At 41.0% G+C, this 144,179-nt stretch overlaps 3 protein-coding genes across 12 annotated transcripts; 1 reads left to right on the top strand and 2 right to left on the bottom strand.

Annotated features, from left to right (window-relative positions):
- Window positions 1–45,658: 45,658 nt before the first annotated feature.
- On the top strand, window positions 45,659–61,748 carry SNRNP48 (small nuclear ribonucleoprotein U11/U12 subunit 48). 5 transcript variants are annotated; one of them, XM_072853090.1, is made up of 10 exons: window positions 45,659–45,983; window positions 46,076–46,189; window positions 46,409–46,469; window positions 47,317–47,391; window positions 50,081–50,269; window positions 51,203–51,324; window positions 51,770–51,885; window positions 52,969–53,133; window positions 55,392–55,451; window positions 61,611–61,748. In XM_072853090.1, exons 1-9 carry the CDS (start codon window positions 45,900–45,902, stop codon window positions 55,417–55,419), a joined length of 954 nt encoding a protein of 317 aa, XP_072709191.1. In that variant the 5' UTR covers window positions 45,659–45,899; the 3' UTR covers window positions 55,420–55,451; window positions 61,611–61,748. The 5 variants fall into 5 exon arrangements, with proteins under 5 accessions (XP_072709191.1, XP_072709192.1, XP_072709190.1 ...); XM_072853091.1 differs by lacking the exon at window positions 61,611–61,748 and adding an exon at window positions 59,906–60,788; XM_072853089.1 differs by lacking the exon at window positions 61,611–61,748 and adding an exon at window positions 59,902–60,788.
- On the bottom strand, window positions 56,384–66,529 carry ROPN1L (rhophilin associated tail protein 1 like). 5 transcript variants are annotated; one of them, XM_072853094.1, is made up of 7 exons: window positions 66,200–66,529; window positions 63,650–63,808; window positions 62,967–62,990; window positions 61,522–61,645; window positions 61,189–61,350; window positions 58,589–58,764; window positions 56,384–56,718 (listed from the first exon to the last, which is right to left on the bottom strand). In XM_072853094.1, exons 2-7 carry the CDS (start codon window positions 63,778–63,780, stop codon window positions 56,655–56,657), a joined length of 681 nt encoding a protein of 226 aa, XP_072709195.1. In that variant the 5' UTR covers window positions 63,781–63,808; window positions 66,200–66,529; the 3' UTR covers window positions 56,384–56,654. The 5 variants fall into 5 exon arrangements, with proteins under 5 accessions (XP_072709195.1, XP_072709194.1, XP_072709193.1 ...); XM_072853093.1 differs by lacking the exon at window positions 66,200–66,529 and adding an exon at window positions 65,603–65,928 and having other exon boundaries at window positions 56,385–56,718; XM_072853092.1 differs by lacking the exon at window positions 66,200–66,529 and adding an exon at window positions 66,081–66,193 and having other exon boundaries at window positions 56,389–56,718.
- Window positions 66,530–72,942: 6,413 nt separating this feature from the next.
- Window positions 72,943–127,587, bottom strand: MARCHF6 (membrane associated ring-CH-type finger 6). 2 transcript variants are annotated; one of them, XM_072853086.1, is made up of 26 exons: window positions 127,526–127,587; window positions 122,535–122,631; window positions 121,610–121,683; window positions 112,514–112,657; window positions 108,253–108,325; window positions 106,035–106,203; window positions 104,399–104,591; window positions 104,028–104,089; window positions 101,969–102,001; window positions 100,196–100,247; window positions 96,705–96,763; window positions 96,011–96,091; window positions 94,722–94,790; window positions 94,536–94,610; window positions 93,595–93,729; window positions 92,977–93,096; window positions 90,688–90,788; window positions 89,846–89,983; window positions 87,794–87,995; window positions 83,382–83,451; window positions 81,983–82,164; window positions 80,453–80,587; window positions 78,287–78,376; window positions 76,716–76,848; window positions 75,628–75,763; window positions 72,943–73,340 (listed from the first exon to the last, which is right to left on the bottom strand). In XM_072853086.1, exons 1-26 carry the CDS (start codon window positions 127,542–127,544, stop codon window positions 73,250–73,252), a joined length of 2,733 nt encoding a protein of 910 aa, XP_072709187.1. In that variant the 5' UTR covers window positions 127,545–127,587; the 3' UTR covers window positions 72,943–73,249. The 2 variants fall into 2 exon arrangements, with proteins under 2 accessions (XP_072709187.1, XP_072709186.1); XM_072853085.1 differs by having other exon boundaries at window positions 122,535–122,634; window positions 127,526–127,583.
- Between the last annotated feature and the right edge of the window lie 16,592 nt (window positions 127,588–144,179).

Raw genomic sequence — 144,179 nt, 5'->3', positions numbered from 1 at the left:
GTAGCAGTCCCTATAACTCAGTTTGCTTAACACTTTTTCGTACCAAGACCTTGTCTTCAGTTGCATGTAGTTCACGTGTGTGTGCACAACATTGCAGGTTGGGATTTGCAAAGCCGTCTCAAGGTGATCTTTAAAAACCTTTTAGAAAAAGTGCTTCTGCAAAAACAAGTCAGCACAAATTGAAGTTTGGGGAAAACATTCTTAGGCATATCACAGGGGAGTTTCAGCTTCGCCCTGTCACTGGACGCAGGCTGTCAAGTTGCCATTGCTATTTCAGTGTCTGCACACCTCATATGCCCCATTCCCACAAGCCCTCTGCTTTAGTTCTGCCCCTGTAAAATGCAATAACAACATTTCTTTCTGCAGTTTTTCTTGTGTTTTGCCTTTTTCACCTGTGAGCTCTTTAGAGTCTCTGTCTTAAACATACTGTCTGGCTTGTCTAGACCACAGTGTTACTCCAGAAACTTGCTGTAGATTCACTACAAGAAATTTATGCTAATATAATATTATTATAGGCTCTTTGATCAGCACTTCACAACATATTGAAAGAAAAATACGTTTAGGAAGAGGAGTGTCTCGTAGGAATGATCATTTGTTTGACCTTAATCTGTCATTGGCAAAGCTTCCAGGCTGCACTGTATTAGCAGATGGATAATCGGCTCCAGCTGAAATTACTTGCACAGTTAAGTAGTTTATTTTCTCATTTTCCTACAGTGAGAGTCTCTAAGAACAGGGCTGGTGTATAAGTGCTCACGTCCATTCCTGTACAAACGTGTCGTGCTCATCTTTTGGACTGTTTGAGTGAGAAGCCGAGGTGTTACCGTCTCTTCTCCAGTGTTTTGTGCAAGGAACAAAAGCTGGAGCCAGGTCACTGTTGATCTCCTTTTGGGGGGAAAGTCTGGCACAAAAGTGCAGCACCTACTTCTGCCTCATTTGGGACCTGTTCCAAAGGACACGGGGAGGGAGGTTTTCCACGGACTTCGCTGGGTTTTGGATCATCTTCAGGGTTTTTTTCTTATAATAGTTTGCAAAGCTTCTGTATATTGAGCTTTTCAGTGATGTCTTTGTGCCACGTAGAGAGAAAGTAATTAAAAGAGAACATTTACTATGGCAGTAGATGAAATTAGAAAATCACAAGATTCAGCAGAAATGGGATTCAGATGATAAAACCAGAGAAAACAATAGAATGAACACTCATTTTGCATGCATACAGTCTTATAGCCTATAACTTTTGTTAACCGGTTAAGGAGAGCTCTTTCTTACAAAGGTTTTTATAAAAGTGTAAGCAACATGAAAAACAAAAATTATCAATGCTGCTAATTACACAGCTTCCGATGACTTTGATATCTCTGTAAAGGAATTCCTCGCACCACTACTGGATCAGATTTGCATGGTTTTTTGTCAAGATGACTATTCCTCTAAATGATTCAAATATTATTAGAGCAGAATTAAGTGGTGTGCAATTCTTGTCTGTGTCCCAAAAATAGTCTCTCATTTGAATAGGAAGATGTAGAGGGCTATTGATTATCAGTTAAAACAATGTAAAAAAATTGTGTGCAAACTAAGTGGTGTATCCAAGAGTTTTGTTAGGGAAGAATGCATTTATTTACTCAGGAGTGACACAAAGAAAGACATTTGCATCTGATGAATAATAATATAGATGTTCAGTAATGTAGTTACAGAAATGTTATGGTTTTGGTATGGTAGAAAATTGTCATTTGAAGCTGGCTTCTTGCCTTGACACATAAACCTGACATAACTGTTACCAATGACATAGGGTAATTTTAATGAGACATAATTGGAAGAAATTGAAAGGCAGGTTGTATTTGGAACACCCATCTTAATTATATTAACTCTGCTTATATTAACTACAGACAAAAGAAATTCATTTAACTATGCTTTATTCCTAACAGAATCATGGGTAAATGACATTCAAAGAAAACTGAAAAAGAAAAGAAGAGCAGTTCCTCTGAATAGAAAAGGGATTTTTCTGAAAATAAGGAAAAGCTGTAGCAACTAGTGAAATAGGCACAGATCTTGCAAGGATGTTCAGTCACTCCAGATTTTGTGATGTAAAGAAAAATTATTCAGGAACAGACAAGATGAAGCCAACACTGTTGAGACGAATATGGGCTGCTGGTGCTAGTCTTGCAAATTATTTTAATTTGTGTATGAGTTGCTATGTTGTGCACCTTGTTAATATTTTGATACTATGAAGTTGTTTGGAGAAATCATGCTCCTTGGAAAGGCTGCTGCAAATGGAGTTTGCTTACTCTGTTGCTAGTCCATTGTACCCAGTTATTGAGGCACTGGACCTTAGTGTTGGCCTGAGATTCCTGCAAGAAGGGATTGCCCCTAAAGCTGTTTGACCATCGCCATTTTCGGCCTGGTTTATAGGTGAGAATAAAACAATTTACCTTTGGAGTGTATCCAAGCAGGGAACTGTTCTCCCTTCTCCACTTAAAAGATGATCTTCCAGTATCAGTATAGTAAGTGGATGCCTGTGTCAAAAGAGGCGGCAGCTCTAGTGGCCGGTGGGGAAAACCTTCCAAGAACTGGAGCAGTGAGTTTCAGTTTGGTGAAGTTTTTTGAAGCTTTGGGTTTGGGTGCATGATCCAGCTGTTCCAGTATGGGGCTAAGACATGCACTCGTTTTTGTCTCTACTCTGTTTTTTTTTAGAAAGGAAACTTGGGTGCAAAGGTTGGATGGGGGTTTAGAGGTATTCCAGCAAGTCCCTGCTGTGGTTAACTGCGGGAGCAGTGTGGTCAGACAACCAATGCTCAATTTAGAGGCAAGTAAAGAAATGCAGGAAGACCTGAATCATCTGGATGTAGAGCAGAAAGGAGTAAGCCATGACGTGAAGTCACAAAGAAATACAACGAATGTTGAGTAAAAATGGTATTGGGTCAGGAGCCACAGGTTTTTCAAAAAGAGACACAGAAAGCTTTGGCCAGTTTGGCACCCCTAAAAGAGCTGCTGCCTCTTGCATGGCAAAGCCTTGCAAACGCAGGAGCCTGCACTCTCACTTGTCCTGTGGCTTGCCCACACCTTTGCCACGCAGACCAGGGAGGTGCAGAGATGAATTACTCCAGCGCTGAAGCAGCGTGGTGCTGTGCGTGAGCTAGTTAAACCTGCCAAACTGGGCCTGGCAGTCAGCGCTACGGCTGGAATTTGAAGACTGGGGAATTGCTTTGAGGTTCAATTTTCTCTGATTGCAAATATGCATGTTTTAGTGAGGGGAGGGCATCTGCAGCATTTCTGCTACTGCTATACAGCACACAGAAACCAGCTCCAACAATAGGTGTGAAAAATCTTTCTAGATTGCTTTGTGGCTATATATGATTGACAAGATCAACAGAGCAGAAGTGGATGGGATACTTTTTGTTTAACTTTAGGGAAGCAAACAGCATAGGCTGTGTCTACATTAAAATGTTTTACACTGTGACAGGAGCAGGTCAGTGATCTAAATGGCCCTGAGCTCCCTACATCCGTGTTGCATGAAGCTTGGGATTTTCCCATGAGATGACATGTAGTCAGATATGACACAGGGCCCACAGCATACCTGTACCCTTCTGGCACAGCAGCTGGGAGGGAGGTGGGATGCTCTGCTGTGTCCACAAGGGCACGAGGTACCTGTACCTACATCTGAGACGGTTATGTGGGCTCCAGCTACAGTCAGCAGAGTCTTGCAAGGACAGTCGGTGCAGACTAGGTGTGACTCTGCTCTCCGCTGACAGCATTGGGTGGATCCTACACCTGGCCCAGATATAGGTACTGCACTGCGGCCACCCAAAATTAAGGAATAAAAATCTTACTTAGCTTTTTAGCAGTTAGCCTGACTATTGCAGCTCTGCCAGTGCTGCAGACCTCAATGGCATGAAGGAGGGAGAATTGCATATTTCTTGTACAAATTATTTGGAGGCTGCTGTTGGTCTCAACTGTTCAGGATTCGTCTAAGGGCAGGGAGAAAAGGTGTTGAAGAGTATACATGTGAACTGTGAGTGAATGCAGTAAGATTGGTGTAACTAGATATACCCTGCAGAGGCACGTGGAATTTAAAAAAAAAAAAGGTCAATTTTTTAATCTTCTAGCAACCTTGTAGTGTGAAGTCTGTTGTTCCAGTGTAAATAATTATATTCTTAGTTCAGTGGCTGAATTAAGTAAGAAATCATGAAAATTTTTTTGTTTGTTTTAGAATAAAGCATGGGAATTAATAAAATAAAATACTTGCAAAAACTATACGAAACTGCATTTTTGGTGGACTTAAAATTTACAGGTGACATTTGCTCTAGTTCTGATGAGTCCCTGGACTTTGCATAAATCAGCAAGCAGTGGCATTTTCTTAATGTCACTAATGACATTTTGGCCCAGAGGGTCTCAGCTGACTTTGTTCACTACAGAATTGTACACGGCGTGTCCTGAGGGGAATTATGGCATCACTGTGTTTGTTTTCATTACTCTTTAAGCTGCCATCCCCAGCAAGTGTAATTAGTTGTCCAGTGAAACAAGATCTTTCATTACCATCTTTCCTAATGCTTAATCGAGGAATAATTCCCTGGGATATTTGTTATACATGGAGTAAACAAAATGTTTCCTTCTCAGTGTGGTGAATAAAGTTACCGTTGTCAAATGCTGAATGATGAAAGACACAGTTTACCCAAAGGCACTGTTTTGTGGGGATAAATGAGGGAAACTGGACATTGATCTGATGCAATGTTGTCGAGGTTATTATATGGCAAATTTAGTGAAGAACATACTATTCCAGGCTCTTACAGAATTATATCAGCCAAGGGGCCAGCTAAGAAAGTAAAAATCTCTTTCCAGGGGAAAGAAGACCACACTGAGTATTTGATAATAACTGTGCTGTTACTCAAGTGATGGTGATGGATTAAGCCAAGGTTAATGTAACCTAGCTGAACCCGCAGCTATTGATGTATACAGGAGGGCGGCCTGGTAACGCCGCTAGCCACCATACTGCACCCTGGAGAACAAGAGGAGTGTGCTGACTGTAACAGTTGTACGTCTTTATCACCGCATCCAGGCAGACTGAGTGCTTATTCAGTGCTTTGAGGATAGGAAGGGAGTAAAAAGCGCTCCCACAGAGTGAGTGAGGTTTTAACAAAACGTCTAAATCACTTGTGAATCAGACTTGCATGAGGACTTGTAGGCGTAGACCACTTCAAGGGTGTTGTGAACCTGCACCCAGGATATCTGGCCTAACCAGTGGGGCAGCTCCGCCAGGACTGAATGTGAGCAGCGTTTTAGGCCGGCGCTATGCTTATCCCACCTTAGTTATTTTTTTTCCAATGAATGTGTATTGCCCTCTTTCTTCTGAAAAGGTCAGTCTCTGCCTAAATGGAGGAGTATGCTGTTACACAATGTGTGGTGTCTTTGGCACATTGTACTTTGAAGGTCTCGACGTCTTGTTCTTCGCTGTGCAGGCTGTGTTAGGGCAAGGCTGTGTTAGTACTAATATTTCATTGGTCTCAGAATACCATCATTAGAGGGCTCAACATAATAAAGTGCACCAAGGTCCAAGGGATATAAAAAACTAAGTATCTGACATCTGAGGAAGGCTTCAGTGCATAGGCTCTGTGCTTTCCATGCTCCATAGAGGTTAATTATTTTTTGGGCAAAAATATTGTCTCTGAATGGCATGTTCCCCAGGAGGTTAAAATACTCCCCTCTTTAATTGGGTTACTGATTCCCTTACCATTAAGAAAAATTGCATCAGTTTTAGTTGGAGAATAAGGCAGTAAAAGAGGTGACAGAAGAGCTCATTAGTCAGGGGACTGTGACCCATGACTCAGCGTCCATAGGCAGAGAAGGTGGAAAAGACAGTAAAAACTACAGAGCTGGGGCAGGGGAAATGGGAAGGTGATCCTGACATTTCTTTCAAAATCAAGGTGGTGAGCCAAGTCTTCATGTACACTATGTTTGATTTATAAAAGATAATAGCCTTGCTAATATTTTCGGGCAAATGAGCAACAGGGTTTTTTTTTTAATTTGATCAAAAAGAAATTTATCAAAGAAAAAGTAAGCAAAACATGAATTTTATCAGGCTGACACCAATGCAAAGAAAGGGAACAAGTTTGTATTTAGATTCTGATGCAAACAGGTTGGGCCAGTGGAGAGTTAAGTACAGTGCTCATTGCTCCTCCTTTAAAATGTTCTTCCCTTCTTGTCTAAACCTAGCTGCCCAATTTTCTTTTTAATTACACTATTGAACAACTCTACTGCAGTTGGAGTAGTCTGGAGGAAAGACAAGTCATCCCCTCGCTTGGACTGCTCATCTGTCATGGCAGAACCTATGGAGTAAGATGATGTCTGCAGTAAGGAGATGAAGATGAAGGAGATATAGCACTTGGCACGAACAGAGGACAATTTGCCTTGAATTGTGCCCCAAATAAAAGTAATGCAGTCTCTGGACTGCTGATGTAACGTGGTCCTTCCCCCTAATTAGGTAAAAAACCCTAATCAATTCTAGAGCACACACAGTTCAAACATGCTTTGGTAGTATTAATTAATGGTAGTCCAGGTATGTACAGACGGAGGCCAGAGGGCCACATCTGAGAGAAATTGTTCCAGCCAAAAAGAGATTAAATAAGTGACTCACAGAATTTGCAGAAGACTTCAGATGAGCAGTAATCCATCATCCCTCTGAATTACTCATATACCCTCAAGCGACCAGGGTGGAACCTACACGTGGAAGCAAAAAAGGTGCACCAAAGGCAGGCAAGTCTCTGCCAGCGCTGAACGATGGCTGGGTAAGCAATGGCCTTTCACCAGAAGGAGGTTCGCACAGTCTGCTCAAGAGACTTGAGAATTTCTACCAGTGCCCAAAATTTCTGAATTCCAACCAGAAGTGACATAGCTTTCAGTGCCAAGAGGCATAACACAGCTTCTGGGAGCAGCCTGAGGCAGAATAGCCTTCCAGATAGATACCAAATTGCCACAATGACATAGAGGGCTGATGGTGGTGGTGAGGGGGGTTTATTTCCATGTTGCAGTTGATAGCAGCCCAAATTCATCAAGCAGATGTCACTCTTGCTGAGATTTACTCATGAAGTAAAGTTAGCCTTGCAAAAAACCTATCTTAAGTGGAGGGAGACTTGCTACTATTGGAATATACATACGGAAACAGGCAGAAACACTACCTGAACTGTGTCGCACACTGATGCTTTCTTATTCGCTCTTCCTTGTGATGAGATGGCATCATGGCTGAACAACTTTAGGGAATACCAGGTTTCCAGTAAGTCTCCCAAACCCTTTTTTGTGAGGCTTAGTGTAAAGTAATTTTTAACTGTGCCTGTTGCTCTCTTTGTCCATTCATGAACTGTGTTTGATAAAGATTATGCTGTAAATACATCATCGCAAACTATGAGATTGGACAAGTACAACTGAAAGCATTTGGCTTACAAGATCTTATTCAATGGTGATTTGCACTGGAGGATGTTTTTTGAAAGAGCTGTTTCCCACCAAAAAAATGCAGATATTTTTAGATGCTTTGCAGTAGTGTAGCATGTTTAACAACATGCTAGGTGGGAGCAAATCTATACAATGGCTTTCACTATTTCACTGAAATATTTCAATAATGTTGTAAAAACATTAGAAGCAAAACAAGATACATATGTTCTGAGTTTACAATTGCAATGTATTCCATTTTGATTCGTATGTGGTACTAAAATATTGGAATATATTGTTATTAATTAATTTATTATGTATTAAATTGTAATATAAAAATTCAAAGTTGCAAATGCCAGAATTTCATTGCAGAACAGAAATTCTATTTGTCGAACAGCTCAGTAACCGGGTTGTTGCAGTCTGTGAAGATTGTAGCTTGGGCTTTCAGTTGTAAGAGCATGTTTTCAGGGATGGTGGGTGGTGAGTCAGGATGTCCCAGTGGTTAGTTAACACATTAGCTGGAGACTACATTTGAGGTTCATGCTGTGCAGACTTTCTGTGTGGCTGTAGATGGATCACTTGCTCTTTCTGGGCCTCATTTCTCTAGCTATAAACATGTGAATAATAGCAATTCACAGATGTATTAAAGGAGAAATGCATTAATGAATGTGACATGCTGAAGTATCATGGACTTGCAAATGACTGAATTGCACGACAAGTGGAACACCAATAATGCTGTTTCTACGAACACAATTTTTTTGAATTGGCTCCTAACAATGATGGGATTTTTCCACGGTGTTCCTTATATGTTTAAGTTAAGAACACGTAATAAAAATCAAACAAACTCTGACGTGTAAGCAGTTTGAGTCTTTTTTCAGTCTGTTTTCAAGAAAGCCACTGACAATTCAGTATTAACCTGGTCATCACAGCCTTCCATGAGAGACAAGAGCTTAATTTCTGCTTTAATGAAGATGCAAAACACGGGGGTTTTGTCAAATACTTGTCAAATCATCTTGAAATACTATACAGAGGAAAAAGCCACATGGCCAGCTATGGTTCTTTGTTTCTTGGCTAAATACCTGGAATGTGAAGGGAAATGGCTTTTATAATAGAAGAACATGTTATGGAATAAGTCTTTCCCAAGCAATTACGTTCTTTCACAGTAATGCTTTCATGAAAGATAATCTGATTAAATTCTTTTGGTCAGGAGCCTATTTTTAATTAAATACCCTAAGGATAGCTCTAAAAGATAAAACATTTAACTCACTTGGTTTTAATGGCTGTCAGTAAACCCTGAATGATTCATGTGGTCAAAGAAGCTGAATTTGTGAATAAAGCCTAACTCATCCCAGCCTGAATCTGTGGCTGGCAGAGGGGTTATAAAGTGAGTTAAGGAAACTCTCTCTGCTGCACAGACCTCTTGAGACCCTATACCTATAGGGTCTCAAGCACCTATACCTGCTTGCCCTGTCCCTGTGCTTCCCTATAGGCATCTGGTATAGGACATTTTCAGATGGACCACTGGTCTGATGCAGTGCAGCTATTCTTATGCTGCTATGTTTAAACTCCCTAGGGTTTAATCTTTTGCATACTCATCAGTTTTTTGGGTCCCAAACATAATGAGAGTTCAAGCAAACTCTCCAGAAATGTTTATGTGCTAGTGCTGATGATGTGCAGGTGAACATATTGGAGAGGCCAATCAATGGTTTAGGCTGCCTACATCTCAAATAGAAAGAGAGCTTGAAATGTATATATATACATAAAAAATACATTTACATATATATACATAACACATTTGAAGGTTATTCACACAGATTAAATGCATACTTGAGTTAAGACACACAAAGCCCACAGAGGTCTCTAGGAACGAGTGTCTGCAGATTTTAATATGATGTTATTAGGCACAGCCAACAGAGGCAGCTGTCTGGGCAGCAGTCTCTGGGTTCTGCTTTGGGAGCTCCTGGGAACAAGGTCCAGAATCATCGGGGAATACCTGGGAACCCTCTGAGAAACTGGAGGGTGCCTGCTACTGCCAGGCAAGGACAAGGGAAGGGGAGCCACCAGGGTGTGGGCCTGAGAAGCTCTAACAGCTCCTAATGAGCATGATCAGCTGCCCTTGACCCAGGGTTCCTGCAGCCTTTGTTGCAGCTGCCCCCAGTTAGGGAGAGTGAAGCACCCTTAGCCAGTGCTCAGGAGAACACTATATAAGAGCATGGCCCAGAGCACAGCTCCCAGAGGCACCAGTTTGTGCAGCAGGGCATAAGGAAGGGGGTCTCAGTTGAATTAGTACCACAGTAATGGTCTCAGTTATGGTGGTGATATGCCACCAGGCAGCCTGCCCAGCAGATATCAGAGCAGCTGTTGCAGCTAGGGCAGAGGCTTTGATGCAGACCAAACTCTGGATGATCAATGCAGCCTTCCAAGCCCTGGGCTGCAGGGAGTGCCTAGGGCTTCTCTCTGATGCCCAGAGAGATGGTCTGCTGTCCTGCAGGATGTGAGCCATCTTGGAGGAACTGTGCTGCCAAGTAGAGGACTTACAGGAGGAAGTAAGCAGGCTGTGCAGCATCAGTGTGAAAAGGGAGATAGATGGAGTCTTATCTGAGATGCATCAGAAGGGTCTGAAGAGCCCTAGATCCCAACTGCAGCAGAGAAGCAGGCAGTATCCACCCTTAATAGTAAGGTAAGTGCAGCTGCTGGAGAGGGGGAAGGGTGGAAGCTGATGACTTCTGGCACCAAGAAAAAGGCTCCTGCCCCACCAAAAGGCTTACAACTGCAAAATAGGTTCACCACCCTCAAAGCTAAAGAGAAGCCAGCTATGTCTTCAAGCAAAGCATTTGGTCCACCTGACCTTAAACCATGCAAGACCACCTGGAAGAAATAGTGAGTCCATGTACTGGGTGACTCCTTGCTGCAGGGATGGAGGCACCTATCTGTCAACCTGACCTATCATCAAGAAAGGCTTGCTGCCTGCTGGAGGCCAGGATTGGGGACATTGTGGAGGGACTGCTGAAGCTCATCCAACCCTCTGATTGCTACCCCCTGCTGTTATTCCATGTGGACACAAATTATACTGCCAGGGAAACCTGGCACAAGGAAGTCTTGAGGGAGTGCTGGACAGGGTCAATGAGCACAGAGCATAGGGTGATGTGACAGGAATGGAAGACAAAATCAAGAAAATGGGGTTTAAGTGGGGTCACCTCCAGTACTTGCATATAAGCAAGGAAGTGGCTATAAGGCACCATTATGGAGAAATCCCCCAAACCCTCTCCAGAAACTCAACATGCCGGGGTGCTGCTCTAAAGTGCCTGTATAATACACATGGTATGGGGCATAAACATGATGAGTTGGAGATCTGTGTGCAGTTGCAGGGCTATGATCTTACTGGAATCATGGCGATGTGGTGGGATGGCTCTCATGACTGGAGTGTTGTAATGGGGGGATCCAGGCTTCTTTAGGAAGAAAAGGCTGGGAAAATGAGCGGGAGTTGCCCTCTGTGTGAGAAAGCCAGAGGGCATGGAGCTCTGCCTGGGGATGGATGAGGAGCCAACTGAGAGTTTATGGGTTAGGATTAAAGAGATGAGAGGTAAAGGTGACATGATAGTGGGTGTCTGTTACAGGCTGTCTGACAAGGGAGAACAAGTGGATGAGGCCCTCTACAGACAGTCAGGAGCAGACTCATGTTTGCAGGCCCTAATCCTCGTGAGGGACTTTGACCACACCCTGAAATCTGCTAGAGAGATAGCAGGACATAAGCAATCAAGAAGGTTCTTGGAGTGCATTGACAGTAACTTCCTATTCAGGAAGTGACAGAGGAGCCAACAAGGAGAGGTGCTTGGCTGGACCTCGTACTCGCCAATGAAGGGCTTGTTGGGAATGTGAAAGTAAAAGGCAGCCTTGGCTGCAGTGACCATGAGATGGTGGAGATCAGGATCCTGAGGGTAAGGAGGAGGGTAAAAAGCAAACTCATGACCCTGGACTTCAGGATAGTGGACTTTGGCATCTTCAAAGATCTGCTTGGAAGAGTTCTGTGGGATAAGGCAGAGGGGTCTGGAGGAAAGAGGGGCCCAAGAAAGTTGGTTAATATTCAAGGATCACCTCCAAGCTTGAGTGGTCCATGCCAATGAATAGGAAGTCAGATAAAAATGCCAGGAAGCCTGCATGGATGAACAAAGAGCTCCTAGCTAAACTCAAACACAAAAAGGAAGCACACAGAGTGGAAGCAAGGATGGGTAACCTGGGAGGAATAGAGATATTGTCCAAGCATCTGGAAATGAAGTTAGGAAAACAAAAGCCCAAATGGAATTGAATTTGGCCACAGATGTGAAAAACAACAAGAAGGGCTTCTATAAGCCTATAGGTGACAAAAGGAAGACTAGGGAAAATGTTGGCCCACTGCTCAGCAAGACTGGGAACCTGGTTATGCAGGATGTGGAAAAGGCTGAGGTACTGAATACCACCTTTGTCTCAGGCTTTACTAGTGAGACTGGTTTTCAGGAGTCCCAGAGATCAGGAGGAAAGTCTGGAGCAAGGAAGATACACCCTTGATGGAAGAAGATCAGGTCAGGGAATACTTAAGCAAACTGGTCATATATAAATCCATGGGCCCTGACAGGATGTACCCATGAGTGCTGAGGGAGATGGTGGATGTCATTGTGAGGCCACTCTCAATCTTTGATCGACCATGGTGACTGAGAGAAGTGCCTGAAGAATGGATGAAAACAAATGTCCCTTCTATCTGCAAGGAAGACTCAGAGACCTACAGACTGGTCACCCTCACCTCAATCTCTGGGAAGGTGGTGGAGCAGCTAATCCTGGAAATCATTTCCAGGCACATGAAGGACAAGAAGGTCATCAGGAGTAGTCAGCATGGCTTCACCAAGGGGAAGTCATGCTTGACCAACTTGATAAACTTCCATGACAAAATGACTGGCATGGTAAGATGAGGGTAGAACAGTGGCTATAGTCTACCTAGACTTCAGTAAAGCTTTCAATGCCATCTGCTGTAAGATCCTCATAGACAAGCTGATGAAGTATGATCTGATTGAGCAGACAATGAGGTGGACTGAAAACTGGCTGAATGGCTGGGCCCAGGGAGTGATCAGTAGCATGAAGTCTTGTTGGAGGCTGGTAACTAGCAATGTAATCCCGGGGTCAATACTGGGTCAAGTCCAGGTCAACATTTCATTAATGACAAGGGTAATGGGGCAGAGTGCAGATTACACCAAACTGGGAGGAGTGGCTGATATGCCAGAGTTGTGCTGCCATCCAGATGGAGCTTGACAGGCTGGGGAAGTGGGCTAACAGGATCCTCAAGTAGTTCAACAAGGGGAAGTGCAAAGTCCTGCACCTTGTTGTGGAGGAACACCACCATGTACTAACATGTGCTGGGGGCCATGCAGCTGGCAAGCAGCTTGCAGAAAAGGACCTGGGGGTCCTGGTGGACACCAAGTTGACTATGAGCCAGCAATGTGCCTGTGTCTCAAAGAAGGCAAATGGTATCCTAGGCTGCATTAGGCAAACCATTGTCAGCAGGTTGAGAGAGGTGATCCTTCCCCTCTACTCAGTGCTGGTGAAGCCACACATGGAGCACTGTGTCCAGTTCTGGGCTCCTCTGTACAAAGACATGAACATACTGGAGAGGGTCCAGCAAAGGGCTACAAAGATGATGAAGGGACTGGAGCAACTCTCCCATAAGAGGAAAGGTTGAGTGATCCGGGACTCTTCAGCCTGGAGACGAAAAGCTCAGGAGGATCTTATCAACATGTATATAAATATCTGAAGGGAGGGTGCAAAGAAGATGGAGCTAGGCTCTTTTCTGTGGTGCCTAGCGACAGGACCAGAGGCAATGGGTGCAAACTGAAACACAAAAAATGCCATCTGAACATCAGGAAACACTATTTTTACTGTGGAGGTGACTAGGCACTGGCGCAGGTTGCCCAGAGAGGTGGTGGAGTCTCTGTTCCTGGAGATAATCAAAAGCTGTCTGGATGTGGTCCTGGGCAGCCTGCTCTAGATGACCCTGTTTTGTTCAGGGGGGTTGGACCAGATTATCTCCAGAAGTCCCTTCCAACCTCAACCCTTGTGCGATTCTTCCTGTTACTGCCACAGGGCTTTCTGGCAGCAAGACTAGAAGTGTATTACACATTACTGTGGTATTTCACATTTTGACTTCACTTCAAATTTTTCACTGCATCAGAAAAGTAAATTTGCAGAGTGTTACCTTGAGACAATACTCTAATGAGAATATGCTCATTACAGATGGAGCTGTCTGAGCCCATTAGTTGTACAGAGAGGAGCGTGTCTGAAACAGTCCTTAGAGCATTAAAAAAACTTTTGCCTGATTACAGCACAAGCTGAGAGACTAACACAGAGGCGTAGCCTTGTATGTAATGTGCTATAGATGGCCACACTGCATCAAATGGGCAACCACTCAGCAGCCCTAATGGTTTGGCCTTTGTTAGAAGAGTAATGGACTCCATCTTATGGTGTTATACATGTAATTTTAATTCAGCAGCTGGAAAGGAGGCTTACATTATGTGTGGTTAACTTTGCATGCTGGCTGTGCACACACTGATCCTAAAAATAGAGGTGGCCATATTGTCAATGGTACAGTGAGTTTACTTTAATTTAGGGCTGACACAGGTCAACATCAGCAAATGGAGCCAAGTCAGGAAAACATACTTTACCCAGAAGCAAAATTATAAAATTTACTTTGTTTCAAATTTAACTTATTATTATGCTCTGAAAATTTCCAGAAGATAAAAGAAATAGTACTTGGGTCTTATCTTCCATTGAAGGTTTATTGTTTACAAGTATTAACGAAATAATCTCCACAGTAAATAAGAGTAAAGGATATATTCAGTTTCTCTGACAAAAGTGAAGCAACCAAGAGCATAATGAGTTCCCCCAGGTCACACAATGTATTTATGTTCCATTTAGAAATACGGATATGACCTTTCCATTAGCTACAAGCCCTCCTTTTCTGAAAGCTCCTTGAGAAAATAACATCTGGATTAGGAGCCAAGAAATTCTTCAATCTACCAAAGCAAAGTTTGTAGTGCAGAAGCAGAGAAGGCTTGAATGCTGCTAATAAGCAATCAGTGAATCTCAATTTCTCCTGATCTTTGATGTATTAAAACAATTGACATGAAGTTTCTGATTAAAGTGAGTATTTCAGCAGGTACTTACTAATCAAGCCCATTTGTCTTTTAGTAAGCTTGAACAAATGTTCTGATCATATGCAGTTAACATGCTTTTAATTTAAAAACAACATATAAGCCTTAATTCAGGCTTCTATTGAAAATGTAACTATATAACGTATAGGTCCATCTTTAAAAAACCTTGTGAGTAACAGTTTATTTTTACTATTTAAGTATGATATTTCTTTACTAGTAACAGATATTAAGACCGATCAGGATTTAACCTACAGTGTTAAGAAAAAAAATTGTGAGTTATTACAACCAGCCACATCCTGAAAATGGTCACAACCAGCAGGCTGACAATCAAATTGGACTGTTTGGCTGAACTGCTGCAGTACTGCCGTATTGCTAATGACCAATTTCCACAGCAGTGAGTTTTCTTTCTGGTGCTGTTAATTTTTCCCTTGATTCTTTCATAGGACTCTGGTTGTCTTTTAGGCATGATACTGTCTTGCTAAAGTATGCTTAACAGTCTATAATGGCCATTTAAAGCATTTTTTCTTTTCCATAATTTTTACAATATGTTTAGGAGTAGAATACAGTGCATTGGATTAGAAAATGCGTATGTCCAGCTTGGCTATTAATTGCCTCTGGGGGTCTCAATATTTATCTGTTTCAAACCACAGGTTTCTCTTTGAAAGGCAGTCCTTTGCCTAAGCTGTCCTTTTACTGTCTTGGACACGAACACCAATGCTCACAGAGCCAACAGTGCTCTTCCACAGAAAGACAGTTGCTCTACGTATTAGAAAAATGGTCTTTTCCCAGCAAAGTCACACGATGGGGATCTGCTCAAACTCATCAAGGAAGACTTATGAAAGAGAGGTCTGGGGAAAGTAAAAGATGATGCTGATTATTTTTTTTTTAAAACATTTTAAATCAGAGCAGGTGCTGGAGGGATCAGATGGGAGAGAGGTCAGCAGGTGGGATGCAGAGCTACAATTCCACAAAGAGGGTCCCTGCGCCAGAAACATGCTTGGGGCTATTGCTGCCCTATTGCTTTACCTGTCCATTTTGTTGACTCACCTGTATGATGTGGTGTCCCTGCATTGCTCCAAGGGCAGCCCAGGCTCAGGCACCTGCTGAAAGTAGGTTCCTGCTATGTGCAAACATATTTCCTTGATTTTTTTTTTAACTGAGGACAGATGCAATCCCAAACTGGCTGTATGAGGGTCCCTGTGTCTGTTACTCTACTCTCAATACTGCAAGACTGCATCCGCCAGTGCTAAAGGGGGAAGTTTTCATCCTCTTAATAAATCCATTTCTGTTAAGGACCCTAAAGGCATCTTGTGTGACATTACAGCAAGGGCTGCTGACGGTAGATTCAGGTGAGACACATGCAGCCATACCTGTTGCCATTCCCCCAATTCTGCAGAGAGGAGCTTGCTTGAATGGTTGTTCAAGGGGACATAGGGCAGATGCAAGCTTTCCCTCTGCTGCGCTTGGAGGGGGGAAGAAAGCCAAAGTGCATGCCTAAATGTAGACTTGTGCGCCAGATCTGGACATCTGGGAAGATGAGGGCTCCAGTCAGGGTAGCAGGGTGCTCAAATACAAAGAGGTGAAAGGAGAGAGTGCTGCAGTACACTGAGACCCACAAGCAACATCTGTGGCAGTCACTAAAACAGGTCAAGTCCTCTCTTCTGAGCCTGACATGGTACAGTGTGCATGCACACCATTCTTCCCCCCTGCCTCCCAAAACCACGTGGCTGGGTGCAGACTGTTGATGGGAGCAGTCCCCCACTCACACCTCTCCAGTGCCTGGGAGCTCTTTGGCTGGGTGCTGGCTAGTGCAGTGAGTGATACGCTGGGGAGCATGCAGCAGCTTTGCAGCATGGGCGGCTGCAGGGCAGTGGCAGGGCTGGTGTCTGGGGCTGGGAGGGTGACAGCCATGGCTCTCGCAGCTGGGGACACGGAGGCTGCATGGAGCTGGCAGTTTGGGAGCAGGCATAGCAGCCCGGAGCAGCCAGCTGCAGAAGACCAAGCAAAGTGGGTTGATGAGGTGAATTAAATTGCTTGTTAAATAATTAACCTCCCCCTAAGAAAGTGCCTTTTAATAAGAGGATGAACAATGCCTGTGTATTGCTTTTTTTACAGGGTTTTAGTGTTCTATATTCATGCCACAGTTAGGATAGCAAAGGAAAACTTTTTAGTGCCTTCAACAATCTAGCTGCTTTCTGGGGAAACTTTGGCATAAAGAAAATTGTTAATAATGCTATAATATGATCATCAGTAATAATGAGTAGATGTAGTAGGCCATTATTATGTTATGCATAGGGCTTTTATTATGCATCGTATATAACTCCTGCTAAAAGGCGTCTCCTGTCCTGAAGGATTTAAAGTCTAAGGCTCTAGTCCTATGATTTACAGTATACGAGCGCATTTCTTAATTTGTATGCAATGCCAACATGATCAGTTGCATGGGAGCAGTCAATCACAGGACTACAGCCATCCTAGAGCAGAAATGAAAATTGCCTGGGAGGACCCAGTGCTCATTTTTTTTAATTTAGCTAATACGCTTTATTTTCTTGTAAAGTCGAGGCAGCTTTCACTCTTCCTAGGAAGAGTAGTGCAGTGCAGGGCAGGTCCAATAACTCACTGTGATTGCCAAGTGAATACTGTTGCAATGAGTCTCTGTAAATCCCGGAAGGTCTCCTGGATATACCATGCCTTTCCCTTAATTTGGAAATAGTTATTTACAGCCAGCAACCACACTGAGAGTACAGAGAAATGAACAACTCGCCTGAAGTGCCTGTAGTTTCTGCCCTCTGACTAGACAGACAGAAGCCCCTAAAGCATTGATCTTACTAGTAGTCTAAAAATTGTCATTAGCAAATAATTACCCTAATTTAGTAGTACCAACTTTACTGCAGGATAGATGTCTAAGAGAAGTCATAAATTCTGTTCGTTCATAGTGGCTAACGTTGGTGAAGGCACAGCACTCTGCATTCTTTTATGCTAACAGGTCAGTGGTAGTGGAAGGGGAATTTTGCCACGTGTGATCTGATGTTTTATTTGTCTGTTTGTAAGTTCACAATCGCCATTCTCTGGACTGTCACCACAGTTTGGCACCAGCTGAATGAGGGCTCACTTGGAGGGGACAAGAGGAGTCACTTGTGAGCCAGCGGGAATGGTACCCTTCAGGGCTCTGAACAGCAGCCAAAACCAACGTGCTGGCTCAGCAGCAGTGTGTATGGCCCAGCCTTGTGGTCCTCCAGTCTGCTCCCTTGTTTTGCTGCCCATGTGAAAGCTGCACAGTCAAGTCCCACATGCACTGTGAGCACTTCCTTGTGTATTTTGGAACACAGAGCACATATGCACAAGAAACTCACTTCCCCAGCTGCGTACGCAAACAGTTTCTGGAGTGGAAGATCAGAATAAGCCCTATTTATTGCTGTTGTTGTAGATAGCACCAATTAAAACAGCCCTTGAGAATCCCCATGTTTCATCACTCAAAAGTCCACTCTGACTACTTCTTTTCTTAGATTTCTAAAAGAGAGTGCCTAGAGTTCCTTCTTTTCTCCTCCCAAAAAGCTTGACTGGAGTAACTGGTATTTCCACTGTATCAAGCATTTGATGCAGCTATCATGCCAGAATGAAAATTAGCTGTGTGGGTTTTTCCATTAGTTCTGAATGTGCATAGCTTAAAACAGAAGAAAATTAAGTGTGAGGAGGGAAAACAGTGTCTTCATTTGTGATAGAATTTTTTTTAATCTATCATGTATTGTAGGGGTTTTTGCCACACTAAAGGTGGGTGAGACGTAGCAATACCTCTTAGAGCTCTTGACTCTGTTTCTTTTTACACTGGGTATCACAAGACTTCTTCAAAACTGAACTGCTGCCAGCTAACCTAAATTGGGGCTGTGCTTTGAGGAAACCAATTCCCCAGCAAGCGTGGGCGTAGCCTGTTGAGGGATGGCAGTTCTTCCTCTCTGTCCATCTGCCAGCTGCTTCAGCCCACAGTCTGCTATATTCCCAGCTGGGAAATAACGAACTTCAAAACAAGGCAGCAAAATAGTTGAACATATTTTGAAATAGCAAAACCATTAAAACAGTGATTTAGAAAAAGCCATCGTATTGGCTATCACAGCTTAAAAAGAGCAAAAATCTTTGTATTAGCCTTTGTGCTACTTACAGGTGAGATGATAATCAATTATTCTAGGGCAAGTTTACCTTCCAACATGACCAGTGAAAAGTACAGAAAGCAATACATATAGCAGCTTAAAACTATGTGCATTTAAAAGAAAAGGAATAAAGAGTTAAGGTGAGCATGATGAACAGTTAAATAGTCTGTCCCTCCATGGTCTTTTCAATAAAATTGTAGGTACAAAACCAATCTGTTTCCTCTGAAAAATCTACGTATTGACTGCAATTTACTTTGTACTACATGGTGATGTGTTGTTTTTCATTCTTTCTATGCATGTATATATGAAAGTATATTTTTTTCTCTCATACCAGCACTTAGAAGTTATTTGTACTGCTACATATATAGAAGATGAGATCTCAGAGTAGTACTCATACTGTGTAATATTATACTTTCCCCTCTGTCTGCTTTTCTGCTTACCCCCAGTCCAGCCTGATGCGTGCAATCGCAGTGCTGCTCGCCGAGTCTCATTTTTGCTACCAAAATATCTCCTTTCCAGTGTGAGATAGCCAGGGTGCTGCTCTGCGTGTGGCAGCATGGGAAGAGCAGACATTGACAGCAGTGTAACACAGTATGTAATGCAGAATCTGACTCATTGGCGAAAGTGTAAGAATATTTATTGACTGCGTTGGTAGGTAGAGTTGAGCAAGAACTGAAAGAAAGTGTGCTTTCTTTATGGATACTTATGGTGTTTTTACTCAGAGCTGCGGTGGGAGGTGTAACCCACCTGCACCCGAAGCAATGCCCCCGGGGAGTCCCAGCCAGCTCAGACTGAGTTCTCATCCCAGCTCTGCCGCCCAGCCACATCGCTGCCTTCCGCAAGCCCTGCTGTCTCCTGGCTCCACTCTCCATTTGTCAAGTAAGATTAATTGCAATCAGATTTTCCTCCCTGCTACCAAGATTAGAAGGGTAAAGCCAAGCACGTCTGTGAGGGACTCGGGTGGCATGTTGTTGAGAAACCGTTTTGTCGGTTTTGTGGAAGTCTCTCTTCGGCAACGTGTGGTCGGGCAGGAACGTCCCTGATCTCCCATGACCCTTCTCCATTAGGGAAACCAAGAGCATAATCTCATTAGCTAATCTGTGCTGCTGCACCTTTGTATTTTTCCTGCACAGTGTTTCGCGGAGGAGCGATGAAACCCTGGTCGCAGGGGAACACAGGAAAGACCCTGCCATCGGTGCCTGCGCAGAGGAGCAGCACAGCGATCTCCCGTATCGCTTACAAATCACAAAGTGTGAAATGGAGAAAGGAAATCTGACAGGGGCCTGCCATAGCACGCTTTTAGTGTCTAAAGGCTTTCCATGTAGAAAAACATGTCCACGTGATTTAAAGTGTTGCTTTCTTTTTCCATGAGATTCTTCCCTGATGCTGCTCCCAGGTTTCTACAAGAGATGAGGTCTTTGGCAACTATGCTTTTTCTCCCCGTCTCGGGATTTTTCCCTTGCAGTTAAGGGATTCTCTGACCCCATTAACAAGAGCACGGTGATGCTAGTTACCTGGATAATACTGTCTTCTGAAGTTCAAACACATAGTCTCGTCCCATCAAGATGTGTTTTATGGCTGGTCACCACAGAGGTGACATGAACCCCAGGATGCCATCTGCCCAAGCATAGGAGTAAATGTTACTGATGATGTCAGTTTAGTATTTAGCTAATCTGTACTTACAAGCTTCCAGCGCTGGAGTTTCCACAGCCTCGCTGACATCACTTTATTCCAGATCTCTCTCATTTTTGGACAGTGCCCAATCCAGGCATGTAACTCCTTACAAGCGCTCAACAGAACATAAGAATTACGTGCAGAATTACTTGCAGGTCTTGTTCGCTATCCTCCTGTTCATGCAGTCCTGTGTAGTGCTCACCTATTGCTCAGCAGTCTGCCACAGGCTTGTGTTCAGTTTATGGTCCACTGTAGTCCCCAGAACCTTTTCTCCAACACTTCCTAGCTATTTGGTCCCAATTTGTACTCATGAAATTGATTATACCTGCCCAAGGGTAGTGCTTTGTGCTTGTCTTGACAAAATGTTGTCCTCATTTTTTTGCAGTCTGTTTCTCCAATTTGTCAACTTTAAATTCAAACCCTGCCTCTGGCATATTGGGGAAGAAGCTAAAGCAGTGACATGGTCACGTTAAGCTCACACCCTTACAAAACTGGTAAAAAATGCAACAAGAGAAGAATTCAAGACTTGGCATGTTGTGCTCTGTTCTACGTTTGCAGACAGGAAAAGTAGGGACCACAAACTTTGTTCAAATCTGAAAGTTCATTCTCCAGCACAGTCAGTCGTAGCTGAGTCCTGCTCCTGCCCCTGGCTGCCCGCGCAGCCTGATGCTCTCCAAGGGTGACCTACACGGATGTCGGAAGATGCAGAATTTGGCAGGCTGCGCCCAGACACGCTCCAGCACGCGCTGTCAACACGTGTCTCTTCCCATTGATTTGAAGACACTGAAACTATAAATCAAGGCCTGCTTGAAGCTAAGCGTGCATTTGTGTGCTTTGCTGGATCAGGCCCTTAATAAATCTTTAGATGAGGTGTGAATACAGGAATGCAACGAAGATTATTGCAACCAGATTTTCTGACCTTCTGGTGAGAAGGATGAACCAAGCATTTCTTGGTTTCACACCTGTATTGGGCTGGCAGGACAAAGAGAAGTATGTTATAAAAGTTCATTATTGGCACTTAGGCAAACAGCAATGCATGCTTTTCAGAAAGGCACTTTTAATAAATATGCAGAATAAGGAGGTTGCACTTTTTATAGTCTTGCTTTAGATAGAAACATTGTCTCATTTACAGGCAGATTTGTATATTTGATAACGATTCCAGTATTTAGCAGCAGCTATTTTGGCCTATTTGTTTGGAAGCCTCTAATAGCTTAGTCTGAGCTCTTTTCAGAGAGCTTCCCCTAACTGTGGGACCATCTGTTATCCACCTCACTTTTTTTTCTTTCCTTGATTGGTTTCACACAGGCCCTTTAGTTCATTTTAAATTAGGGTTCTTTGGAGAAAATCATACTATAATCTGCAGTTGTGTTTTTTTCCCCCCACTAATTAGATGGAAAACATCCCATGATGAAAAGTGTTGTTGAATTTACCAGGCTTAATGGAAAAAGGGTGTGTAGGGATTTTCTCCAAAGCTGGAAGGTTTCTGCAGGTAAGCCTATAAAACCTGAGAAGAGGGTAATGATTACAAGCCTTTACTGCCATCCTAGGTGACCTCCAGTATTTTTTTTTCAAATAGACAGAACAGCTAAAAATATCGAGACTCTCTTTACTCATACTGTCGACCTTTTATGCATATACGCACATACATTCATACATACATATGTGTGTATATACACAGTCAAACTTTTAAATATATACATAAATAATAGATTTTATATTTATAAATGATATATATGTGTATAATATAAAAAAAATCTGTCTCATTTCCTTGGGGATTTTCTTTTTAATTTAAAAATCTCTGGCTTCCAACGCATACATGTCATGAGTGAGGCTGGTGAAGTATAAGGGAAATGAGGAGATATTAGAAAATTCCTAGGAGCCTCTTGAAAAATATCTCCAGACAGATGAACCTGGAGGCCTGTTTTGTTTCTGGAAATTGTTTTGGGTTTGTTGTTTTATTTTTTTGTTTGGTTGGGTTTTTTATAATTTCAGACTCTGAGCGAGAGCTAGAGAATGCTGGACTGGGGAATTGCTACTGTGGGGAAGATTTTTAGAAGCAATAGTTCAGAAAGAGAAGAGCAATGCCAAGCTGAAGGAACCTTGCCTCGCTTCCATTGTCATTTTGTCATAAGGAACAGAGTCCCGTGAAATCCTCTGGGCTTTAAACAATTCACATTTCAAACTGAGGGGGGAAAAAAAGATCAAGGAATAGCTGACAAGTTCTAATATCCTCTGTGTTGTCTGAAATAGTGTTGCAATAGGCCAAACCATTGCCACGCACAGGAGCAATCTTAATTTGAGATGTTAATTTTCAAAGCAAAAAAAGCCCACTCGCTGGCTGCAGGAAACAGGGGTTTTGCGGAATTGCTCATGGCACGTTCCTGCTGTGGGATTTGCCCAAGAGCAGCCATCCTGCCTGTCCCGCGGTGCCTTCAGTCCGAGTTTGGCACAAGCTCCTCCAGTTGAAATCTTCTCGTATCTCTATTTCACAGCCCCGGAGAAGAAAGCAGGCAAAATGCTAATGTCAGCTTGGAAGCATTCCCATTTTGGCTGGGAGTAGGGCACTGCACGGCTCGGGCTGGCTGGGGAGCCCCTTGGCAGGGGGCTTTGGAGAGCTGCTACACCTCTCCTGCCCGCAGCCCTGGCCCCTGCCATCCCTGCCCGCTCCCGGAGCCTGTGCGGGGCCCCGGGACGGTGGGAGAGCGATAGGAGAGTGCTGAGCTGCTGGTGGGACAGGGGAGGCTTCCAGGGTCCCTCCCTCCCTGGAGGCTTCCAGGGGGGTGGGAAAGAAAACACCAATAAAATGGGAAAAGGCAGGGTGAAGGATGTGCTCCAGGGTTACGACGGGAGGAGTTTGAGGGCTTCCCCCAGTGATGTAAAGACACCAGACCCCTGCAGAAGCTAAGGAAAGGGCTTGTGCAACTGTTTTATGACTGAAATCTCACTGCACCATGTTGCTATGCCTTTCGCAGGCAGTGAGTTGTGCGAGCCCCTACCGCTGCCTGCAGCAGCCAGGGCCACAAGGCAAAGCCCTGGACACTTTGTTGGAGGGAAGGGTGCAGCCTGTGCCCACAGTCGCTGCTGCGGGGCTTCGCTGTAGTTTCCATAGCCCCACCTGGTATCGGGCCGTGGCAAGGGAAGTGTTTCCCGTCCCAAAACTTCCCCCTGCTCTTCTCCTCCCTGGGCTTAATACAAACCGCTTCTCCCTGAAAGGCTTCGGAGGTGCTTGGCGAGTACCAGCGCCCGTGCCCAGGGCAGCGTGGCCCCTCTTCCCAGGAGGAGAGCTGGTACACCAGACGCTTTCTGGCTTTGCAGCTGCTGTGGGCAGCTGGGATTTCTAAGAAAGGATCAATTGGCATTTGGCTCTTATGCCTAGTATCGCTTACTGGGGTAAACTGGTGGTGGCCTTCTCATTTATCAGCGTGACCAGGCAGTGAGCAGCAACAAGCCCTGGGTGCAACCCGAAGCTTGCTTCTGCACCGCGGGGTCATGCGGTAAAAAAAAAATAGTGCACCGACTCAGTTAATCAGGCTTGCTTTCTATAAGTGAGAGGAGCCACAGCTAAGGCTTTTTTTAGTATCTGTATTTTTACGACTCGTTGCGTTGCTACCCCTACAGATCCCAGGGCGAGGAGACAGAGGAGGTAGCCAGGGAGCTGAGCTCTGCTCTGCCTCCCACCCTGCGGCTGCTGCCTGGGTGATTGCACCTGAGCAATCCCATGAGGAACGAGGGGGAAGCTCAGGTATCGGGGAACAGGATCCTGAATCGTCAGCGCTGGGGTTTATGTCTGCAACCAAAAAACAGCCTGGTTTGCAGGACCTCACATTTTTCAATGGTACACAGTAGCAGTTGCTTTTCTCCAATACTGAGTGAGGAATTTAAGAGCAGAGACAATGCTACTACACCTTGCACGAGTACCTGTTTTAAATCAGTGTTTCTACCTGACTCCTCTTCTGCTTTTCTATGTAGGCACCTACAGCCTAGGAAAGGCAAGACTGAGTTTAGGTATCTGAGCTTCCCTGGCTGCATCTCCATTCCTGTAAGACATGCAAATAGCCTTTCTCTTACTTCAGCAAGAAGGGAGTTCCTGCCAGGTTTGGGATGGGAGGTGCGGCTTGCAGAACAGCTCCAAATCCCCCAGAGGCAGCCACAGAGATTTTCAGAGGGAGCCCTTCCAGCCGTGGGCTCTTGCTTATCCTGCTCGTAATCATGGCCATACCCATTAAGATTCTGCTGCCGGAGCCAGGAATAGACCAGAGTAATCCTGGTGCCCGGCAGCCTTACTGATAGTTTTGTAATTCACAGCTGCGTGCATGACATCTTAATTCTGCTCATTCTGCCGGGGCGTTGCCATGTACAATACATTCGGGTATGATCTGCCACCCACTCGCCAAGGCACCGCTCTTCTCCATGCATGCCACAGACGTGGGAGGCTGCAGCACCGTGCATGGACCCTCAGCTACAAATCTGGCTTTTCCTACATTTGAGTTTGCAGCTTAAAAGATGTAGTTTTAAAGAAACTCTTTTAACACAGCTTACGACTGTGTGTATGTATGTGGGGGACCCTGGATTGATTATTGACATGCTTTTGCTTTGCTAACAGCTTTTGCTGATGTGAATGGAGCTGTTGTCTTAAGATATGTCCTATTAGCGTTTCTATATTGCTTCTGCTGTGGTGGGTGAGAGATATTGTGGGATAATTGCTGAGGTGACTTAGAAATTAGAACTTATATTCACACTTTTAGGTAAGGCACAGCATTGAAGAAGCTTCCCAGGTGGAATGCGGCTGACATGCAAGGAATCCATTCCATGGAAGTTCCCTAGGCCTGCAACCTTAGATGTCAGTAACGCCAGGGGAACTTGGTGTGCTGACTCTAAGAGGCGCTGCCCGGAGGGTGGAGCGGTGTGGAGATGCTGTGGCCAAGCTCTGTAATAATATGGGAACTTGAAGGTATCATGGAACTGATAAGCTGCATATTTACTACCCTGGGCCAACAGCCTGTCATGTTTTTGACAAAATGCTGTCCTTTTGGTGAACTTTGCTCATTATAACATCATTATAATACCAAAACACACCTCCATCCCAAAAGCTACCCGCCTCCAAGGTGCGACCACTCCTCACTGAGCTTGCGCTCTGAATTTTCCTAGCTTATACCTTTAAAAGCAAAGCAAGAAAACTTTATGCCAATCCTAAACAAAGGTATGTATGACTAGAGTCACTCAAGCTCCACCTGAAAGGTGAAAAATAGTATAAAATAGCTTAAGAGAGAGAGAATGTTAGGGAAGACACCATCATGTACCACTCTGACCTCTGGGATCAGTCGATGGGCTGAGCCTCTCTTCCCCCCATCGGGACGCCTTTGGGTAAGAGTCGAACACTTGGTTATACCAAGTGCCTCCCCGGGAAACTTAGAAATCTCTATAGAGTCACTTTATTATCTTTTAACACGTTTGTAGCCGGCAGTGTTACTCATATTCTTGGTATTTGCACGTGCTTTGCAGACAGTGAATTTATCACCGGTAATCCAAAGAATCTGTGTGTCTGTTGCTCTAATAAACTGCACTCTTCACTGACCTAGCCGTGGTAGTTCTCATTGAACATGACCAGACTCTTTATGGGTGGCCATGATGGTTCATGCAACACGACTAGACTGGGGGTGTAAGCGTGTTATTAGTGAATCTGTAATCATGAAGTTCAGTATGCTGGACACGACTGGACTTATAACGTCGTAAATTAATGCTGTCGCCTTAGCGAAAGCCCTGAGAGGGCTCTGGTTCTGATAAGTGGCTATACACACGGTCCTTAGAAAATAAACCGTTGACCAAGTCTGAGACTAAGACTGGACCTAGCTGCACCTAGACTCCTCTCTGAGAAGGAGTTTAGAAAGCAAGGGGGTCCTGTCTGAACCTCGTGACTCAACAGGAGGGTTCCCCCCCAGCCACTCCTCAGACTCCTATTTGTACGTGACAGTAACTCTTAATGCAACAGATATATCTGAGGTGAGACACTTCTCTGCACAGTGCATTTGACAGGCACAAAGAAGAGCACATGCGAGGTTCTGCCCGACTGTCTGGAAAGTGCACTTAACAACCGTTGAAAGAAAATAACCTTATTCTTCATGCACGCTTGCAGGGAAGCGTGTGCTGGGGTGCTGTGTGTGCATGCTGGGATGGAAGACGCACCCAGTGAAGTGGGTGAGGGTGGGTGCTTTTCCTTTTTACTACGGTCAGGCCACTGCTTGCTTTGCAAGACTGTGCCTTGTGAGAGACAAAGCGCCTGTTAGGGGACGTGCAGCAGGATGGTTCAGAGCTGCAGAAATAGTGACGGGCTGAGGAAAACAGGGTGTTTTGCTTGGCTGGGGAACATTTCTTGTTTGGAGGTAATACTGTACGCAGTGGAGCAGTTCCTACTTTTCAGTGAAGGTTTTGAATATCAGTGAACAGCATCAGAAAGACCTGGGAGCACACAGCTGCTGACATGATGGGTGGGGATACTGAAGAGGTGGGGATGACTGCAAAACCACGGCCTGACAGGGGAGGAAATTGGGGGAAAGCCTACAAAGAAGTAACAGCGGATGGAAAGAAGCCTGCACTGCGGAAGAGGGATGTGGAGACCACAGTGTGTGTGTGGTGAGCACAGTACTTTGACTTGTCACGGGTATGGGCCTCACGTAGATCACTTATTCCACTACTTGGCCTGGGCTAATCAGGAATAGTTGGGATTACGTACAGGTTGCTTATATTAAGCCCCTGACAATAAATTACAGGGCCACAAGGAGCAGATATATTAATTACTATTTATTACTATATACACGTCATACAGAGCTATCAGACACAATGAATAATAAAATACTAAGTGACCTGAGCAAGCATTAATAAGATTTACATACCGAGCCAGAGGTCTCCTTGCTTGGATGCAACCAAGTGCCAATGGGCTGGAAATCTGCTGGCTTTACACTCAATCTTACTTTTACACACCTTCATCTTTTACATAGGCAGCATAATACCAGAAGTTGTTCGACATTTATGTACCGAGTGATGTTCAAACAGGAAATCCTCTGTTTCAGGGATTCAAACCTACTTAAGCAAGCAAGCATATGTGAGTCTGCCTTTGCGGTTTAGCAGCCTATCCCTATTTGTTATTTGTTCGTGGGAGGCTTTGATGGCAATCAGACCGCTCCTTACTCCACCAAGGGCTTCTCTGTGCCCTGTGACACCCTCTCCTTGCCGTCACAGCCTGCCAATTATCTTTTTGGTTCTTAGTAATGATTCGTATAGCAATTTTCTTTGACAGTTAGTACAAGATTATTGTATATCATTAGTACATCCATTTTTTCTTAACATTGCTAGATGTTGATATCTAATATCCCAAGGGGTCTTACTAAAATTTGAGTTATAGCTTTTATACCATAGGACACACACGTTACAGTCTTCAACTGGATACTCTCACTGCTAACAAATGCAAAGTTAGTATCATAACAATGCATGGGTAGTAATAATGGCTTATGGCACCAAAGATTACTTGTACCTTGTGCTTGTAGGCATTGTTTCCAACCCAGGAACAGCCATCCCTCAGCAGTCCCATTGTTTCCAGGTTCCCAAAGACCCATGTAACAATGTCCATGTGTCAATCCACTAGCTATGTTACAGCATGTCAACGTTAAAAATCCAATTCTTTGAATAAGTTATCGAAACCTATCCCAGGCGAGGGAATATCAGATTCAGACAATGAGTGGTGATCAAGGTCTGCACCCAGTTCCTCAAAGAGCTGCAGTACATCCAATGATGAAGACTCTGAAAGTATAGGAGATGTTGTGGCTGTTCCATCGGGATTGGCCATCCCATGTGGTTGGGCAGTATCTTCGTCCCATCGGATAGTGTGATCGGTGCTAGTTCCTTCGCCAGAGTGTGTATCCAGACAGGTGGTGCACCTTTGAGAATAGTAAGGGTCTGTTGCATGACCACAGGGTACTGTCCATGATCAATTTTGGTGTCTGGTTTTAATGTGTGCACAGATAGGATTCCATCCCCTATGTTTGAGTTATCACTTTGGAGTAGTGGTGTAGTATGCTCTGTCTCCATTTTCTCTTGGCTTAATTAGATATTTACTATGATAGATATAAGCACAATAATGACAAGTATATCTAAAAATAAAAGTAGACTCCTGGTCACAACTCAGCATTGGTACCAGGATAGTTTTATAATAAGTATACTTTTTACAGTAAGAGGTCTATAAAGCCATAACATTGCTAACGTAGCCTGATCTTGTGATTCCATCTTCTCACTGTTTTGTGTTTCGTAGCAATCCAACTGATTAATTTGATGACTAGCACTAATGTAATCAACAAAACCACTCCTATTATCACGGGGTTTGCATAAGGTAACAAATCAAAAGCTGTACCAAATTTCCAGATGTTAGATCCTTGATTCCATTAGCTATGCCCTTGATAGCTCCAGCTGCAGGAGGCCAGATGTCTGCAATGGATTCTGACAGTCTATTTAACCATTGAGGTGTATATCCTTCACGTAAATCTATTCTCAGTAGTTCAGTATTTGCTCTCTCAGTCACATCACGAACTGAGTCCCAAGAGGAAGCCAGCTCGATTTTTATTTGTCTAAGATCAGCTATAATACCTATCATATGCGGTAAGCTGACTGACAGTGGTGGCATATGTATATTTTCTTGTATTACGGTATTTATTCTAAGGGGTGATTTAAACTCATATCCATAGCAAGTCACTGTCTCATTTACTGTGATCAGAGATGGCTGGTATGGTGGTATGCTACACTCATCCAAACTGGTCGTCACTATGTAATTCCCATTCTTCAATGGGCCAGTTCTAAGGTATGGGGAAACAATTGGTTCTACCATTATAGGACATCTGGATCCAGTTTGGTTACCACATGGCTCATGCTTGATGACCTCATCACAAATAAGATAATCTTGTTCATAGCATTCTCTTCTAAATATTTTACTTCACCACACCCTTGGGTTATTAGGGTACAGGGATGTTTTAACCAGACTCTTCCTCCTCTATTTCCAGTATATACCAGATGACCATAATTGATAATCTTCCAATTAGTAGAATATATTCTTCATGGTATAACAATTTCATAATATAGGGAGATTTCCCAGACTCCTTTTTCTGGTTTGTCAACCCGCTGTTGTATATCATAAGCCAATCCCCTGGCTGTTCTTCTTATTAAAGTCATAATTTCATCTGAGACTCGTAATTGTTCTTGTATCCAGGTTGAGTTTAAAATGTCCCAATCAACCTTGCCTTCAGTTAAAAGGATTCTTAAATTCTGTATATGAGAATGTGTCATTACTGCGGTAATGGATTGACTCATTTGAATCACATCAATTGTATGTTCAGGAAATGTAATAAGGTGATCTCGTAGCAGATGTAACCCTTTTGCTAATTATTTATCATTTAAATCAGAAATTTTGGCAGTTTTAGTAATGGAACTATCTGGGATCAGTCCGGCTGCTTGTATCTTTTGTAGATTAGTAATCGATCTCTTTCACTTAGTATGGCAGCCTTTTGATTTTTTAGGGGTGTCTATTATTGTATAATTTAGGAAGGTTTCATTTGTGCCACAGATAGCTTGTCCTCATGATATGTCTAAGACTGACACTGACTGGCATGTGGTTAAGTTGCACGGATACCCTTCTTCCTGTTTTTGTACAGATAATCTCTGCTTCATTCCGCTAATTACATCATCCACTGGATGTTTTTGTGAGTTAAACAAACATTGCTGATATAGAGAATACAGTGAATAATTCTATCACTGGACCTGCTTAGCTTCAATGCACCAGAATCCGGGAAATGTGTGATCATGTAAAAGGAGTCCCATATCTACTCCACGACTGACTTCTTCCATCCTGCTATATTTAGGGTATAATAAATATCACTGATCATAATATTATAGTTGGAGAAAATCTTCTCCAGTTGCATTTTGAATCAATCTGTAAAATTGACATGCATGTGGGTGTTTATGTGAACTTGTTAGGTTTTTTACAACCTTTTATGTGCGTTATATTTGCCCGAGTCATCTGACAGTCACCCTCCATGCATGAGTGTTTATGATATGTGCCATTCAGAAATACTGTAAGTTCTGGATGTCTACAAAATGACAGGTCATCCACGGGTTTGAACCATCTCCCTTTTCCTTGATCATGCCAATCATTCAGAAGAGCATCCTTTTTTAACTTCCCTGTTTTCATATCTTGAATCAGCTTCTTTATCTGAGTGACATAGGCCAAGAATAGCTCTTTCTGTGTCATTTTATTTTTGTTCCACAACGAATGGTAGGCATCATACATACACGAGTGCTCCAGTAAATGTCTCACGTCCCCCTAGTAACCTATATGTCTGTAGCCTTGCTCCCTGTTTTAACCTTTGTAGCCTTTCCTATTCCTGTTTCGTAATAGAGAATGGAGATTCTACCCAGTAGTCTTCACTAGCAAATAGAGGGTATCCTCCTCCATGGTGTGGACAGTGATCAGCTATTACTTGGGATTCTGGCCATTTTCGTTGTTCCTTATAATCAATCCAGTAATAATGTGCAAATTCATGGCAACGTTTCTTTTGCATATACTCTTGCTGAGTTTGTGGACCATCTAAAGGTATTTCAAAAGGTATTTCATTTAGGAGCTGAGTAAGAATTTCTTTTCCAACAGGATCTCCTAAATTATTTGCTTCAGCCATATGATCCAAATCTAGTATCAATATCTGGGATATGCCTAGCACCCTCTCCTTGGCCACTATCAGTTTTGGAAAAGGTTCCCAATATAGTCCCTGTTTTAATCCTGTAATAGTCACGTTTACCGGTAATGGATGATGATATAATCCTCTCCTAATTCTATTAAAAGATGGTGATTGATGTATTGTTTGATTCCAAGTAATTGTAGCGCCTTGTCTCTCTATAACATATTTCCATTGTAACCTAAATATTACTGTACAGGTTACTTCTAACATAATCATTAATATGGGTAAGGTAAATATAATCCACATTGCTATCCTAGTACTAGTAGCACATGCAGCATAGCCCGAATATCTGCATCATGTTGCCCATGTTATTTTTTTATCCGATTCTTCATTATAATTTTGGAACAGTATTTTAGCTTGTTCTGTCTTGTCTGGTGGTACTAAGTTAAGTGCTTTTCTACATCTGGTCTCCCTCTCCCACGCCATCCCCTGGTCCAGTGACACGGCCATTCTGCTGCTGATGTGGAGTTACCTTTAAATTATCTATTGATCCTTGTTTCAGGTTGCCCTTCTTGTCCACAATTTCAACAACTCGATCAGATAGTACCTTAATAATCGGAGTTGGTGGTTTCCATCGAGGTTGTAGTGGTCATCAAGTAGTTACCCTCTCCTGGACGAGAAGGCCAACCAGAGGATGCCATGAATGAGGTGAGCATGGTGGGGGGGATGTGGAGGTAGTCGCCAATGTATATTGTATTTCTGCTAGGAGAGCTAATTGTTCTTCTCTGGAGAGGTCTGAAGTAAGATTAAATTCTACATTCATTGGTACCTCAAAGAGTAACTCGAATGGTGTTCTTTTGATAGATGTTCTAGGTCTATTATTTAAGCCTAATTGTACTAGCAGAATGTAGGCATACCAGTTGCCAGGACGACTTCCCAGTAACTTTGTGAGAGCTGCTTTGACTTCCACGTTCGCCCTCTCAACCTTCCCACTATTCTGGGGGTGGTAGGGTGTGCTGTATTCCCATTGTACATTGTACTTCTTTGCAAACTCTTTGCTTATATCTGCCGTAAAGGCAGGACCTTGGTCCGAGTGTATTTTCTTGGGAATAGCAGTCTTGCAAAAATCAGTCAGGGCTCGCACTGTGGCTTGGGCTGTTGGTCCTGTAGTGGGGTACAGCCATACAAAACTAGTTGCCCCATCTATAATCACCAGAACATAATCCAATTGGCCAGGACATTTTGGTAATGGTCCTATATAATCAATAAACAATATATCAAAAGGAGACTCAGGGATAGTTCTTTTACCATGGGGGATGGGTGCCCGATTAGCTGAATTATATGTGACACATTTAGAGCAATACTGCAAAACTTGCTGTACTGTCTGGATCATGTATGGCCACCAGCAGTTTCATTTCAGAACTGCTAAGGTGGCATCTCTTCCAAAATGTGCATGTCCCAAAGAGGAATGAGCTCTTTCAGTTATCGTATGTCGTTCAGTAGCGGGGGGTATTTGAAATTCCCCCTCAGGTTTAGTAATCCAATATATTCCCTGGTCATCTTTATGACATTTATAATTTTTTTTTATATCCTGGTGGGTTTGGAGTAAGTTAATTAATGCATTGCCCGAGGTCAGTGTCTATTGTTGGCTTGGTATGTACCCTGTTAATCATATTGGCTTTCTTTGCCAGTGAATCAGCTGCTGCATTTCCAGCTCTGCATACACTGGTCCCGATGCATCAATGCCCTGGCTCATGGGTGACGTGCACCCAGGGATTAATTTTTTTTAGTGCAGAAATGCTTTTCCATAATGAGATATGGTGCAATGGTTTGCTTTTTGCATTATGAAACCCATTAGATTCCCAAAATTCTAGCTCAGAATTATAATCTTTAGAGACATAGTCTGAATCTGTAATAATTAATCTTGGGGTTTGGTCCATCGGGATTTGTTGAAGGGCAAATTCTAGTGCCGCCACTTCTGCATACTGTGCTTGATGCTGCCCTAATGGAATACTCCAAACATTTAGAACTTGGTAGTCTGGATTAAAAATGGCTTGTACTGCATCCATTCTGTCCTGCCTTTTATGCTCATTAGTTGTTGCACTTCCGTAGAGGTAATATATTTGTTTATATTCTGTCAATGGCCTGATCCTGACCTGTTTCTCACTGGGGGTTTGTAAAGATGCCAAGTCAGGTAATTCTTCATCGTAATGAAATTTGATTTGTGGATTCTCTATATGACTCATCCACTTTAGCCATCGTGATGATAAAACTTTTCTTTCAGGGATGGTATGTCTTTGTAATGTCTCAGGGCATCGTAATGGAGAGTAAACATGAATCATTTGTCCCTGAGCTATGTCAAAACTTTTAATTAGAGCATATTGCATTACAGTCAAGAGTTTTTCAGTCAGAGTGAATCTTTTTTTGGCTCACTTAAATATTATAGAAGTGTATTGAAAGGGAAATCTATCTGCCATATTATATAGCCTGACGTACAGCCTTCAGGAGAAGGCTATTATATAGCCTTCAGGAGACACATGTAGCTTTACTGCTAGGGGTTTGGTTGGGTCTCTTTCAGTTAAAAGAGCTGCTTGTTTAATTGCTGTGATTAAATCATCTAAAGCATCTTGGTTTCATTCCCAAAAGGATTCATTGTTATTTGCCTTAATGATGGCATCATGGAGAGATTTTACCAATTCTGCAAAATTGGAAATAAAAGGATGGGCAAAATTCAAAAATCCTAAAATACTCTGCAGTTGCTTAAGAGTCTTTGGGGGCTGTAAATTGAGTAGTTTTTCTTCATATTAATCTGTTAGACCTCTTCCCTCATTAGTAATTGCAAAGCCCAAAAAGTTTACTTCACGCTTACCTATTTCAGATTTTTTAAGGAAACTATGTATCTGGCCCCTTTCAATATTGTGCAAATGTCTTGCGGTTTTCAGATGTTCTTTCTCAGTATCATGTGAGAAGTATATATCATTCACATATACTGAGACGTCTGGGAATTCTTTTAATAAATCCACCACATCTGCAGAAAATAGGGCTGGTGAGTTTAGAAATCCTTGTGGCAGCTGAGTCCAGACATGTTGTTTTGCCACACCAAGTAAAGGCTGTTATCCATTGGCTATCTTTGGTGATAGGATGGGCCCAAAAACCCATCTAGAGAGGTCTAGTGTTGTTTTATACTTTTTCCATGTCAATTGCATTAAAATACCAGTTGAATGACAATTTTGTGCAGCTATGGCTGGGGTTACTTTATTCACGGCTCTGTAATCTAGTACTAACCTCCACTTTCCCTCTCCTTTGGGTACTGGATAAACTGGTGTATTCATTTCAGATGTTTCTTGCCTGGGGACGCCTTGTTTGAGTAAGTAATTTATAACTATTTGTATAGACGATATAGCTTGAGGATTTATTTTAAACTGTTTCTGTGGTTTCGGTTTTATTTTCCCTGCAGCAATGTTATGAGGCAGAACTGACCTATGTCCTACCTGATTTTCCGTTTCTGCCACAAGGGGCAAAACGATCCAAAATGCGTTCCCATTGCTTTTTCCCTTGATCTGACAAATCTGTTTGTTTCAGAATTTCTCTCTGTTACTTCTCAATGTCACTTCTAATAGTTAATTCTATTTCCTTCCTGGTTATACCTATCCAAGGCATATCTTTGGCTGAAATTAAAGCTTGTCCATCAGGGGATTCAGCCAGTTCTATCCTTCTGTTTTCCCATCAATTACAATTGTTGTGTAAAATACAGATACCTCAATTTCCCCAGTAATGGTAATTAGTTTAATTATTTTAATAGGTAAGAGACCTTCTAACACTTCTTTAGGTAATATCATTATTTCTGATCCTGAGTCCCATTCTGCCTCAATTATCTGTCCTTGTAACTGGACCAGAACTTTCATTGTCCGTTCTATTGTTATTAATCTTGTTAATTTTCTTCCTTATTCCTGAAGGACCTGTCATCTTATCCTTGGGGGCGGGGGGGCAGAAGGCCCAGGGCGATTGGATCCTAAAGACTGATCCCATTGGCTGTATTGTGGAGGAGGAGTAACCCTGGGTCTAAGGTCTAACCTCCCTTCGTAGGTTTTGTTCTTCCTTGAGATGCTGGATACCTTCTCTCCTCTGGTTTAAAAGGCTTGAATGTTGGAGGTATAACTGGAGCCTCTTTTGGAAATACCTTCTTAAAAGGCTTCTTGCCTTTAGTCTTACCCTGAGAAGAGGGAGAGGGATTCACTGGACTAGCCCTTGATGTTCCTGTCCTTCTTCCTGTAGGATCAGGGTCTAACATTCGATAGACCATATCCACTATAGTTTAAAATTGCCTTACGCGTTCCTGGTCACTTGGTAATGCTTCTAATCTGCGAGTAATTTCTGCTAGGGGAGCCTGACCGGGAACTAGATTTTTAATGATTCTCCACACATGTCCATAATTCTGATTTGTCATAGCTAATCCTAATTGGAACACTGTCTTTATACCTTGTTCACTGCTTATTCTCTGTAATTCCTCTCCTAATTTAGCAGTAGGAATATGTCCATGAGCTTTACTATATAAACATTATATAATTTGATCCCAAGATACACATTCCTCTTCATTTAATGATAATTGATAGGGAACTAGTGAGTTAACCACCTGCCGTCTGGTTGCATTATTCATGTGGGGCAATACCCCCTCTAATACATTAATCCTTTCAGCCACCCAGGAAAATATATTTTTAATATCCATGGGAGTGGGTCCTACTGCTGCTCATATATTACTAAATGGGAGAGATGTAACTTGGACTGGTATTAATGGAGCTCTAGCTCCTCCCGTTCCAACATTTGTCCTTCTTTGTGTCCTTTGTTGACTATATAATCTTGCTAATAATGCTGCCTCTATTCTCAAATTTGCTGGTTGGTTTAGTTGCTCTAATTCTTCCAAGGTTATAGGTAAATATCCTTCACAAATCTCATCTCCTGGAGTAAAAGGTTCACGAGCCATTGGCCCATGGCGATCCTCTCCAGTATTAATGTCCGGTGGTTGTCCTAACCAATTTAATGTTTCAGCAAAATTTGCATGAATTACAATTTCAGTTCTTTCTATTCGTCCATCCTGGTGTTGCCACTGGGGGATAGGCAAATTTGCCCCTCCTTGATCTTGCAATTCTAACCTTTTTCGTTTATATCTATCACCAGTTCCCCACGGACCATTCATAATGCATATGGTGATATTTTCACCATGTGTTGGAGGGCGTTCATACAACATCTGAACCCTCTGATTAAAACTCTCTAAATTATAGGGATTATGAGCCATACCTAGATCTAGGATTTATTCTAAGGGTACCAGTTATATATTGTGCTCCTTGAGCCCCACGTTGGGCACCAATTGTCATGGGTATGGGCCTCACGTAGATCACTTATTCCACTACTTGGCCTGGGCTAATCAGGAATAGTTGGGATTACGTACAGGTTGCTTATATTAAGCCCGTGACAATAAATTACAGGGCCACAAGGAGCAGATATATTAATTACTATTTATTACTATATACACATCATACAGAGCTATCAGACACAATGAATAATAAAATACTAAGTGACCTGAGCAAGCATTAAGTAATAAGATTTACATACCGAGCCAGAGGTCTCCTTGCTTGGACGCAACCAAGTGCCAATGGGCTGGAAATCTGCTGGCTTTACACTCGATCTTACTTTTACACACCTTCATCTTTTACATAGGCAGCATAATACCAGAACTTGTTCGATGTTTATGTACCGAGTGATGTTCAAACAGGAAATCCCCTATTTCAGGGATTCAAACCTACTTAAGCAAGCAAGCATATGTGAGTCTGCCTTTGCGGTTTAGCAGCCTATCCCTATTTGTTATTTGTTCATGGGAGGCTTTGACGGCAGTCAGACCGCTCCTTACTCCACCAAGGGCTGCTCTGTGCCCTGCGACAGACTTGTGTGTGTAGAGTCAAGAGAAACTGGCCAGGACATGGAGTTTGATGCTGTAATTCAGGCACACACAAATGCCTGAGGGCCATTTCTGATCACAAGCAAGCAGCACTTCTGTTTCGTGTCTCAGCCGAGAGGCTGAGCTTCCAAACGTGATGCTGCTGGGGTGCAGTTTTTGTGCTGAGCCTGATGAAATCCCATCACTGATGAGCTCAGCAAATAGGGTGATTTTGAATTATGAGTCCCTGTGAGAACTAAAGCCACACTGTGTTTTCCCCATTGGCAATTACTGAGCAGGATCTCTGTTTCTCCCTGCGCTTGCTTTCTCCTTCTCCCTGCACCCATGCGCGTGGGAAGCCTGAGGTGGTGTGACCATCTAAGCATACGCCAATCTCTTCAAAGGGCATCTGTAATCCCCTATGCTAATCCTCCTGCAAGAGGAAGGATGCTTGTAGGCAGCACTGGCAAATCCACACCCAGAATATTAAACCTGTTATAAAACCTGGCCTGTCGTTGCATCTGCTGACTCTTGTTTCCAAAGAAATTGTTGTGGGTGAGTAAGTTTCTCCTTCCTGTGGACCTCCTTTGAAATGTTGCTTCAGCTTAAAGTAATACTGCTTGTTTCACACACCCTCATGAGAAGAAATGGCAACACCTAGGGACAGCTATCATTATTCACTGCACTAATAGTGCTGAACACGATAGGCCACATTTTCAAAGCGACCTCTAAAGCTGTACAAGTCTGCAGATGCAGCAAAAGCAGGCAGCTCGATCCGTATGTGTCCGGACATTGCCTGCTAGCCCCATCGGCAAGGATCCCCCAGGGCCTGGGGCATAGACAGGGCCCCCAAGGGAGGAGCTGAAGTTCTCTGTACCAGCACAGAGTGGGGCGCACTTAGGACATGCCCACACAGCAAACGCAAAGGGGACTTTAGCACCAGCTGAAACATGCGGTGGACTCATGACGTCTGTGTTGCTCTAAGGCTTTTGAAGTGGTGTAAGTGCTAAGAGCGCTGTAGGTCTGTGCTGTTTTGGCTTCCTGTTGCCTTGCCCCACGTGGGCAAGGCATCTGGCAGAGTGTGGAAGGGCTCCAGCTGGCTGCGGTGCAGCGATGTAGGGCTGGGACTCAGCTGGCTCGCCTGGCAGTGTGAGGTGCTTCAGAGGTTGCAGGTGGCACAAAGGGAGGGATGGTGTCCCTCCCTGGAAGGCATTTCCACGTGTCCTGTTGACAAAGGGTTGGGTGGGCAGCAAGGGGACCACCTGCTCCAGCTGATCTTTGGCGGGCGATCAGCTGGGCAGGTTCCCCATGCTCAGGAAATACAATCCTATTGATGCACACCAGCCAGGGCAACAGCGACCCAAGGACAAAGGCCTGGCAGAAAGCTGGGACAGCAACACACGAAGCAGCATTTGTCTGCTGCTTTAGCCTCAGATGCATTCACAGAGGGAGGGAAATGTAATTTGGGTAACACCTTTCAGCTGTCCTCTGCCCATTGGACACGCAGACCCTGCTTTCAGACCTTCCCACAGAAGCAGCACTGGTAAGTGACCACCTCCGATGAACACACCCAGCACCTTCCTCTAAAGTCCTGGTTTATGACTTTGACATGGGAGGTCCCGCTCCAGCCTCCCTCGCACCTCTCCCAAACCCACCACACCTGTCCTCATGCCCACGCCTTTGGGGTTGCAGCCTGAGGCTACGTGCAATCCAGAGTGCCTGTGGGTATTGCCAGAAGGGGTCCATACTTATCCTGGATTGCACCTGATGTCGGGTGTGGTGGGTTGACCCTGGCTGGATGCCAGGTGCCCACCAAAGCCTCTCTATCACTCCCCTCCTCAGCTGGACGGGGAGAGAAAATATAACGAAAGGCTCGTGGGTCGAGATAAGGACAGAGAGAGATCCCTCACCAATTACCATCATGGACAAAACAGACTCGACTTGGGGAAATTAATTTAACTAATTACCAATCAAATCAGAGCAGGATAATGAGAAATAAAAACTAAATCTTAACTAAACCTTAACTTAATCTTAACTTAAACTAAATCTTAACTTAACTAAACCTTCCCCCCCCACCCCTCCCTTCTTCCCAGACTCAACTTCACTCCTGAATTCTCTACCTCCTCCCCCCGAGTGGCTCAGGGGGATGGGGAATGGGGGTTGTGGTCAGCTCATCACACGTTGTCTCTGCTGCTCCTTCCTCCTCACACTCTTCCCCTGCTCCAGCGTGGGTCCTTCAGGAACGGACTGCTCCAGTGTGCGTCCCCCACGGGGTCACAAGTCCTGCCAGCAAACCTGCTCCAGCATGGGCTCTTCTCCCCATGGGGTCCCAGGTCCTACCAGGAGCCTGCTCCAGTGTGGGCTTCCCACTGGGTCACAGCCTCCTTCAGGCATCCACCTGCTCTGGCGTGGGGTCCTCCATGGGCTGCAGGTGGATATCTGCTCCACCATGGACCTCCCTGGGCTGCAGGGGACAGCCTGCCTCACCATGGTCTTCACCATGGGCTGCAGGGGAATCTCTGCTCCGGCACCTGGAGCACCTCCTCCCCCTCCTTCTCCACTGACCTTGGTGTCTGCAGAATTGTTCCTCTCGCATATTCCCACTCCTCTCTTCAGCTGCAGTTGTGCAGGGTTTTTCCCCCCTTCTTAAATATGTTATCACAGAGGTGCTACCACCATCACTGATGGGCTCAGCCTTGGCCAGCAGTGGGTCCGTCTTGGAGCCAGCTGGCATTGGCTCTATCGGACATGGGGGAAGCTTCTGGGCCACCCCTGCAGCCCCCCGCTACCAAAACCTTGCCACGCAAACCCAATATATCAGGCTGCCTCTTCGTTGGCATCAGCTGGCTGATCTTGGTGGTGGCTTTGTAGCCCTGGTCAGCAGAGTGCAGTGGCTCGCAGTGCGACACGGAGCTTTGCGCACCGAGGGCTCTTCTGCTCAGCCCACAGTCACTAGTGAGGAGCTATCTCTAAGCGAGACAATGCTGCTCAGCAGCTAAGGCAGTGCCCGGGCTCCTGCTGGGACACGTTACACAGCCTCACGTCAAGCACAGAGCTGTAAAGCCTCCCCAGGAAGAATGACACATGGAAACAGCAAGCAGATGAGTAAATTGTTATCTCTTAATTTCAAGCAGACATCAATTGTACATGAATAGTGTGCTTTTAAAAGAGAACGGCAGGCTGCTCTGTACTTCCTGGCAAAGAGCACAAGCAGCCCCATGCTGGAAGGGCCTCCACGCCTGTGGCACACAGCTGAGTGCAAGCAAGGGCCGAGTCACTGGCCAGGAGCTGCCAGTTTCCACAGTTACAGAGTCTCGGCCACATTTTGGTTTAGTTGGTTTCCATCTCCATCTTGTGACAAAAAGTGTGGAAGAGGCTCTCGTTCTTCACAGGGATTATGCTTAATCACAACAGGTCTTAAATAAATGAATGTGCTGAATGAAAGCAGATGCCAGACTGTGCCCGTCAGAACATTAACAACCCAGGAGAAAAAGGCAGGTGAGGAACCTCAGCCCCGAGCAGGCAGTGGGCATCGCCCAGTCGGAAAGCTCAGAGCAAAGTAAGGGCAGAGGGAGCAGGCAAAGGATCAAGGATCCTTTGTCACAGTGCAGCAACTGTGAAGGTGCTAGGGCTTAAATGGAAAAACCCACGCAAGCTCAAAAACACACATACTAAAACTTCAGTGTGCAAGAGGATATTGGATTTACTTCTGGCTGTTTAATGGTGAATTTCCAGCTCTGTGAAGTGAGAATATTTTCCGTCCATATTCCTGCAGCGATACATCTTGTCAGCAATACTATGTTTAAGCACAGATGGTTACGTAGCTTCCATACAAATCTGGCACATGGAACACCAAGCTTTCAACTGTTTTATCTTTAAAGATAAGGATGATACCAGCCTGATAAACTGATCTAAATCTGATGAATCCATGAGAGATCACATGGAGATACGGAAAGAGGAATCAATAAGGCATTAACAGATGCTAGAGTTGCTGCCTGTAAATCAATTTGGAAGTGTCCAGTGTACTGCAGTTTGTAAAATACACCTTAGGCTATAGTTGTGAACTGGACTAAGCGACGAAAGAATAAGCATCAAGATCCAGGAGTCAAGGACCTGCAGCAGGCTCTGAGCGGTACACAGCTGAAGGAATAAATCAGCTCCGTTCCCCTAGCAGAGGAACCGGTGAGGTCTGAGCAGTCTCTGACTTCTCTGGTTGCCATCAGCACCTGTACTGCTCCACACCGGTGCTTTGGGCCGAGCTGCGAGGGCAACAAAACTAGACCTCAGAGAGCAAACGATGAAAATTAAACTCTGGTCAGGGGTGTGGTGAAGAGAATTTTGAAAAATCTGCCTATGCCACGAAGAACATTTCTAAGAACTGATTCATGTGTGCTAGAGAATTTCACCTCATGTCCCTGTAGATAATGAAGCTGATTCAGCTGAATCTGTGCTACAGATTTGGAGTGTGGCGTTTTAGCTGAAGTCAAAGATAGCAGAGAGTAATAGCAGCAATGACAAAAACCCTGAAATTCAAGTGTCTGTGTGCTTCATCCTTACAAAATCTCTCTCTACTTCAGTAGCTTTTGCCCATGCTATCAGCCTGGATACCACATCTCCTTCCCTGGAGAAAATGAGTTTGACACGTGGGCTCTAGGGGCAAGGGGGAAGAGGCAGTGTCACTACAAAGGCAAACTAGCAGAGCTGCTCTAAGATGAGTATGGTCAATCTCACCACCAGGGTGCTGGGACCCCCCCACCTCCCTATTCGACGTCCCCTGTTTCTGCAGTCCAATGCATGAATGTTAACGAAGCAGCCATGGTTTAAGTCCCCCTAGGGATGAGGTGGTTTCTGCATGGCGTACGCCCTGGGGGAGCAATCCCCTGCTGCAGGACAGATTGTGGTCTGCCAGGCGCTGGCTGCTTACTCCATACCCTTTGCTAGGCTAGATGCTGAGAACTTGGTTGCAACTTTGCCAAATATGTTGGGGTGGAGCCTAGCAAAAATCTGTCACAGCTGCAGGTCGAAAGCTGTCTTTTCTGCCTGCCAGGCCTGCATGGGCTGTCTGGGGCCATGAACCAGGCTGCTTCCATTTTGGCTTTTGAGTAGTCCCAAGAAGTTTCTTTTCATCCTTCAGCTTGCTTTCTCCTGCTCCCTGGCCCTTTCCCCATCCAGAAATGTGCATGCTGAACATGGTAAGACCTGAGAAAGCTGTTATAAAGCTTATTTTATTTATCTTTACCAGAAGCATGTTTAAAAGAATTAATAATTTGAGTTTTCACTTTTTTTTTCCTCATTTTCAGGAGGAACTGTGAACACAATACAACTCTAAGTAATACTTTGTATCTAAGGAATAGAAGGAATGCCAAATATGAAAACTGTCTTCTCTTCCACGTTAGAGAAAAATTAATTTTATTCGGGAAGTCAATATACTTCTAAATAAATAAGTGGCTGCAGAAAGCCTGCAAGGTTTTATTATCAGTGAAGGAAAAATCAAATACAAGCCGTGGGTGAGGGATGCTCCTCTCCATGTGATCTGTGTGGGGAAGGGTTTTGTTGCTCAGGATGAGCCTCCTACTCCTAGTGGATACCCGTCAGAAAGGTTTGGACAGTAAGAGCAGTGTGATTTCAGCATGGATTCAGCCTGGTGCTCTGGGGGGTACCAAGTGGCTTTGTTGGGTTGGGATCATTGAACTTGTATTAAGGTTCCTGCCTCAGGGTATGATCCCAAGCTAGGTGGTACCCAATGTGCCAAGAGCTGGATGATCTAGCAGTATAAATTCAATCTGGAAGAGGATACAAGGTGGTACATTTAAGGAGTTCTCCAGGAGCACTGTATGGTCTTTATATTGGCATAATGTACACACTATTTCCCTGTTGTGCCTTCTGCTTACCCTGCAGTTTAGGATTGTTCTGCTGCATGGTGACGATATTTGGGGCTGGTTCCCACAGAGACTTTCTCTGGAAATCAATATTGCCCAGAAAGAGCCTCTAGAAAAGGCTTTACCATGCTACCAGCATACTCAGCATTGCAGCTCTGCAAAGGGACTGGGCCATACTCATGTACTCCCGTTCTGGGAAGCTGCAACCAGGCGGCAGTCCTGCCTGGGGAAATGCAGCTGTGGAGTTTCCTCTCTCCTTCTCAGAAGGGACCATGGAGATAGAGATGTGTTAAACTTGATGGTACATTATTAACCACGCTGTTTGATGACAAAGTCCCAATGTTGCTGGCCTGAAGCCAGCATGGTGCTAGGGTGCAGGAGAAGAGGGTATGGCACAGACTGGAGAGAATCAGCTGGGAAAGATGATGTAGCTGAAAGTCTGTGGTGATCCCATCCCTTATTTGATGGGAAACCAATGTAAGTGTGCCATTGCCTGGAAAGAAAACTGGTGCTGTGAACGGCCTTTGTCTCCCATCACTCAGTTTGCTCCTGGAAAGGTTGCAGCCAGAATACATAGTGGCAAAATGGCTCACAGAATGATCTTCCTCCTGCTTCAGAGCATCTTGCTGTACTAAAAGGCTTTGGTTCATCTATTGTTCTTCATTTTCTTGTAAACCTATTCCAGAGGCTTAATCTTAGCCCCATGCTGTTCCAGGCCCTGCTGTGGTTTTCAGACAGTTTTCAAGACCCTGAAGAGGGTTTCTGCTCCTCTCCAGAACCCAGGTACTGTGGGTATGTCTCCCTGGGTCCCAGACAGTGACCTGGACACTACAAGCTGAGCACTTGGTCTCCACGTGGCAGCCTTATTTTGATTAGTCAAGACACGTCTCTGCTGCCAAGTGTGGGTGAGCTGTAATGTTACCCGGGCATTGGGTGACCAGACTTCCTGGCACGAGCTGCCTCCTAACTGATGTGCTGTATCACAGGACTTCTCCCAGAGCTCTAGGAAGGAAAACATTCATCCCAGTGGTTTGTTTCTCAGGCATTTCCCTGGATCCATAAAGGCCAAGAAAAAAAGAAGAGAGACAATATTTTTTGATTGTTTCATGATCCCAGGAACTGGTATTTTTAGGGGAAAAGAAACCCCTAAGATCATTTTGACTCATTCAAAATCTTGTTGTTTCGTAGAGCAAAACACCTATTCTGATCTTGATTTTTTTAACTATTAATTTAATTTATAAGTTAAAAAAAATCAAAATGTTGTTTAATCTTTACTCTTAAAAAAAAAATCTGCTTGGATACTTTGTCGAACTTGACTTTTGTAATTTTGGAGAAACAGTATTTTCCAGTGGAGATGGTCAGAACAATTTTGCCCAGCTGTTCTTATTACTCTTTTGATAAAATGTGCTAGTGTTAGCGAGCATACTCTAGTACAGCATAGACGAAATTGCAAGGGCAGCTGGGAAGTCTTCCACTGTAAGTATTCTGTATTGCGTGAAGTCAAAGATCCTCAGGCAAACGTAGCTAGAGACAGCAAATCTCTCAAAGGGCTAAAATCCCAGCTGAGTCTCAAATTCACTGTGCAGGAGAGAAAGGGCTGTAATCTGCTAACGAAAGCAGATGTACAAGAGTCATTCTGGCAGCTACATCTGTCACGCTGCCTCCCCCCCACCCCCCCACCTTGTTAAACCCACTCTTCCTTCTAGTCATATGTGCTTTTCTCATAGATGACAAAAATAGGCAAGCACAGATGTCAATCATGTGAAATTTATTCCTTAGGACAGGCATTCTTTCCCCATCCTACGTCACAGCCGTGCTGAGTCGTGATGCTCCCTCAGTCTCTAGGGGAAGGCTCTCAGAATTTGGCCAGGCAGCGGGCAGGACTCCCTGGGCTATGCTGCGGCCATGCAGCTGCCTCCCACACTGACCCCCGTGCTGCGCGTGCACGGGAGCGGTGCTGGGGAGAAACACGCACCCGGGGCCTGCACCGCCCAGCACGTGGCGGGGGGCTGCTGGAGGGGCTGCTGGAGGGGCTGGGGCTGCCATTCCTCGGCTGCAAGAGGGAATGGGCATCGGGGCCTCAACGGCCTTGAGGAGACTGATGTTCCTCCTGCCCCATCGCGAACAGGCATGTGCTTTGGGGGGCTGGCTCCTGCCCTGAGGCACCCAGGCAGGCTCAGAAAAGAAACTGGCCCTCGCTAAAGCTGGTGAGCAGCTCAGAGCTGGGTCTAGTGAAGAAAAAGGAGGCTGCCCTCAGCGTTTGCCCAGAAAGGAGCAGGAAGGTAGCAGTGCCCTCGCGGAATAACCGCTGCTGCCAGACTCCTCTTCCCCAGAGAGGCCCCAAGGTGCGGGGCACACCCCACCGCGGGCCTGGACCCACCCCGCCGCTGCTGAGGGTTTCCGGCTGCGGGCACTCTCCTCAGGCCCGGGCGCCCGGGCTGAGGAGCCCCTCCGCCAGCGCTGGGCAGCCCGCTGCGGGCCTTAGCCCCGCACACAGCTGCCCCCGCCGCCTCTGAGAGACAGGCAGCGGTCTCCGGAGCACGATTTCGGGCGCGGCACTTCCCCGGGCTCTGCGGAGTCCCCCTCCGCGGCGGCCACCTCCCGGCAGCCGGGGAGGGCGGTGGGACCCGCGGCCTCCCCGCGCCGCCCTTGCCCCCTCCCGCCGGTAGAGGGCGCGCGCTCGCCGCGCTGCGGGCCGTGGCGGCTGTCACGGCGGCCCAACGGCCACCTGCCCGGAAGTGACGGCGGGCAGGCACCGCACCCCTTGCCGCCTCTCCGCCCCGGTTCTGCCCCGGCTCTTCCCCGGGTCTCCCGCCGCGCCGCGCCGCGCCAGGGCTGCTGCGGGCCCTCCCCGCGCTAGGAAGGCGCGGGGCTGCCGCCCGCAGCGTGCAGGCAGCACGTCTTCCCTTCCGGAACCGGCCGCCGGGCAAGATGGCGCCGCAGCCCCACCATCCTGTGCGGCGGGAGCGCCCTCAGTAAACATGGCGCCGGCCCCGCCCCCGGTCACGGGACCTCGGCGGCAGCCCGCGATGGCGGCTCCCTGCGCGGTGTGGCTCGGGGACCCGGTAGGGCGGCGGCGGCGGCGGCAGGGCCTTCGCCGGGGTGGGGAACGGGGCGGCGGGGTGGCGGTGCGCGCTGACCCGTGTCCCGCCGGCAGGTGGAGCGGGTGCCGTGCCCCTACGACGTCCATCACCGCGTTCCCCGGGCGTCGCTGGAGAGGCACGCCGCGTCCTGCCGGCTCCGCAAGATGGGCTACTCCGCCGAGGAGGAGGTGGGCGCCGGGCCGGCTCCGAGAGAGTTACCTGGCGGGGGGCACACGGGGCTGGCGGCTTCTGCCGTGGGGGTGTCGCCTGCCCGGCTGACGGGCGGCAGTGGCCTGAGGGCGTGGGCGGGGGGTCCTGGCTGGCTGGGAGCGACTCGGCGGCCGAGCCCGGAGCCGGTATCGCTGGGGGCGGCCCCGGGGCCTTGACTGAGCCTTTTGGTCCTGCAGGCTGAGATGTACGACTCCAGCTTTTTCTACGAAAACCTGAAGGTTCCCACCGTCGCCATGGGTGAGCGGCAGCGCCCCCGGGGAGGGACAGCTGGGGCTGAGGGGAGACCCGGCGGGGGGGGGAGAGGATGGGGCTGAAGGGAGACCCGAGGGCCGCGGGGGGGCAGAGGATGAGGGGCTGAGGGGAAACCCCGGGGGGGCAGAGGATGAGGGGCTGAGGGGAAACCCCGGGGGGGCAGAGGATGGGGCTGAGGGGAGACCCCAGGGAGGGCGGGGGAGAGGGCTGAGGGGAGACCCCGGGGGGCAGAGTCCGGGTCCTCACAGTAGCACACCCTGCTGCCTTGCCAGCCATAAGCTCTCCAAGGGCTCTTAGAAAAACTGATTGTTTCCATCAGTAGGTTTATTTTCTCACCATTGTGCTTTGCTTTAATTTACCATCATTACGCATCTGTCACTGTGTAATTCTCTTCTGTAGGTCACTTGGCTGTTTTCATCATCAAATCCAAGGAGGGTCTTTTTTTTCCCCCTCTTAGGTTATTTTCCAGGTTCTTCTAATGTTCACCTTGCATCAAGTGCTGAAAGTGTACTAAAACATGCTTAGAAGGTGGAAAAACTGGCCCTAGAGTTTGTGGATATAGTAATGGTACAGAAGAGAATTGTAATACACATACCTTTATTTTTCCATATCCCTGTAACCTGGAAATCCTCCTCCTTCTTCTCCCACCCCCCCAGTTCAAATATGGAATAGATAAAAATGATATTTTTAGATAGGACACTCTCTTATGCATAAATAAAACTACAGTGTTCTGTAACATGCTGTAAGTCTCATAATAGGGGTTGGGGAATGAAGAGTAACCTTACCAAGTACTTGATGTAAAAGTTCTGTGATATTTTTGTCTTCTCTGCAGACAAAGATCTACAGTTTCACATTGTTAAGCAAGCTAGAGCTCAAAGTGTGAAAGAAGGTACAGGCTACAGCGAAGGTAAGTAGCAAGCAGATACTGAGACAACTTTATCAGCTCTTATGTGAGAGCTGCTCTTGTCTTCCCCTTGCAGCTTCGTTGTAGTTGCAAACTGCTGTGAGGAATTTTTTTGATTTATTTTTAATATTCCTTCCCTTGTATATTTTGGAGCATAACTACTTTCTCTACTCAAGGCAACTAGATAAGAGAATTTGAGTCTGTTGTGCTCACATCTTTAGTTCTTGTCATGACTGGGAAATCAACACTGCAAAATTCACGAGTTTCTTAAAGCGCTAGTCCTTCACTTCCCATCCCACTACCTACACTTTACTTTCTCCCTGTGTTTTCTGATGTTATCCTTCTGCTCTTTGTGGCCCAAACTCTTCTAACGCTGCCTCCAGCCTTGTTCTTCATGTAATAGTTCTTAATGTAACGTTTTGTTTAACGTTACATTAACGATAGATGTGAGCTGTATGTGCTTGTCCACCATTTCTCAGATTAAAACCCAAACAACATGCATATGATTACGTTGGATTGTTTCAAGACTGTCCTAAGAATCTGCAAATATGATGTTGTCTTTTACCACTGCTCCCAGCTCATTAGTCACTTTATGTTTCATTTTTCAGGGGGCTTTGTGACCTGTCTGGGGACCAGGTTAAGACTGAGCTATGCTTCTCTCTGAGAGTTCAGACCAAGACAGAGTAGAAAAGTAGGGCGACCTATAGAAACCACTGTAGAGCTGCAGCATATGGTTTGGAAATTACTGCAGCACCTGAAAGATACAGCATTTACTGTCTGTAGTCTTTTAGTGTGGTAAACATATATGTGCAGAAAGAAAAGTTTGTTCTACTTTCCTGACAGTCAAATACAGCAGCGCTTGCTCAGGCATAGTTTTTCATGTTGTCTTTGTTTTTCCGGCATAGCAAATGGAACCTTAACAGACAGTTCCTTGGGAAGGAGCTTTCATGTGATGGGTACTGTGTTTGGAGCACGTTGGGTGCATTTTCTCTGGAGGGAAGTGGTAACTCATTAATTTGACACAAGCACATCCAAGTAGACAAGAAACAGATAAACCCTTTATTAAGTGGTGCATTGCAAAGATACATCAGTGAGCCACTGGCTGCCAGTGTTTGCTATCCAGTTTTCACTGCAAGCTTGCATTTCTCTGAAGATAACACTAAAACTGTATTGGGGTGGTTTTCATTGTGGCATCTTGGCCTATTGTAAGATTTACTGACTTGGAATTGTTTGTTGAATTTAAAGTCTTGGAAACAGAAACAAATGGAAAGCATTTTTCATTGTAAATTTCCTTTTGACTGACTGTATGAAAGGAAGTAATTTTATTTGTTTGTTTTTAAAAAATTCTAGCCATATTTAGGATATTAGAATAGCTAGATAATAGGACAGGAAAGCTGGTCTTACTCACAAGTTGTGAAATTCTAGTAAAATCACATGGACGTAACTATTAGGATGCTTTTATGGGCTTCCGTGACCCTGTAAGAACAGAGCATTCTAAAAACGAAATTCTAGTGTTCGTGTTTAAATCTGTTAGTTTGGATTAGAAAAGTTCTGGTTTAGGCTCCAAGTACAGTAATGAGGAAATCTTGTATTTTAGGTTTGTTGTTGTAGAGTTATTGTGGCTGCTCTTCCTCTTCTTTGCTGTCTTTAGTGACAACAGGATGTGAAGGATTGCCCAGCTTCCATTAAGTGCTGAATAATCTAGACAATCGGTAGCTTTGCTGTTGCGAAGGCTCCTGCATACACGCTGTCTTATGCGTTGGCTCTTCTGTCTGCCTGGAGACATACATCTGTGTGGGATTGTGCCTTGCAGGGAGAAGGTTGCATTGTGGGAGGCCAGGATTATGGAGGCCAGGTCAATGATTGCTGGGAATTTGAATGTTCTGGAGTAAAATGCTTTTCTGCAGGCAATACCCTAGAATACTGCATCCTGTCTCTTTAGGGAAGTCGCTCTGCTGCTGTTGCAATGGATTGAGAATGGATTTATTGTTTGTTTGGAGGATGTGTAGGGAATGGGAAGAGTGAGTACTGGGCTGATCATTCAGGGAAAGAAGAGTGTGCAGGCAGTGTGTTTGTTTTCTTTACTTTAAAGTTAGTTATCTGAACTAATCTGGAGCATCTTGAAAGTGCGTTTGTAGCCCTTTTAGCTATAAAAGCCTGTGGCAGTCTGTTACAAAAGCTGTGTAGAGAAAGTGACAGTGTGAGTGAGACTGATTTGCACAGTGCCCAGTTATCTAGTCTCCTAGAAGCTTTCATTCTTGTTGGCAGAACAACAGGTATTTTGCAGCTAGTACTTTACAGAAAATTTTAGGAGTAAGACAAACCCACAAGTTAGAGCTACAGCCTCCTCTCTCTTGCTTTAGCTTGTAAGCCAAGAGCTGAAATGGATGGGACAATACAGAGTGTCCTTTTGATCTCATCTAGTATGTTCCCTTCAAAGCACATGAAAACCTGTAACAGCGTAAGCAGTCAAGAGAGGTTATACAACCTACGTGGGGCTGGGGAGGGATTTGGGCCTTTTTTTTCTTTGAGCAATTTTTATCCTTTCAAATGAAGAAGGATGAAACAAATATGTAGGGGAAGGATGAAAACAGCATGGGTGTTTACTGCATTGTTTGTTTGTTGAGCTTTTCGGTGTTTTCCTGTGTAATTATGCTATTTTACTAATAACAGCTGTCTGTTCGACCTCCAGGATCTTACTCATTACTGCCTGTAGAAGTTCCTCAAAATCACAAGCGTTTCACCTGTGACCTGACTCAAGCTGATCGCCTTGCTCTTTATGATTATGTTGTTGAGGAAACAAAGAAACAGAGGTCTAGATCCCAAATCATGGAAAATGACAGCGACCTCTTTGTGGATTTAGCAGCAAAAATCACCCAAGGTTTGAAGAATGGTCTATTGTTGAATTTATGGCTCAGAACTTTCACTTTGTGTAGTTAGATGAGTTTTGTTGAAAGCCAAACAGAATTGCTTGTGCTATTTTTAGTACAGCGTACTGTTCTTAAAAGCCACATCAGAGACCTGGCATCAGAAAACACTAGTTTGCTATCTTTTATGTTGTTTTCCTTCTGAGAAAGCCTTGGTGCTCTGCTCTTGGCACATGTACTGTGTGTATCTTAGTGAATGGATCTTTTGGTTTTGCTGCAGCTAACTTCAGGTTGCTTAATGTTGCCACCTTACTGCACAGCTTGGAACAGTATTTGCTATAAGATATGATGTGATTAAAGATCACTTAAGAATAAAAGCCGAACAAGAAAGGTTGGCAGTAGTCTGACGGAGCTCTTGAGCAATATACAAATGGGTCTGTTGGACCGAGGCCTCTCATCCACGTTGAGTCATGCCAGTTTGTAACTATACCAAGTGCAACATAAGCATCTGTGTTATCCTGTGGGCCCTGTTATGCCTAGGAGGTAGGAGATAGTGTTTGTCATCTACACAGGTAAATGTTTTACATAATCTGGCTTTCTCAATCTTTGTGTCTTATTGTAATACTGGCTTTGAAAACCAGGCCTGTATTTTTGTAGGCGTTTGACCAAATCACAAGCCCGTATATTGATTTGGATCACTGTCAGGAGACTGAGATCACGTAACAACATTTGCTTGGTGGCTTTTTAGTCTTGTGTAAACAGCTAGCAAGAAGGTTGGAGAGGAAGCTTGTGCTGAATTTGTAATAGGTACTAAATACTGGAGAAACTTCAAAAAGAACACAATATGTTTTATGTTTCAGATTTATTACTAAAGCACCAGACTTGCATACCTGCAGGTGCTAATGTCCTGCTAATGACCATTTGTTTTACTTTCAATTTTTTGCTAGATGATAGTCAGAAAGGTCCAAAGTCCCATCTTGAAATTCTGGCTGAAATGCGAGACTACAAAAGGCGGCGGCAGTCATACAGGGCTAAGAATGTTCATATAACAAAGAAGTCTTACACTGAGGTGAGTATCTGAAGAGAAAGCTATGATATTTTTGCACAAAAGTGCTTATTTTATATCAGCATAAGCAATGGTATACCCTTTTAGACAAGGAAAATGCCTCTTTTTCCACTGCCGTATTAGAGTGCAAACTATAGAGGAATCTCTTTTTGGTTGTGGTTTGTTGCAGCAAGTTACAAATAACAGGAGCATTTCTGACTATTAAATTTTGAATGTGAAAATACCAATAAGATATAGTTTACTGTCTGTTGTAAAATGATGCTATTAAACTTATGCTGAAATGCCTATTTCTGCAAATAAGACTTCCCATTGAAATGTCTGATGTGTAGGTTTTTGGGGGAATTTTTTTTGAGATGTATACCTTCTGCTGTCTAGTTGCTAGTTCAGGCCACTACCATGACATACTGCTTTTTTTTGTTGTTTGTCTTTAATATATCTTAATCTGCAGGTGATTCGGGATGTGATTGGTGTGCATATGGAAGAACTCAGCAATCACTGGCAGGAGGAGAACAGGTTGGATAATGCAGAGATATGTGAAGGAGGGAAGTCAAAATCTTCAGGAAGGTATGTCACAGTTGGCAAATTCCTCAGCGATGTCAGCAGCCTGATAGCCTGTAATGTTTTCCTATTACCTCTTTCTAATAGCACATACCAACCTTGGCTGAGACACATACACAGTTTATTTTATACTAATTCTGTTAAGCTCTTGCTTGAGAAGCTCTGTCTGCATGAAGGATGGGGAAAAATGAATTACTAACTTTCTTTCAGGGGTAAGGAGGTAAGTTGCAAGTGATCCAGATGAACAGGTAGTTTCTAGTGGAGCTGGGGAAAGAATATTGCTCCCTGCATGTCCAGGTGCATATATAGGTGATAACTGGGGACAGAATGACACTTAAATACAGGTACACAATTTCTTTCCCTACCCCATGACAGGAAATGCTGTGGTAGATATAATATAAAATACCTCAGAGATAAGGTTTTCCTAACTTAGTAAATATGGGGATCCTTTACAGCTTTTATCACGGTGAATGGGAGTGTGAATGTGCTAACTGGGAGTGTGTTTTATGTATACATATCTCTGTGTGTCAAGCAACACTTCACGCTCTTCCAAACATTTGTCACTGAAATAAAAATGGAATCATGATGACCATTATTCCTATAGCCTATTTGTGCTTCTTCAGGAGATCTTTGAGATGAAAATGTTGTTGAAACAAACTAAAAGGTGACACTTGAGGTGTTTGTTTTCAGCATTAAAATGAAGGTGAATGAAAAGGCCCTACAGATCAGGCTTGCTGGGTTCTCCAGCTGTAGGTAGCAGCTTAAGGCAAGTGGTTGAAGAGTTAGGGATTTAAAGCAAAACAGCAAACCCCTTCTACTGTCTCCTGTTTCATGAGCAGAGTTGATAAGACCGAGAGGCAGTGTTTGTAAGAAATAACTGGATTAAATTGAGATGTGCACATACAAGAGCATGGACTTTGGGCCTCCTTTGGGAGGGACTGTATTTCTTGGGGAGATAGAGAGGCTTAATAAAAGATGTATCCTCTGTCTTACAGCATTGGTAGGTCATTATATTACAAAACTGGTACAGATAACAATAGTGACTGTGAAACTATTTTTATTCAATAAAATAAATAACCTTTTTTTCAGAAAGGAAGACAGGCGGTCAGCTTCAGTGGACTCACGGCAGTCTGGAGGAAGCTATAAGGATACTGAACGCACCAGACATAGGAGAGAGACCAGCAGGAGTCCCAATAAACGAAAAAGGAGTCGCGAAAGAGGCAAAGACAGAGATTCTCAGAGAAGAAGAGAGAGGTGAGCATAAATAGTGTCAGCTGACTCCTGCTTCTGAATCAGGCAGCTGTAGCCATTGGCTATGAGATTTATTGCAGAGGATTAGAATATCTAGTCCAGTAAAAAAGCTAGGCTCATCTCATATACAGCATAACAAGCCAGTGGCATGAGGCTACTCATACTAAACAGAACTTGCTGTGCGATCATAAACTGTGATCCAGACTTCAGAATTTACTCTCACATCTGAAAGGTGACACTTTCAACAGCACACTACAGGATTAGCACAGTACTGTCGCAGGCTATTTTACTTCTTGATCAACGTATGCATAGGGGGACATATTGTCCATTTAAGCAAATAAGTGTGCTTGTCATGTCTAATACTGATTTCTGCTCTAGTTTACACTGGGACTTAATAAATAGGACTGTTTGTTTCACTAATATCATAGAATTATTTAGGTTGGAAAAGACCTTGAAGATCAAGTCCAACCATAAACCTAGCACTGCCAAGTCCACCACTAAACCATGTCCCTAAGTGCCACGTCTACACGTCTTTCTTTGAAATACCTCCAGGGATGGTGACTCAACCACTTCCCTGGGCAGCCTGTTCCAGTGCTTGACAACCCTTTTGGTGAGGAAATTTTTCCTAATATCCAATCTAAACCTCCCCTGGTGCAACTTGAGGCCATTTCCTCTTGTCCTATGGCTTGTTACTTGCGAGAAGAGACTGACACCCACCTTTCTACAACCTCCTTTCAGGTAGTTGTAGAGAGCGATAAGGTCTCCCCTCAGCCTCCTTTTCTGCAGGCTAAACAACCCCAGTTCCCCCAGCCGCTCCTGCACACAGTATTCAAGGTGCGGCCTCATCAGTGACGAGTATGGGGGCACTGTCACTTCCCTGCTCCTGCTGGCCCCACTATTTCTGATACAAGCCAGGATGCTATTGACCTTCTTGGCCACCTGGGCACACTGCCAGCTCATATTCAGCCATAATGTATATACATACAATTACTTGACTAGCTTTTCCATGGTAAATGCTTCAAAACAATGCTGTTGCTCTTCAGTAGTTCTGGACATATTTTTAGGGAAAAGGGAACAAATCTAGGCTGTACCTTATAATACCATCAACAAGGGCACATTTGCATCTGCAAGACCATAGGTGTGTCGGACCCTTGTTTGAGTAAAGACTTAGGCTGTTGAGCAGAAGAAATGCTGCATTGTCCCTAGCATGTAGGGAAGAAATGCTGTAGATAACTGCATGGATGGGAGTGCATGCTTGTCTCAAAATTAGCTTCATTACACAGTGATGCCATTCATCCTAAACTAATTGCCACTATGGCACCGTATGACAAGACTTTGATTAAAACAGCATGGGAAATAAACTGTCTTAAAGTAGTTTACTTACTTTCCTTAGAAGAGGACATGATTACATTTAATGAGAGCCTTCCATTTTCCAAGTGTTTTTTTCTTTCAGATTCTGTCAGTCTGAGCCTAACAGCACACACAATGTTTGTGGTTTTGTTTTGTTTCAGGGATGAAGACAAATATCACAGCCATAAAAGAAAGTAGAAGCAAGAACCTGATTATTTGGTTTGTCAGCTGTTCAAAAAAGTACTTGCACAGGAACTATCGTTACTGCTGTTGTGCCAGGGACAGTAATGCTGTGTACATAATATTGGTGTTGCATCACAGCTGTGCTTGGAGACAAAAATGAAACAGTGTTAAGGTTTGTCAGGATGGAAGCAGTATATGTCAGAAAATGTGTAAATGTGTAACACTAATGCATCTATTAATAAATTGTATTGATCTCTCTGATCTATCTGAGTTTAGTCTGACAAGGCTAAAGAATGAAATCTGTGACAGGCTGTACTAATTTGCCTTCCTGGCCCATAGTTAGTGGATATAGAACAGAGCTAATCCCTGGAGTCTAGGATCAATAACAAGTGAAAAGGCATGAAGAGAGCTCCCTTCCTACCCTCCCACCTGACATTGTCACCTCTGGGAGCAGTGTTCCAGAAAGACAGCGCTTACTGCCTAGTTACAGCATGTACCAGAGGTGAGAGGGCAGATTTCAGAGTTCTCCAACAGGCTAAAATATCTTCAACTGCAGCTAGTGGTAAAAGGACAATAATGGGAAAGTTACTGTTCCCAAGTTCATGCTCAAAGAAATTTAGGATCAATGTCGTCTGGCAAAGATGATGAGAATATAGCTCTCCACAGAAACCAGTGGGGAGGTACCAAGGACACTTGTAATATTACTGATTGCTGTTTTCAACCACCAGGTGCATACAGATTTCCTCCCAGAAATAATCAGGAGGAGTTCCCATCCTGTAGACTAACATGTAAGTATTAGTGATAGAGGTTGATAAAACAATAGAACTTAAGCATGGAGGTACATAGTAAGGGTGTGCAGGAGGGTTCCGGTTAGCTTCAGTGATATTTTTATTATATCAATTTCTAGTCCTGTTAATTCCTCACGCAGTCTGCTACAGCACGGTCAGTCATCATCAGCCAAGCTTGTTACTTCAACAAAATAAGCATCTATAAAAGAACAAGGTTGCAGATCCATCTTTCCTACAATACCTTCTGTTTGATTGAGTTGCCAGGAGAGGGCACTCCATATGCTCCTGGCTTTAGCCTTTTCTGGCACTGGAATCTCTCCGGTTTTACTGTAGCCACTAGTATCCTGACTCATCTCAATCGTTTCTGCCGTTAAGAATTATTACCTGTCACTAAATACTTAGTCCAGTTCTGATTGATTTAGACTTCTGTACCTACTACAGCTGTTCAACTCAAAACCAGGCTGAACTGTGTGTCAGGCATTTCCTCACCTATGTTGACAAATGCAGTAGCTTTTCTGTCAGAAAACAAGACTTATTTTAAACCAGATCCTTAATTAGAAAAGTCCATCTAAGAATGGATAAGGATATTAAGTTCTGAAAGGGTCCTAATTAGAAGGAAAACAACATGGAATCATTGCTGTCCTTTCTTGAGTTGATGTTTCTTCCAGCAGCTCAGCCACAGGGTTGTTCATGTTGAATTAAGGCTTGGTAAAACTATTCATTTAATAGAGCTTGTTCATTCAGACAAGGTAGTCAAAAGACAAGCTGTACTTGTGTAGGAGTCAAAAAAAAGTCAGTGCTATCCAGACACATAATGAGAAATGCACCAAGTATAGCTGTCCCAGTCTTCTCTAAATTTAATTTTGTGGTTTACTTCTTTTCTTACAATCACTTGTGAAGTATAGGTAGGAAGATCCATAACAAAATAGATTTTACTCAATATAAACAGATGAGTGAAGGTACCACTCCCTAGGTGCGAGCATCAGTATTTGAGAGGCAGGAGAACAGTATAACCATGTATTCAATTAACGTCCACCTAGGGCCATTTCAAGAGTGGGATAAAGAAAAGGAAGTGCCAGAGAAGAGGATCTTCTTGTATTGTAATGTGCAAATAACGGTTCTTTGAACACAAACTATTTTCTTGCACATATTTATTCCTTTTTTTTTTTTCCCCTCTCACCTAGTGCTGAAGAGTAGGCTTGATCAAAACAGTGTCGAGGGCTGGGTCAGAAAGTTTCTGAGCAGCACCATGCCAGTTTGTTGGTCACTGGAAAGGAATAAACCAAATGTTTTAGAACAACACTTTAACATGGTAAATCCTAGTGTGTTGGACAAGATACAATTGAGGGTTATATTAATTGCAAGCAAGAGCGGTGTAATTAAAAAGTGGTTCTTAATACAAATTGTCAGTCTGGTAACTAATGACAAAACAAATCAGTTCACTTGTGTGCTCCCATGTACATGGAGCTAAGTAGCAATCTAAGACAGAAAGACCAATTCCAGATAGATGGTAGGAATAGTCGGTATCTGTCTGCAAACATGCCACGTAGGCAGCACTTGGAGGACAAGCTTGTTATGGATCTTTTAAAATTGGTTAAAAATAAAGTGCATTTTATGTGACCTGTGTGAGACTATGGATAAAATGAGTGGGAGTTTATCACTGACAGCTGGATCGAAGACACTGTCATTTTCATACATTCCTAATGCTAATTCTAGCAGGAGTATATGCAGTATCTTGATGGATCCTTTCCTCCATCTGCTAAAAAGTTAAAAGGTTTTGACATTGAGTTTTGTGAGCATGAGACTTCACATAACCAATCCAAGTCTATTAGAGATGAGATTTTCACCTGTAGCAGTTAACATGAGTTAGGCCTGGTTAGTAGAGCTGTTAGCACAAGCCTATGAATTTTAAGCTTTTGCTGTTGTAGAAGTTGACGAAAATATGATCAACCATCTGTTTAAAGCAACAGAGTAGTGTTGGTGTGCTCAAGAAAAAAGGTAGCCAAACTATGCGAGTACCCTATTGATCATCATGAAGTGCAGGTGTCCAGAAGTATTCAGAACAAACAAGCTGTGAGCACCAACGATGGTGACAGCACATCAGAAAATGGCAGTGCACTTTGAATGGACTGATCACCAACAGGGTATTCTCTACCCCATCCTGTAAGAAGGGCACCTAATAATATTGGGGGAAACCATCATTTGCTAACAAACTACTCTATGAAGTCAAGAGGTGAGAACAGGGTTGCCTCTTCACTATGAAGCAAGCCAAAGACTACACAACAGCACAGCAAAGGCCTGAACACAGCTGTTGACGATAGCAAAATGGATAGGCGCACACAGTGAGTTTTTGCTCAACCTTCAACTTACGCATCTCCTGCTGTGAAGAATCACATCAGTTCGCGGCTTACTGACAAGACTGACGCCAAACTATAAAGCCAACCCCAGAGCAAGCAGAAAGAGAAACACAACAGACTAGAAGTGTACCCAACCACCCCAGCTTGGTACAAATAGCAAAACAGGATTAAGTCTTCAGGTGGGGCTATGTCCTGCCTTTGCCCTTTATATCCACTGAAGGCAACAAACACTAAGACCATTCCAGGAAGGACAATTTACCATAGCTAATACTACAGAAATTGAAGAGCCAAACCATTTAAGACCAAGCATACGCTAAATATTTCACCAACAAAATTTCTAGGGAGAAGTAATTCAGGAGAAACATGACAGAAACTTCAGACTTCAAGTGGGGACTCCCAGTTTCTCTCTCTGATTTATGGTCTACGTTAAATCAAAAGAGCAGCCCGTAAGATGCTGCTGGTTCCAGTACCAGTAATATGCAGATGATACAAACATGTATATAATTGCTTCCTACAGGGAAAGTTATACCACCAGGTAGTGACTTCAATATTTCAAAGAAAGATGGATAAATAATAATTTATCATTTAACAGTTCAGACCCAGATGTTTACCACTTAACAAAAAATAACTGTACACTTTCAATATAACTTTAGTCAACTTTTACTCTGTCATTGTGGCTACACCCAAAGTGAAGATAGACTGTTCACCTGAAATTAAAGGTTTATGGAGAACCCAGAGGTGATCCATACATTCAAATTCCATGCATGGATTTTTACTTACGCTTGTTCTTTAATTCTGTGGAGGAATGCTTCAGTTTTCTCCTCTGGTATCTCTCCATCGATACTGGCCAAATAGGAGTAGAGGAACGAGAATGTTTCGAAGGGAACGCGAGCTGCTCCCCCTTCTGGGTCCCTTGTTAAGATTTCACAGGCATGTTTCATTGAACTCAGTAAGGACTGTAGGGGGTTCAGTCAAGAAATGAAAGGAACAGTATCAGAGCCATGAACATCCTTTGCATACCACAACAAAATCCACTCTGTAAGGCGCTGAAAGTGAGTGTAAATGAGACGAAGGCTTTGTCATCATTACCTAGCTTTCAACCCCAAATTTACCCTTCAGTGCAGGTCCAGGGATGGAAACAATAATGAAGTTTAGTAGAAACACAAGTAAGAAATACCAGAATCCCATGATGTTTTAAGATTGCACAGGGTAGTCTGAGCCTTATCTCCAATATGGCCAAATTGCTCAATTGCAATATGGCCAATTCTGCTACTGTAAAAGCTCAAATGTCACTATACCTAGATATCTCTCTCTCTCTCGGGGGGGGGGGAGGGCGGGAACGCACACTATATATATATATATATGTGTGGTGTGTATGTATCTATGTATATGTATTTCTTATCTCAATGGATCTAAAGGAATTCTCAGCAGCAGTTAAGACAGACAAATCTACAAACCCCAGAAAATTCATATGGTTTGGATGACTTTTTTATTATGATATAATTTGGTATGATATTAATTTTTAGGAATGCTGATATTTACTATTGTCCGTATTTGTATGCAAGTTCCATTTTAGTAGTTAGTAGAAAAGGCAAAACAGCATTTCAAGAAGGTTTCAGTTTTAGTCAAAGCCAAATAACATCCAAGTTCCTTTAGAACAAATACGCCTCATAGTATTAATTCCAAATATACTTTTAAAAAATCCTTTACTCAATACAATGTCTATAATCCAGTGCCCTATGCATGCTGAGCTATACGGGGAAATGTGGAAAAGTTCAGCATTGAGCTTCATTGAGTCAAAGACTGGTTGGATGCCATTAAAACAAAGACACAAACAAACAAAACCAAAAAACAACCCCACACAGGCCTTTTTTAACTCAAGTAGTAATATTTTTTGTTATAACTTTTTCAAAATTTATCCTTACCTCTTCATTAATAAGCAAGCAATGAGTTTGTAAGAAATAAGTATTTCCTAACAGTAGAACAGCAATATTTAAAATAAATGCAGTATCTGTTCAAGATCCAGAACACAGGCCAGAGAAGTGCCATTTTATAATCCCTTAGCAATTTTACTTAATGTATTTCCTCCCCAGGAAGGCCTCTGTGGGGAAGGAGAGGCAGCTGCCTACATGATGGCAGACTCTACCCTCCGCAGTTTGCTACCCCTCTACTGCCGTTCCTGCTCCTGCCACTCCAAGCTGCCACTCGCTCGCTCTCACAGTGCGGCAAAGTTATTCACATCGATTTCCCCACCTGTCAAAGACAGTTTAGCAGGCTACTTGTGTGGTCATTTCTCCAAGGCTGTAAATACGCATCAGTGCTTTACAGCAAGAAACTTCAGATGACTAGTGTTTTTAAGAAGCTCATACTTGTCTACTCTTGTATCTTACCAGTGACCCTATTCAACTATGAACACCATTTACAGCTGCAGGAAAACGAATGTAGATTTGTGTGCACCTTCCTCTCTGGTTTAGGAAACTTACGTTTAGGTTTCAATATGTAGAGAAGAAATCAAATAATTCACTTTATCTGAAAGGATGGATAGATGGAGGTAAATTTAGACTGCCTAGTTTCACCAGAATGATGTTCCTGTGACTCTGTTTTTGTTTTGATTCTTGTTTCAAATAAGTAATGTTGCTGTTACTTTTTGTTTAAAAGAAGAAAAGAACCCAAACTACAAAATCATGCTGGGAGAGGGATTGGAATCAAGAAATACACAGTTGAAATGAATAAATATATATAAACACACGATTGCATCGCCAGGCCAGGTGAACATTCAGGGCTTCCAGATATTGCAGCATTCTCAAAATATTATTTAACATGTATTTGCTTTTTAGTACCCCTTCTTTCCTACTGTAGTAGTCATTAAAAATATTATACTCCATAAGAACATCAGCTTAGTACATTTTATAATCTCTCATTCTGCTGAAATGCTCTGCTGCGATTTTATTACTGACATTAAAAGAATTAAATGTAGATTTAGTAACGTTAACTGCTTCTGTGAAATTTAATTGACTACATAATCAATTAAAAATTGATGTTTTAATTTATCCCTCCAGTTCTCCTCCATGGACATTTACACTGATGCCATAAGCATCATTCCTCTATCATCCTCTCCCCTCATGGTCCAAGCTCCCCATGGACATGCTTGCTCTTCTACTGCCATCCCAGTAAACTGAGGACTTAGCCCTCTTTCTGGTTACGCTCCCCTGACCAAGAGCTGATGGGGAACAGAAGTAAACACGCAAGCCACTTTGCCAGCTGCTGCAAAAGCAATCGCCATTCCCCAAAGTCCATTTGCATTAATTGTTCTAAGGTCTACCTCCTATACGATCATATATGACTGCATTTGGATACGAGGGCTCCTGCTGTGAACATACCCCGCCGAGCACGCTGCACCCAAGTGCCAGAAACTTCATCCATTCCACCTCCTCGCCAAAGTCATCCAACTGCAGGATAGCTTTCAGTTGCTCCTCTGGCAAGCACAAATGCTTCCATTTTTCCTTGAGTTCCGCAACATTCACCATGCCTTTGGGAGAAAGCTTTAAACAAAATCATGGTACCACAATAAGAACTCCAAAAACCAGAATGAAACCAAGAACACAGTTCCTCCCCAAAATACATCAAATACTTGACAGTCAGTCTCCCCAGCCATCCCCAACACATCAGCATTCCTTGACAGCATTGTGCATTTGATAAAGGCCGGTTTGTACCTGTTTGTGCAAGATTTTAAGGAGTCCTGGGGTCAAACCAGCATCTGTTTTCTCTGTTGCTAAAGGCATTTCCATCCTCTCCTTCACAGGAAGGGGCTCGCCTTTTGACAACGCTGAAAAATACCTAAGCGAATGCGAAGAGCAACACACTTCAATGCCCATGGCCATTACAAGCTGCAGAGAAGTAAATGCTCTTACAGTTCAGTGAATGAACCTGCATGCTCCTGCGCAGGAGTGGCAGCACTCGGCAAGCCGCCACCCGCACAGCTCCCATCTCCCCATGCCCAGATATGACCTTTCTTTTTAGTGGAAACCACAATCTTTAGACTTTACACACTCCTTTTTATGATGATCTAAATAATTCTAACTTATTTTGTGCATGATATACTCAGCCCTTCTTGGCAAAGGCAGAGAGTGATTTATTAACATGAGAGTGGGCTTGCAAACCAAAGCACAGGCTTTTCCCATTGAATTGACGAGCACCTTAGGGCTGATTTGTTTAACATTCCCCTCACATGCTACCCAAAAAACACAACTGGCTATCTACACTGCAACTCTCTCATCAGTGTTTCTGCTATTTCTCTCCACTCCAAAATAAAATTTAAGACTAGAGCACAAAGGGAATTAGATGCATATCCTGTTAATTATAAAGCTACCACCACCTTAAGAGCAACTACCTCTGCCATAACTGGCCAGCAATCTGAACCACGCAAAAACCCCTTAGTTTTCATTGAGTCAATAGCAGGTCTAACTTAAGGGTTTCTCCACTCACCCTCCCTCATCTGCCCTGGTCACCCATGTCCATGCCCAGGCTATCCCATGCTGTGCAAATACTTGCCAAAATGCACAGTAAGCAGCACTGCAGAACTGAAGTAGTGTGACTCTATAGAAACAGACGCATGGTATGTATGTACATTTAATACCTGGGCTATTTTTCAGCCAGATCCATTTTCCTATCTCATTATTAACAGGGACAAGCACTACAACACCCACAGCGCGTGTGAAACCTGTGCCTACCCATCTGCAGGGGCTCCTCTGATGCAGCTGGTGTGATCTTTAATTTTAGTCTTAAGGGTTTAAGAGGTCAGGGTCTGGCCAGCAGCGTGGCCACGGCAGTGCCGTGCTGGCCCTGTTCTCACCAGCCCCACATCCCAGCAGGCTCAAGCTACCTGGCAGCTGCCACTCCTGAATGCTCGGCTGAGACAAGCTCCCTGCACGTCCATTGCCCAGAGGTACACCACGCCCCATCGCCATCATGTCCACATCACATTGAGATGTTCCCCCTGCCTTTCTCCAACACGGCAGCTGTAGCGATTCAGCTTCAGGTTTTTTCCTTTTTAATGGACTAGCCAGACTCCAGCCTGGCTTTGTTAACAGTCTCCCCTCCCTCACATACACAGCACAGACTTTTTTAATCCCCCCAGTTGAGAACATCTCACAGATACCTTTCAAGAGCTTGTCCACACAAACTGTAGGACAGGAAAAAGTGACAGTGAGCAGTTGAAGTAAAAGAAAAAAAAAAGAAGTTAAAGAAAAAGAAACATTTAAATATCTTAAACCAACTTTATGATGAGAGATTTATTATGTGGACTATCACCGAGAAGTCACAACTTTTCAGAAGTCACAACACATCTTTTCCTATTTCAGTAACATTTAAGGAGATTCCTTAATTTTGTTCCTGGAAACAACAACAACAAAAAGAAACCTAGGCAAGCTTAAGAATTAGAAAGCTATTTCTAGGTTTCTTTTAAATTCCAAGAATTGAATTAAGTTTCACATGAGAGGGGAAAAAAAAAAAAGATTTGGTCTTTTATGGTCTTAAAGGACCTCTTTGGTCTTAAAGGACAGAGCAATTAACAATAACAAAAAAATTAAGATGCATTCTTCTATATGGAAATACAACTATTCCAGAAATACACTAGTCCTAAACCTCAATAAAACAGAAAATAGATCAAATACTACACTATTTTTAAAAGGCTCACATGCTGCATTAATGCACAGAAGCACATATGCAATACACAGGCTGATTTAATAGTCAAGCCAGCTCCACTATACAATAAACAGGAGCAGCGAGATTTTGCGGGTCCACAGACATAGTGCTACATCATTATGTGAACATCCTACTTACGCAGCTGCCCACCGCAAAACATCACGAGGCTGAGTCCTAATAGCAGCTTTGGTAAATTGCTTCAGGATATCGGGTAGCTCAGGGGGGATTTTGATCTGCTGAGCACAAAACATGGTTTCTGGAAGAGGCATGGTCTGTTCGTGTTCAGTGACAAAAGACCTGAAAGAAATAGTAATAAAACAGCAGTTCACAGATGCAGAATGTGAATTAAAAACTGCATGTGCATATGGAGAGGAACATTGCTTGCACCCAAACTCCCTCCTGTCCTACATGACTGCTGGGGCTACTGGAGAACCTACAAACTCAGAATGGTAAACAGACGAGCACTGCGACTCTCTAAAAACCTTAAACTTGATGGCAATGCCAAGCAAGAGACTGGAGCTTGGACACCGACCACAGCTCCGGGTAAGGACAACTACAACTTTAACAGGTATCTTTATATCGTTTTAAACTGATTTTTCTCCTCAAACCTACCGCAATACGAATTTGTAAAACAGGCAGTCCAGACAAATCGCACCACACGTGCCAAGGTGAAAGCTAGCTATGTCAACAACTCACTCCTGCAAGCTAAGGAACATGTTGACGTTTTTGTACAGAAGCTGGAGTACGCAGATCACCAAGCTTCTACTGTGTTTATGTATTCAAAACACACTGTAGCAAAAAGTTATTAATTTGTGCTTGTCAGACTTTACATCAAAAAAATTACAGTGATGAACATTCATATATGCTGCAATTACGCATTGCACTTTGCTCATACAGCTCTACAGGTAGGTTTGTCTTATTCAGGATGTAACTTGCTGCAAAGAATCCTGTTCCCCAGGATCCAAAAGAAGGGACAGACATAGGTTATTGTATGGTCCTTATCCCATTATAGCACCCGAGCACATTTGGTGGGAAATCCGGGTGCTCTCCTCATCATTTAAAGCACAACCTACAGCCTACTTCAGCTGATTCAGCAAAAGAGCTGAAAACACGTCAGCTATTGGCAGAAGGGAAGAACAGTGAAAGCAACGGCGTCAAGAAAGGAATCAATGCAACAGCATCCTTTATCCCTTTAGATTTTTTTAATTTTTAAGATGAAAATAAGAGTATCTGGCAGGTGGCTTTCTCCCCCATCACATGAATTTTCCTGTATTGGAAAAAAAAAAAATATTAAAAGTCAGTGATGGAGGAATGGGACTGCTGTGACTCAAGGCTCCTTTGAGGATCAAACCATGCTCAGAACTTCATTTCTGGAGAAACACAGACAGGGTACAGTGTCTTCATTACTCCAACACAACAAATTTGCATCGGGGACAGACTTCAGGTGTGCATTTAATTACTACATTGGTCATGCACTTTCAGTAATGATCCAAAACCACAGCTCTAGCCAAGGGACTGAAGCTGAAGGCAAAGGCTGGGGATTCGGGGATAAGCTAGAGAACATAAAAACCTCGAGGAAGGAATACACATGTGTGTGTGTACATGTGCCCTTGGGAAGCAGTCAAAGAAAAGAATAAAAAACTAATCAGAAAAGAAAAAGTAGAGAGGGAAAAAAAGCACGAGAGCCGCTTTTCTACAGTAAACGATTAATCACAGAGTCACAGAAGGGTTGAGGCTGGCAGGGACCTCTGGGGGTCATCTGGTCCGAGCCCCTGCTGAAGCAGGGCCACCTGCAGCAGGCTGCCCGGGACCATCTCCAGGCGGCTTCTGAGTGGCTCCAAGGCGGGAGCCTGCACCGCGCCCTGGGCAACCCGTGCCAGTGCCCTCACACCGGTCACCCTCGCACCGAAGAAGCGTTCCCTGCTGTGCAGAGGGACCCTCCTGTACACGCACCCCCCTCCCGGGCAGACACGCAGGCGGGTCAGCCAGCCTCCCCAACTTTTCGCTATCAGGCCACGGCAATAGCTACCGCTTGTGCGCTAACGCGGCTTACTCTCTTGCGAAACACAACGGTCACCTAGCCTCTCTCACCTCCTCCTTGCTCGTATTTTTTATTTTTCCCTTCAGCCAAAACTAGCCCCAGGTGTTCTGGGTGCAAAGCTACAACCAACAAGCGGGCGCACGCAGACTGGACTCGCCTGGCCGCTGCCGACAGCAGCCCGCCAGCCCAGGGCCGCAGGGGAGCACAGCGGCCTGTCCGCGTCCCACCCACCGGCTCCGGCAAGCCGGGCCGGGTGCCCCCTCCCTCCGCCCGGGCCGCCCCGAGCGATCGGGAGCGCCGATTGTTACGAGCCGCCTGATGCAACGGCTCGGAGGCCGCCGCCAGGCCCCGGCGCCGGGAGAGCTGCGGCCGGGGGGGGGGAGCCCAGCCGCCGTCCCGCCGCCGGGCAGCGCCCCCGGGACCCGCCCGCAACGGCAGCACCCGGCCGCGGCCTCCCCGAGGGGCCTCCCCGGCGCCGCCCCGCCTCGCCCCCCCGGGGCTGGGGGAGGCCCGGGCAGGGCGCCTCACCTGCCCCTCGCCGCGGCCCCGCTGCCCGGGCAACGCGGGGCGGGGCGGGAGGCCGGGCCGCTGCTTAACGGGGGAAGGCGGGGGCCAGGCGAGGGTTGTTGAAAATGCAGGAGCAACACCTGTTTTCTCCAAACTTCTGAAGGGACCTGGAACACCCTAAGGGTAAGTCACCGGGCGGAGCCCGTAGCGGCGAGGTTGGCCTCTGGGTCCCCCGGGCTCCCTGCCGCCCGCTGGCCCCTGCGTGTCCCCCCGATCACGACGAGGCACCGCTTGGTTGGCAGCATGGGTGCAGCACAGCCATCGTGACTTCGGTTCTCTCGTACCTCCCTTCCGGGGCTGGAGGAGATGGGAGCAAACACTTGCCTGAGCTGCAAAATAGACAGAGGGCAACGTACTCCCTACAATTCCTGTTACTCGCAGTGGCTGCTGCTGCAAATGACAGCCCAGGTGCCCACTTCGGGCAGGCAGGAGCACCTCCACTGCAGTCGGCCTCAAGTCCCAAAATCCAGGACAGCAATACAGCCCCCAGGACAGCAGGCTGCCCCCACCAAGCACAGTATGGCCAGTGCCAGATGCTTCGAGCTGCTTCTCCGCATCTGCTGCTCCACACCCAGCACCACACATGCTGGCAAGCTGCTCCAGAACAGAGAGGAGCCAAAGCGCCCTCTCCATCCCTTGGAGATGGACTCCATGCCAAAGCCTTGGAGGACTACGAGGCCTCAGCTCTTTCCACTGCAGGTAAAAACAGCACCCGAGGCAACCTGAACGGCATCCTCTGTAAAGACGCTAGCGCATCTCCTGTCTTGATTATAAAGCAGTGCCACTCCTGTTCCTTCTAACATGGGCTGTAAGTAGCCCGAGCACTCAAATGAACCTGATAATAGGATTATTTGCTTCAGAAAGCCTTCACAAGCCATTGCTCCAAAGAAACTTTGGTGCTGCACGCATGAAACAGGCCAAACCGTTACTGAAAAAGAACATAATCTTATTTGAAGCCAGCCCTTCTTGATCCACATTATGTCCCCACTGATGAACGCGTACGGCCATGCAGGACAAACATAAAATGGCGGTCCCTGGAGAACAAAAAGCACACATTTTAACAACAGTTTAATCTTTTCATAAAACATGAGTACTCTGCATAGACTACAGGCCAAGTATTGGGCCTCAAAATACTTGGAGATTCCTGCAACTACATGAAAACAGTGAACTTCTGACATTCATGGCATATCTATTCTTTAAACAGGTAGCTGCTTTAAAACAATTAAGAACACTATAGCAAAAAAATACCTGTAGCAAACATCCTGCAGGGGTTTACAGAATGGAATTAAATTAATTTCACAAAGCAGTTTTTCAGAGGTGTCTAGGGATAACAGGTAAACAGCAGAAGTTTCATATTCTCTATGATCCGCAGTCCTTGGATGCACTTGGAACTACTGTAACGATGTTCAAACAGTAAGTGTCATACCCTCAGTTCTTCCAGCTATTTGGTTCAGTGCAGCAAAATCATGCATAAAGCTGCCAGACCATATTATGGGACACAGCAGCATGTAAGTGGAAAGAATTTTTATGAGTATTTAATGAAAAACTGTGTATTCTTAAAACACGTTCTTTTATATGAATTGCAAACTGTTGGAAAAAGCAAAAAGCTAAAACTTTCACACAAGAATGAAAAATAATTGGAAAATAAGAGACCAATTAATCACATGCTGCTCCAGAACATGCTTAATCTATAAAGGCGTGACTAAATTAATCTTGGTATAAATGCTTATGTGTAACAAAAGTTAACAAGACATACCGCATCAAGTAACAAAAAAACCTCTGGGGGATATGCTTGTTGATCTTCGCAGAAAGGAGCGCAGGCACTGCTCTCCTCTCTCCTTTGACCCTGACTGGCCAGAGATCATCATGTATTTAACTGCGGGGGTGGAAAGACATGACGACCAAAAACCAGCAGCTACATGAGTTACAGCCACCCTTACTATGTGGTCTCCTGATTTGTAAGCAGAACCAGATGTATTGCCCATTTGCTACTCGTTACTCCTGTGTTAACAGTACACAAAACATGAGTAATTATGCACATACTTTAAGTTTGGCATATTGGGTATTGAGTCCTTTTTAAGAAGCCATTTATACTTCAGGGAACTAATATTTTTAGCTAAAAGTAGTATGCTTTTCACATGTAATTACACTAAAACATCTGCTTAAAGATTACTGTAACTCATGGATCTAAAAGGAAGATGACTAAGACAGAATAACAAATAATAAAGAGTGAAATAACCTCTGAGATAGTTGGTGAGTAAAATTAAGATCAACAGGTAGGTGAGGGAAGGAGGCTTCAGCTTTGAGGGTTGGTGGTGTGACAACAGTTGCTAATTACAGGCAGGTTAATGCAAGGTTGTTTAAGGAAACTCCGGATTACACAGGTAAGTAATGTGGCTGTTAGGTCAACAAATCCCTTTCAACGAGGGGGTGGGGGGGAAGAGATCACAGAAAGGCACAGTGAAGAGGGACATTGATGGGTCATGTTGAGAATCTTGGCCCAAAGTTATGAAGGTAGTAAGGCTTAAACAATTTATGTTAAGAAAAAGCTTATCAAACTCTGTGAAAACACAAACAGTAAATACACAAGTGTAGCTTCAGAGAAAGAAGTAACTCAGATTCTTCCTAGACACCGAGTACCTCCCCCCATGCATTTTACAATTCCGCTTTTGTATAAAGAGCATTTAGAAGTATATCCGTGGACATAATTGTTGCTTTATAGCAGCATTGCCTGATTTCAGCTTAGAAATTCTGCTGCTGCTTCCACGATTCCTGGTCACTACTAGCTAAATATCCCATGTATATTCCATTATAATGCAGCAGTATTTTTAGATTCAGCACATTCCTTACCAAACTCAACCAGGCCATTTACACAATTTGCACCTGCTGAACAAGGCACACCAATGCAGATCTTCACTATCTAGGTTCTAATACATAAATTCTATTCAATATAAATAAATAACAAGGTTTGCAGTGTTCTCTATTTTTGTAAGCAACAAGGAAGTCTGTTCTCTCTAGGTAAAACTAGTGTCATTTTCTAGGAACAGAAACACTCCTTGAAAGCCAAGTGATTTAACATAAATCAGACAAGTAAGGTTAAGTGCCTCCTCCCCAATGTCAGATAACTCCAGATGTTTGATTTCTCCTTATGCGGGGGGGGGGAGTGCCTGTGCAGCTTTGGCATTGGCCACTACTCGGCAAGTAAGAGAGAGAACAGCAATTAAGCATACAATCAGCAAAACTGATGTGCAGAGTTGTGAGATAATCTTGTCATTGCTTCCATTCCTCAGTATTATATTAAATTCAAAACACTCAGTTTATTTTGTGATAGTATTTGACCTTTGGAAATACCATCTTCTAAAAATTTCCATTATTGAGTAACTTAGATTTCAGCGTATCGTTTCTCAATTTATGGTGACTTCTAAACAAAGAAATTAAAACCAGAAGCACAGCTTTTCTGGAATAATCATAGATTTAATAAAATTGCTGTAACTATGCAATCCTTTAGTTCCAGATAATCTAATTAAAAACTGAAATATCAGAGCAAGAGAGCTCTAACTTACCATTATGCTTTGTAAAAGTTGTTTCCTTATCTGTTTCAGAAGACAGCTTCCCTTTTTTCCATCCTGAACTTCATTATGCTACCAAGATTCAGGTCCCTGTTTAATGTTTATTATCTGTATCATCATTTCTGCTAAGAACCCCACTCACTGCTCAGGCCGTACGGTGCCCATTCACAAGGCAAGCACAAGAACGCTGACCCTGCCACAGAGAATTTCCAATCTAAACGAATGGACAGACAGGGGAGTACAAGGAAACCAGAGGACACTGATCAGCATGCCAGGCAGTGGAACCCACAAACCACTGTCATTTGTGTTTTGTAAGGTAAAGGGCTTTTTACGGAGTTCTCTGAAGAAGCGGGGCTGCTGTGCAGATTTTTATAAAGACATTTGCTCAAGTTTAGGGGAAGACAAGGAAAGAATTAATGCACTCAGCTGAAAAGTGATGCGAATACTGTAATTGGTGTTGGAGCTGTTATCTTACTGAGGAAGTTACTGACAGAAAATAGCTAGAGGTTCCAGAGGGCCCTCAAAAAGAAAATCAAGTAACTTAGGCTTTACCCAGTGGAGAAGGGGGAGTCGGAGAAAGGATGCAGTTTTCACTATTTTTAATCAATATAAAATAATCTGTGTAAAAACAGTTAAAACCATGCTGCAATTAACTTCTCTCAGTATGCAAAAGATAGCTACAGAGCCACCCGACGGTTCTTGGACAAAGGCCTGTAGAATGACTGACAGCATTAGATACTCAACACCGCAAAGGGGATACAATAAGCATTGCCAACCCCTCCAATTCAAGACCCAAGGTCAACACAAACTGTGGTGAAAGCGTGCACACACACACACACACACACACACAGAACTTTTCCCACTTGAAGAGTAATGTAAGACCACTGCATGCTGTATTACTCTAGCACAGATGGAAGCCACTGGTACAGAGCTTGTCAGCTGTCTTGGTAACAGCCACTTAACTTACATGCTTACTATCAAGTTTCTATGCCAGAGGAGCATACACAATACAGTAAGGCAAACTATTAAAACAATAAAAAAGTCATGTTATTTAACTCTTGTTCTATACAACCTCCATCATCTTTCCCAAAACACATGTAAAAATAAGGAGATAAGGAAATGGGATTTTTTTGGAAGTTCACAATGGACAGTTTCAGAAACAAACTTCACCTGGGATCTGTAAAGCAGTGCAAAAGCAAGCGCAACAGTTTGATTTGAAACCAGTTCTCCATAACAAAGAGTGAATACAGATAACATAAGCTACATTAATATAGTTACAGTTCACATTACATGACTGGCCCAGTTCAGTTTTTTCTGTCATGACTGGTAAAGTAACAGTAATAAGAAACAGCACAAAGGCTTTTTCTTAATAAATTTTAATGTTAAGACCAGTTTGCCTGGATAAAAACACAAAGTTACAAGAACCACACTACTGCAAATTCTGCATGATGCGCAGTAGTGCTTGCAATATTTGTGTGGCAAGACCATTTTGGAACTGTTTGGAAAGATGTCAGACAGAATCTTGGCGTAAACCAGTGGATCTCATCTTGTGAAAATATATCTGTCCCACAATGTAAACCACTGTAAATAGTCAAATGCTATATTTATGCGCATCAAAAATATATGGGGCGAATACTCGATTTAGCATTTAGTCAGCAACAGTGAATGAGAGAGAAATATTCTGGTTATTTTTCTATTATTTCATTTCACTGGAAATTGCCTAATAAATCACTCCAAAGGGTAATATTTGTGGTTCAAAACCACCAGGACAACAGTAATTTTTACAATAGTAGTTTCTGACCTTCAGACAGTGACGGCCCAGTCCTCCTGCCACTAGATTCACATGCATTTGGCTTGTGCTCAGTGCCTTAGAACACGAGTCCAGGCACCAAAAAATGCACTACCACCATCACAGCCTGGACCACATTAGCGCAAAACACACCAGATCAGAGATGCAACATCAATAAAAGGAGATGACACTCTCAAAGCAGCTACCAGATTCTCAAGTATTAATTATATACACATACGGTTAAGTACAGAATACTGAAGGACAGTGTACCAAGTAGCAAGTTAAATGTTCCATCAATTTTCTGATTACTGCAATGGATACTGAACATCTCCCCCATTTAATTTAGGAAAGATACTGCAATATAAGCATGTGATTTGATGCTACTTAAAGCTTTGTTGATACTGTTAGGTATTTTCTTTAAAATATCTACATAAAAAACCCCAAACATTACTGCAAAAGAACTCTATCTACATATAGAAATAACACAGACTTGATTTGGTGGCTCTTGTTTCACTGTGTCCTTGCAAAGAAATCTGCTAACTTTTCCTTGCCTGTTTAATAGCATGTATATTTCCCTGCCCACAGGCAATAAATGGTACATGATGAATCACTTCTTCAATATTATTCCCATAAAAATTCACAGTGACCACACACTGACCAATTCTGAAAGAAAAGAGATTTTTTTTTTGTTGTGGGCCCCCCCCCTTTTTTTTTTTTAAGTAATTGTGCAATATAAAATTCATACTACAATTTGCAACTTCGGTAACTTACAGGAAAAAGATTTCAAGCTCTTTAATTAAGGACCAGGTCAGAATGTTGCTTACACTATGCTCTTTGTTTCTGTGCAAACACATCAGATAAGGTTCATCCCTCCTCTTGAGGTCCTGAAAAATTCTATTATCGATAAGAAATTGGCTACAATTTAAGTTGTGAACCTATCTAATTTTCCTTGGTACCTTTAAATGCTTCCATCACCTAGCCTTAGTAAATTTTTTACTTACTGTTTCAATTCAGGAAATCCCGATTCCCAAAGCCAACCCCTGCCCCCCAACCAAACAGGAAAACCCAGCTGAGCCTCAACAAGTACATCTGAATTCTCAGAAGAGGAAATATTTTTTTGATTTAACAGCAACTGTACAATATTACAAACTCAGACACATGAAAAACAATCAGGCAATAGAAAATGTACAACAGCTTTGGTGTTATACAAAATAATAAAAAAGACTTGACAGCAAGATACATAGTTCATTATGTTGTCACCACAGCCACTTCATTGCTGACTGTAAGACAGTTATTTACTTTTGATATTCTCTGTGTGGCCTTTCCACTCATGAAAAATCATACTATATTACTACAATAAGAACTGTTATGAACACCATAAAGTAATCTCCAAATTTTATAAAAACATCTTGCCTCTTCGCACTATTGCTTTGTGGCACATTGTCAACAGAACAGCAGTCCAAAATAAAGTGACAACTAGATTTAATAAATTAATATACTTTTTTAAAGATGTACAATGCACATTCTTTTTAATCCAAGGTTTTAGGGTGTCAGGATACTTCTATTTACACATATACAGACCTCAGACAGCATTGATAACATCAGAAAATGCAGATAAGGAACAGAGCCTTAACTGCTATCTGGATGCTACTAACAGAAGCCAAAACACTGCTGAGAGTATTATTGGGAGAGATATCCAAAGACTGAAGAAGAGTCTATGAAAAAAGGACATGTAAAGGCAAAGGGAAGGTCAAGATGTTTAATATGACCATCTATTCTTGTGAAGACTGAGGTGGAGTTGTTGATGTGCCTTGTTTACCAGACTTTCGTTCATAATTCACAAGTCGTTGCCCAACAAGGTACCTGGGATTATAGTAAAAACAGTGAGAAATTAATAAAAGTTAATACAATTCTGTAATATAAATCCACTCTATCTCCTTTGCTGCAGAAGTAGCTTTCTCATTTCAATGACAGTTATTCTACAAGTGATCCCTCCCCCCTTAATGGTTTTCAACCATCCTCATCTTTTTCTCAACATTCAGGCATTTCGTAGTGGAATCCAGGCATTACAGGTTTGTGTTTACAGCCTTCAGTAGTCATACAATTCAGACATATATAAGCTGAATGAAGATATGAAATATAAAGAATGTGTTTGCGTTATTTATATACCCAGCCCCTTTGCTGGATGATACTGTTAAGAGCGTCTTAGCACTGTCTGAGCCACTGCCACTTGAACATCTGGAACAACAACTCAGATATAAAACCAAATGAGAGGTTCTAATGAGGTTCTAAGTTCAAAAAAGAATCTGCCACAATGCAGAACATGCATTGGGTAAGAGTAAGAGAGGCTCAGCTCATATATCCAATGAAAAACATGCTGCTTGAAAAAAGTAAATATTGTAAAGGAAGAACTTTTACTGCAGCTCAATCTTTCTTAAAGGGAGAGAAAATATCCTAATGCTACTCCATGTCAAGCCAAAGGGCTGCAAGGTTCCTTTATTTAAATTCTGTTTCAACATCTCACCATCTTATCAGCTTGGCAGTTTTCCTACCTTTCACATTATTCCTTACTTCCTCTATATCGTCATTTCACAGTCCTACTTTTTGCCATCTAAATCCCTTTCCGTGCTTCCTATTTGTTCTACATGTAGAAGAGCCACATACACCTATGAATTCTTCCCCTGAAACCTGCCATTTCCTTTAAAAACTTTTTCACCACCACTCCTTTTCTCATGGTACCATCACATTTTTTTGTACATTTCAGAATGTCACAAAAACTTGTCTATGCTTCTGACGTTTGTTATGTGAAAGATTTAATTACGCATATTTCTAAACCATAAATCTCTACTGGCTAGCATAACTATGTTTGCTTACTTTCTGACATGAGATCATTAAGTTATACAAACTTCTTGTCTACAAGGATGGTTATAGCATTTAATAAGTTAATTTAATATCAAAGTAATTTTCACTTAGATATATTTTCACAGCTTTGTATACTGTTTACATGCCTTATTTACGCCAGAAAGCAACTTGTAACATTAATGCAAGTTGCAATTCAATACGCATTCTGCCTGAAAGATACTAACATTTAGCTCAAACCCCATTTATAAATATAAATACCAGCTATACATACTACAGTAGGCCAAATACTACAGGACATGTTGTGAAGGCAGGTGGCAAACAGGATTTAAATCAGCTGATCAAATAAAAGGTGCTAAAATATAAATTGATCTGCTGAGAGTTTATTTGTAGTTACAACTCTCTTAATATTTCTAGATGCTATTAATTTCACATTTACACCAAACACTTAATATATCATTCACTTCCTAACATTTAAGATTCAGATAAGTTTATTTTAGGTTTGACTCCTTTTGTAGTCAGTGGAAGGCAAAACTGGTCTAGCGTAACTCAGGATATGAGCACAACAAACTCATTTATTCCTTTTCAATATAAAAGAAGCCTAGGAAGACTAGTTGTTGGGGTCCAAAACTTATTTTTCTAAATAACCAACACATAAGGTAATTAGGGTAACACAAAAAATAAGGTAATAAGGATAACAAAAAAACCTTAGAAACTAAGCAGGATAACCAGAAAAAAAACATTGGGAAAATTAATATTTTATCAGGCATCTGAGTAATACAGAGTAATAATTGCTGAAAGCATCAGAAAACAGTACAAAATTTGGTAAGGACAAACTATCAAGTCAACTGAACGTTCTTTAACAGGTTAATTGGACTAATGAGTAGAAGGAATAAGAAAAAGTTATGCAGAAAAGGTTGGAGAAATGGTTTTGGAAGCAGCAGATTGAGACATTATTGTACTTCCAGGTATGTCATAATTATTACATTCACTCGTCATTCAAGACTATAGAGGGGGAGACAAGCAAGCAATCAGCTTCATTTATGGTAAAACACAATCAAGTTAGATATAGGGGGAGTGACTTCCATTTACAAAGACAGTCTATTCCTGTGTTTATCTATCTGAACCACAAATAAAACATTTGCCAAGAACAGTTTAGGTCTGCCTCAGAGGATCATTTGTCTAGAAAGCTTCTTAAAATACCTTTTAGCCCTAAGTATCTACAACATCTGAATTCAATCTGAAGTCATCACAATTTAAAAAATTAAATTACTCCACACTATATACTCACTTGTCATTTTTAATATGTTCATAAAGGCGCTTGAACTGGCGGACTTGGAAGGAGAGAATTCCCATCAAAACCACCACCATAAGCAGAAAAGGATAAATCCGTCGCTGAACTAGGTTTTGCATTTCAGCGGTAACTCCTGCAAAGCAAGACACAACCCTCACATAATCTAGCATTGCTAAAGTAACACAGCATTTCTGCTTCTATACTTTTTGTTATACCATAACTTCAGTAGAAGGGCTATGAAATAAATAATACATCCAGTTATCTCAGAGATCCAACATGACAGCTGCTGTTCTTTTTCATGTGAAGCATTAAAGCTGAAAGTTTTCCATTAACACAGTGAAAATCCACAGTAAAAAAAATTGGGCTTATCAGCTCTTCTTGCTTACTGACTTCCGTATACCTTGTACCAGAAAAAAGTTGACACTATAGAAGTCTGCATTCAAACGAGAGGTTGAAGAATAAAATGGGACTTCTTGAACACGTTGTTAACATCAGAACTAACTAGCAACAAAGACAACTGTTGATGAAAAAGCACATCTACACTGCTTCTAATAAAATTTCCCTCAATTATGAGGGGATAGGAAAATACGAAAAAAATAAACTATATTTACAATTTACATTTTATTTTAATACTGAATGAAAACCTCAAAACAATATTTTCACCTGTTCTAAGCTTCCTTTAGAATCTGACAAATCAGAAAAGATGTCCTCAGCTCAGCATAGCTCTTAGAGAGACTAAAATTAAAGGTTGATTGTGCAAAGAATAAATTAATTAATCATCCCTTTCCCAAACTAGCTAGATACCTACATTTCTGCTGTTAGACATTACACAGTCCCATACTCTTGATTTATTCTGCACTTGGTTTATTAAAAAGCCAGTCAGAATAATGTATTGCATTTCTCAAAACCCCCCAAACTTTTAAGATGACATAGCAATCCTTAAGTGTTTACATTTGATGGCAGAATAGTGGGTGTTTTGTTGGGGTTTTTTTAATAACCTAGAGCTTGAAGTTTTATTTCCACAGGTATATTTACATTGCTCTAAACCATCAGATGATAAACAGCTATTCTGAATGTATACATACCTAATAAAGGTACAACACCAGATGCTATGATGTACGGTACACACAGGGAAAGTAACAGAACAGAGATTACGGGTGCTGCCAGTTTACGGATTATGAAGTGTAAATCAATGTTACGAATCCCATTTGCATATACCTAAGAAGAACAAGTCAGAAGTAGAATGGATCAATCAAGAAAGCCATGCTTTGTGCTTACAGTAGTAATTACAAGGTTTTACACAATTCTGCTTATGAGAGGAAACAGGTGTTCCCAACTTGAAGAAAACCATGATGGCCACAGTCAAAGAAGGAAAAACTCTGTGCCAATCTACATCATGAGGGTTCCAGGAAATAATTCAAATAGTGCCCAGGAAAGCAACTTAATCTGTAATAGTGTTGTGATTTGGTTGCAGGAGTGCAAGAGACCAGCTGAAAGATCATTAAATAGAGCTTGTGGATGGTGGTTTTGTGGGTGACCTGGGATTGCTTTGTGCTGTTAACTTGCTGAAAGAGGATCCTGTGTATGCTAATAGAGCAAAACTATTAAATTGGGTAACACGGGCAGAAAATAGGATCTTATTTTGTACTTGGATGGGCAGACCAGAGCCTCTGCATGTGGAGTCTGTGCCCTAAGACAGCTTCCACAGTTCTTGAGGAGCTAAAGTCTCGACATAGCTAGACTAATCACAGGAAAAGACTGATTTCAAATGGCTATCACATACAGCTAGACCATGGCCTCTGCCCCACAGCCTGGATGTAAGCATTTCTAAGGATGGCTCAGGAGAGTGTGTGTATAACAAAGAGGCCTAGGGAGAGCATGGAAGGTATGCCTCAGGTGGTATGCAAAGTACTCACAGAACTAAGACTACATTTCTCCAGTGTGACATGTACAGTGATCAGTAAATGGTTTAATAACTGGAACTATATGCTAGACTTAATCAAGAGAGGCACCTTTCGTACAGAGGTCAGGACATGCACCACAGCCATAACATATAGTGCAGGGCTGGAAAGTTACTTTCTGACAAACAATTGAGATATTTCATTGAGATGACAGGCGTAGAACTTAAAGGTTATAATCAAGAAAAAAATACTTCTGCCAAAGAAAGCAACAGGCTATGTGACTCAGGACTGCTCACAGAAACTGTTCTGTCTTGCTTAATAATCAAAGGGGAATGGAAATGCTGTCTTTCATATGCACTCATCTATGAATGAGGGAATCTCCACAGCTTTGGAGAAGGCAGAAATTCTCTGTTCTTGAGTGGTGGTCATAAACAATGTCCAGTATTTGGACACATGTGAATTCATCTGAAGAAATAATGTTGTTTCTCACTTTAATACAAACCTGATAAAATTGCAAATACATCTACACAACATTTTCTTGATTTCAGATTTCTGAGGTTTATTTTGGTTTTATTAAATGTACCTTAATGGATTAGGCTGTAGAATAATTTTAAATTGTATAAGACTAGTTGAGTTTTACTCAATAACTCAAATTACTCTATTACTACAACAGTAACTCCACCTTCTGACTCACACATTCAAAAAACGTTCAAAATGCGTTATACAGATAATTCACGTGGACAATTTTTTCCTACCTGTTCAATAACAGTTTTCAGCCACCACTGGGGACCCATCAGTGTTATGGCAGCAATTATTTTGGCATGCAGAACTCCAAGAGCCCAGTCCTAATTTTGTAAAAATGGACTGTTAGCATTGACATATTTTTAAATAGTTTAACAACCAAAAGCTTTTAGAGCAACTTGTTAATATTACTTATAAGTGAAAAGAATTACTTTTCTATTTAGACAGGACATTGTTTACAAAAGGTGACATCTTCTGCAAACTCCTAAGAAAAAGAGGATGGTCTCAAGCTTAACTGACCATAAAATAATATGCAGCTCCCTGGAACCAGGAAAATCAGTTACTGCTATTAAACCAAAGGCAAATACTTAAAGTGACAGACTAACATTCTGTTACAAACTAACTAACACTGCTAACATTGACCTAGAAATAAGTTATTTTGATTCCTTTAAAAAAGAAGAGAAACAAGATACAAACATGCTCACACAAGTCAGGAAACAAGGTTTTTTTTCTTCTTTTAAATTTTAATTGTTCACAAAACCCTACCTGATGTAAGAAAAACAAAACAAAGCAAAGCAATGCTCTTCACAAAAGAACGTCATACTATTCAGAGGAAAATTTATGCTTTAACATATACGGCAATTATTATGGCATGGAATTAAAAGAACACATTATAACTACAGGCTTCTAGTAAACACTGCACATCATGAGTCAATCCTTTCTGGATTACAGATATTTTTAAGAGATTCTTCAATAAAAAACACCAAAATTAGAATGCAAAGTATAGGCTGACAAGGCAGAATAAACAGCTACAGAACTGGTAAGACTTAAGACATCATAGGTTAGTTAACTTTCTTGAACTGCTGGGGAAATAAATTTTTTTTAACTAATTATTTAACAAGACAGCTTTTGTTAATGTCTATTACCCCAGATACGTTAAAAATTAAAAAACTTATTACAAAAAAGTCAGTGTTAAAGTTGCTTCGTGTTTGCTCAAGCATGTAACCTTTGTATAACTCTCTTTTGTGAAAAATGGAAGTTATTCTCAACTTCAATAGCTCCTTGTTAATTTAGAACAAGTCTCAAATCCCTCTAATCTGATATTTTGAGGAAGCTCTGCCACATGAAAATAAAGTCTTTCAGTATCTTTAATTACAAACTTTTAAAGAACTAAAAGGCAAAAATTAAGAATCTCTAGCATTACAAATTTTTTCCAAAACTGTTTGGAAACCATGATCATCTACCACTGCAATCATATGATGTCCTGACTTATTAGTCATTTACTTAAACAGACACCTCCAAAGTATACCTGTATTATAAAATAATGGAATATTTAAATTAGCAGTCAAATTTGTCTTTGTATTATGGCTTTCAAACATTTGGATACTGAAAGTAAATGAAAGCTTGTTTGTGGACAGCTTAGACAATCACTATCCCTGAACACCTTCTTGTTATTTAGTAATATGCATTCTAGGTCTTTTGAGTTATGGTTCCCTCAGGGTTTCTTTGAGTTACAAGTTCTTTCATAACTCAGCCTAGGTGATGCAAACATTTGTCACTCAATCCACTGTACCTTCATTTCTTCCACCAACTTGCAGGAAAAAAGTTTGCACTCCCTTAACCTGTGCGACTTGACTGAAGAAAAACAAAACACTACTACTGCAAAATCTTGTGTTAATGATCTGACACCTCAACCTAAAACCAGAATGATCGTAAAGCATATCAAAATTTAATTCATAGCGTGTATCATCACTGAATTAAAACCCTGCATGGAAAAAAAGATCAGCTGAACCTCTTGCTGCATAACAGTAGGCAGAAAGCTTTCCAGAAAGGTCAGACAGAGTATGTACGTCTGTGCATATGTACATACAGCTATACTAACTTCTGTACATAACTTCACAATTATGCTACTGAAAAAAAGTGTCTATCTGATCACTGAAATACAAAGATCCTCTGATGTCATCTCACAAAGTTCAGGTTTTCATACTTAAAATTCCTAAGCATAAATTCCTTTTGGTTTAAATAATACTCACATCCGGACTGTCTGTCTTTTCTCTGCTACATACATACATACTTATGGAAAATGCTCTGAAGCACTGAATCAAGATGAAACAAGAACTCCCATACCCCTTACTTCTAAAAAGAAATGCATCAACAGCAGAAGAACGGGAGCAACTGACCTGCCAAGGATAGAAGAGAGGTGTTTGATCCAAAGGAACTCTCAAAGGTGCAACGATGACCAGTTCAAACAGAAGACCAAGCAAAAGTGGAACCACACCAGCTAGCAGTATAGCCACTATTAATGTCTTCATTATCTAAAAAACCCAAGACATCTAATTAATATGTTTATCAGAGGATTCTTTTTGTTTAAACTTCAAAACATAACAAACTACACAAACAGATAAAAGCTGAAGAAAAAAAACCTACACAGACCTTTAATTCATACATAGACACCCCTATAAATAATTTTTATTATGTCCATAGTTTTGCAATGCAAGTTTTCAAGATTGGGTCCTATTCCATGCCCCCTCCAGAAAAAGGCATGACTGTGCCTACCCATGTCCATGTAGTTTTAAACCATAAAATCACCTTTGACTGTTATCAGTAGGGAATACTATCCAATGGCACTTCATTACATTGAGTATTTTTATATGTTGGAAAACTAAGAGAAGAATCTTTCCAAAACTGCTGATTTTTCTCCAGTGAAAACCAAACCTTAAAAATTTGCTCATTATGGAATATTTCTGACTTAAAAATGAAAGACTTGGAATACCATGCTTGAATCTTTCTTTATTCTAGAATTCTCTTAATTTACATGCATCATCCAAAAATCAGATACAAAACTGACTTAACAAAATCTGACTTAATTAACATGATCAGCAGAAGGGACAAAGGCCAAGTAGAGCATTACATTTTAGCTCTGAATTTTCTTAAACAAGCTTAAGATTTCCTAAATGAAAATGATGGATGAGATATTTGGGAAACATGGTAATACATGAAATACATACTTACACTGCTCTTCTGTCTGTAATAGTCCAATAAACACAAGCATGTCCACCACAAGATACCATTTATGCTATGAATGTTTAAAATTACTACACTTAGGCAAGAAATCTGCTATAGAAATCCTCAAAACCAAAACAAAAACATGGGATATAAATTTGTTGCCATGGTGAGAATCTGAACTCCTGGTAATAAAAAAGGATAATTTTCTTTAAAAATATTAATTTGAACACCACAAAGATCTGACAAATCATAAAGATCTTTCTGAAAATATGCATCAAGCTACTTTGTAGAGACATGTTCATCATCTTCTATCAGCTTTACTAGTATTTTATTTGATAATGTCAAGTTGCTAACTCAGTAAAGGTTAAGCTTACAGGTGTATGTGAAAATGTAAGTGTATTTGAGGACACATCACATATGGGATAATAATGCAACATATTAGCTTTTAAAGGAAAACAGAAAAACATACATATATCTATAAACATATATATGCAAATTTACACTGATTGCTTAACATTGTGTTAAATGGCTTCCAAAAATACAGCTACCCCTATGCAATGGGAATGTAACCTGCAAAAGCTTCAAAACGGTCTGAAAAGGAAGATGTATATGTTACAGAGTAAAACCTGCAAGCAGAAATAAAACAACAAGTTTTGTTAGCTACTTTTTTGGTAATTCAGTAAAAATTTTTTCTCAAGACTCACCATAAGAGACCATTCTTTGACCTTCTGAAAAATCACTCTACGACCCTGTGGCATCCAGGCGACCAGCACTGTCACTGCTCGGATAGTTAGCCAACAGACATAAAGACCACAAGCAGCTGTGTACAGTTCATGGATTTTGGCAGTCCCCGTCCAAAATGACATTAACCATCGGCCAGCAAATACTGAAAACACAAACACTGTTAAATAGAGTAATGCTTTTGATGTATTAAGGAAGGATGCCTATTAAAAAATACTTACCAAATTTACTGTTAAATATCAATGCACAAATGGTATTCAGCATAAAACAGTATTTTGGTACTCTACCCATAAGGCACAAATGTGTGAAGCACTACGTAAGTAGTTACACAGGTGATGCCAAATACATATGTAGAATGTGGTTTGTTTTTTTTTTTTTTTTTCTAATATTTCATTACACCAGCAATGTGATCTGAACTATGGCAAAACAAAGCACTTGAATACTGGACTATTCAGAGCCTAAACACTGATCTTCAGAACTGCAGAGGCAATAATGCATTAGAGTATAAGCTTGAACTTAAATCTTGTGAGCTACGTTTGGGTTATTTCACTACCTCATGTAATTTTTTAAGATGTACTGATGGGGCTTCTGAAGCTCTCCGACAAAAGTGGGAGACTCATTTGCTACATTTTATTTTAATAGTGTTTCCATTCACTAGTATTATAGTGGAATTATTTTATATACTACTATTAAAACCACCACAAAATTAATAACTGATCTCAACATATTATTTACTTTAGAATCATTAATACAAGGAGGTAAAAATGACATGGTACTACAGTAGCCAGGTTATAAAATTCACATGAGTTTACATGTCTTAATTTGTTCCAAATTATTAAAAAAAAACACCCTACAAAATGCTTTTGATTTGGTTAAAATACTTATTAATACATAATTGGGAAGTGGCATGTTTATCACTTCGAAGTCTCCTAGTGACCTGTCATGATGACACCTTCAGAATATTTAATTAAAGAAGGTTAAAGATAATTAAAGTAGAAGACCTGGTAACAACCTATATATTTTCCTTCTCTAAATGGTAAAGCAGGTGCAAGAGTATCAATTCTCTTTTTCTCTCAATATTACTACAGAGATTGTCTCAGCACTTGGAGCCCTGCCCTTAAAAGAAAATTATTCTACAAGAAAACAAAGGAAGTGGGAATCTCTGTCATTTAAATACAGGTATTATCTCTATCATTTAGATTTTAGACTATTACAATTTGGTGATGTATTGTTAAAAATGAGACATAATTTTCCATGCTTTCTCCTTTTAACTTTAAACAATGGTTTCAAAACATCTGCCATTGTTGAGCATGGCAACACTTCGAGTTGTTTTTAATCACAGTTTTACAATAGTAGACTTACCTGGTAAGGTAAGGCAGATAAGACTCGCAATCAGTAATGTTATGCACATGAAAACAATCAAAAGAAATATCTGAAATAGGAAAAAATCCCCAGTTTATAAAGAAAGTTACTTAACCAAAGACAAAAAAACATATATAAAGAGGTATCATCCTAGAAAGGCAGCTAAACTAGAATGTTCAAATACCAACTGATGTTTGACTGTATAAATAAATCAGCGATAAGAAACCTATCGATGGTACATGCAGCACACCTACAGTGTTGTGTATTTCTTTTAAGAGTTCGCATCAGTTGTCACAACAGTAAAAATTAACATTTGAATCCAGAATGACTGAAGTTCTTTGTTATGTTATATTAAAAAAATAACCTCTTTATTTCTGCACTGACCAGCACAACAACTCTCAATTAGGTTTCTAGCTCTGTATGCCAGTTAAGCAAGACAGTGGTTTTATAATAAGGAAAACCTTGCTGCGCAAGTTATTGCAGATGCCCTCAGGTTTATGTGACCAGCAGCTGATAGCAAAGCTGGTGGCTCCTTAGTCAGGTTTACATCTTATCAGAGAATTCTCATGTACTTGACTTCTTTAAATATTTGAATGTCTCAAGCATCTTGTGCTATGAAGTTCTGCTTCACTAATCAAAGCCACACAACAAGCAAGCTTACTATGGGAAAACTAACACCTTGTCATAACAGACTACTAAGATAAAGTTAAATCTGTAACACGTATTCTCCTTGATGAGACTTTTGGGGACAATGCAGATCAGTCTCATCTCTAGGTTAGGATCTTCAGCACTGCTTAAAGGAAGGAAAACCTTGTAATTTTGTAGACACTAGCCTGCATGAAGAGGGATGATTCCGCAATACCCAGTTACTTGCCAGGTGACAGCCACATACCCTTTTTCACACAGAATACTCTCTTTAGGGTTAGGGATCCCAAATGACAGAAAGAAAACCAGAGTACCTGGCAACTGGACTGCAGGCAAAAAAAATTCTCAATGGTGAGGAATGCATGGTGTGACTTGCTTGGAACCAATACTGTCTAAATAGTTACTGAGGGAACGCTGGGGAAAAGTCAGTCCATGTGGGAATAAACAACACCTGAAGGACTAAAGCTGATATGAAGCTTTTAAACACCATACACAGCTGCTTCTTGGGTCAGTGAGCAAGAGAACATAGAAGAAGAAGAGTAACTCTTGACTTGGACCTAAACAACGCACAGGCAGCTAGTCACTCGTGTCACAGAAGAAGCACTGACAGTGACCGCAACATTCAGACTCAAAGATGTTGCAAGGACAGCCCTCCTCTCTCCAAAATCCACCACAATAATATTATTTCAAAAAAGCAAACTAGCTAAAATGAGGACATTTATTAAAAGAATATTGAAAATAGTAGTCAAAAGGAAAAATGCTCACAGGAGATGCGTTTAGATATACTGAAGTGAAGGTTTGGCACAAACTCACACTACTAATCATGAGACTTTAAAAAAAGGTCTCCCCAAAGTTGTCACAGTAAACAGTAAAATAAAAATGGCTTCCAGAAGATACTTCCAGAAGTTGGAAATAAATCCACAGGGGGAGGGGAAAAAAACCAAACAAAACCCAAACAAAAAACCCCACAAAAACCCCAGAAAATGGATGAACTCTGGTAAGTGAAATTCAAAACTACAGTAGGACAAGCCAAAAGGGATTTTACAAATAACATATCAAGTCTATGAAAAGTAATGATAAATTTATTTTTACAGATAGGGTTTTTCTTTTTTTTTAAAGGTTCAACAATAAAGTAATAAAATCTAAAAATCCTCATAAGAAAGCTTGCCAGAGAGTTTGCAGGCTCTGCTGACAACTATGGATTATGAAAGGAAGGCAAGGCAGTAGCAGGAAAATCCAACGAATTCTGCACATCAGCATTTGTTCTGGAGAGGCTTTGGGAGGTCCTCCCAAGAGAGCCTCTGTTTAAAAAAAAGAATGAGTTGGAAAAATTATCTAGATTGCCTGATAAAACTGATCATAGGCTTTTATGTAGAATAATTTTTAAAAAATCCAATCTTTTAATTTTGTTTGAGATTAACAGTATGCACTTAAATTAAAAAAAAATCACACTCATAGTTTTACATGCTTATTTGCAACTGAAATAACATGAAGGATCAGTTCTTATTGCTTGCTCAATCCATACAGATATGACGAGTGAGTTCTAGTGGAAAACATTCATACATAATAAAATCTGAATATAAACCACCTTCTTCTAGGTTCTTACAACTTGGTTAAAATGAAAAAGTTTAATGAAAGCATAGAAGAGATCAGATGTTTACACTGTGTTTTTTCTTCTCAAATGCTTAAAATCCCAATTGAGAAAATAATTAAAATACAGTGTTGTTCCATAGTGGAAGTCTGTGCAGGAGACATATTTTTCGTAAGATGAACTTATCCAAGTAGAACCAAGGTCAATATACCAAAAATTGCAACTGAAGCACCTGCAGTGATCCTGAATGATTCATTATTTAAATATTTCAAACAAGTCGAACCAGGGACATAAAATCCTATCAGTGAGCTACCATGTGTTTGAGATTGCGCAAGTGCTTGTCATATCTCTTGATGAAAACAACTGAACGAAACTCCGTTAAATCAGATTTTATTTTTATTTCTACATTCTGTAGAAGTCTCCAAAGAACAACTTAAAATGTCTAGGCAAAGGTAAGTAGACTAGAAAAAACAGTCTTTGACAGCTGAATATGAAACTGCTCAGTTATCACCCGTTCAAGGTCAGCACCCCAAATTACTGAAAGCTTATACTATGCAATGGTTTGAGAGGGGGAGACGATTTCAGCACATGTCCTTACCCAGAGGCATCCACAAAAATAAAACCACCCATGCAAAGGTAGTTCTAGAAAGGATTTAATGAGTCCCTAGGTTAACACACCCTTTCTTGAAAGCAGCATGTCTACATTACAGTTGTTATATATTGCCAGGTAACAGTAAGTGAGAATCCACTTTACCTCCTCAGCAGCCAAACAGGGAACTAATTTCAATTAACCTGTCTGTCAGTCATCCCAGCAACTTCATAAGAACTTGACTCAGTCTAAGTGAAAATGTCACAAGTATCATATTTTCTTTAAAAATAACACTATAAAGTCTTATCTGAACTTTCAAATGTGTCTAACTGATGCTTTCTGCATATTACCTCAGTTTTCAGCTGGACCAGTTTCCTGTTCCAGCTCATCGTGTGTATGTTCTAGCACAGGCATTCATGCTAAGACAGGAAGAAAGGAGCAACTGCCATAGAAAGAAGACCCACACCACTTCTTTCAGCAGTAAGTGCATATTTATGCTAGATTAAATTGGTCTCAGTCAGGGCATGCTTTGACTTCCTGTTATGACCAAACTGAGGTAGCAGCAGCTGCTATGAGAGGGGCACATACGTTCTGCTTCCGTGGCCTTTTCATCCCTGAGCTAATTCCTCCCACTATTTCCTCTACAGCTCATGCATTCCTTTGGGGAGCCATTTTAGAGGGTAAAAACAGCAGTGAAGGGAATTAACTTTGCCCCCCCGCAAAAGCCCCAAGTTCAAACACCCAGAAGCTCCACAGTTGTGAAATCCTAAAATACTTTCAAATTCGCTTGCAGTTCTACTAGGTTGAGATTTATAAGAAAAAAAGAAACAACCCACACTTCATTTTCTACTTTGTTATGAGAATTCTGGTAGATTCAGCATTTTAAGGAAACTTCAGAAGCAATACTACACTGTTCTAACTTTAGCCATTACTTCCATTCTTGAGCTATACCTGAAACCATGGTAAATGAGCTGTGTTTAAGTTTATATTTGATTAACTCAGTTCTGGTAACAACAAACAATTTATCTAGTTTGACCTATATATTATTCTAGAAAGTTAAGTATTTGTCAACAATGTTTCCTTTCTAATTGTAGGGATTTAGAACTTTCAAGTATTATAACACCTTTCTGTGTTTAATATAGATACAACAGACTTTCTCCATTTAATTTCTTAATAAAACAAAAAAGTTTAAGATACACTTCAGCTACAAGACCAAAGTATGCCCTCTTGAAAGCCGTGCCTTGTTAGAGACACTCCTGAACTACCTGTTTGCTGGGGGGTTATTATATTTCTCTCCATTACTAACCGTTAGGAAAATAAGGCGTGAGCTAATAGTTAATACACAATGTGTATGGGATCTATAAATAAAATGGTAATTGAAGGTCTGAAGTTACAGACTGAAAAAAGCTATACGTGAGAATAACTGTAAGTCTACTTTTTAGAAAGATGCAAACTGTAGAAAAACACAAAACAACATGACCCACCACTTGACTTCTGATAATATGGGCCAAATCTTTCTTACAAAAAAAATTATACCCATTTTTCAAATGCTTTTCCCTTTTCTCCTAATGCGTTAGATATACCTACCCTGAGCGGGAATTTTAAAGGCCTACGATAAGGCTGGAAACCCACAGGTCCTCCTTGTTGAAGTATGGCTTGATGGGCTGCATGAAGACCTTCTCCCACAACTGGAATGGCATTATTATTGCGAGCATGCTGGTTGTTAGGCTGCTGGTTTGCATTGTTTTCATTCTCCTCCTGGTCACCAAGCAGGTAAGAATGGAGATCCCTGCAACAATCAAAATTTCAGTTTTGTTCCGTTTGATATGAATGAGAATCTTACAGAAAGACAGGCCTACTCAGAATGAGTACAAGTTGTACAAAACTTATACAGGAATACTGGCAGAATCTTGATAAAATAAAATAAATCATTTTCTGATAACGTACTCAATGTCATCCTAAACACAGAATTTAGAAGAAAAATGCTAGTGTGGATGCAGATTAGAACAGTGGGAATACAGCCACAAATAAAGATCACTTATCTGTTTGCTTTAAAAACAACATCTGGTATTAAAGTTGTTGTGCATATAAAAGGAAAACTGCATTGATATTTCGGTTCGTATAAGCAGGCAGCTCAACTGACAGCTTTTATTTTACTGCTATTAAGCTCTATTGGAAACAACTGCCTTCAAACCTAAACTGTACAAGGACAGTACTGTACTGCTATAGACATGTTTTCAAAAGTACAGAGTCAGGCAGAGTCTTTCAAGAAGATTCTAAATTGCTCAAAACTTGTTCACAACTTTCTAACACCACCAATTCTAGAAAGAGTCAATCTACTTTAAAAAGTATTCCATTGATATGTCCTGCATACATCATTAGCAAATAGATATTTTAGTCTGATTAAAAAAACCCCAAACCCAATATGAACATTTAGAAGTTAATTTTCCTCAGCTTTAGCAGTATTTTTATTAGCAGTAAGATGCATGCAGATATTCAATGGTCAGACAACGAAAACATTTTCACAGCAGTTTGCTTTTTAAGAAAAGCAGAGGAAAAGATTTTCATCTTTGTTCAACTAAAATTGCTGAAGAGATATTTCACAATTTTTCTTAACAGCTGCAACAGTGGAGAAAGGAAAGCCACTTCTATCATCATCCCCAAAATTCTCTTCTTGCATCATACTTAAACACTATCAAAACATGGACAAATTAATTCAAAAAATAACTTTCCAAAATGCAAACTAAGAGAACAGGGGTGGGGAGAATTTACTTATGAGAAGCTAAAATAAATACTTTGGATTGCAGTGGAAGAAAAAAAGTCTTTCATTCATTTTCTCAGAGTCTCAGACATAACTTAGCAAAGAGTAAGTCTTCATCCTAATAGTGCTGCATCGGTACGATCCACAATGAGCAAGACATGGTGGGAAAACGCCAATATACTTTGAAGTTAAATTTAAAACTTTATAGAAACAAAATCAACCTTAATTTTTTCTTGACTAATTTAGCAAAGAAGATATGAACTAAAAAATAACTTCATGTGCTAGAACTCTGCCTGGCAGACACTTTGAGACCTTGCTTTGTTTGACATTAAAGAACCTCACTTTGTATAATAATTTACTTTGGCTGACAAAGATACAAGTTTTCTACTTCTTTAGAGACTGAACTTTCAACTTTAAAATCCCCAATTTAAAGGTATTCACTTCTTCAGCTTCATGTTCTAAATAATTTTCCTTTTTTTTTTCCTTCTTATAGTAAGAAATGCCGGATGTACACATGAATGAATTTTACTGGGATGACTCATGGAAATGCTCTGCTGAGCATTTACCTCTAATTTTTCCATATAATAGGAAGTTAACAAGCTGTTAGTCATACTTTTATAGATGTTACTAAACAAATGCTGTAATAGCGTACCAAAAGAATTACTTGTCAAAGACTACTCCAGAAGTAGGTACAACTGCTGCTTCGAAGAAGGTACTTCCATAGGAAATCATTATAGAAGTTTTTCATCACATATTTATCTGTAAAATAGCTATTAAAGCTACTTGTTGGGATAACGCTCTTGAAAGCATGCCGCTTTCATGTTAAAAGGCTAAGCTGGACACAATGGTTGTAGTTGACTTTGGCTTTCTGTACTTACAGCAAGTATCCAGCAGTAACAGTCCATGCTCGTACAAGACCTTTCAACCACTGTCTTGTATGTCCTTGTTCTAGCAAAGCTGGAAGCACCACCTGAAGCAAAAGGAGCTCTAGGGAAAGTTCACTTACTGGAGCATCACTAGAAACAACAGGAAGAGCAGGAAGTCAAACATAAGGAACATTCTGATAGTAATCTTTTACACTGAATCATATTAACACCACCACAATAAAAAAATATATTGGATGCCAACCGGAACAATGCTTAGGTTTTTGCAGACATTTTTCCTTATATACTACGCTGAGCACAGGTTACGTCTTCATGAGTGTTTAGGCACTTAGGCGCACAAGAAATTTAAGAAACAATGTTGAGAAAGATTATATCAGAGAATACGATTTGCTTTTCTATTTGCTTCTATCATTGCTGTTTCAGTTGTTATTTAGAAACAGAAAGAGACTGCTATCATTAAAACGAAATGCAGTTACAGATATTCTTTTATTCTTGAAGCAATGATAATCAGGAATAAATGTGAAAGACAAACATGGCAGCAACTTCACTATCAAAAAGTTGAAGTGGAAAGTGTTTTGAAAGCATATAAAAACCAAATAGTTACCATTATGGAAGTAATACAAAATGCCTTTTATTTTTCTTAGTAGCTTTTTATTTGACAGATTGTATGATGTATCCACATCCTTTATCTTTTTACTTTTCTAGAACAATGAAGTTTAGATTAATTGAAAACAAAACATACCAAACTGTCACATTAATGCTCAAAGAGCACAAATAGACATTTTTCTAGTTATAGGGAGACTGAAAAAAACATATTTTTAAAATTAAATGCTTACCTGTAGAGCATAACATTATATGGAAGAAAGTTAGGCAGGAGATACTTAATAATGCGTATAGGAAGCCAGAGCATGAGCAGTACAATTGATCCAAAGACAATCTGCAACAAGGAAGTTAAACAAGTTAGTCCAAATAGCAGAACCAATCAAACCTAGCTTCCCACCCATCCCTCTAACATGTTTACTGTGTGTGGTGGGTTAGCCCAGGCTAACAGCCAAACATCTACCCAGCTGCTTGCTCATTATCCTCTCCATCTGAATAGGGAGAACATAGAAGGAAGGCAAGACGACTCGTGGATTGAGATAATGCCAGTTTAATAGCGAAAGCAAAAGCCATGTGCACAAGCAAAACAAGAAGAGGAATTCAGTCACTACTTCCCATCAGCAGACAGATGATTAGCGACCTCAGCATGCGTTAACAGTTCCTCAGGAAGACAAACACCATAACCATGAACATCCCCCCCTTCCTCCTCCTTTCCCACAGCTTTTACTGCTGAGCACGCTGTCATATGGTACGGAATACCCCTTTGGTCAGTTTGGGTCAGCTGTCCCAGGTATTCCCCCCTCTCAACCCCCAGCTTATTCACTGGAGGGGTGAGGGAGTAGGGCAGAGCAGGAAAGAGGAAAAGCCTTGATGCTGTGCAAGCACTGTTCAGCTGTAGCCAAAACACCTGTGTGTTAGCAATACTGTTTCAGTCACTAATCCAAAGTGCAGAAGGGCATGGGCCACTATGAGGAAAATCAACTCCATCCCAGGCAGACCAGTACACTATGAAGCCCTTGCCAAATAGCACTGCGGCTGAATAAGCACTGACTGGACAGCTCACAGTTAGGATGTCACACAGTTCTACTTTCTTCTCCCTCCCCCAGCACTGGGATTACTAATTTTGGATTCCTCTCTTTACTTAGTGGCTGATTTTTCAAGCAACTTGTAGAAGCCTCAAAAGATCGTTCAGTTTCTATTTCCTCACGTTTTAAATTGGCTGGAAGATCAAAATTTAGTAGGGGAGATCAGGTGCATGAAGACCATACACTTTTATAAATCCTGTTTCCTTAAGGAACCAGATTAAGAGTCAAGTACGTTTTAAACACATTCTTACACTTCATATAAATGCACCACTAGAGACTAAAAATGCAATAAAAATTGTGTTTAACTATGTAAAAAAGAAAAATCAAATCCCATTCTTCTCGAAACTTAATAGTTTATGTTCTACACAAGAAATTTCTTAAAAATATTGAGAAAGAAACACAATGTGAAGAGTGTGACTTGTTTTTTGAAATGGTAAGCTGTAAATGATCGCCATTCTGGATCCCATATTCTAGCATAAGGCTGGTAAAAGTTCTGAATTAATTAGCTAAGCAAATCAAAAGGTGAAGTTCGAGTAACCGCCAGTTCCAACACAGTCTGAGAACATACCTGTAAGACCTTTAGTAACAAGCAGATCTTTGCTTATATTTGGGCCACTTGCTGTGCCACAAAGTTTCAGGCAGCTAAAGCATTATGATTAAGGAGAAAATACTCTGAAAGGTGGACAGGTCAGATCCTGACCTGAGCACTGAAGTGCTCTCTAATAGAACTAAGATCTCTCTATGAGCTTTCACTGATCAAAGCACTTCAGGTGTATTAATACAGTATGTCAAATAATAATGTTTCTGGTATATTGGTTTTCACAGTTGACATGACATTTATGTCAGAGACAGCCCAAGACCCTTCCCTTACTGCATGCTAGGCGAACTTCAGACAAACAAGCAAAAGGAAAAAAACTTTCATTGTTTTCAATATCTTACAATGATAATCTGGAAACAGACACCACTGGCTAGATCAGCATCATCCAATCCAAAACTTAACTAGAAAGTTACTCTACCCCTGCTGCACTACTTTCACTGAATTGGACACACAATGTTTACTGCAATAACTAAGAGCATCATGAAAGAGTTACGTGATTTATAATATCCATAATAATAAACACTTGTTGTCTGAATATGCAAACATTTCCTGTGATTTGGCATAAGAAGATATCACAGAAAAATTTGTTTTGGAAGGGACCTCTAGAGGTAATCTACCCCAACCCGCTGCTCTGAGCAGGCCTAGTTACATCAGGCTGCTCAGAACCTTATCCAGTTAAGTTTTGAGTATCTCAAAAGACGTAGATTCTGTTGGCAACCTGTTCCAGTGTTTAATCACCTTCATGGTGAAAATGTTTTTCCTTAAATACACGGTAGCATATATGGGAGCTAATGTATGAAGTTTTCTTTCCAAATAAAGAAATTTTTGAGAAGAGTCCTTACCACTGATAAGATAAACCTCCTGAGATGTCTATAAATGGGCAAGTGAATCATTTCCTGCACAGGATTAAAGTCTGGATCATTCAAATTCCTGAGAAACCATAAGACACCAGGTCTCAATACCTGAAGTAGGAAATAAAAAACAATATATGAAGAGAAAATTATCTTTGTATTCTTTGTTTTTCATCTTGGATAACACTACTGCAGCAAATAAGTTTTAAACATAATAGGGGTATTTGTTGAACAAGGTTCAACAAAATGGTACAGAAATAGAACAAAGGAAGCATTATCATAGAGAAGTAGAGAAGCAATAACCAATTACAAGCTTAATTTTCAAGTATTAATCAATCTTAAACAACTGAAATGTATTTAGATTCATTTGAAGGCAACACCCATGTGTAAGGACTCTTTGTAAACTAAAAATCTCTAAGTAAAATATACTCTAAGTCATCATTTTCCACTGCAGTAAGTACCAGTGTGGCCCTTTTTACGTAAGGCTGAAATCCAATATACACACACACAACACAGTAGCAGCAATACCCACATGTGGAAGATCTAACAGTTCACAAATGCAAGCTTCTCTAACTATGTTACATACCAATCTTGTTCTTATAGACTTACCTCTCTCAGTAAAAGAATGAAGGATGCAAAATAAAAGACGTAAACCATTCCAACTAACCAGTGCAGAAACATTGTGGTACCTGGGGCAGACTGAAAGCTCAATTCTCTGTCTTTCAAAGTGGCATCAAACATCTCCTAGAAGGCAAGTAGTAAACAAATATGAATACAGTTTGGCAAACCTCCCACAGTTATTAATTTTGTTTACCCTAGTTCATATATACTACTAGGCATTTAATTTAAATGTCTGCCTCGTGCAGAAAAAAATTCAGAAAAAAAGGGAATAACCAACAATAAAAACAGCAAATAAAGATCAATTTCTGATCAGTTTCTTTCTTCTGACAGAAAGAAATCAACACTAACATACACTACAGAAGTTATAAATCAGTTCAAGCAAAGTGTCACTGTGATGGAAGCAAATACTTATTCCCTTAAGTATAATTCTATTTCTACTAAGGCTAGAAGAAATTAATTTTCTCCATTTGAAATTAATAAATTAATTTTTTTTTTCAGGACAGAAAAACTGTCCTTCTCAATTCCAAGCAAACACAGCATGTATGTTGTTCAAAACAGAAAGGGTTTGGACAATTATTAAAATATGAAGTCATTACGATTTCACATAAGATGGCTACATAAAGAACTTTATTCAGTACACAAGTTTGCCTATAAGTAAGTTCATTATCACAGTGGTCTTGTAAATGCAGTAAAAAGGATTAGGATCTTACTATTTTAATAATAGCATGTTAATTTGTATTTAGTAACATAAAGAAAAACAAAATTAGCATTAAGCAGTACCTAAAAACCCCTTTCCCTCTGGAAACACTATGTTTATAAAAGCAGAAGAGTGCTGTCAAACTCGTATCAACTCTCTTTTCATCAGAACTTTTCCTTTAAACATAAAACACCATTAAAAAAGATTTTATCCCATTTATTTCCATTCTTACCAAAGAGCATATATCCAGCCACCAGCCACAGATGAGAGGAAACACACCAATTTCAACCACCACTAACAAGGAAACCTTTAGGAAAAAAGAGAAAAGAACATCTCACTAGTTCATCAGAAATTGCTAAGAAAATTACAATGTAAGCTTGAGAGGGATTTTTGCTACACACAAAAGAAATAGGATTACCTTGACAACAATATAGCAAACTCCTAATAAACGACGTGATCGCTGGAACTTAACAAGTGCGGCCAAACCCTGAATAGTTTTGTCAAGAAAATAGTACTGAAAAATACTTTAACATAGTTTGATTAATATGAGACACTACATTATGTGGCTTTTAGCAACAGCAAATTTTATGAGACAAAAGTGAAATAGGAAGTATGTATTTTATCAGGGCTTTATTTTCAAAATTGGCTGTGACTCTGGAATTCACAATCTAATGTACTGGATAACCTCCCAAAACATGTATCTAAAATAAATCAATAAATAAATAAGTAATAATACCACCACCTTTCTTAAAGTAAGCATCCAAAAGTTCTCAAGAAATAAACACTTGCCTTTGAAAACGTCTGCCACAAGTAATCAAGTTTCAAAACTGAAGGCCTACCTTAAATGGTAGCTTTCCTTTTCATGCAGTCTGAAACAAATTCTCACTTTTTCCAAGAAAAGCTGGATGCATATTACAGTTTGGGGGGTTGTTTTGTTTTAGGAGGCAAAACACAGACATGCCAAGCAACTGTTTTACCACATTTGCACTGCACATTGGTATAGCGCGGTCTAAAGTCGATGTTAGCTTTGTGTACTCTTGAACAGAAAACTGCTAACAAATGTTTATTCTTTCAAACTGAAGCTGGTGTAGTCCCTTTAAAAACATGCAGCTAGGATGCAGACTTTTTACTTGCGACCAAATCCTTCTAGCTTTCAGGACTCCACCATTACTTAATCTTCTCTGTAATAATGAGGGTTATCACCTGAAAGAAATCCTTGCTGCAAACTCTCAGTGGTTCAGAGACATACAAGAGAAACTAAAACAATCCACACTCTCAAAATCTGGCAGGATCAAAACGATGTGAATAAATTTCCCATCATACCCTACGTATTTTCATAATCCCATTTCTCTTTCTGCTGCAACTACGTAGCCCACAGCAATAGTGTAAGGACAGTGAGTAAAACACAATGGTTCTACACTCATCTTCTCAGACTTTCAAAATTTAGTTGGAGGCCTTCAAGCAAGCATAAAAGCCTATGATTTTGTGTAGGTAAACATGTGCAAGTGTTCTGAAGAATGCAGTCACGCTGACAACTTTTAAACATCCAGGAGAACAGAAGAGACCTTTTCTTCTAATTTCACCAAAAGAGCACAGCAAAATGTTAAATTAATTGCATCTGCTTCATGTCTGTGCCTCCTCAAAATATAGACAGAAAAATAATTTACATGTAAAATCTGAGCCAGGCAACTGCTGCCAAAAGGATACATGACAAACAATTAGAGTCACTGCTAGCAGAACATATCCGACTATAGTTGTAATCAGGCCTTCAAAGTGAGATGCTTGAACCTGGAACAGAGGGAAAAAAAGGAAAAGTTTCAGTCTCTTAAAAGGTTACATCTCCCTTTTATGTAATTAAATTCCAAATCTCAACTCTTCAAGAAGAATGACAAGTTTCTTTAGTTTTTACATACGTTAATAGTCTCCCACTTTTTTGGTATCTCCATCAAGAGTAGAAAATGTTTACATTTTCTGGAAAAGTCTAACAACTACTTTCTTCAAACATGAAATAACCTCTATATATGAAACAAAAAGCGTCACCTTACACTACCTCACTACCTCCTAGCTTTCACTACCTATTATCATCAACTATGAAAATTACTCAGTACACAAATTAAAAATGTACACGAGGAACAAGATGCTGTTAAAAAAACCCAAAAATGTATGCATTTTTTTGTAAAAGGAGGAAACCTCACTTGAAATGTAAATAATGGAGGAAGTGGGAAAAAGTGAGAGAACATTTTTCATCATAGATTAAAAAAGGTTTGAGGAGAAAAAAAAATGAGATACACTCCAGGTTCCTTTTGCAATCACAAATAAAAGTGGAAGGATGCTACAAAAATATTGTGATTAAATAAATAGTGGCAGTTTTTTCATTTTGAAATTATAAAACAGTACTTACATACTCCTCAAAGCCCAGGCCAACAATGGAGAAGTGACCAATGTGATATGGACAAAATGCTGCATAATATAAGCAGAAAGAAGGGGAAAAAAAAGACCATGAAAACTGCTAAATGGAGCCTTATTTGCAGGATGTGTATTGTAACATCGTAATTATTTGACTTCTCATCAATTTTGTGAAAACAACTAAAAAAATTACTTTCTGTGCAAATATTTGCAAGTGTTATATTTCTGTAATTTTACAAACACTGAAAATCAGATCAGAATTCACACTGAAAGACTACAAACAATATAAAACTACACAGAATAAGAGGACAGTCTTTTCCTTCTTAGTTCATCTTGCTGTGTGTAAATTAATTCAAGTTCTCAGTCTTACATACTAGGGTGGTACTGGTCTCAGACTGCTGTAGGAACCTGTTCTATATATTCACTCTTTCCCATGCACTAAAAGACTTAAGTAGCCATTTTACATCTTGGCCAGATGGGACTTGCTTTAGCAAGGTTTTGGTTTTAGTGCTTTAATTCTTCAGAATACTGTGAAAAATGCAAGCCCTGCAGCAATTTGCAAAGAGAAGAGAAGATGAGGGAGAGAAAGACGATGCTCCAGTGAAGGGATGAGGAGCAACTGAGAAGTCTTTTACTTTGAATTAATGTACTAAGAACTTCCATAATTCCTGAGAACTCACTCTTGCCAATTCTGAGGTCTCAGGGGGAATGAATTAAAAAACACAGCACTTTCCCCATTTTTGGACACCTGTGTATTTGCAACAGGATCAAATAGCTGTTTTAGCTCACTCTGTGGTCTTCTAACCAAGCTACAAAGGACTACAGAATTAAACATCACCTTCCTACAGGTGTAGAGGGGGTCAAGAGGAAGTAAAGGGGCTGCAGTAACTGCAAGCTTTTATTTTCACCTATATTACCTTCACTATATCATGATAATCCACTCTGGAGACTACTGTAGACTAAACATACCCTCAAATGAAAAGTCTGGTGATTTTCTGTCTCCTCCTCATTTCCATATGACCAATATGTAAAAAAAACTGGGAACAGATTTAGCAGGACTTGTATTACCCTAATCAATGATCAGAAAGTTTTAATTTATGTCCCTTTTGGAGAAATCAGCAGTTACTGGGAATAGCAAAAACGTAAAAGATAAAGGGACGACTTGAGTTCTTCTTCCCCAGTAAGAACAAGAGAAAGAAAAGTGAAATGGGGGGGAGGGGAATCACACTCAACTCCTATAGACATCAGATCAGACTCATGACTTAAGTTGTATCTTTTTGACAGTGTTTTATGAGACTATAGTCCCCAGTGTATCATGTTTTTTAAATAACTTTCCTTAAAAGAGAATTTCTAATAGATCCCTTTTTAATAAAAGCATGAAGGAGCACAAACTCCTCTGCGAGTACTAAAATGAGCTATAGAAAATATGAATTAAGTTGAACTTAATTAAGATGTCCAAGAGAACATCATAGGAGAATTTCTGGACCAGTCATTAAGGTTCCAAATGCCTTCCTTCTGTTCTATCTTCCAGAAAGTACCTCCTGCGACATTTGAACTCACCAGGAGTGTAATTACGAGTAACTAGAGATTTGGCAGTTGTAAATTAGGCAGTATTACTTAGTGGGATAGATACTAAAAATAGGCTTGAGAGGCACAAATTAAATTCCCACATCTCCTGCTCGCTTGCTTGGGAAAGTCATTCCCCTCCTCTTCTCTACTTGTTAGTTTCCCACTTGCTAAAGCACACTTAGAGCTACTGAAAACACACCTATATGACAACCTTATTAATTATTCTTATTATTCACTTATTGAATTTAAATCAAGGATTTAGAAATTTCATAGTTATTATCTACTTATTAAAAAAGCCTACATTTTACAGCAGCTAAAGAACCTAATTAACTTCTGATAACTACAGATTAAAATAGACTAATTGTCAGAAATAAATAATTCAAGTATTTTCCAATTCTTAAGAGAACAGTTATAGTTTTTTGTGAATTAATTATACATGATAATTCTTTTTATTTTCTTTTGATCTACTGATTTGTTTCAGTAACTAAATGCTCAAATCACTGGTTCAGTATTGTGAGCTTTACTTTGCCAGCAAAAATTTCTTATCTACAGTACAACTTCAGTTTTTAAAGCTCAAACTCTTCTGCCAAGAAAGACCACTCAAAAAAAACCCCAAAACAACATAACCAATCCCTTTCTAAACTGGTAATTCAGAGCAAGTGAAATTTTGTGTTCAGTGTCTCTTCAAGTGTATAAAATGCTCTATCTTGTCACTACAATGCTGCTGCTTCTGCACACAGTTGTGTCAAATTAACAACACTAACGAGCTCGAGCACCATAATCCAAAAGCTTCTGTTAGCAGAGAAACAGGCAAAATTCAGGCACAGGGAAGAGCTGTTATTCTTCCATGTCATTCAACAGGTGTAAGGTACCAAAAAAAAAAAAAAAAGAATCTGAGTCACCATCTAATGCCTCTCAGGAGGGTCTTAAAAACAATAAATATTTCTAAATTTGTTACCCTCCTTTCTGCAGTAAAACCAGAGTGGAAATGCAAATTTACCCTACATATTTTAAGCAGTAAATATAAAATAGGAATTCCAGAAACTCTCAAGGGGGAGCTTACTGCTATTTACAATAAGGCAGGAATTTTACCCATTTCTTTTAGGGTTCAAATGACTGAGAAATCTACACCTACCGTTCGGGGATTTTTTAATTATTATTATTTATTTTTTTAAGCTGTGACAAGTTTACGTCCAAGAAATTTTCCTAGCACTAACTACACATGGAATCAGAGCACAGAAATATTCCTATCTTGTACTAGAAACAGAGAGTCTTGCAAACATTTAAGATTGCAGTTCAGCTTCAGCATCTACAGGAAGGAGAAAGGAAAATGAAGTAAAATACACTACTTATTAGAATTTACTGTTTTCTAAAATTTAAGTCAGTCTAAGTTGTATGAACTAAGGCAAGTTCTTCCATAGTAATTTTGGACACAAAATGAAAGTATATTTGACAACTCTACACAGTCAGCTATATTCTTGCATGGCCCCCTCCCTCCCAATTTTGAGCTCCAAAAATGGATTATTGATGGAAAAAGTGATTTAACTGTATCTAGCAAAAATGGTAAGGAGAAAAAAATATCAGAGCCATTCCTAAAAGTACTGCATTTGCTCATAAATTAAATTCCAGGAGGTTCCTCCTTTAATTTAACAGTATTCCAAACAAATATTATTTTCTGTGCTTTGGTTGACATCATTAAGCTTTTAGTAGATTTCCTATTTTAAACCTATTCACTTAAAGGAATTAAAATGACAAAACTAGAAGCAAAAAAGATTATTCATATTCCCAGCTTTGTTTGTTGTTCCAGTTTTAGACGTCACAACTTCACTTACTCTGAGAGAACAGCCTTAAAATTAACCTGCATTATCACTTCACAAAGAAGGATCTTTTTAAAAACTAAGAGCAAATTATACTTACCAAACACAAGTATGAACAATGTATTTAAAGATACCACCCAAAAGACATGTTCCTGTGAGGAGTATGAGGGAAGAAGGGAGGAAGACGACAAGGAAACATCAGTCATTTAAATTAGTGACTTTACTTTTGTATCTAAACTTCTTATTTCAACTGCCTATTACTACCAGAACTTGCACATCTCATGTTAGAGCCAAGAAATTTGCTCTAACACAAAGACCAAAACATGCAGGACAGATTATGAAAGCATCTGTTTACATTCATGGACATTTACCTAGATAAGAGCACTTATATTTGCTTTAACACTCTTATTTTGTAAAAATAAGCTTTTATTTTAAAATCAATAAATAGTTCCACCCTTAAAAACAATTACATGAAACGTATGTGGATATTTGTTTTATAAATGAGAAAATGTTCATCCGAACTTTTAGCAATTAGACTTTGTCACAAGAAACCCGTTAACAAAATTGACAGCTCTCACTCTAGAAATGACCGCACATCTCTATTTTTTAATATTACTTTTAGCTAAGATGTGAACTCAGCCATTAATACACTGGAATTTTAATTCTTTTGATATTACTATTTAAGATCACTTATGGATCTTAAGGATCTTATGGATCTCACTAAGGATATAAGCTACATTATTTTAAACATGAGACATTACATTAAAATATGCGACATTTTATTTCAGACATGAGACATTTATCCACTACAGTATCTAATAAACACATTGGTATTTAAGAATTATATTTCTTTCACACATTAAATAAAGTAAAATTTATACTGCTGGAAGAGAGTACAGATCTTTTTTCCCTTTAAAATATAAATGACTTCTCTTTTTAAAAATAAGTGATCTGGCAGATGATACCCAATGAATGTATGTTCATTGATGATACCCATCAATGTATGTAGCTGTGATGGGTTAAAGTTTTGCTGCCCTTGACTCTTTGCACTCTCTCTCCCCTGATCCTGAAGTCAGAGCTAGACATCTCCAACAGTCAGGTAGGATAGGCAGCAGAGAGAGGGCTTTGTTATAGTTTACTTGAAGATATGCAATATATATGTAAGAGTTTGTCAGGGAGGTGATCAACACTGGTTCACCCACACACAAGTGTTAAAAAGCCAATGGCCTTTTTAGGAGTGCTTTGCTAAATTATTGTAATCATAAAGATTTTTTGAACCAATTTAAAAGATACATGCTCCACAAGACAGACTGACTATTGTGAAGATTTTAAAAAAATATTTGATACTGATATCAATTAAAATAATATTCAAGAGGGGAAAAATTCTAGGGAGGAACAAAAAAATACCCAAATAAAGTCAAGAAACATAACTGAAGATCTTAAATTTTGAAGTCTAGTCTACACTGAAAATTCACTAGTGGTGCCCTGGTGATATTAGGGCAAATCAGAGAAATCTGAATGAGGATGCTATTTTAATCATAACAAAGAGCAAAACTTAAGGCTAGAACAGATATGTATTTTCAGTGTATGCTTTTTTAAAGGGTCTAATTTTTATTTTCAGTGGAATACGTGATCCAAAGTTACCTATGTCTTTTAAGAAATTCCACTTTTATGCCGCATACACACACACCTCTACTCTGTGAAACTCCTAAAAAAGACAGTTTGCCTGAACATGACATCATATGAAAGTCTCTTTAAAGAATATATCATATGAAAATAGGGACTTCAAATAGTATGATGTAATTTAAAAAAATATAGTTTACTTTAAAAAAAGCCTTCTACAGAAATTCTTGAAATGCAGGATTTCACTTACTAAAAAAACCAGAGATCCGTCAAGTCCAAGCATCTGTGAAGATAAGAAAGTTAATTTTATTTATTCATCAGAAAAACTAAGCAACACATATCTAAAATAAGCCTCATAGAAGCCTCTTTCACACCAACTTTTAATGTCCAATACGGTCAAAAGCCTTTTTTATTGCTCAACCAACAGAACCTGGATATAAATTCTTAAAGATAGAAACTAAGTTTGCATTCAACACAGTAAACTCAGTTGATCAAAGGCAGTGATATACATGTGGAATATCTTAATACACATATTTATATATGGCAAACCAAACATATAATCAATTATTTTATATGTTATTTCTCTCCAAGGCTTTGAAGACTCTAACAAAGATTTTGTATTTACAAAAGTTTTAGTGATTGAACTGCTATTTAAAAACATGTTTAAACAACTCAATACTAAAATAAAAAAGCAATTTTTTTTTGCTTCCTAATTGCAAAGTATCAATTTGTGTTGCACTGAGAAAAGTCAGAGGTTAATATTTTACCTTCAATGTATAAAAGCAACTAGTAACAGGATAATGTTGCTACACTGTATGTTATTAAGTTTAGAACAGAATTGGTTTACAGCTAGGGAAGACAGGAAACAAGTCTTCCATCACTCTGCACAGCCGTTAGGGGAAGCATTCACAGAACAGCCAAAAACAGAGCATCTATTAAAAAAACCCACCAAACCAAAACCTCTGCTTTCCCCCCACTTCAAGGATTTCTTACGATTTCAATCCAGACACTCCTACTCCACGATTACTGCTGTAAAGTACCAGGTTCAAGGCTATTTTGTACCAAAATTTTGCACTAAGTTCCAAGATGTTAGAGTTGCACCTATTTTACAAAGTAAACCAAGATGCAAATTTTTTTGAAAATTCAGAAAGCTTGCATGCTACTTTCACAAGATGAAACAGCAGAAAAGCCTACCCCACTTTTGATACTAAAGGCCAACTGGATGTCTATTGCCTATGCCAGTACATAGGATTGGCAATGGTTATGAGAGTTTGCTGAAACAGATTTCTATATTCATGGAGAGCCATAAAAATATATTCAATTAGGAGTACATCAACATTTCCCAGCACATAAATTGGGTTCAGAAATATAACACTTTCGTCTTGAGATACACAGTAGAATGGTTCAGAAACCTGAATTTATGTATGCCCTTTTTCACTAAATACCTTTCAAAACAAACTAATAAGTTTTCACTAGATACAAACCAAAGATCAAAACCTGTCCCTTGTGATGAAAACTGTATTTCTACTACACTGCAATCAAGGCAACAACTATATCACAGCCTAGGAATACAGTGACCAGCTTTCTAACTGTCTGTCACAGGCACTAGTGACACTGGTAAATCACATGAAGCTGCTGTATCTACCTTCAGGTAGATTTTGCTGCACGTGGTGAGCTTTCAACTCAGATGTTGGCTACTTCTGAACCAGCTACAAAAAACTAGTTCTCGAGTGTCTACACTACTCTATGATTACAGTATACGTGGATCTCATGCTCTAATTATGGAATTTGTGATCCATAAACAAATCAGAAGCAATGTTACATTAAAATGCTCCATAATTTTTTAAGAAATACATTTGCCTTTTGCAAATATGTAAATTAGCCAAAATGTCCCACTCTCTGTTTTCTTTAGTTTAATGCCTTCATGAATACAAAAATTAAGCATTAAACTATATGTAATGCAACACCTATGTGCTCCTAATCTGGCCTAGCATCCACAATGCAAGCTGCAATTCATTTTTAAACCTGGCCAAGTTGCAGACTTCAGAAAAGTCTGGGCTAGAACATGTTTTAAGCTGCTACTATATTTCAAATCAAAGAAATGCCTTTTTGATAGTTAGCAAGTAGCATAACAACATTTGGTTTTTAATACAATGACTTTTTTAGGTCACTAAAGCCTCTTACTGATAGTTTTAATACTAAACAATGGTATCCAAATCTATCCCAAATGGATTTTAACACAGCAATACTACAAATTATTTCACATATGAGTATGAATTATTCAATTCAAGAAAATGATTCTTACTCACTCGCTCCCAAGTAAGCTCTTCTGCTGCTCGATCCCATTCCAAAGCATTCCAGTTCATGTCATCTGAGGAGACAACGGCCATTTTTACAGCTGTTAGATTCACCCAAAACAAGATGTAACCACTTCATACTATGTTTTAAATGAAAAAAACCCAAAACTTAAGTGCATAACATTCAACTCATAACTGCTGATAGCTTTTCAGCAAGCAAATGCTTCAGCACTCAAAAGAAACGTATGAAATTTGCAAAAACAAGATAAATAAGCTGAAATGGGAATTTACACAGCTTCCTTGAATTATGACAGTTCTATTTTCAATGGTTTCATTTATATTTAAAAAGAACTAGAACATAACTGTTTTGAGTCACCTGTTACCTTGTGCTCCATTGTTTGCATCTGCTGCATCTTCTACGACAGCATCTTCTTCATCTTCATTATCCTCCTCCTCTTCATCTACTTGTTCTTCTTGAATTTCAGGGTTCTCACCTACAACTACATTCTCAGCAGCTGGGTTAGCAGGTTGATCAAGCACAGCGTTTTCAACACCTCCATTTACAACAGCCTGAGCCTGCAGAAACAGGATTTAGTATTCAGTTAAACTGATCAACCTCTCTCTGTATTTTATCCTGTATATAGAAAAAATTAATAGTATTAAAAAATGTTAATAATGTATTTCTTAGATAAGCATTAAATTTGGGACCACTAAACCTTTTAAAAGAGGAAGAGAAACATTCAGACTTCTTCACAGAGTAGTGAGGTTGGAAAGGGCCTCTAGAGATCATCTAGTAAACCCACCTACTCAAAGCAGGGTCAGCTACAGCAGGTTGCTCAGCGCTGTTTCCAGTTGGCTTTTGAGTAACTCCAGACATGGAGACTTCACAACCTCTCTGAGCAACCTGTTCCAGTAGTTGATCACACTTACAGTAAAAAAAAAACAAAACACCTACATCTGGTTTTTTTGGTGGGTTTTTTTTTCTGTTTGAATGGAATTTCCTGTATTTTAATTTGAGCCTACTGCCTGTTGTCCTGTCACTCAATACTACCAAGAAGACTCTGGCTCTATTGTCTTTACATCCTCCCATCAGGCATTTATACACACTGATAAGGTCACCCTGAGCCTTCTCATCTCCAGGCTGAACAGTTCCAGCTCTCTCAGCCTCTCATCATATGTCAGACACTCCAGTCCTTTAATCATTTTTGTTGGCTCTTCACTGCACTCACTCCAGTATGTCCATGTCTCCTTTGTACTGGCAGAGCCTAGAGCTGGATACAGCACTCCAGATGTGGTCTCACCAGTGCTCAATAAAGGGGAACTCTCTTGATCTTATGAAAACTATCATTATATTAGAAAGAGGCTAATTCAGGGACAAGGCAAGTCAGTCATCAAGCTGAGGATCTCTACCTCTGTCTTTTAAAAATTGAGATTTATTACAAAAGAAAACAAAATTTTAATTATTGCCCCCCTATCCATGTACTGCTTATATCATCTCTTCTCCTGCCCAAGAGGCTCCTATAAGCACTAAAGGGGTGCATGTGTGTGTTGGGGGGTGGAGAGAGGGCAGAGAAGCTCCTACTTCAGAGGTTTCAACAAAACCTCCAACTGCTTTGAGACCAGTGAATTGTTACCTCATGAACTACTGAAATATTTACAGAAAAGACAAAATAAAAGCAAGCTGCATCTTCACTGACTATGGCTGACAATTCAGCTTTATATGCACACAATTATCTTAAAAAAGTGTAAAGATACAGACATAAGAATCTAAACCACGTTGAAGTTACTTTACAAAAATTATGCTAGAACAAATCCATCAACATTCCATTTCACAGAACTTCACAAACGCAACCAGTGGTGTCACTGAGTTTACACAGGAACACATGTTCAACTTCTGCTAACATACAAATAAAGATACTCTGCAGTAAAACAACATTACTGTTGGGTTCTGATAATGTATTTATTCACAAAAACACATATTCTAAATTTATCATGAACTAGTGAGCAGTTAAGTTTTACCTCATTTTGTTGACCAACACCATTGAGTGGCTGTTGCTGATTTTGTTCTAGCCACTGTGGTGCTCCTCCATGGACGATCTGTTCACGTAACCAAACAAGGCTGATAAATGCACACAGAGTGCATGTTACCACAAAACAGCCCTGCAAACAGTCAGCCAGTAAGTTCTCCCTGTTATAGAAAGAAAGAAAACACCACCATTATTGACAAATCTATTTTGCTAATAAGACTAAACAGTCATTGTTAACTACCACAAACAGATCCTCCTAGTCCAAATCAACAAATAAACTGGTATTTGTGCAAAAAGCTGTATTTATTTATGTGTCTAGGTGAAGACAGTATCTAGATGTGATTTTTATTTAATTTTAAAAAAACAACTGTTCAAAGAAGGTTTCTTTTAGGAAGGCTGTATGTACCTGTGTACAAATGGTTTTAAGCGCCAAGATAAACACTGATTTGGAAAAGGTTTTATTTCCCTCTGGTTTGGTTTGTGAAATTACTACTGTTTAAACATAAACATTCCTGCAAAACAGGATCTGACTCAGTATGGAGAAAAGCTTCAAGAGTAGTTCAGGAAAAACAATCTTCAAGAACAGCAAAGGAAACACAACAGTTGCTAAGTAAATGATTTGGTAGAGTTAAAGGTCTGTTTAAATGGCTAGATGCATAATATACAGTCCACTGAAACATTTTATCTGCTGAGCTACCCTAACCAAAAGAATGGAACTGCAGGGTTTGCCTCCGACTGTTCTACATTTCAAGTAGTCTTTTACCGCAGATATTTTATATAAACTACCCAGTAGTTTATATCCCAGTATACCTCTGTACTTTAAAATCTTAATCTATCAAGTCATACAAAACTGTAAAGCAGCAGCAAAACAAAGTTCAGTTAGCCAACTGAAACTAGGGTTTCATGCAATGCAAGAGGTATTTAAATTGGCTTAAGCAACCCTCATCCCTAATTCCAGGTACCCCCTCCCACTTGTTTCCACCCTTGCACTACTCCCTGACCACAGTGAATTTGCTCAGGAAACTAACGAACTACAATACGTTCTTTAAAATAAGTAAGGAATATGCCACCACAGTACTCTGCCACCCCCAAAGAAGTATCAGTCTCCAGGCTCTCCATGCAGCTGCACAAACACTTGTGCCTGCACAGCACAGTGAATACCATGGGGACAAGAAGTCCAAAATGAAAAGATGACACAAGATGCTATTCAAATTGACTCTGCCAAAGAAATACATGTCAAAGCACAGCTTCACATGCCATTAAAATCTGACACATACTTGAGTCCTTCATTTTCTCCCTAGACTGTAAAAGACACGAGAAGAGGTGCTCTAGGTTCACTTGTTTCAGATTCTTCTCAGAAAAATAAAAATAAAATCTACACTTACTGGGACATAACAGGAAAAATACTGTTACTAATCTCAAGCAAGCATCTCCCTCCACTAATAAAAATTAATTAAATGTAGAATGACCTGATGTCTCAAATCAAATAGCCCAACTGTGCTGAACCACACAGGACATTCATTCAAAATTTGCTTGACTTGCGACTGATCCTATTCAAACCGAATTTCAGTTCCTCAGGTTCAAGATAATGAAAAAAGTAAGAACCAGCCTGAAACTCTATTGTGTTGGTATTTACTGATTCGTCAAGTAATATTGATTTAAAAAAGACGACGACAGACAATATTCAATAGCATATAGCGACTGAAGCATTAAAATCTAAGTGACAACTAGAAGGCAATCTGATAAAAAAAAATCCCTATCACATAAGAGACTCAGAATGGATAAAATGAAAATTCAAAATATAAAAATGTAACAAAGCAAGAAGAATGTGACATTAATATTATTAGCAATATGTATTAATATTCTACTATGCGGCATCCGATTTAAATTGTAGGAAATTAACTTTTTAAATTAAGTGTAATTTTGCAGCATAAGTTTTCTTGACATCAAATACAAATCTTCATTAACCAGGGCCCATTTTGTAAAGTCAGTTTTCCATCTCCAAAGGTCCTGAATAACAGAACTTCAAAGTGAAATGATTTCTACTGTAATATGCTGGCCATACATCTTGTTATGCAAAGGGTAACGGGCAGCTGCTTGCATAAGGTGATGGAAGATAACAACCATACCTGGAAGAAAGTTCCAAAGCAACCATTTTCACACTAATCTGACTAGAAAAGTTATTTGTATCAAACTGTTTAAGTACTTACGTTGACAGAATATCTAATGGCAGTGTCAGTAGTGAGCTCACAGAGCCAGTAAACAAGCACTTGTAGATACGACCTGCATGAAGAAACAGAAGCATGGTATAAATTAGATTTTGGTTATAGTCTCACTTGGAAAGGACCATAGGTACCCTGTTTTCACCTGGTGTCCTAACTAAATTTATGGCAAGGAAAAAAAATCTCAACTTTCAGTGAACTAACAGAACTCAAGACCATATACAACCACGTGGAACAAAGCTGTATTTATTTTAGCTGAACATTCTTGATAATGTATACATTCAAAGTGTAAGAATTGCCATATAGGTTAGACCCAAGATTCATCTAGACCTGTCTCCAGCACTGGTCACACTGACAGATGCCTAAGGAAGGATATGGAAACAGGTTGAAGATACTTGCAGCAATACTTCCTCAGTACATTCTCATATGCTTCACGCAAAGCAGCTCAGTTCCTGTGCCATAATACCTCAGTGCTAACTAATCCTTGATGGATTTTTTCCCCCCATTAATTTGTTCAATCATATTTTGAACCTGTATAAACTTTTGGTATTATGATATCTTGTAGCAAGGAGTCTCACCATTTCATACTTGATGCTAGTTAATGTTAGCTTTTTACCATGATTCTTCAGTCACATAATCTTAAAAGTGGGTTTTCAATGTATATATTCTACTTCAGAAAATTAGGTTCAGATCTATAGGAGGATGACACAGCTGCTCAGAACAGGATGATGGATGAATTAAGGTACCCATACCCAGAAAGGCAATTCTTAAGTTTCTCATTCCACTCTTTAGGCAGGCATAAATACCCAAGTGTACCCTGGCACACTACGGTTTCTGTGACCTAGAATAAATAGCTCAGTTATTACCTCTTGGTTACACTTGTTTGGAACTTATAGAAAGTTTATGTTTCTACATCGCTCATGAATCAATCCACCAGAAATGCCCAAAGGGTCTACTGTTTATGCTCACCTTTTATATAAGACATAATATAGCACTTGGAGGAAGTTAAAACTTACATTCCCAGTGCAATCCACCCCTCCCACTGAAGTTCTGACATTGGACAGAAAATAATACAAAATATTAATACAAAATTCAAAGGTCTAGAGAAAGTTAGAACACAAAAGAAACCACGGCTGTAGCTGATCTAATGAAAATGTTCAGTCTCACTGTAGTCAGTACTACTAACACATTATGTTGAACAGTCACTGAATCAAATTTAGCAAGCTGATACTGATCCTCTGCTGCCAGTGAGTTTCAATAGTTTGCCTCTGCCTGCTATCTAGCTACATGGTGGGGAAACTTCAAAGGGTCAAGATACCACTGTGAACTCTGCCAGGCTGAAAAGGTCAAAGAACACAAGCCTTATAACTCCCGGTTATGCTACACTGGTAGAAAACCAGTGTAACAAAACTCATTCTGAGATTTTATGGAATAGGAAGGGAATTTTATTACACAAAATTGCTATGCAAACTGATCTCTAAGCAAGCTATTTTTCCTCACAGATTTCACTTGCTCAGTCTCATACAAGCACTAAGACATGTATGGCCAAGTGGTCTGCACAGGATCACTTGTGGGCAACACTGAAGACAAGGGACACCAGCTAGTAAATCCTCATCATATCTCTTGGATTCTTCTTGATTGGCATTTATGAACTGATTCCAGACTTGCCTTTCATAGTCTTCGTGAGTGGATGCCATTTGGGATCTTTGCCTCATTGTTTTGTTTCATCCCTCTCGAGCCTAAGGCAAAATTCACAGTTCTCCTGTTTTCCTTATCTGTATATCTTATAACTCCAGTCCTGTTCTTCATCTTCTTGACACCTTATCTTTAGTTTGTTTGTTTTCCCTCTTGATTTTAATGAAATCACATATACAGTGCTCTTTGGCAAACAGAAAATACTCCTTTTAGCCTTTCTTCTGCTGTTCTTCTGATGCTTATATACACAGTTCCATTCATACTTTACTCATGCCAATTTAAGTAGTTCTATTACACATCTCTACAATCTTAACCACTACACAGTTACATGAAACGTGTATACAATCATTCTCTTCAGCTATATTGTGGTTTGTTTTTTTTTTAATGGCAACTGAATCACTCCAGAAAAATACAGTCATGTGCCATATCAGTGTGTGAACAGTGATTTCTAAAATTTGAGATAAACGAGGCACTTCAGACAACCCAGCTCCCGCTCTAGCATTTCCTACTGCCTTAGTGTACACATTCACTTTACTCAGTGTGTACACCTCTTTCTTACCCCATGTACTATATAGGTACCTTGGGTATTTCACTCTAGGAACCATGCAGCTAAATGCAATTATCACAGAGAATAAAACCACTTGGATTTAAATCAGCCCAATTAATCCTACTTCTCTGAACAGATCATAGCAAACTGTATAACTGGCTTTTTTCATCCACTAATGTAAATATGCTTTGTGCTAACAGAATAGCAACAGCATATCAGAGCCTGCTGGGATTAGGCTGAGGGTATGCACAGAGAAATAAATTCCTTTTACTCAACCATATAAGATGGGTATGCAATAAAGAAGTGAAATTACCAAAAAATAATATAGAATTCATCCCACAACAGGATAACTGCATGACCAGCACGTTAATCCAGAAGACAGATTTGTTCAACCATACATCTCCTTTGGTACGGTTGACAAATTTTTTATGCTGCATCTTTTTCTTCCAGACATAAAACAATGAGAAGAATACTTCCTTGTGAAGGCAGCCACACATAATTATGTGAGCCATATGTCAGAAACAGGGGAGGCAAAAGATTAAAAAGTATTTAAATATTACAGAAAATTAAAGATTACATTAAAGGCACTTCATGTAAGAAGACAAGACCTCCACAAAATCACATCCACGAGACAGATCCTGACAAATTTCAAAAGTAAATACATTTTTCAAGGTTTGTTAGACTGAATGGCTCTATCATTTTGGATATCTTCCTGTGCAAATATGTTACGCTTCACAGTACATTCATTTTTAAAGGAATCCATAAAAAGGGGTACATGTGCAATGTTAGGAACAGAAATTGAGACAAAGTAAAAAAAAGTGGTCACTTGTAAATCAAAGTCGTTGGCTTAGTAAATGAGTATTAAAAACCAAAAATGACATTTGTAAAAAAAACCCCAAAACTATATAACTAAGTTGCAGGTGGTGACTTCTGGTACCATTTTAGTATTACTGAAGAGCCAGCATCAGGTTTTCAGACAGTTATGAAACATAACTACCTTAATTAATCTGTTGAACATGATTTTGCTGTCCTTTAGAAGTTTTAGTAAGAAAACTGTATAACATTTGCATTTTTAAAAACAATGGTAGAAAACCATGATTCATCTAAAAACCCAAGGAAGAAATTGGAAATATTTTTTAGTTTCAATGTAAATCTTGTTTACTCCATGCCCAGAAAAGCTCTTTTTCTTGCACAGGAAGGACAGGCTGCAGAAACAGGATCACTCTTTCATAGCTGATGCCAGTATCGTGCTATTCTCAAACCAAGCCAGTGCCAGCCACAAATAAAAGCATAGAACATACTGACAAACTACCTAGGGAGATGCATTTACTGGCTCCCTGCTCTTTTTTTCAAGAGGTATATTACTGTTTGTAAAGATGCACTTCCAATCATTTCCTTGACTGAACACTATATCCCTTTTGCCTTTTTTAATCTTCTTTATTTTTAGCTTGTTGAAACATCAATAGTTCTCTGTCCATTTGTATTTTAAAAGTAAATTTCAAACTGGATACTATAGTAATTTAAATGTGTGCTTTCTTTTTCTATTAAATTCTTTTACTACTTATAGTAGTAGAGTTTCACTAATCAATTTATGTATGACTATAAAGGAATTTCACTTTTCACACTAAAAAAAAATACTGCACTTTCATTTACAGATGGTTAGAAAAAACAGGACAATTCTCCTAATCTAATATTAGTATACAGTATAAAATAAAAACTTCCATGTAAATTTTAAAGAAGATAATTGAAGAGAGGCATTTTATTGGAATATGAAGTTTAAAAGCCCTTCTGTGCATTTCCTCCTACCTCTTAACACCTTCCTGCATTGCACTACCGGCTTAAGAGTCAAATAGCTAGAACTTCTGAGTGAAAATAAGTGAAAATGTATTTGAATTTATGATTTATTTTATTTAAATAAACGAACAATGGTCTCACAAAACTCTGTTGCAGGAAGTGGCATATTTTCCTGCCTATAAGAGTATTACAGTACAAAAAATTAATACTTACATGCAGTAAGAGGTACTACTCCCAACCATGCAAAGGCCACAAGTGTATAATGAAACCAGTATCGTATTGCTGTGCCAATACTCGTAACCAGTCCAGCAAAGATGTCTTGGATAGGAAGCCGTGAAGGCATATCTGGGGAATAAACTGTGTAGAAGAGGCACTTATGAAATAATTCTTCCTTTAAAGAAGCATTTATGTAGAAGTCCTGCCAACTACAAAATGTTTGTATTTGACAAAAGCTTACTAGAAGAATAAGCATATTTTATAGATTCCCAAGAGATAACCCCAAACAAGTAACAAAAAACCCCTTCACATCATGTATTTGTTACATTGTGTACTGAGTGGAATGGGAAAATTAATAAATTCCATGCTAGTTTTTGAGTTAGAGAAGTTTTATTAATACCTTTATTTATCAACTGTAAACTCTGATTATCTCAAAATAAGCTGAAGCCTGCAAGAAAAAGCAGATTCTAAATTCAGTAGCCCTCCCACTCAGCGTTACCTCAAAGATATCCCTGTCTGTTACTTATAAACCTAATTCAAGAAAAGAGCACAAGGAACAAGAGTAATTAGCAATTTTGCATACTGTCAATTTGTTTGGACTAGATAATTTAGATTCCACTTGCTATCCAACAGCACAAAAAAAAAAATCAGGAAAATGAAAGTGCCAACAGACAGGAAAACTGAAGGGAACTGATTAAGTATCTTCAGACATTGGAATTTACACAGAATGACTTTTACTTTCAACAGATATCTATTTCACACCATGCAAGGTTTCTTCTAAGGTGTCACTCCTATTACAGAACATAACGCAAAACTCAGCCTGTATAGACATTTTCACAATAGTAAATTTTCTTGACTTTTTAAATTAAACACCAATATATTACCTAAACCCATCCCTACTCAAAAGCCAAGAAAAACAGTGACAGGGCTTCTTCTTTTGCAAACAATTAGAAAACATCTCTCTCTACCAATTTCATTACATTTAGTTAGCTTCTACACAGTTATATGGATGCCAAGAAGCAGTAATGCACAGTATCAGTAACAGATTTGAATACAGAAGACAAACTACAGTTAGGAGTTGCACAAAGACATTGCTGCCTGGATGTTTAACAGTTATGTTGGAAACAGCTAAGCTTGAAGACTTTAACACATTTAATTAAAGGACAATTTTTTAAAACATCACATAATTTTAACTACATAAGGGAACTCAATTTTTATAAGGGCTACTAGACAAAAGTTTTCCTTCCCTTTCATGGACAATCCTTCGACTTAAAAGTCCAAGAAACACGGCTTCATGCAATCTACCTGCACCCCCCCTTTTCTCTAATGAACATCCCTGCTACTTTTACCTACATTCCTAATCATCCTTTTACTAATCTCAGACAGGAAGCCTCTACAGGAGGAAAAACCTCTTCTCTCCAGGGATATTTCCCTAAGTTTCTGTATTGTAAAGAACTCCAGAACATAGAAAGCAGCATCAACGTGCAGAAGTAGCCAAAGAATGTAGAATGTTTGGTGCATTTCAACAACATGTGGATTATGTTTGACACAAAGTAACAACAAAACAGGACTCAAACACAAATTGCAACTGGTTTTAAATTTCGAAGGTTCTTAGTTGTCAGGTAACTAGCAAGGAACTGGAATTTGTAAAAAAAAAAAAAGGACTAAAAATGTAACACTAGGGAAGCGTAGCTGTGAGAACACAGAGCAGTAAATTTTGACATATAAATTTTGACATTTAAACATATTTTGACACTGTCTACCAATTTACAATTTTCTTATTACAGAAACAGATGTAGTATACAAATTGGTAGTACCATAGAAAATGCCAGTTGAAGACTTAGTAACCATCTCAGCTCACACTGAACAAACATTCTGGAAAATTATCAGAGGAGACAAGCAGACCTTTGTTAAGGGTTCCACAAGAATACCTACCTAGAGTATATTTGTTACACACTTATGGTATCACTTGGACAAAATTGAACTCAGCAGATACTTTGAGGCTTATTCTTTTCATTTTCAAAAAAATGTATTTTGATCAACACTTTGGAACTACAAAAGAGGCTACAAGGAAAACATTAACTATGCATTAAGCATTTATTTGTTAGGGGGAAGTTGGGAGGGTTTAAAGTTCTAAAAAAAAAAAATTACATCTTTGAGGAATTACTGAACACTCACACAGGGGATTGTAAAAAAGGATGCCTATCCTAACTCAGTAAAGCTGAAGTGGTTATAAACATTAGCACCTCTACACACTCATTTTTCTAAAGGCTTTAGGATTACAAGTGAGCATTCAAATAAATGCACAATGTAGCTACTACTCAGAGAAGACAAGCTACATCCCCCAAATTTTAACAATTTGGTGATTTTTTTATGATTTCAGGAGCTGGGGGCACGGGGGGTGGAGGGGAAGACTGCTGCTTTTCCTCTGCTTTGCCACACCTCAAAATATGTAAAGCTTCTACCACTAGAAGCTTTATACCATGATGATAAGATAAAGCCCTTCTATGTCCTACAACATTCGGGTAGGTGAAATGCAAGAATTCCTAGCATGACAGGAACCCCTGGTGTGCAAGCACACTGCAGCGCTGAAGCTTGCTGCCAGTGATTTTCATAGCTAATCCCCCTACTTGTGTCTCTCATCTACCACTATTTTTCTCTCCGCATTCCACCCCCTTTTATTGAGTCCCCACTACCAGTGTGAGGCCTGAGACTTTGACCCCTGCCACTGCAGTATACATCCTCTTCATTCCCTTTCACATACTTGTCCTCCTTGTCCTTCCTGCATCCCTTAATTCTCATCCCTGTAATCTTTCCTAAATCAGTCTGAGAAACAAATTTCCTGCATTATTTACTGCAGTTCCTCCAAATAAAAATCACTCTACTAACAGCCACTTAAAGCAACAGTTTTTTCTATTACAGCATGAAATTCAAACAGACTTTGGCTTAGCATAAATGAGCTTTCATAGCTTTAGTTCAACTTCTTTGAGCTGTCCAGGCCATGTTTGGCTGGTTGTTTTCTGGGGGTGGGTTTTTGTTCCACATCCCCCCCCTCCGTAAGCCTAACTTCTTCAGGAACAGAAATACTAATTTTGCTTCTCCAAAGCAGACAGCTCAGGACAAATCTGCTATTACACTGACACAAATAAGGCAGGAAAAAAAACAAGGCTGTCTTTAGAAATCTTCCTTCTCCTAGAAAAAATAAGGAAGAAAGATGACAATAATGATTAGTAGTTTTCAGGGAAACAGTTTGTCAATAGATTTCAGCTGACAAAAAAATCCAGAACAGGAAAGTGGAAAAAAAAAGTTCCAAATTCTCTAGCTTACCAAAGTGATACCTTCAAGTTTATTAGAGGAAGTATTCTCATTATTCCCATTTCCTCAGAGGCTATTTAGTACAAACATCACACAACTGTGCTTTGACAAACACAATAGGGACAACGTGCTGAACCTGAATGCTGGAATTCCCACCGAACTTATGAAGAAATAAAACAAACTCACACATTCAATTTAACCTTTCTTTCCCAATCTTTTCAAAGTACCAAAACTTCATCCAAATGAAAACTACACTGCCCACACTATTTCCCTTGCAAGGAGGTAGGGGGGATATTTAGTCATGACATGGGCAGTACAGAAAGGAGCTCTCATCAGAACAGTATCTGAGCAATAACAGGGGCTTTATAAATACCTGTATATTCTGTTACAATAATGTAATATGTAATGATAGTTATAAATATTAGCAATCCCGGATAGTTTCAGACTTCACTTTTGTAGCTTGTATTAAAAAAGAAAAAAGAAAAAAAGAAGCAGCAACATCAGGAGCACTGGCACTCTCTGTAGCTATAAATGCCAGCTGCACAACAGAAAGAAAATGACCAATACAAAGAGAACACCAGGCTCTTCCTAATACCGAAATTCTCTTGCTCCTCTTTCCTGTCCCACACCAGCAGTAGAATCCCCGTACAAACTCACCTCCACAACAAATCATCAGCACTGTGTAACTGGTCCCAAAGCAATTGGCCAAGACTATCCCTGTCTCCTAAGGGCTTACTTCCAATGAGTGAGAACAGGTTGTGCGGGTTTAAATATGTTTATCTCCCCCATTTATGGCTAGTTCTGCCACAAGGTAAAAAATGGATGCTTTCTGAGGCATGCAAACATTTGCAGAGAAGTCAGATATATGATCATTATGAACTACTATAAAATACAACGGAAAGTTATCCATAGTTTTCGTGCTACTGGCCAGTAGCATTTTGAAAATTCAAATCTTCCCCCAGAAGAAAATAAAGATCCTAAATGTATGTTCCCAGTTTATCTGTAGAGACCTACAGATTTCATGCTTCCCACGAGTCCCTTCCCATAGCACATCATCTTACTTTTCACTGAGGGAAGCAGAGCTGCAGAAAGACACTAGAAAAGCAACACCCTCCTAATATAAGCTGTATCAAAAAAACCCTTCCGCTATTTATTATGAAGGCTCAAATTTTTTTAATAGTCTTATTTTTCTCCACAGCTGTCACAATGCAACTGGATCCTATTTCATTTCTCACTCTTTCCCCACCTAAGTCAGCCTATTTATTTGCCCATAACCTAAACAGGTGCATGCTTAGTGTGGAATAAAGCAAAACATCTTTCTTTGATTAGGTAAAACTGTCTTTTGGTCTGCTTCACAGAATCTCCATGCTTACAGTCCTCTTACCCATAGATTTTTCTATCACACTTGCAAGCCATTTATATGCCACCTCAATCATCCTTGTGCACTGATCATGAAATTTACTATATAATTCATAAGTAAAAACTGTGTGTTTTATAGCTCATGGGTTAAAGCACTGGTTTGGTAAAACAGGGGTTGTGAGTTATTATTTAAGGTTGGACTAGATGATCTGCAAAAGACCCTTTCAACCTAAACCATTCTATGTTTCTATGTTTTACACTCTTGAGACATACACAGACTTTGCTCCAGACTGCTAAGGTGAAAGGAGAAAAACGCCACCCCTTCTCATGCAAGCCATGGGTCTAACAAAACATATGAAGTGACACTCATGCACTGCATGTTTACTTCACACCCTAGAGCTGGCAGCAGACATGTTGAATCCTGTGCCAGCATGTAGTATTTTGTTTCAGAAGTTTGTTTTTCCAAACTCGATTTTCTAGAAATGCTGAAGCTATGGACTACTGTGTTAAAGTCTATCAAAATGAACAGGTAAAAAAATTAGCCCATTATAACCTTCAATAAAATCTTAATTACTTCAAATGACGAGCCCAACAAAATGGGTCACTCATTTTAGTATAATTACATGGCTTCTTACAGATAATTTTGTACAAAATTAAAGATCCAAAAGTTTGGAACTTAATAAATTGTTACTACAAACAACATGCAATTACTAAGCAACGGTTTTTGCACAAGTTACTTAAAAATATGAATATATAATTTAATATTTTACAACTACAGAGTGATACTCATTTTTCTTTGCCTTAAAATCTATGAACCATGAACTCTTTCACATTAAGTTCGATATGCTAGTCATATCCAGAAGGTTTTAGGATGATCAAAACAATATCAAGGCTTATGGATTAATTAAAAAACCCCAACCTTAAGTATTTAACATGGAGAATCTCAGCGTGCTATAGGATAGCGTAGGAGCTAAATCATCCAAATGATTCACAGGAACAAATAGTTTCAGATCCAACAAACTTTCATATTAACTGTCACACGTGAACAAAGGTGGCAAACAACAAGAAAGAGGAAGAACAGTAACAAAACAAGGGTTACAACAATACAGCGAGTTCCAAGCGCGTGCAAGCCTTCAATTAGTAACTTTGCACACACAAATCAAAAGCTTATTTCAGGTTATAATAATTTATAAACTGAAGAACATCCTACCCTCATGGCTTCCCTGCATTTTACAATCTTTGTATTAGCTAAGCTTGTGACATCGTATCAACCACATACCAGCAATGCAGCTGCTTAGGAAGCAGAAGGATTAACCCATTCCAATCTCCAGCCAAAGATCAGGTTAGTCTACTTCCATATTTGTATATTTATGTTAATGATACAGAAAAGAGGAGTTTTGAAAACTATCTTCTCATGGGAAATACAGCCCCACCTTCTTTCATGGGTCAGTGTTTATGGACGTTTAGTGTGATATCAAGGAAAGTGCATCCTAGCACATGACAAAGGAAAGTGCATGTGTGGGGAGGAAAATAATAGAGTAGTTGCTCTTTAAAAACTCAGAAAGAAAACGTGCGAGTTAAAAATGAGCAAGCACCTTGACATAATTAAAAAAAGTTCAAAACTACTTTTTTTTTAATAGTTGCATTAATTCATAACTTGAAGAACTGCAGAAAAGGAATTAATTTTAAAACACATAAAATTTAGCTTCAAATTGTGCATTTGGAAATCGAGTCATTTGCTTACATGATTAAACATTTTTAGAGAATGATGCTATTATTCAAAAGAAAAATCAGTTCCTTTGTACTCCTGCCAAGATGCAAGTTGAACCTTCTACTCTTTCCTTCCTTCCTTACAAACAGCAACTAACCTAGCAGTTCAGATGCTAAAGGAGTCACAAGATGTTACAGAATTTGAAGATAGTAAAGGACTTAAAGAATATATGCACTAGGAATTTTTTATGAATACTCCATACATAAAAAGTTAAACTAGCAAAGGAGCATTTTTGACAGAATGACAGCAACAGCCTTAACAAGCAAACCAAGCTAAACTAAAAGAGAAGTTGCTGGTATTACTGCACTATTATTCTCAACTTAGTGCCTGTGCATTGAAGCACAGATACTAATTATGTACACATGTTTATTCCACCACATCCCACGGTGAATTAATTTATCTGGAAGTGCTTTAAACCTGGCATGGTTATAGGCCAGATCCAACTTCATTTTGGATGACTGGCATATACATCAATCTCATCTCTGCCTTATTCTCTCTTCAGCACCTGTGACTCTTTCCCAGCTCCCACAGGCAGATCCAGCTTCCAGACTGGACATCCAAATTATCTTCCAAATAAAGAGGGATAAGAGAAGCTAAGGAAACCATAACTGCATGAGTGTTGGGTGCAAGGGAAACAATGAAACAAGAGACACTGGATAGAGAGGGCTGGAGGAATCTGTGCTAGGTATCTGACATATGCTACCACTGTGTGCAGCCTGGTAGAAAAAAAAGCAGTGTGCAATGCGGAAAGCCAAGAAGAAAACATTATCAGCTGAGGGTGCTCAGTCTGGGGAAGGGCCAGTGTGTGACAGGAAGATAAGCAGACCTTTGCTAGAGGCTGAATGTGGAGGAAGTACTCTATTACACAGGGAAGAAAGAGGTTCACTTATTACCAATTTCAAGGCTCCTATGAGAAATGACAACTTGTTAAGCCACAGTAATTCAATTATGTTTTCTCACATGTCCGTAATCTGCAACTACATTACAAGCTGTGCTGGTAACAGCTATGTCAGTCAAGGATTAAACTTCTGCAGGAACACCTCTGTTTGATAAGGGCAGTGAATAAGCTTTCTAGTATCAATAGTAACACACATATAAAGTGCATTTCATTTAGAACCTCTCATCCTCTTTTTTCTGTATCCTAAGGAAAACACTATACATTTGTCTTTTTTTTTTCATACAAAACTAGAAAGTCTTCTTTCTTCTTAATAACTAGTAAATCACTGAAACACAGTTTTCTGTCTTGCACACTAAATTCTGTAGAGGACCTAGCAGCAGAATGCAACTTTGAAAGTGGCTAATTTGCTTGTAGGGAACTCCAGAACTGGAGATCACTCTTAATTTGCAAAGCTTCCAAACAGAAGCAATATAATGCCTTTATAAAAACGTTTAACAAATAAAACCTGCAAGCAGATGACATCTCTCTTACATTTCTTATGCAGGTCTCTAGTATTTAAGAAGAATAACCTGAAAACATTGCTGTGATCAACATAAAATATGATGTTCTCCTCACAGTGGTAAGACAGAGTTACTATTGTACATTTGACTGCTGATCATTTAAAAAATGGTCTAATGTGTTTAATTAATCGTTGGCAGAAATGGAAAATTCTGAGGTTCAACATATAGAAGGAAAGTGGATTATGGGATTTTTGGAACAGAAAATACATGAACTAAACCATTTGGTTCCTTAGCCTCAGTTTTCTCTACCAATGTACAAAACTAGTAAAGTACACTTTATTGTATCACACACCTAAAACCAGTCAAACCTCAATCTTTCCCAACTCAAGACAGCTTCCACAATGCAGATACTTGTCAGTTTAAAAACAATTTAAATTACATATCTGCACCATGAAGAACAGAGTTCAGCAGTTGTAAAGAATAAATCAGCACAAATAAATTTAATGAGAAAAATACATAGCACAAGAACCCTTTACCTGTTCAACAGTCAATAAGTTGGCAATACTAAATAATGAGCCTAGTCTGCCACCAAGCCAAAGGACCTCACTCATTTCTACTACTATCGGTTAAAGCGTAATTAAGAATCCTCTGGGAACTATATAAAGATACAGTCATTCTTCATCATAAGTTGCCTAACTTTAGTTGAATCTAACATAGAAGGTGATGTAATACTGGGTAGTTACTGTATCTTGACTGAAATGCAAGTGGAATAATGATAATTTGCATTATCTGTCAAAACCATTTTAATCGGAAACCGACAGAAGTCATGTGGTAGTGTTGCAGGTGGATAGTTCAAAGGTAACTGAAAACTGGTTTTCAAATTCAAATTTTGCTGTGGTTTCACCTTAACACTCAGACTTCCAAACACTCAAATTTATCAATGAAGCTGAAAACATGCCATACGCTGTAATGCTGGCAACAAAAGAATGGGACTGAGGCAGTCAGAAAAGGTACAGAATAATACTTCTTTTATGGCTCACATCAGATTGTGTGAATTGTTTAAATAATGGATAATCTGGTTCTTTCACAATCTGCAATAATATGCATAAGAACTGCAATTCAAACAAGAATATAGAAGTTAAAACACAAGTTTGGATCTATCACACTGAATAAAAAAAGTAATCACTTCATACATACTAAGAGAAAAAAAGAGAAGTTCTGAAAAAATAGGAGCAGTAAAACATACTTACTTGGTGTGAAAGCAAATCTGTGCTTACATAATTCACAGTATTCTTTTCTGCTGTGTTTAAGCCACTGAACTAAGCTGCAATAAAAAATGATCATATTAATACATGCTATTACATTTCTCTGCCTTATCCCTCTGTTAAGGAAAACACACCAATTCTCTGTTTTCAAACATTAATCAGGATATTGGTACTATCAAGCAGGACTTAAATTAGCATGTTTATTAAGTCCATTTAGGCCACCAAGTAAGTTTCAAAAAGTGAAAAAGGTAAGCTGACTATGAGTAATAGCGACTCTTCAATTACATCACGTACATTATTGATAAAGTACATTCTTTGAGTACATTATTGAAAAGGCATATATCCTGACATGGACACCCGCTAGTGACACCAATCCTTACAAATATTGCAAGATATCACACATATATGCACATACCTAAGATTTAGAACGGTTGTATCTGTGAAAGAATGGCTATTAAAATACCATCAGAAGGAGCGTGTGCTATAGACCAGAATTACAGTTTTCACTTTAGCATTTCGTTGATCATACACCTCAAAATGACCGAAAGGTACTAGGGCATTTTTATTTCTTGATGTGAGGTTAGATGTTCTTTTTACTCACAACTATAAGTGGGAAGAAAAAGCCCCAACATACTGATTTTTCTGCTTAGTTTTCATAAAACTGACATATGAGCAGAACTGTCGTCCTAAACACAGTTACCAGTACTTTATTTTCATATATAATTACTAAATTCTTTGTAAACTGCAATGAACCATCATGTAGAACACATCAACCCCTCTACCACATTTCCACTTAAAATTGGATTTTCTTACTTGTTAACGTGAAGACTTAGAAAGTATTGTTTTCAGAAACATGTTAATGTGTTTTATTAAAAAAATATATTAAAGACCCCACAAACACAGAACTCACCATTCCTGATGAATAAATTTAATACTGCCAGTACACACACACGGATGATAGAGGGGTTTCTCAGGAGTTCCTTCAGACCGACAGACTCTGCATATATCTGCTGACAAGGACATAAAGCTTAAACACTACTGCTTAAAGAGCTCAAATTTACAAGACAAATTATACAATTAAATTCTATAAACTTTGCCATGTAGCAAAATTAAGCCAGAATAAACTGAAAGAGGACGAAAGATAGATTTCAGCTGATGCAAGACATGAAGACTGAGAGAGCACCAGAAAAAGCAACAAGAATGTTATCTGCCTGATCACGTTATAAAAAAACACCAAAACATGTCTTATTATATCTTTAAGATGTCTAGGAAATAGACATAGTAAAACTACGTGCAGAATTGCTCTTTGCCTCAAAACCTTATCACTAAAACAACATATAGATTGTTAAGGATTGTTAAGGATAATCTTCTTGAAAGTGGAGACTTTGAAATGGAGAAATTCCATTTGAGTTTTGAACAAGTTAAACGGAGGCTGAGCAGAAGAGATTTACTAATGTCTAACAATGACTTAAACACGTCATTTGCTACTCTTGAACCTAACATGTATGTTCCTTGGCGCTCTTGATGAAAGGGAAAAAAAAACATTATAACAAACAGAAATAATTATTTTGTGAGTTTGCTACCTGAGTTGAATAAGGCCATCCATTTAGAAGTCTACAGTCCAGTCACAAGAGGGAAAATATTTTCTATTTCTTATTTCATAATTTCAATTTCAGTAATATTTCAATAGGTCCTGCACTTTCTTTATTCTCTATTTTTGACATTTTCTTACAACTACAGATTGCAAGATGTTTTGTGGACAAAGAAGTGAGCGTAAACCTCTCCCTCTAAAGAACAGATGTTTATTTTAATACCATTCGGTTATCCAGAGCATTTAAACACACAACCAAATAGAAATAAAAATCAAGTATTTTATTTGCTTATTCACAGATGCATGGTATCTTCCCTTTACTCCTCCTTCAATACCATTGCACTTTTACTTCTACTAAAAAAATGAACATGTCCATTTTTACAGAAGATTTAAATTTAGGCTTTTCTCTTTTGTTAATTATTTCTCTATCAACCACCATTCAGCAAACCTGCAAGAGCATAACAGATACACATCAGAGATCCTTGTTAGAAAAATACCAACTTAAAGCACTGATATAAGAATACTGAAAATATGCAATTTCAAGTGTGAATCACCTATCTTCACTCTTGGTTGGCATCTCCAAAAGTTAATGTATTTCTACAAAAAGTTCTGAAAGGTACCAAACATTAAAATATGACTGTTTTTCTACAGCAAAGTCACAATATGACCATATCCATAGTTCACACAGTATTAGAACAGTTTCTATATATAAAGCCTAAGAATTCAAGTGACTCCAAAGAAAAAAAAAATTTCATATCTACAAAAAGAGAGATTTTAATTAATTCATGCAGGCTGAAAACCTAGAATTTACAGAAACATGCATTCAATACCACATCAATGATGCTACAGAGAGACATAAAGAATACTTCCATCGCAGCCATATCAAGCAACGACGTATCACTGCAAACATCAAGAGTCCCTGGTTTCGCTGCCGACAAGAACGACCAGAACCACTACTTCACGTAATAAATGATTCTTTTATTATAGAGAGTATTTCCAGATGGCTGCACAGGACAGGTCTCTCCAACTGACAGGCAGGACCTACCCACTAGCTGTGGTGTGCCCACCTTCCTCCAGCATTCCTTCAAACAGAACTATTTCACTACAGTAAGTTGACAACTTTGCACACTGGATCAGCCTCATAAAGAGTCAGACAAGCACTAGAGCCAGCACAAGAGACAGGATGTGAAACCGCTGCTTTAAGAATACTCTCTGGCACCAAAGAAAGCAAGTTGAAAGCATACTGTTTTCTGAAAGACCCCCGTAGCTCTCTGAACCCACTCATTAATGGTCCCTTGGCTTTCACAGCAGACTGTTCACTTATTCTCAAGACTGTTGGGAAAAAACATAATATGCTTTACTGAAAGCAAATGAATCCTTTATTTGGAAAAGGATTTCCTCTGTTAGCTGTCTACAATAAGTTAAACCTAAATTTTATTTTTTCAAAGGCTACGAAAATTTCTAGATATTCCCACTTGTTTTATAAATCCAAATAAACCTATTGAGTGTAACAATCTGGACTGTTAAGCAAATGATAGCTTCAATAAACCCTGCTGAGAGTCAACATGTAAAGCTATGCACCTTATGACCTACTGTCATGTTCAGAGGGAATTCCATCAGGTAATAGACGCTATTTTTCTACTTGCACACACACTTTGCATCCTGTTCTTCATGCATGTGTTTTGGAAAGAATGACCTTGGCTAATACAGTTCTTTTTTGTTCCCCCAGAGAATGATTCTCTGCCTACCACCTCTCTAACTGAATATTCATCACTGTAATATCCAAAAGTGAAGATTATGTTCTTTAGCAACAAACTGATTTAACTAGAAAGAAACGGAAGTACCTCTCATCAGCAAACCCTGGTATCCGGTGCTTTCAGGTGCTACAGAGAAGCAACTCTCACATTCATTCCCAGGCAAAGAAGCTGACACTTAGGTCTGACTATTATTACCCTAAACTGCTTCTCTCATCTGAGCTCTCACCATCCAGTTAAGTTTTCTAGCTCCACAATACAATTCAGTCAAGGACGAAACCCATGAGAAACATAACGGCCATAATATTGTTAATGGGCTATCAATAATTAGGAAAGTCCATATAACACTTTGTAGCAAAAGTTCAGGCACACAATAATACAAGAGCATGGTCTTCCTCTTCCTTAAGGCACTAACGCAGTCTTTTCTGCTACTAGTGTTTAAAGCTTTCTAACCTTGGGAAGTCTCTTCAAGTGTTCTGGCAAGTATCATGAAATTCTAATAGTGGGAACTGAGGTTTGAAACTGTAGAAGAAGTTGTAACATTCTAGTGGTATTTATGGAAAGTGAATATATAGACTAGTTACTTTCATCCTACTACTCAGAGCTTTTGAGGGTAAAATTGATAAGACTACAACATAATATCTAAGGCTACATGTATATGTGTTTGTGTGTTTACATATATATACACACACACACAACCAGAAAAGTCCAAATTCCAAATGTAGAGTTTAACACGAAGGTTTAGTTAAAGGAGACAATGCCTTAAGATGTAACTAACAGCCCCCTCTTCTTTCTTTTCCTGGTCTCTCTGTCCACCTACTTAAGTCCTGTAAAAGCAAGTATGCTCAAAGGCTACCACTGTTAACAGCCTGTAACAAATTATCAACTACACTGTTTGAATTAAATCCACTGAGATGGATTTACCAACTACTGGAGTGGTGGGAACTCAGATGGTTATTTCTGAGTGTCCACTTCAGTTTGCAATAATCCAGGTTTTCTGGGCAACCAGAAGCCAAGCAACCAAAGTTTCACTTTGTTAATGTCATCAGTGCGAGTAACTGTTGGTCTAGGCAGGCATGACAGAGTTGCAGCAAGCAGTTTTAGAAGCTGTTAGATTTTAAACACGCTAATATTTTGATAAACCATCTGCTTTCACAAGTACTAAAGACGTCTACAGCACAACCTAAGGGACATTTCTACAAAGGTGCTGTCTTATTTCATCTGGTGTTTCATGTTTTTCCAGCTTTTTTTCTTTTTAATCCTCTCAAGCAGGAAAATCAGTAGATAAAAAGCTACATTCAAAACGATGCCAAAGTAACAAAAGCCAAGACACAAACCACTTTCCTTGGAACTGTCTTGCTACTGCAATATATATTTGTAGTTATTGCTTAAGATGACAAACAAAGCTCAAATACTGCAAGAAACATAGCACAACACACATCCTTTATTTATTTTGGTTTACACTACAATATCAAGTCCTGGTTTATGAAAGTTCTGCCTTATCAGCTTGAACTACATAGTTCAATACTACCTGAGCAGAGCAAAAGTGCTGACAAAACATACCCACATTTGACCTCAAGTAAAGCAATACCCTTAAAAATGGAAACTACACATAAAAAAAAAAATCACTATCTTTGACAACTTCTTTATTAAAATGAAGTTACTATGTATTAGTCCCTTGCACAAAAGACAGAGAAACATGTCAGCTCCTGCATAATTTTACTACTTCAATTTTTCAAACAGATCTTCCAGCATACGTAACAAAGTTAACCTCGCAAAAGAAGCAGCAGCAGCTAAAGCTGCTATCATTATTCCCTCAGAAATAGAAATTTAAAACTCCTTAAGTTACAGGACCGCGTATGACAGCGTCTGCCGGCCAAGAGAAAACTGGACCCGGCGAGGATTCTGCCCGACGCAAGGCAGTCCCTTCCACACGGCCTCTTACGCTGCCCAGTGAAGCACCCCGGCTTCTGCGTTACGCGCCGCGATTTCCTTTCACAGGACTCCTAACTCGCCCCCCAGCCCCCCACTCCCGCCAGCAAAGCCCCAGCCGGGAAAGACCGCAGCCGCTGGAAGCCTCCAGCGGTCCCCGCCGCCCGAGGCGGCCAGGGCGAGCACCGGTAACGGCCAGCCCCGCGCCGGTGCCCCGCGCCGGGGTGTGACCGCAGCACCACCCTCCCCTCCCCCACCCCCACGCAGCGCCCGGATCCCAACGGCCGCGGTTATGTAAGGGGCACTCGCGTGCGCACCAGCCCGCGCGCCGCCCCCCCCGCCCCCGGCAGGCCGGCGGCCCCAGCAGAGGAGGGGAGGGGAGGGGAGGGGAGGGGGAGCGGAGCGGAGCGGGGAGGGGGAGCGGAGCGGAGCGGGGCGGGCGGCCCGGGCACCTGCAGCGCCGGTGCGCGAAGCCCCTCCGGGCGTAAACAGCCCCCGGCCCGCCCGGCGGCTACCGGCCCCGGTGACGCCCCCCCCACCCCTCCACCCCTCGCGGCAGCAGGGCAGAGCCCCCGCTCGGCCGGGGGAGGGGGGCTAGCGGCGGGCGCAGAGCGAGCGCGGTACCTTCCTCGGCAGTCTCCATCTTGTCTGGCTGACGCAGCGCCGGCCGAGCGAGTGGTGTGACCGCGGGGGGCGGAGCCGCGCGGGCAAGCGGTGCGGGCACCGTAGAGACCGCACCACCGAGCCGGCAGGGCTAGAGCGCCGCTCTCGCCGCGGGCGCCGCCTGGCGGGGGTGGCGGGGCCGGGAGGCCCGGGAGCGGGAGGCCGGGCGGGGCGGCGGGTCGGGCCGGGTTACACCGTGCCGGGGCGGGCTGGGCCGGGCCGCCCGGCGTTCAGGCTGGCAGCGCCGTGGCCGCTGCTGCGTGGCTGCCCCCTCCGGCAGCGCCTGGCCCTGCCTCTGCGGGCGGGAGCGAGCAGGAGGGGGGGTCAGGGCGGCAAAGGGCGAGCGGGGCAGGACAGTTTGGCGGCCGCGGCCGAGGGACGCGTCCGTGCTCCGGGATGCGGCTGTACCGGGAAGAGCACGGAAGTCGGACAAAACACAACTAAAAATGATTGTAAATCCTACCCCAAAGCAAAGAGAATCACCGCATTCACACTTGAAGTCGGCCAAGCGTTTGGGAGGGTCGGTGCCTCGGGGATCGGGAATGCGTAGGCCACGGGTTTTCTGGTGGCCCTGGAAACAGCCCTCCGCCTCCTCAGGGGGAAGCTGGTACCTGTCCTCTTCTGCAAACCCCATCTCTCCTTCCCGAGCCTGAAATTTCCGGCAGAACTAACAGACTCTTCAGTAAAACACAAAAATTGCTTTTAGCTTAATCATTTATGTGTCCAGGTCTTGCTGGCATAAGTAGCTGAGACGGCGTACATTAAAACTTTGTACTCTGCCGGGTGCAGAGAAAGCTACCTGATGTTCTCAGATGAGTTGGCAAGAGTCTTGAGGAAGAAAACAGAAGTTCGTTGTATTAAGGGTAAACAGAAATTCTATGTTGACAAAATGCATGCATGTATTATGTTAGTTTTCCACTGTAGCATCTAGTTGGCTCATAACCCTTCTAGTTGGTCACGAGTTGTAGCAACTTTCAGCTCTCTTTACCGTATGACCCTTTGTGTCCAACCAGTCATCAAATCCTTTGCATTAAGCCTCCAGCCATCCCGTCAGCAGTAGAGTGGATGGTAGTTCAAGCCTGGACTTACAGTGCAGAGGTGGCACGTGCCCAAGTTACGATTTTATAACTTTTTCCTCAACTTTAACCACATTAGTACTTTCAAGATTACCTTCTTCAAGCACCAGAGCTGCTGGTGGGATATACGATACTGGCCTGCGTAAGCAAAAAAATTCAGGAAAATGTGAAGGCTTGGTGTGGCTCTCCAGTAGCTGTATAATTACAGTAAAGCGCTGCAATAAAACCCATGTGGGCTATGCTGTCATATTCAGCTCTTCTGTGTCCTCCCTCTCAGAAAGGCAAGGTGAAAAAACTCCCACTTAAAAAAACCCCACAGTTTATTTTAAAAGTAAGCTCATTTTCATCTTGACAAATTATCCTGGCATATTAAAAAAGTGCCAGCGTAGTACTGAGGATATGAGAAATGCCAGTATAGTCAATTTGTCTGAACAAGGAAAAATCAATGAAAAAAAAACAGATGAAAAAAACAAGAAATGGGGCACTTCAGTTTCCAAGTACATTCATAATTACCACTCTTTATTTCCCAAACACGTAACCATTGTTGATACTCTGTTGTGACAAGTATAAATTAAATGTCATATAAAAGTCTCTAAATTATCCTTCACATTAAAAAGGCCATGGCAGGATTAATGTATATAATTCTCCAATTTCGGTCTTTCATGGCAGGCTTTTTAAAATTAGATGAAAGCTTTTGAAATGAGTTGCTATGTGTTGCCAGTGAATTATTTCATTCCTGTCTGTATCAATCTCTTCAGCCATTTAAATTACCTAACAAACATTGCATGTATACCATCTTCTCAGCACTTAGAGAGAATTTATCCCAAAATTTTGTTCTTACTCAGTGTTTCAGTATGGGCTACACAATAGCTTACTGGTAAACATGAGTTGAAGGCAGACCATTATAATTTAAACAGAAAAGAAAAAAAAAAGAATATTTTATTGTAAGTTAAATTAAATTAAATCTCTCTCTTTCAGCCTTCTTGGTGTTTTTGGTGAACATATCATTAATCCTTGCCTATTTGGTAATATGTCAGGCATTCTTCACCTGAGAAATACCCATGGCTTAAGTAGTTTTTAATCTTTGGTATAGAGGAGGATGTTGGGAGATTGTTATTAGCTCCTGACTGTCATCAAGGTCAAGAATTAGTGCCAACAGGCACTGAGCAAACATACTGAAAAAAAAATCTCTGCTCCAAATAAGTTATTATCTGGATAACAGAGGAAATATGGAAATTTTGCAGGTGGAAACCAAAGGAAGTAATACATGTAACCTCAAATCACAGAAAGTGATGGCAAAAGGAAGGGCATATTTAGAGTGGGTGGGAAAAAAGACGAGATTCTTTTGAACATGGTTTTATTTTGGTAAAACATTTTGGTTTTGTAACATTTAAATACTTAGAACATATATTGTCTTTTTTGTAAAAGTTCTTTTAAGAGAATACAAAATAAATACTGCAAAATTGAAACTATCCAGCATTTGTACTATGACATTTCCATCTTTTCTCCCATTTTAAAATGACTTCATAAAAATTATTCCCTTATGTTTTTAGAGTTATTTTGAAAGTTCAGAGCATTGAACAAGCCAAACAGCAAAAGCTGTTCAGTTTTTCTTTAGCTGAACATTTCAAAAAGCATTTCTTTTCTTAACCAGTTGTTTGGTTTTTTTCAGTGCTGTCCTAGTTCTTTTCCTCAGCTGTCTGCCTGACTCTCACCACAAAAATGGTTCAGGTGCTTATGAACAGCAAGTTACAGAAATGTGGAAAACAGAATGGATTATCTTAAGGCAAACCAAATGGATGTCAGTTTATCTGAAAAAATCAGGCAGTATTTGGGGTGAACATGTGTCTGGTTCCCAAACAACTGATGCACCACTGCTAGGGAGGTCTAGAGTTTCTGTGGCAGGAAAAAACCTGTTAGAGCAGGCGCTCTGGTATATAGCACAAAGTATGGCCTACAGAAAATTACCCTGGCACAGTCAGAAAGCACAAAAGTCTGAGGACTACAAAAACCCACGGCAAAAGCCGTTGCCACCCTGGATCTTCCCCATGCACTGCAGGACCTTTAGAGGACGTGCTTCCTGGTGACTGGCCATTTTGCCGTGACTTCTCATAAAGCTGCCCCTAACCCACAGGTAGGTGCTGTGCCAGTGGATTCCTGGCACAGAGGTGGAGAGAAGTAGTCTCAAATGTACTGCATATGCAATGTTGACTGCTGCACCAGGAGATGGCCCAGGCTGTTGGATTGGTGCTAGATACAGACTCGGAAGCCTCAGTATTGCCCGTTGTGTTTCCTCTCAGCTGGTGTTTGCTTCTTACCGAACCTAGGCTATGATCAGGAGCTACCTGAGGAATCAAACTTCCTGAATGAAAATGTGACTTGTGATTCGTGTTTCGCACACCTGCTGTATGCTATAAAATGTGTAGCAGTACTGCACCGAACATACATTTGGGGATGGACATAATGGCTCAGCACCATCAGACGCAGCCATGATATAGGCTCCAGATCTGCTTATTTTAGAAAATATTTCTGAGGAGATGCTTGGCTATGCACCAGGGTTTGTTCTATGGATTATTAATGTTTCTATGGATTATGTAATGGTAGTGGGCATAAAGAAACTATGCTTGCTACCATTTCTAGTGAGAGGTGAGGTTTTGCTGGAGTGTAAAAAACCTAGTTTAAAATGATATTACAGGAAAAATCCCTGTTGAATAGGTTTGAGAAGAAGATCAAGGCTGTTTATCTATGTCTAGATTTCAAGAAGCTAGGTAATACTTGGATGATTGACACGTGTACTTTTCTGCGCATTAAAGAAGGATTTGCAGAACTTCACGAGTCTTCTCAAGGTCTGCAGAATGTGCATCACCAAATTACATTGCTTAAACACAGCAGGGATCTTTTCACATGTATTAGCTACAATGGATTTTCTGTTTAAAACATAGGCCCTATCAACTTGGTTGGGATCCCGCTGTCACGCTGAGAGTGGAGCCGATGGCTGTGATTGACCTACCTGTGATTCAGAGCTCTGCAGCTGCTGTTGCTTGGTGAAGGATTCCTGGGTTCAAAACAAAAAAAAAGGGCTGTATTTGTCTTCTGGAATATCCCATTCCTAATAACTGTAGTATCATTTGAGGCATACGGTTCTTTACCTAAAACACTTCCATCAACTTCAAGTGAACCTTTTAGCTAGTTAGATATTTCTGTCATTAGATTAGAATAATAATTTTTTTTTTTAATACTTCTCCTTGTTCTCCTGGGTAATAGAAGGTGTGGTGTGAAACACATTACCATTGTCAAATGACTGCCTGTAAGTCCTTCTGAGGACATGCTGGTTCTCATGTCTTTAAAAATCTGTGAAAATATCCTTACAGATGACTGCAGTTAGGGATTATCCTCAGTATTTTGCAGGAGCAATCTTATTTTGCCAGAAACCTTTTTCTTGACCTTCCAGATGTTATTGGAGGTTATGACTGCCAACCAAATTAAACTGAACTCCTCAGGGCAGGGTTCAGTTCTACTTCATTTAAAACTGTGAGTGTTGCCAAAAAGAGAATGTGTCTATTGTGGAGAATGATCCAGATAGTCACTACAAATACTTTCTATAACGACACCTATGTTACTGCCTCTGCTTCTCCTGCACTGACTAGGAGGGAAATACAGGAGGGCTTAGATTTCTAATGAATTGTCATTACTTTTTCTCAAACATTTGCAGCAACATGAAAAAGGATGAGAGTTGTCTTGGCCACAGAAAAGTGAGCTGTGGTCTAAAGGTCAGAGTTATTACAGGTTGATCAGAGTCGATGACCTCTGTTTCATGAAGTTGTCCGATTTCTGTAGTAACTTTCACTTCACTGTAGCTTGCACTCTGAGAATTTGGGCATAAACCGCTGCTTTTGCTTATTTTCCGACAGCAATAATGCATTTGCTGTGTGTACGGCCTTTACTGTAGGGTCAGGGAATACAGTGAAGAAACCACTTAATGCTTTTGATGTCTGAAGAGGAGAGCAAAAGGCTTGGCTCAGTGAAGTAGATTTTCAGTTGGGTCACTGACATGGAACATCAAACACATTTACTACTCAAAACTTATATTTTCTTGGCTCTCCTTTGTGGATCAGTTAAACATTTTGTTTTACTAATTTTTTAATGCAGTCATGATGTCAGATGGGCCTCTGCCAGGGCCTCAGCCTGGTTAAAGGTGCTAAAGAAAGAGTCATCCCACAAGGATGATGATACACACAGAAATGGCAGTGCATAGTATTTCTTTCTCATGGCCTTGTCCTCAGAGGGTCTGAAGAGTATCTGAGCAGCTCAGCTCAGTGTCCCCATTGAGCTCCTGAGAACAAGCCTGTTTGGAATCTGTCCTTTCCAAAGGAGGATGTCTGGAAAAGTCCCTACTTTAGAAGTAAGTGTCTAGTTTATCCCTACTTTAGAAGGAAGAGTCTTCTGAGAGCCTGTATTTTCTGATTCATTTTCAGCTGAGTCCTGAGAACACAAATTGCTGTCAGAAACCTGTACCAAATTTTATAGTCAGGACTCTCATATTCAGGGTGGCAAATGGGGTTCTCCTTCTCTTTAGTTTTTCCCTGGATCCTCAAGTTTTGTTCCTTTCCTCTTTTCTCTCAATGATCTTCTACCAGGAAGGAAAGCAGGGGTCTTCAAATGATTTATAGCCTCCTGAGGAGATGCACACTCTCTACTTTTCTTACACACTCCTGGTCCCCCTGAGCCAGTTCCTGATCCCGCTTGTATGGAAGGGCAGGGAGCTCTCCGGGAGGCCTGAACCTCACAGTCGCTTCAAGGAAAGCAAAGGCTCATGGACAACTCTCTCTTCCTCCCTCAGTCTCACTCCTGATGGGGATAAGCTGAAGCTGGGCAAATAGAGTTTCTCCTTCTGTACCAGGGTCCTGCCGTGCAGGAGTGCGGGAAGAGCAGCCAGGAGCTGTACAGATGCAAAGCATGGTGGAAAGGATTATGGTGAATAGCGTGGCCAAGATGAGTGTGGTGAGTTGGGAGGGGTGTGTGTACAGGTGACTGAGAGGAGAGGGGCTAGGAGAGAGACTAGAAGAAATCAAGAACTGGTAATAGCGAGAGGTCCTTGTAAATGGGAAAAAAGCAAGTGCCACAGCCACCCTCAAGGTGAAGAAGGAGAATCCAGGGAACTACAGGTCAGTCAGCCTAATCTCAGTCCACAGGAAGATTACGGAACGTGCAGTGAAAGAGCCTCATGGCAGCTGAGACCGGGGGACCAGGAGCAGGAGCATGGGCAGATCCAGAGAGGTGACAGCTCCATGGGTGCCACAAGAGGGCACCTCTGCTCCAGCCCCAGGAGGTGGTTTGGCGACTGTGAGAAGAAGGTGGCAGAGGAGAAGAGCATCTCTGGGGCCTGCAGTGGGCCAGCCAGTCAGGGACCACCTGGTACGCACCTGGCTGGGGCCATCTGGCAACTTGGTGGGCCATGAAATGAGCAGCTGCAGATGTTGGGAAGCCTGTTCCCTTGAATGCTGCCACCTGATAAGCTTATTACCTGAGAGGTCCCTGGGCATTTCCAGGTGTCTGAACCTTTACTATCTGAAGCCTTCACCATCTGAAGCAGCATCCTGCACAGCTGCCCTGCACCTTGCCAGCGCTGGTGGCAGCTGCATGAGTGAGTCACCGGGGGCTGCCGATCTGCTGTCCCCGCTCAGGCCGCCGTGTCTTGCTGTATCTTCACTAGAATAACCCCCAGATCACATCCCACGACTGCCAAAACCCCTTCAGCTGAGTCAGTCATTGCCTGTGGGGCTGTAGCGGTTGGGGAGAAAGATCTGAGGACTCAGTGCTTCCCGCAGGAGCGCCTGGGCGATGTGGCTGATGGTCTCTGCCTCCAGCCAGCCGCAGGAAGGGCTACGCTCCTTGAGCCCCAGCGGGGAGCAGTCCCAGCTCCTGCCCCAGGGACTGGCCCTTGTCCCTCTGTTCAGGGTGATGCGGGAAGAACGTGCTGGGAGTTTCCAACCTTGCCTTATTGATGTGGGCCCAGGCAGGGCTCACTGTCACCCTGATGCCATTCAGTGAACTTGTGGTTAAAATCTAGGAAATTCCATAGAAAATGCTGCCTGGTAAAATGTCCTGTCAGCAGTATCAAGCAGTTCAAAGTCGGGAGGAAAGAGAGGGGCTTTAGCTGCCCACCGGGAAGGAGGCAGGGGGCAGGGACGGGGGTGTGGGAGCGCTCCAGCACTGATGCACCAAATGGTCTCATGCAAGGAGCCTGTTGTGTGAGCCTGGCCATAAAGGATTGGATCTACTCTGGCAGCATGTCAGCACAGTCCTACTAGCAGCATGCATGTGTGAACCGATGTGTTCTCACCAGCAGCCTTTATCTTGCAATGACGGGAGGAAGTCCAAGTAGGTCAAGAGAGAGGGGACCCAGAGCTGTCTAGTTTGTCTAAGCAATGGGGATCTGTGAATGTAGGGGAATTGGAAATCTGTACAGCAAAGAGAGCTTGCGCTTGGTTTTCTGCTTTAGATTTTCTTACTGCCGTCCAAAATTGGGTTTTGAAAATGTATGCTTATGTTAAATATGTTGATGTGTTTATGTTAATATATCTTTCATGTTAATATATCTATATCTGAAATGTTCTTGGATCTGCAGTATACTTTGGATTGGCTTGTAGATTTTGGATGTAGTATCAATTCCAGATCAGCTATCATGACCAAAAAAAGGGTTGAATTTAGATTGTCACTGAAAGACACATGAGAAGACAGACATCAAAGACTCTTTCTGTTTTTGAAAACCCATATCTATAATATGCAGAGCAACAAACCATTTACTAAAATGTAATTACAGTTCAGTGTCTTTTCCATCTATTTTTCCACCACACTTTCCCTACCTGCTATATTCCAGTTGCTATATTGATCTCTGTCAACTTCTCAAAGGTATTTACTGATGTCCTGCATGTTAGTACCACATATAATCACAGACACTCAATAAGATTCTTTGCCTACTCATTTTCAGGTATTTAATATGACCATATTTTAATGAAAGTTGGAAGCTGAAAGATACAAATTTTCACTCACCTGGATGTCCATCCTAAATCCATTGTACTTACAAAATTGCCACATGTATTTAGTGTTGTGCTCCATGGGCAAACCAAAGTCCCTCCTGGAGCCCAGGGAATAAAGTGAGTGGGGCCTTGGGAAAGTGATATGCATTGTAGGACTGGGACCTGTACCAGCTTGGTTATTCTGAGCTTGGCTGGAGCTTGGCTTCTTCTTCAGCATCTCAGTTGTTCTTTTTTTTTTTTTTTTAAGTCTGGAGCTGGAAAACCCCATATATTTCTTGTTTTCAGAAAAAACAAATTCAGAAAAAAAATTTTCTTCTTTGTAAAATTTGCATTTAAGATAAATGGAGAGCCATTTAGTACAAGAGAAAAGAAAGTTACAAGTGTGACACGGTTATAATTGTTGGCTCTCAGCTGCTGTTGGGAGATCACAGAAAGAAGAGTTCATCAAAAAGATACCATATCTAAAGAATATGAAGAATTCCTAACAGCCTTTGAACTCTGCAGATTCTCTGGAAGGTTTCCAGGGGTAAGCAACATGACTGCCAATAGTTCAGCTGCCTGAAAGATGAACATAAACACATCAAAAATTACTCTGAACTGTACCTAGGTGAAACGTGCAGAGTCTAGTTTGCATTTAGGGAAACCAGTTGTTTCCCAAACTTCACAAAACCTTTTTATCCCATCAAAGCAGAAAACATAAACCAGGCCTTTTAACAAACCTATATTATAAAAGCATCTTGTGTGGTTATGAAGAGCCTTAATTACAAATGCCAAGGCAGGAGTCTGTTGTTTAATTTCTGACTTTCTATTTGCATAATTCACAAGTTCACTGAGGAATGTGCAGTTTCATTGCTATTTGTCTGAGTCATGCCATGCTTGCTGTTTGCTCTCAGCTCACATAATATGTGTTTGTCCCTGGGAATTCATTTAGCTCTCAGAACTTTAAGTTTGAAAATATTGGCATTTATGTCTTTTCTCACAGGAAAGAACTTATTACGACTGTGGCATAATATACAGAAATGGTTGTGCTCAGCTAAACCATGGGTTTTAACTCCGGGAAACTGAAATGAGCTGGCTGTGATTTTTTTTTAAGGATAAATACATATAATCAGAAAAATCCACATGATCAAAATTCAGTTTTGGTGCCACTTTTGAAGAAATTTCAGGGGAAGAGATCAGCAGCAGGCACCAATTTCTGCTTAAAATCAGAGAGGGAGTGTTGGAATAGCTAATAGTATACTGGTATCTGACTGGAACGAGAGGAATCAGGCTTCTGATTACTGCTCGCATGAAAACATAAGTGGCTGTACAAAGGCAGGATCTCCCAGAGAAGACAGAGGGTAAGAAGTAGCCATGTGGGTACGGCAGTCTCTGCACGAATGAGCATGGTGGAGCAGCAGCTTGAACATGGATCTCTGACCTAGCATATTTATGTTAAATCTTCAAGGCCACACTGAGGGCATATGTCTTGGATAGGAAGTCCTGTGTCCTTCTTTCATTTCTGTCCTTCTTTCAAGTCTGGATAGGACAAGCCTATCCAAGACTTCCTCCCACAGCATTATTCCTATCTCCTTTATAACCAAGTTTTATTTTTTGTATGGACATTCAGACAAATGCTACCCCATTAATGTCACTCTCTCATGAGAAAGAGTATGTGATGGTAGAGACAGGCTATAAAATCCTTCTGTGGAGAAGATGGCTAATTTACCTTTTTTCCCTCCCCCTCTTTATCCAGATAACAAGCCCAAAGATCATCCACACCCTGGAGAACTCATTTGTTGTTTGTATCTGGGCTTACGAAAACGTTTGCACAAGGGGGAAAGGAAACCCGCTGGGGTTTGGCTTGGTAGAAGCAAGCAGTGATTTCACTCAAAAAAATGGATCTCAGCTCCCCAAGCAAATCTACAAGCAAGCCGGGAGATCTGGGGAAGCTAATAAGTTGTGGTGCAGACGGCTGGTCTCTTTGAAGACAGGCAGGTGACTGGGGATTTGATTCCAGCTTGCTGGGGAGGGGTTTCAGGTTTGGGTTGGTTTTTCCTCCTGAGCCAGGAGAACAGGCTGTAATGAACAGGCAAGCTTGGCCTGAGGTCTGAGCTGCAGCTCAAGACAGGGCTCTGGAAGGGGCCTGTCTTATGGTAGCTGCTGTGTCAAGTACAGACAGGCCATCATATCTATAGCTTCCTGTGGGAAAAAAGGGAAAATCAAAGCACCTGAGAGAGGGACATTGTGAAAGATTCAATAAAGTGGCCCTAAGCTTTTTGCCTCATGGCCCATAACTTGTCAACTCTCTGAGACCTCGTTGTGGGTCTATCAGGGAACTGAGGTCCATTTGTTTCAGACCAGAAGGAAGCAGTACGCTGGAAATTGTCAGGACTGGAGGTGGTAATATCAGCCCTTAAGAGCAAATCTGATAAAGCCTTGAAGTTTCCTGCTTAAGCTCATGCTTTCTCCTCGCTGAAACCTCCAGTTCAAAACTCGCTAATTCACAAATGAGCTGTGGATGAGTGAGCTTGGGAGTTCAGTCTTTGTCGGCACAGCTGCTTTGGCACACATAGCCCTTGCAATAGTTTTAACTGTCCAGGTGGGCAGATGTCTGGGTGGGCAGGGGGAGACAACCTCTTCCACACCACGGAGTTAGATGCCACATGCAGCAGACGTCCTCTCTGAACCAGATAGGGTGGGCAGTCACTGCAGTATCCCTGGCCCAAGCCTTCCCTTCCACACATAATGCACATTGCCCGTGTGCCTGCCTGTGCCTGCCCTGGGCAGCGCTGGGCAGGAGACACGCAGTGGGCTGGCCCCTTCCCTGCCCGGACCCTTTCTTGCTTCTGAGATCCTCCATTACGTGTTTACTCCAGTGTATGCTCAGGGACTCTTCAAAACTGATTTTGTTAAACCGGCACAGACCGTGGGGTAGGTACACTCACTCCCAGCACAGACTCGACCATTTGCAGGATTACGCTGAAATGTAATTCCTTTCTGCTCAGCCACAGTTCATTATTTCGCTTTAGAAAAAGGGTAAGAACAGGTGCTCTTTGCAAATGTATTTAATAAAGTACCTTGATTGCTCTGAATTGATTTATGTATGGTAATTACCTTGTAATATAATTAGAAGTTCTTATATTTACTTTCCTTAAACTTGCTGCTTTGATGTTGCACTTGGGCGTCCGTACTGCTTTGTGGGATACAGTCCAAAGCTGCCTGGATCCAGTCCAACATTACTAATGCATAGACATGTTTGCAAAACAGGACTTTTAAAGTCGAGCAAACATGGGAAGAAGCGTTTTTTTTTCCCTGGCACTCTGTTTAAAATTTTGGAGTTTAAAACACTGATTTAGTATAGTAATTTTTGCAAGAATTGTTCAATAATCAGTGACAGTAGCAAACATTTCCCCTTTTTCCAGTTAGGAAAAAAACCCTAAATGTTCATCTAGAAGATGTGTAACCTGTGGGGGATCATATGTAAGTGGAAATGTTGGGGTCCTCTTGGCTTTAAAAAGGCTCTCTTGGAAAATCTCAGCCAAATCAAACTGTTCAAGTGCACACTGGGAGTTTACAGAGGAGAAGCCAGATATCTACTCATGAAAGTTGCCTCTTCTGAAAAGTGGGGTAAATTCTACTGGCACAAGGTGCAGCTTTTTGTCCAAGGCAACTTATTTGCACTGAAGACCAAAATTGTATTTCTATCTCAGTGCAAACACACTTACAAGCAAACAAAATGATCCCCTTCTCATTGATTAATCCCAGAAAGTTCCTGTAATATAAAATGAGCATTAGATGAGTTTTGTATGAGACAACTCATACCAAACAAAGAAAAAAAAAGAAAAAGAAAAAAGGATGTGTGCCCTGGAGCAAAACAGACCAAACATATGTATTTTTAAATCAACATTTTATGGGGAAAATTCTGCGTGCAAAATTCAGCTTTCAATGACTAAGTATGTGGAATGAATTAATCCTTGAAGGTAATAGTCTGAATGGAGGATAACTGAAAGGAAAAGTACTTTTTAGTCATTTCTGGATTCCAAAGTTTTGTAGTTTTAGAGAAGACGACAAAATATTTGGTAAGAAAAAATAACAGACATATTCTTAAATCATGCAAAAAATAGATGTTCAGGTTTTTAGAAAAGGAAATCAGCCCTTAATCCATGCAATTATCCATGTAATCTTAATTCTATTGTCTTGCTCGTGTCTCTATTTATAGTGTTCAGTGCAACAGTGATGCTGCCTCTGATCTGGGGTACCTATTTTGGAGCCATTGTTCCGAAATGTACTATTTTCCCTATATATTGCTGTTAATATTCATTATTATTTGGAATCATGTGCCTTGTACTGAAATTCCATTACAAGTGTTTCTTAATAAAGTGATGAGCTACTGAATAACCTAGAAACACCTGGACAGGGTTAGGTAATTTTAATATGCCTCTTTGCATGTCACCCGCAATATTAAAATAGTTTTCTGATTATTGCTTTGGCATAATTAAAGTTATACTCCACCCTTTTTCTATAAAGTTCACAAAACACACCCTCTGAAATCCCACAAGCTCTTTCGGCAAAAATAGGAAATTTGAGACTAAACATTCACAATTTATTTTAGGTAAAAATTAATCCACACCAGGCATGGGAAACCCAAGAAGCTGTTGAGTCAACCAGTTCTACATGCCAACAAGCAAATTAGCAACATACCTATTGAAAACATTTTTTTGCAGATCATCCTTCTGTCCCTGTGGTCAGATTTTAGGGAGAAAAGGAGTCGTATGCTCTGAGAGCTGACCCTAGCCTACCCAAAATAAAAGTGGGACACTCAGAGGGACATTAGAAGGAACAACCAGAAACCAGTTGGCACCAGTGGCTTCAAATAACTTACAGAAATGAAGTAGAGTGGAAAGCCAGGAAAGGGGGCGGATGCAAGGGGGAGATGGCCAAAGGGGAGAGACGATGGCTGTTTCAGTCTGTTATTTTTAGCAGCAAATAAAAGCGCAGGGGAGTGGGAGCATGGTGAGAGAAGAAGAGATTATTAGCAAAGAAGCAGCAATCGCCCTGGCCTGGGTCCTGGTGCCCAGTGAGGATCGGCGGGTGCTCTGCTCGGTGCAGGGAACACAGCGGTGCCTGCCAGCGCTGCACCAGATGAAGCAGATAAGGTCACTCCCACAGAGGAGAGACTTCAGAGCCTTTCTTCTTAGACACACAGGAAAGTGTGGGAAAGAGCTGGGATATGGTTCACTACTAACTAAATCAGAGAATTCCTGGAGATTTTTTTTAATGCTCCAGGCAAAGGCAGCCATGAACTCCAGAGAACCACGCTAGGTAAATGGTAAAGAACAAAATTGTAAGTGTGAGGCTAGTTTTTACTGATGGCAGTGAAAGTATCTGTACATGTAAACCTCCTGCCAGGCCTTGATTTGCAATAACAAGAGTTGGCTCGATTTCCAATGGTCTTATTCAAACACTGACTAGAGACCAAAACCAGAAACCTGGAAAATGAAATCAGATTTGTTAAACTATATTTCTTCACTCGCAAGTGATGACTCAGTGGATAAGTTTAGGTACACAGCCTTTTACTGGATGGAGGGAAAGGAATCAGAATAACATACAGAAACAAAAGCCACAAACCCAGCTCCAAATTACAAGCCCACTAATTAGGCCCTCTCTTTTCAGAGAAGTTGCGTGAGAGGGACTAGCTATGCTCCCCTCCTGTAGCCACCCAAGGCCCAAGGGATGCCTCTTGCTTTCAGAGCAGGTGCTGCGTACAGAGCCCTCACTGGCATTCCAGCTTGCCACACAGAGCTGAGCTGTTCTGACCCATCCCACCATGCATCTTCACTAAATCTTTGTGAGAGCCTCTCAACTGGTTCCTCATGAGGTACCCTCAGCGGTGATAACCCCTTAACATACTATAAGGCTGCTATAGCCGGCAGGACCCGCGCAAGATGAGAGGGGAGCCTTGCCATCCCTCTTGCCTTGTCTGCAGCTTCTAGGCTGCAAGCAGAGCATCACTCATCATAGGCGCTTTGAACAGTTTTTTTACAACATGAATATAACATTTGTAATTATTTCAACTTTCTGACAAGTCTGTTGCTACCAGCAGCACTCCAAGTACTGTACCCGGTGATGGTAAATGGGGCATGTTAAGCCTGTCCATTGGACTCTCCGTGGGACTCTTTCACTTCTGCTCTAGATGCCAGCAGAGTACTTGCCTGTCTGGGTTTTTATCTATGAGTAGTTGTCAGGGAGAGAATATTGTTCTATTTTGCCTCGGGACAGCAGGCTTGCGTGTCCTAGGATCTTGTTCCTTATGTTAACATACAGCTAAAAATGCAGCCAACAGCTGTGAGGATTTACTTTGGGATTTTATTCCATGCCCATTTCTATAAAACCAGGAGGAGCAATTGGAGCAGTACTGGTGCAAACCTCCAGGAAAAAAAAAATAAAACCAAACAAATTATTCAGGTGTGTTTCAGGTGAAGGAAAAATTTGACCACTGTGTTTTGAACAAGTGAATCTGTTGTGCTCACTCCAACCCTTGTCTGTCTTCTTCCTTTTTTTTTTTTTGAAAACCCTACAACTAGAGATGTTCACAGCAGCCTTAAAAAAATAAATGTGTAAGTTGCTTGAGACTGTAGGAAATGCATGTGTGCAATGAACTCCATAATCCTGAGTCCATTACAGAGGTGATTATATCTTACAGGGAAAGAGACAGTCTCTTCAAGTATGGGAGATCTAAATGATTTAGGATTTGCAGATCAAACATAATCACAGTGTGCAGGCAAAGGCTTGCATTACAGCAGAGCGAGTCCTTTGCTCTCCTTTCACCCTAACCACCCCCAATTAGAGACGTTGGGCACAAAAGCAGGATTTACAGTCATGAGATGCATGTGGGTCAGATGTCTGCTTCTGCTGGCCCAATCTGTTCCACAGGGGACTGCAGCTTGGAGGGACCCAAGTCCTGGGAGTGCAAGGTAGGAAGACAGTACTTCAGTCTTGTGTACTTCAGCTTGTCTAACACAGGTGGGGTTAGACAAGCTCAAGCAAGATGCCATTAATATCCAAGTATAAACCAGATCTTTTCAGTGAAGTCTCCCCACTCCCTCCCTTGCAACACAAGCAATCTTTTTAATGGTTTCTTATACAATCCTGATGTGCAAAGCCACTGACAGGTATGACAGGACAAACACCCTCTGTCTGGTCATGACAAACATTAATTCAGAGTTGCGTGTAGCTTCCACAGCACACAGAGGTGGAACTCATCTTGCCTGACTGATGATGCACTCAGCAGAGCAATCTACACCTGCACTAGGTGGGTAGGCTGCCACTAAACTCCATAATCAGCACAGTTGGTGGCATCTAGGGGACTATCCATTTCATTCTAAAGAAGACACCCGTAGAGTATACCCATAGAGTATGAATCATACCCTAAATCTTGATGACAACTGTGGGAGTGTAGACACCTTGCTGACATGCAGACATCCTCATTGTAAATGTCTGAAGTTTGGTGAACTGAATCCAACCATCGCCTTTTTTACATAGTCCTCAGATTACACAGTGGTCACCACCACACAGAGTACTGCTGAGGATCTACAGAGTGACTGTGGGACTTGCTTGTCATATACACTTAGGATCAAAATTTCTTTATTGATCTTTGACTCAAAATTACATTGTCATTTTCTTTGAGCTCTTTTGTCTCTCTCACTCCTCCCCCCCAACATGCACACATGCACAAACCACATGCACACACAGAGAAAATCAAAGCTGTAGTAGACATCAGCCTGAGGGCTAAGCTAATGTTCCTTGCATACAAGGCCATTATGGAAATAGGAATGGAAAATTTCAATGAGCCATCATCAATAACAACCAGCTCAGACTCAAATGTTTCTAACTTGTTGAAAGCAAGTCTAATCAAAAATAACCTGGAACACTTTTGGACTTGTTGGGAATACTTGTGGGTGTGGCTGTAATATGTTTAATCTGTTTGCTAGGGAGACTTCCATGATTTTTTTATCCTGCAAGTTTGCCAGGACAGATTAATCTTAATTTGGCACAAATTTCATTAAAGACGTTTATTATGGACAATAAAGGTGCATGAATATACTATAAGAAAATGCATCTCTGAATTTAACAATGCATCAGCAAATGCACCACTGATGCTAAATCGGCTATAAATGCTGAGGTCCAAAGATTCTGCAGTGTCTTAAATGGATGCATCACACACATCATTTGCTTTGTAGTGTACGCTCTGGAAGGGGATTTTTCCCAGAAAACTGAAGTGTGCTGATAAGAAGACTCAGCAGTCCTTGCTTTAACTTCTCCATACTATTTTGTTATGAATTACACATATTTAGAGAGATGAAAAAAATAAGTGCAGTATAGTGTTTGTGTGCATCTTGCTTTCTAAACTCCTTAAATAATAAATACATAAAAGGTGGAGTAAAAGGCAATTGATGTGGAGCCTGCTGCACCCTGCCTCTGTGCATGATCTGTCCCCACCCCTTCTGGTTGGGATGA

This window comes from Ciconia boyciana, chromosome 2, assembly GCF_034638445.1.
Source record: "Ciconia boyciana chromosome 2, ASM3463844v1, whole genome shotgun sequence".
Classification (NCBI taxonomy): Eukaryota; Metazoa; Chordata; class Aves; order Ciconiiformes; family Ciconiidae; genus Ciconia; species Ciconia boyciana.
Note: the sequence above shows the minus strand (reverse complement) of the source record. Positions and strands in the feature narration are given on the sequence as shown.

Excerpts from the sequence above, each read along its gene's own strand:
- SNRNP48 (XM_072853087.1), top strand. The coding sequence starts at position 45,900 with ATGGCGCCGGCCCCGCCCCCGGTCACGGGACCTCGGCGGCAGCCCGCG. Across the intron at positions 46,470-47,316 it reads GGTTCCCACCGTCGCCATGG|ACAAAGATCTACAGTTTCAC; the intron begins GTGAGCGGCAGC and ends TCTTCTCTGCAG. Across the intron at positions 51,886-52,968 it reads AAGTCAAAATCTTCAGGAAG|AAAGGAAGACAGGCGGTCAG; the intron begins GTATGTCACAGT and ends CCTTTTTTTCAG.
- ROPN1L (XM_072853094.1), bottom strand. The coding sequence starts at position 63,780 with ATGCCTCTTCCAGAAACCATGTTTTGTGCTCAGCAGATCAAAATCCCC. Across the intron at positions 61,351-61,521 it reads TTAAAATCTTGCACAAACAG|CTTTCTCCCAAAGGCATGGT; the intron begins GTACAAACCGGC and ends TTTTGTTTAAAG. Across the intron at positions 58,765-61,188 it reads GGTGCAGCGTGCTCGGCGGG|TCCTTACTGAGTTCAATGAA; the intron begins GTATGTTCACAG and ends AACCCCCTACAG.
- MARCHF6 (XM_072853085.1), bottom strand. Across the intron at positions 100,248-101,968 it reads ACGGATCTCTGGTTTTTTTA|GAACATGTCTTTTGGGTGGT; the intron begins GTAAGTGAAATC and ends TACTCCTCACAG. Across the intron at positions 80,588-81,982 it reads TCAAAGAATGGTCTCTTATG|ATAATGAAGACATTAATAGT; the intron begins GTGAGTCTTGAG and ends TGGGTTTTTTAG.